This window comes from Doryrhamphus excisus, linkage group LG18 (genome assembly GCF_037039965.1).
Source record: "Doryrhamphus excisus strain RoL-2023G ecotype Guam linkage group LG18, RoL_Dexc_Guam_v1.1, whole genome shotgun sequence".
Classification (NCBI taxonomy): Eukaryota; Metazoa; Chordata; class Actinopteri; order Syngnathiformes; family Syngnathidae; genus Doryrhamphus; species Doryrhamphus excisus.
In genome coordinates this window covers 9,253,546-9,397,724 of record NC_136374.1, presented here as the reverse complement: position 1 = coordinate 9,397,724, position 144,179 = coordinate 9,253,546, and the positions used below count along the sequence as shown (strand labels likewise).

The 144,179-nt window shown below is 39.2% G+C and overlaps 2 protein-coding genes across 8 annotated transcripts; both read right to left on the bottom strand.

The window, feature by feature from the left end:
- Positions 1-19,127: 19,127 nt before the first annotated feature.
- slc6a11b (solute carrier family 6 member 11b) lies at positions 19,128-41,809 on the bottom strand. Its single transcript, XM_058054407.2, has 15 exons — positions 41,586-41,809; positions 41,092-41,390; positions 39,594-39,728; positions 39,390-39,530; positions 39,239-39,320; positions 37,455-37,587; positions 34,009-34,143; positions 28,315-28,418; positions 28,055-28,179; positions 27,334-27,446; positions 26,369-26,506; positions 23,531-23,633; positions 23,224-23,324; positions 22,981-23,151; positions 19,128-21,478 (listed from the first exon to the last, which is right to left on the bottom strand). Exons 2-15 carry the CDS (start codon positions 41,300-41,302, stop codon positions 21,335-21,337), a joined length of 1,836 nt encoding a protein of 611 aa, XP_057910390.1. The 5' UTR covers positions 41,303-41,390; positions 41,586-41,809; the 3' UTR covers positions 19,128-21,334.
- Positions 41,810-52,199: 10,390 nt separating this feature from the next.
- atp2b2 (ATPase plasma membrane Ca2+ transporting 2) lies at positions 52,200-127,253 on the bottom strand. 7 transcript variants are annotated; one of them, XM_058054537.2, is made up of 24 exons: positions 118,456-119,285; positions 96,869-97,069; positions 92,999-93,256; positions 92,717-92,842; positions 90,501-90,626; positions 90,252-90,284; positions 88,142-88,234; positions 85,000-85,041; positions 82,792-82,953; positions 79,450-79,664; positions 79,137-79,379; positions 70,717-70,958; positions 68,969-69,203; positions 63,537-63,716; positions 63,357-63,444; positions 62,028-62,134; positions 61,451-61,642; positions 61,160-61,373; positions 60,877-61,088; positions 60,179-60,286; positions 59,919-60,101; positions 57,451-57,643; positions 57,147-57,196; positions 53,210-53,355 (listed from the first exon to the last, which is right to left on the bottom strand). In XM_058054537.2, exons 1-23 carry the CDS (start codon positions 118,652-118,654, stop codon positions 57,189-57,191), a joined length of 3,660 nt encoding a protein of 1,219 aa, XP_057910520.2. In that variant the 5' UTR covers positions 118,655-119,285; the 3' UTR covers positions 53,210-53,355; positions 57,147-57,188. The 7 variants fall into 7 exon arrangements, with proteins under 7 accessions (XP_057910516.2, XP_057910518.2, XP_057910519.2 ...); XM_058054533.2 differs by lacking the exons at positions 57,147-57,196; positions 57,451-57,643 and adding an exon at positions 127,118-127,253 and having other exon boundaries at positions 52,200-53,355; positions 118,456-119,010; XM_058054535.2 differs by lacking the exons at positions 57,147-57,196; positions 57,451-57,643 and adding an exon at positions 127,118-127,235 and having other exon boundaries at positions 52,200-53,355; positions 118,456-119,007.
- Positions 127,254-144,179: the final 16,926 nt, after the last annotated feature.

Below are 144,179 nucleotides of genomic sequence, written 5' to 3'. Positions count from 1 at the left end.
TCGAAACAAGTACAACAATTACAATGTCTGTTCTCATTGGTATGGCTGTGTCTTCCAGCACAAGACTCAGGTAATAAATGTTGACAGCAAATGAGCATCTTGTTGAGTCTTTGTAGCGAAATTGACAGCTTGACACCAGCTAGTTATTTGTCTGTTCTGTCGGTGAGGCGAGCGTGTGGTTTGCTGGAGTCCCAAAAGGCTTTATAACCTTTTCAGAATGATAGATCTCAATTAATCTCAGTTACGTTGTGTTTTAACTTAACTGAGAGACAATCACTTTTTTGTGTTCAGTTGTGTTGTCATTGACTAATATTTACGTTTGTTTGATGATCTGAAACATTTATGTGTCACAAATATGTAAATAAATTCGAAATCAGTTTTAAAAAACACTGTAAATAATTAATTATATATTATACTATACATAACTAATTACAATAAAAGTAATTATAATAATAAAAATAATTATTATTATAATTAATAATTATTATTATGTTATTAATAATAATTAGTTACATTAAATAATATAAATAATTCTAAAAATAAAAATGGGTCAGGGGGTTTTCGCTTCCTGTGGTGGTTGCGAGACGGGGCTTTCATGTCTCACGTAGCGAAGCGTGCAAGTTAATGTTTGCAAGAAAAATAAAGTTTTCTCCCAAATTCGACACTCCGCCTCAGACTCCACAACTTCACAACTCAATTTTTACAGTTGATATTTCTGGCATTTTGTATATTTTTTCAAGCAATACTTACAACTAACTACAAATACAATATTAATGCAATTGTACAATATCATAAAGAATGCTAAAATAAAATAATAATAGTACAAAATACAAATGCATTATGATGATGATGATTATTATCATTATCATTAAACATATGTGGAGCTAATGAAGAGTCGATAAGTGCTTGACACGATGTACCGACATGACATGACCTTCTAATAGATATTACAAACTAATGAGCCTTTTGAGTCAGACGCAGAAAGAACATATTTATCTTTCATAGAGCATGGCTTTTCTTAACGTGACAGCCTCATAGGCGCATGTAACAATTAAAGTGACAATAACAATGACAATAATAAAGACACGTGTATTGTAAGTACACCTACTACCATCCATCAAGACGCATTCTGTACCACTTCAAGAAGAAATAATCACTAAAAGACACAAGTGTTACTGTATGAGAGCCTTATACTGTATGGATTTACATTTACCAGAGCACTGAGTGGACATGGCATCTGTAAAGCTGGCAAGTTGCATTTTGGAGCAAAATAATGAATAATAATAAATTAAGTTCTATGCTCTAAATTCTATGTGAAGTATTTCCATAATGCCTCATATTAACTCTCCAACAAGATCTCAGTGTATAGACTGGTCATATATCTCATCTCGTTTCATATTATCTACATACTGTATTGTATATAACTCTGGGAAAAACTGTTGATTTTGTTAATACTTGGGTTGTTTATATTGTTTATTTTTTATATATTGTGTATTTTGTACTGCTTAACTGATTCTGTACTCTTGCTGCTGTGCAATGCAAATTTCCCCACTGAGGGACGAATAAAGGCATTTCTTATCTTATCTTATCTTATCTTAAATGATGTTCACTCTGAGGCCATAAAACTGTATGCTGTACGGTATGCTGGAGCCTATCCCAGCTGTCTCTGGACATCCTGGACTGGTTGCCAGCCAATCACAGGGCACATATAGACAAACAACTCACATTCATACCTATGGACAATTTGGAGTCATCAATTAACCTAGCATGTTTTTGGAATGTGGGAGGAAACCGAAGTACCCGGAAAAAAACCCACGCATGCACGGGGAGAACATGCAAACTCGGGTGGAATTGAACTCGGGTCTCCTAGCTGTGAGGCCTGTGCGTTAACCACTTATTCGCCATGCAGCCCTCACCCTTATTTTATATTATATTAAATGCCATAATTAAGCATAATTATTTATGTGCACAAAAAAAAAAATCCATCCATCTTCTGTACCGCTTATCCTCACGAGGGTCACGGTCATTTGTGAGAATCAGTAAAGAGACGACATCGGAAGTGCACTAACTCCATTTAAAAAAAGCTTATTGGAAAGTATATTTGTCACAAGCGCTGATATGGCTGAGTAGCCTTATGGAGGGAGTCAGGGTCAAAGACAGATAGAGAAGGGATAGAGAGGACGGGTGAAAGGGCTAGAGGCGTAAGAGAGCCCGTTGAGGATTAAAGACAGCCAGGCTAGGCCAGGCGCCGCCGCTGGCTCAACTATTGCATGTCTACATCAGTGAAAGGTTAGCATAAACAGTAGTGACAGCTCTGCCACTGGCCTGCCAGCGCCGTGGCTTTACTCATAACATAGGGGGAGATGATGGAGGAGAAGGAGGAGGACAACATGAAGGGAATGATGGAGACAGACAGAGGACAAAGTCAGGAAGAGGTGGAGAAGAGAAAGAAGCGAGGAATGAGAAGGAAAAGAAAGTGTCACGTGACTGACTGGCTTTGGACATGGAGCTTTTTCAATGCTGACGTGATGCTGAATCATTATCCTGCAGACATGGCGCTTGTCACACAGCCTGGTTGAAAAGGTTGACAAGAGGACACTTGTGTAGGACCACTACAACACGTAATTTACTACACAAGACGCTGGTAGAACCATCTAATACGTGCAGAGATTCTACATTAACAAAGATACTGTACTGCATATTTTTTGATAAGGTAATCATTAAAACACATGCTTATTATGGTGGCTGCAGTTTGCAGTAATGTTAAACCTCCTAAAACTGCCAACTGCCGTTTGACGTCCCTGCACAACCTGGAGCGCCATTGTTCCATTGAAGGAAAGAGCACCCCAGATCATGATGTTCTCCTCGTGCATGCGTGGGTTTTCTCCGGGTACTCCGGTTTCCTCCCACATTCCAAAAACATGCTAGGTTAATTGGCGACTCCAAATTGTCCATAGGTATGAATGTGAGTGTGAATGGTTGTTTGTCTATATGTGCCCTGTGATTGGCTGGCGAGCAGTCCAGGGTGTACCCCACCTCTCCTCTGAAGACAGCTGGCATAGGCTCCAGCATACCCGTGACTATAGTGAGGATAAGCGGCATAGATGATGGATGCATGCTGACTAATTTTTTTTTGTCATAATCAACCTGTTGGAAAATGAAGCGTGACTATGTATTAACCTTTAGCCTTTGGGATTATCAATGACTCCATGAAAGGTCAAAATCAATAGTGTACATGTGTGTTATTTAACAGGCGATCAATATCTTTCTGTCAATTGTTGCCAAATGATTGACAGTGACTTGCGGCTATAGGGAAACTTCAATCGTTTGTTCTCTTCCGCACTGCAAATATAACTTCATGGCATAAAGACAACAATCAGAAATCCATTTTTTCCTCAATGTGACATGTCAAGGTTATCATGATCGTAAATATGGAGGCTAAAGAGAGAGTATCTTCCCCAAAAAATACAATCATTTCCTGGTTCAAAGTCCACTATGGAAGATGACCGGACTAAACTTTTTTTTTTTTTATTTTACACATCAAAAGTGTAATTTAATTTGTTTATCTCTCTGTATGTTAGCAGGTTACTTCCTGGTTTCTACTTCCTGGATAACGACATAACAGGACTGTACCATTTTGGATTCTGGGGAGTGGGGACATTTCCATTAAGACTTAAATGTCTAACACATGTTTCAAACATTTTTTTTTGTTTTTTTGTTGATCATTATCTTCTTTTGCCCGTTTGTATGTTAGCTTGCAGGCTATCTCCTGGTTGATTAGCCATAATGGACATAATGGACTTTTACATATTAACATTTAGCCATTTAAAAAATAAATACCTTGGAGCAACATGAAACACAGTATTTTAAACGGCTACATTTCGTTGTGACCACTAGATGGCAGTGTTTTGCATATGATATTATCCTTTTTAGAATAAAACACATGTTGTAATGCAGTTGATTGAATCCTCAGTGTTCATTCCAGCAAATACTGTAACATAGGAAGACTAACATGCTGAGTACTCATGCAAGGAGTCCTGTGACATTTACATCTGCTAACATTAATTACTCATTTTGCATTTTGCACATACAGCTATTACATAAGTCGGCATACCAATGAGAGATGTATGTGTGTGTTCCACCATAAATTGATCTGCATAGCACACCGTAACATTATTTTCTGCCCAGGGGAAGGAGGCGTCTTACCTTGTTGATGGAAGTAGCGTTAGTGACGATGAATGGGTGTCTGAAATCAACGTAATGTAATGTTTTACATCATAAAGTACGTCAAGATATTGTAAGTATCACAAATTTACATGTTCATGCATGATCACAATGTGTATATAAAGCAATAAAATGTTGTTAGAAGTTTTTTTAGAGGACTTTATAGTCTAAATAGGTGGCCCCCGGATAATGTACATTGTTAGCTAGCTCATATTAACTCGATTTCTGGGGTTATAATGCACAGAAAAGGAAAGGAATATGTGGATTGTAAATGATGGGCAAAAAAATGTGCTAAAATGCAAAAAAAGAAAATGAATGAATGAATGAAATGCTAAAAAGTTATCCCTTAGCGTTAGCCACTAAACTAGCAAAGCCCTTGATTCCCCAATACGTTTGTGCGCAGTGATATGAAAACGCATATAGGAAAACTGGGATGAAATTATAGAAAAACAAATCTTCTCTTCATGCATTTTCCTTCAGATTTGGATCACAATTTCTCGGTTTCTTCATCTGCATCTGAGCCACAAATATTTATTGTCAACAACGTACCGACCTAACAAACCAACCAACACATGGCTACACAATACAACCTCTTGCCCACGGGTAGCGGAGGTAAAAATTGAAACATTGCTGTTTTTTTAGACACATTTCCACCTAAACTGTACCATCAAGACCAAGCAAGTCGCTATCTTTCTATCTGCTGGTTTAGATGCTCACACTGCATCCAGAGGCTCGAAAATAGACTTGAAGCAGATTGCACTTACAGGAGTGGAGAGCCACTTGATTCGTACAAGAACAAAACAGATAAGAAGGCCTCGGGCATTGAATTAGGACCGAATTAGCTTCCTCTCTCCTCCGTGTTATTTCCGTGCAGCCGCTCGTGGCATTGTAAGCCAAGTAATCCACTCGTTATCGCGAAGCACATCATTTTATGTTAATAGACTCGCCGTGTTCACACACCATTAGGCATCGGGAATCTGGATAATGCGCTACACCGCTGCTTTGCCTTCCGTGGTCTCCATCTCCAGCGAGGACGTGAATGCTACATAAAAATGTCTTGACATTGAGGCACTGTTTAAATGACTAATAACCTTCATTAGGCTGATTTTATTATGATAGGTGAGCCGAGATAGGACAGGCCAGACTAATGGAGTAATCATGTGACTGGGATTAGGGGAGAGCAGACGGGAGATTGGAAAAAGAGGAAATGGACACAAAGGGAGACAGAGGAGGCGGAATTGGATTGGGGGGGAGTTGAAGGGAGGTGCAAGAAAAAGAAATAGAAATGGAGCAAATGAAAGCCTGATTCTCCTTTTGAAACTAAATAACTTGTCTACTTTTTGATGAAAATATTTCTTGGCTCTATGACCTCTATTTCACACAAGCAGACATGCATCCACCGTTAATTACAGGCAGTCCTTGTGTTATGACATTTGCTGTTACAATTTGTTTTAAAACCAATTCAATTCATATCATGACTCATGGTTGCCAACACGATTTATAGGCAACATTGGTTCATTTGGAACAATACAATCCGAAATGATTCAATAGCTTTAAATCGATTTAGTAACTTTTTAGTCAAAAATTCAACCATTGTGAGTGTGAAATAAATACCTGGAAACTGGACAGTGCAGGTGAATTTTCCTTGATTCCCATTGTTTTTTAAGGCAATTAAGTATAACTTAATTATGGATACAGACAAGTAAACAATATTCATTCACGAGGGTCGCCCAGCTGTCTTCAGGCGAGAGGCGGGGTACACCCTGGACTGGTCGCCAGCCAATCACAGGGAACATATAGACAAACAACCATTCACACTCACATTCATACCTATGGACAATTTGGAGTCGCCAATTAACCTAGCATGTTTTTGGAATGCGGGACGAAACCGGAATACCTGGAGTAAAACCCACGCATGCACGGGGAGAACATGCAAACTCCACACAGAGATGGCCAAGCAGAGAATCGAACCCTGGTCTCCTTCCTGTGTGGCCTGTGCCATTGAAAAACATATTTGCCAAAATAAAGACCACACCCCTTATAAACCCCATTTAGGTCTTCTGCAAATAGTGATGTCTATCAAGGGGAGGCCATGAATTGTAGAAAAAAATGTAAGAAATTATATCAAACAATATTGCTGGTTACAATAAATGTCAAGTGAAATTCGAAAATAAATAAAATTCATTCATTCATTCATTAATTTTCTACCGCTTTTTCCTCACAAGGGTCGCGGGGGGGGGGTGCTGGAGCCTATCCCAGCAGTCTTCGGGCGAGAGGCGGGGTCCACCCTGGACTGGTCGCCAGCCAATCACAGGGCACATATAGACAAACAACCATTCACACTCACATTCATACCTATGGACAATTTGGAGTGGCCAATTAACCTAGCATATATAAAATACGTGGCACAGTGGACGAGTGGTTAGCGCACAGACCTCACAGCTAGGAGACCACGGTTCAATTCCACATTCTGCCATTTCTGTGTGGAGTTTGCATGTTCTCCCTGTGCATGTGTGGGTTTTCTCCGGGTATTCCGGTTTCCTCCCACATTCCAAAAACATGTTAGGTTAATTGGCGACTCCAAATTGTCCATAGGTATGAATGTGAGTGTGAATGGTTGTTTGTCTATATGTGCCCTGGGATTGGATGGCGACCGATCCAGGGTGTGCCCCGCCTCTTGCCCAAAGATATAGCTGGGATAGGCTCCAGCACCCCCCTTGTGAGGATATGCGGTTGAAAATGAATGAATGAATATATAAAATGATTTATTATAGAGAACTAAGCTACCTGAAACACAACATTGCAGAGTGACCTCATGTGGGTCAACTGCCGGGTACTAAATGTTACAAATGTAGCATAAGAACAGCCTTAATACTAACAGAGACTGAGTTGGACTCAATAATAAACTGAGGTCATTGCAGTGCATAATTCTGCTAACAATCAAAACAATACCTCTCACCCTTGCTTGACAGATGTAATAAGCGATGTAGTGTATGTATATAAGTATACTCTCTTCAGTATAAATACAACAATGTGACTTTTCCCCCTGTAGTTGCTATGCATGCATAATGATTTAATGGCTTGTGGGTGGCTCTCCACTGTCAGGATATCTATTCTTTCTCCCTCTCATGGAGACACTGTGGGTGGACAGAAAGCTTCTATCTCGCATGCGTTTTAATGTAACATCAGCCCTAAAGGAAGAATAAATAGGAGTGGTGAATTCAGTTTTCTTATCAGACGTCCACACGCGTGACAGGCGATAGCATTAGAGGCTAATTACAACTGCTTTGCGTCTTTTTAACCACGCATTGTGGATTATTTCACTCATGTCAATCCACTTTTATTAACTATTCCAGAATTGGGTGTGTTTGTAATCGGATTTTTGGGTACAGTAAGGAGGCGTAGCGGGTACCCACATAGTATGAATTAAGTGCGGGACAGGAAGTGTAACAGCCTGTAATCTACAGTGGATCGCCACACGTTGCCATTTAGCATTCACACAGAATGAGATGGATCTGGGGCTCTAATAATTACAACAGTCACTTTTATTGTAAATGTTGATTCAAAGTCTAGAGGAGAACATCACAGGTTTCACAGGTGGTGAAAGTTGATGTCCTGAATGAATTGTAATAAGTTTGCAATTTATATTATTTTTGGTGTTTTTCTATAAAAAATAGTACAATGTTCATCTGTTTTACTTCCTCTTCCTGGTGGGCATTTTTTTTTTGGGGGGGGGGGATTCTGAAACCGAGAATTCTGCCTAGCAGTGGCATGTTGCTGTTTCATATTCAGGCATGGTTGGTAATGATGAATAAAGATTTGAAAACTGTGATTAATCTGATCAAAATTAAACAGCCCTAGTTTAAATGCATACAATACAACAGCATTAAAACAAGTTCTGTTTACTTATTATTCAGTTTTCTCCTCTTGTTCTCCACCAGAATAATAAATGAACCACCATTAAACTGATAAGATCCCACAGTTAAACCATTCATTTCACTGGTGACAAACGTCTAAAGAACGAAATAAATAAATAAATAAATAAATGCTCTCTCCTCTGCTGACGTTAACCGCCTGTGCTCGGGATGAAGCGCACAGCGCTCCCGTTTACAATCCTTCTGCAGCGGCAGATAAGAATATTCAAAAGATGGCTGTCTCATCTATTTCCACACTTAAGCGGGAAGCGTTCCAACAGAAGGCACACACACACACACACACACATGTGCGTTCTGAGGTCAAATTATACAGTTAACCTCAATTACCCTTGTGGTTTACAACAGGGTGAGAGGTCACGGTCGTGATGAGGAGGTTCATATTAGAATAGCTAGAGGTGTTTTGGACTCTCACTCCTGTCACTCCGCGTTCTAATTGTGCCTCGTCTATGTTCCGACACTCGTCATCGCCTCCTGATCCAATGAGGCCGACAGGCCCACCAACAATAGAATCAATCCTGCAGTTGATTGTGTCTGCAGAAAAGGAGGACAGCTTTGCAATGCCTCTCATGGCCAATCAAACGCTTGCTTGCTGTCATCTGACTTTGAGAGGACTTCAATAAAAGGCTAAAATGAGCTTCTTTAGTTAGCAGGCGGAAGAACGGAAAGTGGTGCTCCCCAAGTGACAGTCCTTGGACCCTTAGTGTTTTTTATTTACACATAATCCCATTACTATAGGGTCTTTTCTCATTACTTTTCATATCACTCATATGCCAAGTGCGTCTGACCCACGTAAAACAATCGATACACATATATTATTGTCATATTCCATATTTCTATTATAATAACTATCCTTATACTTGTATTATATTTACATCAAGCATAGAAAACATGTTTACCACAGGTCTAACATTATTAGAGCCCTGTAGACATGAAATAACACCCCTATAGTCACCTGTACACTCATATTACGCAATAGAGTAGCCATAATAACATAAAATAAGCAATTTAACACATAAGTAAAACTTGTGCTCGTGTGTTACTGTGTTCCAGTGCTAAGGGAGCTGAATGGGGTCTGGTGCTTGTGTGTCTCACTGAACATTACAGTAACATTACTGACACACCAGTGAACCGGTAAACTTGTGCTCGTGTGTTACTGTGTTCCAGTGCTAAGGGAGCCGAGTGGGGTCTGGTGCTTGTGTGTCTCACTGAACATTACAGTAACATTACTGACACACCAGTGAACCGGTAAACTTGTGCTTGTGTGTTACTGTGTTCCAGTGCTAAGAGAGCCGAGTGGGGTCTGGTGCTTGTGTGTCTCACTGAACATTACAGTAACATTACTGACACACCAGTGAACCGGTAAACTTGTGCTTGTGTGTTACTGTGTTCCAGTGCTAAGGGAGCTGAATGGGGTCTGGTGCTTGTGTGTCTCACTGAACATTACAGTAACATTACTGACACACCAGTGAACCGGTAAACTTGTGCTCGTGTGTTACTGTGTTCCAGTGCTAAGAGAGCCGAGTGGGGTCTGGTGCTTGTGTGTCTCACTGAACATCCACTTGAAATAAAGCGCGGCTACCTTGTTGTGTTGCTATTGATCAGCTCTTAAACACAAACACTGCAGACCCCATGCAAGTAATGGAGGTGGGATAATGATGGTACTGAGAGTTAAAAGAAAAGACATTGACTTTTATTGTGGTGATTGCGGCGATCAATGACACAAAAGTGTGATGAGAGGAGACGGCGATGAAGGCAATGTGGGAAAAAAATAATCTATGGGTAGCAGTACCATGCAGGAGGTAGTATCACAGGTATGAACAATGGGGACAGAATAGGACTTTGCTTTGTCTACATTATTCGCAATTATTAACTTTTATTGCGAGGTCATCTGTCCTCATTAGTCCCCTTATCTACAGTTTAAAGCACAATAATTAACAGTTTTTTGTACAATGGTCTACCTCACTGGTGACCCATTCAGCTACCCAACAGCACTTGACAGGGAAATTAGCAACATCGTCCTTGGCTGGTCCCTCCATGCATACTTGACCCACTAACACTAAGTGTGTGTGTGTCTGGAGGCTGATTGGGGGCTTATATACGAGATTGACCCCTCCCCCACTTACATTATATGAAAATGAAACCGTGCCATCAATAAACTGTGTGGATTTTGTGCAGGAATAACTATATTAATGCATTAATGTCTCGCTCGACGAAGCGGACCCACATCCCTTGTAATGGTTCTCCAAACAGAACTGGACTCACAGATCCAATTAGAGGGGTAAGTCACTGTTACTGTAGTACACTGCTGATGGGGACGTCATGCAACTTCATGTCGAAAAATCTGAACTATCCCTTTAAGATTAACATATTTATTTAGTCCCACAACTATGTAATTTTTTTATACATTTTGTTAGTGTATGTGTTTGCTGCAAATGACACCTACACGCTAGAATTATTTTTTTTCCAAGGTCAGGATAAATCAACAGAAATTACACAGCTGCCAAAACCCATTACTGCACAATCATGCAAAACAGGGCCCACCCCACAAGGCAAAGCAAACACACACACACACACACACACGCTGCGAAGCAAACAAAGTCAGTGTCACAGTAGCTCATCGTCCCACACGGTTTTATTCATATTGTTATCATTTCACCTTGACTCGGTCCTCCATTCCAAGTATTAAACAAAAAGTTATATCTTATAAAGATTCCTCAATTAACTCGATTTACTTGAGGCTATTTCATGCTTTTTCACACATGCAGGTTAAAAAAAAACAAGTAATACTAATCCACAGTATGAAATTGGCTAGTGTCATTGTTAGAAAGCCCTCATTTTTTACATGTTTTTGTCTTGATGCTTGACTGATGTTTTTTTTTCATCAAGCTCTGACATTTGCCACTTTCTTCGGCTGCCCTTCAACCAGAAGTGTGGACTGGAATTGTGTTACAATTTTGATGACCTTGGATCGTCTTGACATTATCGACAAATACTTGAGACAATGACTCAGGACTCAGAATTTTAGTCTGATGACTTGAAAGTACATTAGATTTTCAATTAATACTTTTTCAGTGAAAGTATTCGAAAAATGTGATCGTATATAAGCCACAAAATGGCATAATGTGGTCACTCACGACAAGCACGCGATATCATCTTACAAAGAATGCTGAAGTACGCTGAATTCATCATACAGCAACTTAATGCTCAAAAGTTAGCTAGGAAATATACCATAGAAGAATCAATACAAGTTTAAAATATATATATTTTTAAACATTTTCTTATAAAGCATTATGTCTGAACAAAGCATTTCAGTGTGAATGGTTGTTTGTCTATATGTGCCCTGTGATTGGCTGGCGCCCGAAGACAGCTGGGATAGACTCCAGCACCCCCCGCAACCCTCGTGAGGATAAGCAGTAGAAAATTGCATGAAAAATGAAATGAACAAGCGGTATAGAAAATTGATGGATGGATAGAGCCCAGGGGGAAGCTGATATCATCGCAGCACCCTCACAGTTACCAATGAAATGCTTTGATTGGACAAAATGCATTATGGTAAAATGTTAAAAGACATATAAAAAAATAGATTGTTACTTTAAACTTGTATTTTCACTTTCATTTCCAAGCTACATTTTGAATGTTAAGTTGCTGTGTGAGTTTACTGTTCTTTGTAAGATGAGTCCAATGGGTTAACAAGCTAGTTATGAATTTATTATTATCTTGGAATTGGTAGCTGACAAAGAAAGAACTACTGTTTCCTCACTGACTCGTGAGCGACGCAATATTTCAACGATTAGTAGTAGTTCTGAAGTAAAGCAGTTGTCAAGAGATTAGAACTTAGCCATTAATTAGCCACGTCACTGTATGAGCCAAAGATTTCAAAGAAAAAAGTAGCAGCTTATACACCGCAAATTATGGTAAGTCTTGTCACACCAGTCTTACTTATTTAATAAAATGAAAAGATAAAAATTTGATTGATTGCATGTGTCAAATTTGGATTGTTACATTATTTAAATGACACTTGATTTGGGAGACACTAAACAGCTCTTATATAACTTGGAAGAACTCGGAAATTTCAAGCTTTAGACGTGTCTTATAGTATATATAGAAATGTAAACATACAAACCAAAGAGGTTGACGCCCAACATCTTCCAGAGCAAGTCAAAGCTTTTCCTCCTGTCACTCACACATGCATACCAGTGACCTGGTGACACAGAGACCTGCTGCAAGTCAGAGGAAACAGAGGAAAGGTTATGATGCTGATTATAAGGTGTTCTGTAATATTATCTTTTTGTTATTGAATTGTTTTTGTCTTTAATTTTGTCACACATAATATATTTTTACAACAGCATGTCTTGAAACAGAGGGATCATCTTATATTGAGGTCAATGGAGACCGGACAGTCTGTTACAATTCTCACATGATACAGCCTGTTTGTGTCATCCTTACATGACACACTATACCCCCCACGGTCTCCCCTTCCCACATCACTGTTTCCAATTCACACCTTTGTTTCACCCAGTCACCACCTGCTGTTATTTATCAATACAACACTTGGGAGGGCAGGATAAACGTGCAACAACAGTCAGCTCTCATCGACAAGTTATATATCATACACATAATGTGTATAATGTAATGTATTGTTTGATCAAAACAATATGTGATTTTTTATTTGTGTATTTGCATATGTTGACACAAATACTTAACATATGGATGTAAAAAAACAACAAAAGTAGTGTGTGCAAGAGTGTGCCTTTGTGTTCTGACTCTGGCTGTCACGGTTAGCTGGCAATTTGCTGCCCCCTGCTGAGACAAAACAGGAAAAAAAAAACATTGGCCTTGGTGTTATACTCGCAGGGAATCATAATATATGTCCTGTAGTGGATTAAATATTAATAAATCACATATTTTATTTTGTAGCATAGAAAAGCTGTTTATGACTTTCTAAATGTGTCTCTTTTTTTACCATTATTAGAGCACTGCTGCCCTGAAATAACACCCCTATAGTCACCTTTAAACTCCTATTATTCTTTATTTATTGTTTACACCACATTGCAAATGTCAGATATGCCACAGCTTGTTTATGCAGCTCAACAACCTGACCACGTTCAAAGAGGACCTGTTATGGTTTTTCCACTTTTCTGACCTATAAATGTAGTTAGAATGTTGTATTCTCGTGTTAAACCATGCCAAAGTTTCAGATCATAAGGTTTGCGCATCTGGAAGTGAGCCATGAAAGAAGTTTGGGATGGCTCAAAACGCTCGGTTTCAAAAGGCGTGGTAAAACTGCCCCTTTGTGATGTCATAGAGGAGTAGATGTCCTTATATGGGCATGGCTTTAAGCCAGATAACCTCTCTGCCCTCCCCCAAGCCCTCTCTTATATTTAAAAAAAATATATATTTTTTTTTAAATAAAAAAAATATATATATATTTATATATATATATTTTATATAAAAGCAAGTATATTTTACAAAAATATATATTATATATATATATATATACATATATATATATATTTGATATATATATATTTGTAAAATATACTTGCTTTTATATAAAAAATATATAAAAAATATAAAAATTATATATAACATATATATATATATTTATTTTTGTAAAATATACATGCTTTTATATACTATGAAAGCTAACTTTTCAAAAACCTTTTCCCAGCAATTTGTCCTCTATAATAACCATTGCAATTGTTGTGTAAAGCGTGGAATTATTGAAATTATATTTGGCATGTTGTCTTTTTATTCCGCTCCATTTTTGGTGGTCCACAAAATGTAGGTTGCAGTGATCTCTAAGCGAGGTTGACTTTTTCCTCCCCAATGCTGCATTTGTTGGGTTTCTATCTTGGCTCTGTCCCCAAGCGCTGCTCCACAACTCAGAGCGTGAGTCAACTAATCTGCTGTGCTGCTTCTTCTTCCTCCTCATCCTCCTCTCTCTGTCACTGCAAGCTTTGCTCGCTCATGTCTTTCCTCATCTGTCTGCCTGCCTGCACCTGCCGCCACTGCTTGCAAATCTGGGCCTCTCATGAAGCTGCCGGTAATAGAAATGTACGGGGCGTACAAAACCATCATGTATATCCCACCAACCATCTTACAATTTTTACTGGTACTGTAGTACACAGCACTCTACATGAAGCAATGAAGTCTGTAAAATTAAATAATTAAAAAAAAATCAAAAACATTTTTACAACTATAATGATGAAAAGGGTAATATTAATGATGATTATAATAATGGTAATAATGATAAAGATTATAACAATAATGATAATAACAATAATAATATTACAATGATAATAATAACAGTGGCAAAAAGGGGTAGGCATTTATAAGCTTTTGCTTCAACCTACTCCTTTTGGGCTTGTGATCAGATTGAAGTTGAAGTTGAATACAAATGTAAATAATGGAAAGTTATATTTTGATTGATGTAAGAAATGCACTGTAATGTTTCATATATTTGAAAAGATATATTTTTAAAAAAAGGAAATTAATACAAAAGCATATCTACACCCAACCCCTGGTATCTGATCCCTGCTTTTAATATCCTAATATTTTGGCTACAATTCACTTTTGTCCTGTTATTTCCAAACACATCAAATATGAAATAAAGGCACACCAGCCTTTTGTCATGTTCCTTCATAAATTTTATTCTTAAAAATGGGTAAGCAGACAGTCCATGTGTCCTGTGAACACCAAGTGTGTGTAGAAGTGTACAGAACAGTAGAACACCTTTCATTATATTTCTATAACAAGAAATACGCTGCATATCAAAAGAAGTCCAAACAATCCTATGAACTGCAGCCGTTAAAACATCTCCATGGCGATACAGAGCACACGTTTGCAAAGAAAAGGTGAAGAAATATACACGAACGTGATGGGTGTTAAGCAACAAGACTAATAGGACTATGATGAGAAGGTCACAGCTTGGACAGGAGAAGGCTTCTAAACACTTGCATCCATTCCCCTCATCACTTACACTTCCTCAACCCTCCCTCCCCAAACTCCTCACGTATCCCTTGGCTTTCTTTGCCTCCTTGTGAAAAACCTAAAGAGAGAGTTGCCTCCCCTCAGATGCTCTCCTCTTGATTGCATTTTCATCAGGAAACAAGGACAGAGGAAAGAAAGAGAAGGAAATGAGTGGTGGAAGGATGAATGGAAGTATGGTGTGAAATGAGCACTGATTCTGATTGGATGATGTGCTTAATGATGCTGATTGATCTCAACAATGAGGCCAGCTCATCTGGACTTGTGTCTGAACTGAATGGAGGACTCTGACAGACGGTGATTTCACCTCTGCCAAAAGTGAAAGGACCCCTCGTCCTGAGAAAAGATGATGTAAGAACGTACACTACTCACAAAATGTTAGGGATGTTTGGTTTTTGGGTGAAATTTAAGTTTCTACTTTAACAATCTCAGGGTACCTCATGATACAATATGCAATACATAGCACAGGATTACACGGACATCTCGACATGGCGATGCTGGAATTGTCAATAAATGGATATTAACATCTGTGTGTTTATAGTTCAAATGTACACAAACGTGGCAGGTGTATTTGTTGTTACGCTAGGTCGACTATGGCCATTGGCTATGCCGACAAGCGAGCAGGCACACCCTGTGTATTGTATTTTCATGATACATACAGTGAAGAAAATAAGTATTTGAACACCCTGCTATTTTGCTATTTCTCCCACTTAGAAATCATGGAGGGGTCTGAAATTTTCATCGTAGGTGCATGTCCACTGTGAGAGAGATAAACTAAAAAGAAAAATCCAGAAATCACAATGCATGATTTTTTAACAATTTATTTGTGTGATACAGCTGCAAATAAGTATTTGAACACCTGTGTATCATCTAGAATTCTGACCCTGAAAGACCTGTTAGTCTGCCCATTAGAAGTCCACCTGCACTCCATGTATCATCCTGAATCAGATGCACCTGTTTGAGGTCGTTAGCTGCATAAAGACACCTGTCCACCCCATACAATCAGTAAGACTTTAACTTGTAACATGGCGAAGACCAAAGAGCTGTCCAAAGACACCAGAGACAAAATTGTACACCTCCACAAGGCTGGAAAGGGCTACGGAGCAATTACCAAGCAGCTTGGTGAAAAAAGGTCCACTGTTGGAGCTATCATTAGAAAATGGAAGAAGCTAAACATGACGGTCAATCTCAATCGGAGTGGAGCCCCATGCAAGATATCACCTCGTGGGGTCTCAATGATTCTAAGAAAGGTGAGGAATCAGCCCAGAACTACACGACAGGACTTGGTCAATGACCTGAAAAGAGCTGGGACCACCGTTTCCAAGGTTACTGTAGGTAATACACTAAGACGTCATGATGTGAAATCATGCATGGCACGAAAGGTTCCCCTGCTTAAACCAGCACATGTCAAGGCCCGTCTTAAGTTTGCATATGACCATTTGGATGATACAGAGGAGTCATGGGAGAAAGTTTTATGGTCAGATGAGACCAAAATAGAACTTTTTGGTCATAATTCCAATAAGCGTGTTTGGAGGAAGAAGAATGAAGAGTACAATCCGAAGAACACCATCCCTACTGTGAAGCATGGGGGTGGTAGCATCATGCTTTGGGGGTGTTTTTCTGCACATGGGACAGGACGAGTGCACTGCATTAAAGAGAGGATGACTGGGGCCGTGTATTGTGAGATTTTGGGGAACAACCTCCTTCCCTCTGTCAGAGCATTGAAGATGGGTCGTGGCTGGGTCTTCCAACACGACAACGACCCGAAGCACACAGCCAGGAAAACCAAGGAGTGGCTCCGTAAGAAGCATATCAAGGTTCTAGCATGGCCCAGCCAGTCTCCAGACCTGAACCCAATCGAAAATCTTTGGAGGGAGCTCAGACTCCGTGTTTCTCAGCGACAGCCCAGAAACCTGACTGATCTAGAGAAGATCTGTGTGGAGGAGTGGGCCAAGATCCCTCCTGCAGTGTGTGCAAACCTGGTGAAAAACTACAGGAAACGTTTGACCTCTGTAATAGCAAACAAAGGCTACTGTACCAAATATTAACATTCATTTTCTCAGGTGTTCAAATACTTATTAGCAGCTGTATCACACAAATAAATTGTTAAAAAATCATGCATTGTGATTTCTGGATTTTTCTTTTTAGTTTATCTCTCTCACAGTGGACATGCACCTACGATGAAAATTTCAGACCCCTCCATGATTTCTAAGTGGGAGAAATAGCAAAATAGCAGGGTGTTCAAATACTTATTTTCTTCACTGTATCTGGCTTTGTACTATGCAAGTAATCGTGCAGTTGTTTGTTTTTTTTAGCCCAACTTTTAGACTGTCAGCCATCTGCACAAGGAACTCCTTGCAGGACATGTAAAACAGAACGTCACCGCACTGACTGTGGTTGTGCTCGATAAAATGTGTACTTAGTAGCTGTGTTACAGTATTCTCAAAAAAATATCTAAACATTTAAAGACTTTAAACGTAAGTAATAACACATTTTTTGCGACATTTCAAGGGAATTTAGCCTATAAATAGCCTATAAATAAATTTAAATTTATGCTAGTAGTCCACTGGGCTGCCGCCAGTTGGTGCCAGTTCGCGCCAATGCAATTTGCTGTGGCATGCAGTGGCTCAAACTGCCTCCCAACTGGCTCGTGGTGGCCTGTAACGGGGGCAAAAATTTTGTCGCGCTACTTGCATCAAGCAATCAGCACAAATTGAGCACCAAGTGGAACCCAATATCGCAAACAATTTGCCTATTGGAATCCACTGGAATGTAATGCCTCAAGCCAAGTTGCACCAATGATGCTAGGAGTCTACTGGGCCGGTGCCAGTTGGTGCCAAAGATTATGTGATTGGCACATAGCGGCTCGCTGTGGCACCGAATTAACAGCAACATGGCAACATGCAGAGTGAACATTAATTCGGCCCAGTGGACTCCTAGCATTAGATTTAAAGATTCTGCAGATAACTCTGTAATAATTTCTAAAACAACAAAAAAAAAACACAAGGTTGAATATCGAGATAGTGTGCCATATTAATCACGTCCAACTGTTGAATGTTTCAGTACTTTTTGCACAACTTGCTGTTCTCTAACAAAGTACATAGGTAAGGTACTGTTGATTCATTTAGCTTAGGTGTCATTTTCCATTTTAATGGTGCGTTCATGGATCACAACACTTTGAGAATTTAGCGGTTAAGTTCCTTGTTGGAGAACACCAAGTTGTGCAAAAAGTACTCATTCAACAATGAAGTTCACCCAAAAATGTTTACAAATGTGAGCAGTGTAGGTAAGTACTATAGATAAGATTCAGGATGGGCACAAAAATCAATAGTTGTGGATCTTGTGTTTTGAAGAATTTGTTGAGTCGTTTTCAAGTGGGGTGCGCTAGACATCAAGCTAAAAGCACGGCCTGTCAACTCAATGTCCAGGAGTTAGGTTTACCGACGTTCATACGTATGTGCTGCTACGCTGACGCGCATGAGTGCTGTTGACTAAAGAAGGGAGATTGTAAGTAAATATAAAAAGTTAGCCGTCATAGCGTTAATGGAGCCATTAATGTGACATGTGAGTGTAGGCGAGACATGATTGCTCATACATGGCACACGCCCAAAAAACAATGTGTTGAATTAACATTATACATTAATGGCTGTACTGTATGTTGACTTATTTTGATAGGACAGTACATTTTACTTTATATGGTATCAAAATGTAATTTCTTCAGACATGATTGTACTATGAAAAGTGAAAAAAATATTTGCAGGAATGTGAGGGGTGTACTCACTAAGGGGGTCATGTGACACCCAGTTCAGGAGATCAAACAATACACGAGATTGGGTCTATGGGAACGATATAGGATTTAAACTAAGCAATGTACAATGAAATCATGTATGACAAAACTGCAACCTATTAATATCATTTCGACTAGGTTACTCTCTGCTGCACTCTGTGTGTATGCTAGCAGCCCCGCCTCCACCCATTGACTGACAAAACTCCATTCATGCAGTTCTATGAAACCAATGCACAAAGTGAACCCTCCTCCTGGCCTTTTAGAGAAGAGAGGTGAGGATTGTGATGAATTTGATGATATTTTATTATCCCAAGCCTACATATTTGTTCACGATTTAATTTTGCAAGATCTTGTAACACCTCTACTATCTTATTTACTCCAATACCCATCCCAGGTTTGCAGCATCCATGCAATAATGATGAGAAATGAAAACAAGAAAGGGACAAGATGGAGGATACAAAGAGAAATGTGGCTCCTGTCATGTGTATCCGTCTCCTCCTCGTAAGGTGGAGCAGGAAATAAGAGTGCAGGGGTTGAAGGCTGTCTGTTTGTGTCTGTGTGAAAGGCTCAGCACTGGGAAATGTCACGCATGCAGACATAGGAGAGCAATGAGAGAACAGAGAGAGGCGTTTTGTTCTGTCTTTTTTAATATATGCTGTAAAACTCGGAGTGCCGGTTGCTCATAACAGTTTTTTTTTTAACCTTTAAACCTATTTTTATGTACCAATCATATGTGACTGTGTGAACCTCCCAAGCAGAAAGAGAGGGAGGGGGATCACATCAGCACATGAGGAGCCAATATAGTCTAACGCCACGATCGATAGCCTCATAACTTCATTCTGTTAAATCCAATATGATTTTTTTTGCTCACGTTGCTAAGCAACGGCAAAAAAAAATAGTGCACGACACCAATCACAAAAAAGTAACATAGCTGTAAATCCAATATCTAGTCAAAATATGATCACATGACCCAACATTCTGAATTCCGTGCATGATCGTATTTAAAACTTTAACGTTAAGATTAAATTGATGAGGTCTCATGAATCAAATTTGACATAAACGCCATCTGTGGCTCCATCCCTTCAATCTAAATTAGCATCTCAGCGGGATATTACGTGCATTTTGATTAAATCCAAGACCATTTTATTTATGAAATCATCTAATTACATCAAAAATACATTTGTCCATTTTGGTTACTGGGCCTTATTTCAAATGTTTTGACTAGAAATTAGACAACATTAACAACAAACAGTATTTCTGTGCCTTAAATCGTCAAAGATTTAAATGCTAGAATGTACATCCCTGTTTCGTTCCAACACCACCGGCGAATGGCAATAAAACGCCAATAATACATGCACCTTTAAAAACATCAGTTTTTGACACTGCTCCTCCCCCTCTCCAAACCCTTTTGCTAGCTTGACGTTGACGTTCTCCCCCAATTTTGGATCAACATTTGCAATAAAAGTGTGATTCAGTTTGACACTCTTCCTCTTCTCTCTTCAACTGCCATTGTCCACTCGTGACAAAATCCAGGTTAAGCCCTAAATATGCCTCACTCACTTATTAAACAAAATTCTATTATAGTGCAGGTACTCACTGTTAATGAATGATAATGGAAGATGATCCATGAACAGATAGAATTGGAGTCACGGTGTACGACAAAAAAACTGGTACGTTCAAGGACCGATGAACAAAGTGCGAAATCTCATTATGAGTGAAATATACAGACATGTAAAATTGGTGGTCTTTTTTTAACAGTGGTACATGTAAACTGTACATTTTACTGGTATTAACACGTATATTTATAAATTATTACTGGGGCTGTGAATGCTGAACGGCGAGTATGCAAAGATCCACTCTACTGTACAGTACTTTACTGCTGGAAAATACTCAGTGCCCTCCGATAGTCTTGGCACAGACACAAATGGTCGTACGCTCTGTCACACCATGCCGAGCTGCTACAGTTTAGACATGAGGGTACCTCGTACCTAACAGAGGGGTGTTCCACTTTACACAGACGTGTACACCATTAGCCTTTTGCAACACAACACAATGGTATTGTTGTGAAAGGCACACACACTAACGTAGCCCGTACCAACAAGGAACGGGTACTATTGGCGATATAATCATACATCATCAAATAGGCTTAACTATTAAATGGTTAGCAAAGACATAGTCTGCTTTAGTGACAAAGTTAAAAAGAACCCAACAAACGTGTTATTAAAAAGTTTGTGCAAAAACAAAAGCAGACTAAATATATCTGGTGATCACTTGTACATTTTTTTTTTTTTTACAAAATCAAAATAACCCTTTCAATTTCTTATTTCTTATTTCAGTAATTTTTTTAAGGGTTGAAAATAGAATTGAGGCAGACGTCACGACCAGTCAGACAAGTCAATTAGAAATGCGTTTCCTTCTCTGAGACGGTGGAAATTTTCCCGTCAACCTTAAGTTTAGCGTCATTGACGGCATACGGACTGAGAGCGGCGAGCTTCCCTCGCATTTTCAGATCCGGGCTGGGCGTCGTCAACTTCTTCATTCTCTGCAAGAATGGGGAGACATTAGGAAGGGAGGGGTTCTGGTTGGTAAAACCTGGACATGGTGGGACTGTAATGACCAACACAACCCTTCTATTGAGAAGATCCAGGATATTTAACTTATGCTGGAGCATATCCTAGTTGTCTTCGGGCGAGAGGCGGGGTACACCCTGGACTGGTTGCCAGCCAATCACAGGGCACATACGTATAGACAAACAACCATTCACACTCGCATTCATACAGATGGACAATTTGCAGTCAATTCACTTCCTTTGCTTAAAGTATTATTTCATGATGAAATGGAAAATGTGCTCATTGCTGAAACCTTTTGAATATGTTGAATATATTGACTTTTGCATCATCATTTTGATTTCTTGTACATCAAAATATTAGGACAAAAAAGTTGTTATCAAAGTAACAATTTTATGAGGTTAAAATTTCTAACTTATATATTTTTAAGTTGTAATATTATAAGAAACACATTAAATCTTGGGGAAAAGTTGGAATATTTGGGGAATAAAGTTAAAAAAAAGGTTAAAATAGCAACAACAGCAGGAATGGGAAAAGAACAGCTATGATTTTCTAAGAATAAAGTCAAGATATTAAGAAAAAAAAGTGGTATTTTACAAGAATAAACTTGGAAAGAAGGAAAAAAATCATTTTAGTAGCATAGAGCTGAAATATTCCAGAAAAAAATGTTATTTTTCTGAAGTAGTAAATGAAAAACATACAAACAAAAATTTGTATGGGGGAAAAATGTAATATTACAGGAATAAAGTCAAAATATTAAGTGGAATAAAGTGATAATATTAAAACAACATTTATTTAATCCACCCATCCATTTATTTTCTATGCTACTTGTCTTCAAGGTTGCAGAGGTATGCTGGAGCCTGATTATTTCATTAAAAAAAATAATATTTAGAAAGTAAAAAAAAACAGCAAACATTAGAAAAAAAGAGTGATGTTGATATTAATAATAGGCTTTCACCTATATCACAGATATAACTTCTTAGCATATTTACATGTCAAAGTGGTCCTCGCTATAGAAAAAGTTTGGACACCCATGTCTCACTAATTTCTTCCAGTTGTTGCTGGTCTCTTTTTAAGCCTCTCAGCCTGTGCATGTTAAATGTAAATAGGTATGCGTCATCAAACTCTATTATCCCATAAACACAGACCTTTATATTAATGGATATTATCACTCTAATGAAGTGAAATGTATGAAATAATAATGAACAAGTTGAACAGAGCAGAGCAGTATTACAAAGAACCACCAGCATCATGACGGCTATGAGGTTATGAGAGCTAATTTGTTCCTGAATGATGTGGTCCTTCATCGATGCAGATTAAATCTGTGGCCAGTAAAATGAATGGCATGACTTTTTTTTTTTGTGGCTCTGACTTGATACAACTGAGAAGTAATTAAAAGTTTGAGCTTTTAAAAGCATTTCTTCAAAAGCTCCACAGTTTTAAAGTACCGTGGAGATGACAGTGTGTGTGTTTTTACCTCAGAGAAGGTGCCGGGAGTCTTCCAGATCATCCAGATTATCCCCAGAGGGATGCACACCATAGAGGACATGGCCATGAACCAGCCAATACCATAGCCCCACTCAGGGTAGGTGTACACGTTATTGTACTTCAGTGGCTTGTATTTGATTAGGAAGAACAGGAAAATACCCTAAAGGACACACAAATACATTCTTTATAGTTCTTATTGTCAAAAAGGGAATTGAATTGGTGGTGGACTCACAGCACAGATGCCCGGGGTCAAGATCATCCAGCACCATTTGATGAAGAAGACAGGCTTGTAGCCAATCATGTCTTCAATATTTAAGTAGAATCTGTCGCTGCCTGAAAACAAACATCGGTCACTCCGCTTCTCGCATCAAAAATAATGGCAAGACTGATCTCTAGCGGCACACTGCAAGGCCAACTAGTCACAATTGTAATACTTGTGTGTTATCATCATATCCAGCAGAGGGCGTAGTTGCCACTGGCCTGTTTTTTCCTTTGCTCCAATGTGAATAAACCACACACACATACTGTTATACTCTTACCATACACCCATCCGATACATATGGACTCAAAGATGGCCACAAACAGCAAGCACATGCCGCTGGCAGCGTACGAGTCAAACAGCTGAAAGACGTACATCCCTCCCTGTTGGGAGACAACACAGGAGTCAAAATGATACGAGTCAAACTAACTTGTTAGTGAACTGAAACACCTTATAACCAAAAAACTGCATTGCTTATAAATGATGAGGGATGCTGTGACCGAACCCAATCAGAGGACTGTAGAGTACTACAGTAGATCCCCACTTTTCAACACCTACCAATAAGTGGAGATTCGCAACTATAACAATAACTACATCACATTTTATGTAAAGAGATGTCAATATGTTATATTAAAAATCTAAAAATAATATACAATTAGTAATCCCAGTCCCACTTTACTTGACTGTACTTGAACACACCTTTTGACTTTGCTCCATGTTGACACTACTACTACTATGCTGTATTTTTCACCTCACATTTGGTTCCAAATGCATCTATGCTATGTTTCACTTTTGCATCTCACAGCAACTATGGTGCATGGAGCAGGAACCATAAAACCAAGTGTGGAATCTCAATGCATGACCAAAAAAAACCACCATCAGAGATGCATGAAGACATAAAAGTATTTTTTTTAAAGACAGAATTGTGGACTTTTTTTAATGATGGTGCATGTATGCTGTACATTTTACCTACATTTGTATGTATGTATAATTTAGGGCGAATGAGATGTGATTTCTGTGTAAAAAAATGTCGCACAACGAAAATAAGGTTCTTTTTGTAATAAAAGATTTGAAAAATTTCTGCAGAAATATTTTGGGATAAATTAAACATATAATAAGACTACAATTTGTAATCGTTTGACAATCAAATTTATCATTTTCTAATTAATTAATCATGATTAATCATCATTTGCCACTGTGTGAAATATGCCAATTTTTTATGTATTTTATAAACCGAAAGATAAATTACAGGACACAATGATATATATTTGTATGTATTAACAGCTCCAAGTGAACTGAATATTTATTCATTCATTCATTTTCCACCGCGTATCTTCACGAAGGCCGCGGGGGTGCTGGAGCCTATACCAGCTGTCCTTGGGCGAGAGGCGGGGCACATCCCCGGACTGGTCAACTGAACATTCAAGACCACACATCACATGGAGTCACGGTGTAGCCAGTCACAATAAAAAAATGGTATGTTCAAGGACCAATGAACGAAAGTGCGAAATCTCAGAACTGGAACATTATCAGTGAAGCATACAGACATGTAAAAACGGTGGTGTTTTTTTAACAGTGGTACATGTAAACTGTACATTTTACTGGTAATAATACGTACATATATTTATAAATTATTACTGGGGCTGTGAATGCTGAATGGCGAGTATGAATCTCTTTTAATAGTAGCTAAACATTTGAATCACACTTTAACCATGTTATTATGACCGATGAAGAGTTGCGTTCAAAGACACCACATAACTTGAGTTGAATTCAGGTTTTGAGTGTAGCTGTATCTTATGGGATTTAAAAGCATACTTAAAAGCAGCAAATTGTACTTCTGCGGGAAGAGATACAGTATGATATAAGTGAGATAAGAATATCCACTTACTGTATTTCTTTGTCTTTCTGCTTATTTAGACCACACATACATGCAAAATAAAGATATGACTTTTGGAGTGTCAGTAAATGCACCTCACTGTCAATGAGGAAGTGTCATTCTAGGGATGAGCTGACTAGAGACATGTTTACAAGTTGGAGATATATGTATATATGGCAATGTTTAGGCAGTCCACAGTACCAGTAAAGATAACACATCCTGCATTCACTCAGGACAGCTCCTCTGTTCCACTAAAAGCACCTTCATGAATAAAATCTCCCATGAATCCATGAGCAGGTATTACATCAGAGCTGTGGTGTGCTTGTAAACAGAAAATGGCAAATATTTCAGCCTGGTATTGAATATTAAACTTCCCAAGGGAGCTTTTCTAAACGCACTCATGTGGTATGCTTCTTGTGTGGTATTTCTTTTGACGGCAGTATACAATCAAAGTATCTGGAGAGCAGTTAAAAGTGGCAGATGAATCGTGAACATTTTAATGTACTACTCACTGGGAATGAGTAAGATTTAAAATTGTAAAGAGTTATGTCTAATGGCACTTATGGACCCTGCACAGTAGATAATGGTTGGAGTGCAGGGACGTATATAATCCAGAAGGTTTCAGTTAGTTTAGACGGATCCTTGGTTCCAAGTTGTATGATATTCTCACCCATGTTAGTGCATGTAACATCACATAATGTAGCATATGTGGAAATGTTTTTCAAGAGTAAACATTTTTTATGTAAGTGTACTCTTGTGAAAACAAATCTTTGATACATTCATAGTAACGATGATTGAAATTTCATATTAAAATAAAGTAATGTGGGAAGTTGGTTACAAATCTTTATGACCCTGCCTCTTAAAAGCATCAGAATTGTTATAACATTATAATTACATTATAATTATCAGGAAGCAGAATTCGAAACGAGGAATCAGAATCCAAACTGGAATTGTTCAAATTGAAATGATACCTTAACTTATATTTACAGATCTACTACATACTAAATGAAATGTTTTTTTGTACCTGCAAGCCTTCACCTGATGGGGTGATGATGATGATGATGATGATGTCTGATGATGAAATGTCTTCATGGAATGAATGGACAACAAATTGAATATGGGTAAATTGCATCCAAACATATATATGTGTATATATATATATATATATATATATATATATATATATATATATATATATATATATATATATATATATATAAAACAACCATATCCACCGCTCACCTCTGTACACATGATGAGTCCTATGAGGAAAGAGGCGATAGACATGCCGAGAATCAGCAGTTCTCTGCGGTAGCCTCTCCTGAAGGTTTCTGGGTACATGTCCACCACGGCTGTCACTAAGCTTTCCACACACACAAACTGGGAAATACATCAATAATCATCAATTTGTGGGTCACAAATTGAAAATGCTGTAAAAGCACTAATTGTAAAACTTTTATTTAAATAAAGCACTATTACATGGCGTGATAATTGGAGAGTAACTGTTATTTCTGAACTTTCATTATTTGATTTGGAGTGCATGAGAAAGTGGACAAGAACAGTTTTCTTTGATAAGGTCATTCATGAATGAGTATATTGCACCATTCTGCAGCAACAGAACCAATGTAATAGTAGTAAGAAGCAAACTGCTCAGCATTAATACCGCTGATGCGTTTGTTGTAAACGTCAGTAGGGAAAGTAACACGTATAAGCTTCAGACCAACGACTGAGGTCAATAAAGTTGACTTAAAATTCAAGTATAGGAGGCTCTGCATTTGATTGAACAGAGACATTAATTGGAGCATTTATAGTAAATTACAGGGTTCATTCATTCATTCATTTTCTACCGCTTATCCTCACAAGGGTCGCGGGGGTGCTGGAGCCTATCCCAGCTGTCTTCGAGAGGCGGTGTACACCCTGGACTGGTCGCCAGCCAATCACAGGGCCCATATAGACAAACAACCATTCACACTCACATTCATACCTATGGACAATTTGGAGTCGCCAATTAACCTAGCATGTTTTTGGAATGTGGCAGGAAATCGGAGTACCCGGAGAAAACCCACACATGCACGGGGAGAACATGCAAACTCCACACAGAGATGACCAAGGGTAGAATTGAACCCTTGTCTCCTCCTTTGGGAATTACATTTAAGTTAAATATAATATCATGTTTACCAAGCAATTAAAAGAAAGTCTGATCTTACCTGGCTGTCCAGTCCGAGAAAGATGAGCATCATGAAGAAGAGACAGGCCCAAAGTGGAGAAAGAGGCATCATAGTGACAGCTTTTGGGTATGCGATGAATGCAAGACCAGGACCTTGAAGTAAACATTTCCATAAGGAATCGGTTTATCTGCACCACGTCAGTCATTTTTGTTTTCTTTACCTGAAGTATATAGAGTACAATTGTACATAGCCTACAGATGCTTTCATTTTTTGTATCAGTTTTCACTTTGGATCAGAATGCTTCTTCCAACACATTCATCAACTCAGGTGGAGAAAACTGTGATGCATCACGCTGGTGTGTTGCACCATGGGACAGATAAATGGTCCAAAACATGAATGCAAGGTGACTGATGCTACACTTTGAAAAAAATACTAACTGGTTCAAAATAAGATGTGTTGGGCAGTCCCATTATCATGGAGTGCCCTACTCTCAGAAATGCATTAAGTTTCTTCCTGGCTGTGCTCGGGGACAAGCATTTTAAATCTCTCACGCTGTCATTCCCACTAAATCATTCATAGCAACTTGAATAAATCATAAAGTGGTGGTCCGAGAGGCTGCGTGAGTGTGAAGTTACATAATGTGTATTCACATGATGATGGATGAGGCGAACAAAGATTCATCGACTTTCTCTGCTCTATAATGTGAGACGCCCACATGCTAATGAGGCGCAGGTTGCGGCGACTTCTGTTCCTCACTCACCAGATTCTGCCACGGCCTCGATGGGAACATTCTGTTCGTAGGCCATGAATCCCAGCACTGAGAAAATAGCGAAACCTGCCACAAAGCTGGTGCCACTGTTCAAACAGCACAGCATGATGCAGTCCCTGAGGAAGAAGCCATCAAGATATCATCATCTTAAGAGTCGTAAGTTAAAGTGCAATCAGCACAGACTGTACAGCCTCTACTTTATGCTCATAATGAAGTTCATGGAAATGTACAAATGGCAAGGTGAGTTTTACCTATAGCAGTTGTTGTTGTAGGCGTTATAACTACCAAGGGCAGTGAGACAGCCCAAGCAGATGGCATAGGAGAAGAAGATCTGGGTTCCTGCATCCACCCATACCTGAAGTAATGCAGACATCATCACTTACAAACACATGACTGCTTGATAGAGAAAGTAGAAGATTCATTCATTCATGCATTTTGTCCAATCAAAGCATTTCATTGGTAACTGTGAGGGCGCTGCGATGATGTCAGCTTCCCCCTGGGCTCCTCTGGCATTGCAGCCCCGTCTATCCAATCATTAATTTTCTAAACCGCTTGTTTATTTCATTTTTCATTTCATTTTCTATCGCTTTTCCTCACGAGGGTCGCGGGGGTGCTGGAGCCTATCCCAGCTGTCTTTGGGCGAGAGGCGAAGTACACCCTGGACTGGTCGCCAGCCAATCACAAGGCACATATAAACAAACAACCATTCACACTCACATTCATACCTATGGACAATTTGGAGTCAAGAAAGTAGAGTAGAAGTAGAAGCTCAAATTGCTCGACTGTTTCTTTGTACTGTTTTTCATTGATATCAGTGATGTAGCCATATATGTTCTTTGAAATTCTCTGAATTATATCTCTGAATTTTCTTTAAATTTAATTTGGAGACAATGCACTTCTACCCTTGAGCAGATAATCATGGCAAGCAACGTTCCCTCTAAGCTCCGATCTTGTGTTCTCAGCACACAGCACTCAGCAAATACAGCTCAACAACAACAAAATCCAAACTGAACTGTAAATAAAATCAACACATAATTTATTCTGTACCATTTTGCAATGCAACTCCATGAGTGACAAGTGACAACAAGCAGTAATAACATAATGATGAACACTGTCAAGCCAGTGTTGAGATCCTGTTGGTATCTGTTTACTTACGCAGTCAATTAATTCATTACCAGTGCATAACAGAATACATGTCGTTGTTTTGCAGGTTAGCGTACTGCTAAGGAGTTAAGGGAGTTAAATGTCGCTTGCTGTATTTTGGCGGTGCCACATCCACTCACCAAGCTCAATTAATGGGCCATGTTTCTATTTTGATGACCGGACAGAGAAAAGTAAACATATACAGCAAATGTGGCGTCACTTTTAAACAGATTGCTGCAAAACAAAAAGCCAATCAGGAAATCAAAGCATACAAGATTCAGATCATGTAGGAGATAAATCCATGGCTTGCTTTGTCTGAGGTGGACAAAAGCCAAAGCTACATTATGAAACAGTGCTTACTGACCATTTGAACCCACTCATATACAAAATACCACAGAATGAAAGCTGGACTACTTCAGGTTCTCAGGTTTTGGACAGGTGCGATACGACAAATGTTCATGTTTGAGCTCCAAGGTCATTTGTGTATGCTCAGACTCTTGAAATATTTGCAAGTACAGTGTGACAATGTGTCAGAGATACAGAAATACATATGCATGTTACGGCATCATAATACATAAAATTCCATCCATCCATTTTCTGTACAGCTTATCCTCACAAGGGTCGCGGGCATGCTGGAGCCTAGCTTGGAAATGAAAGTGAAAATATAACGTTAAAGTAACAATCTATTTTTTTATATGTATTTTAACATTTTCCCATAATGCATTTTGTCCAATCAAAGCATTTCATTGGTAACTGTGAGGGCGCTGCGATGATGTCAGCTTCCCCCTGGGCTCCTCTGGCATTGCAGCCCCATCTATCCATTCATTAATTTTCTATATCGCTTGTTTATTTCATTTTTCATTTCATTTTCTACCGCTTATCCTCACGAGGGTCGCGGGGGGTGCTGGAACCTATCCCAGCTGTCTTCGGGCGAGAGGCGGGGTACACCCTGGACTGGTCGCCAGCCAATCACAGGCCACTATAGACAAACAAGCATTCACTCTCACATTCATACCTATGGACAATTCGGAGAATATGCATACAGAGGTGCCCGTACAGGGAATCAAACCGGGGTATACATAAAATTAATACATTAAAATTGAAAAATGGACACTTGTGAGTCTAGTTACATATTTACCTGCCATGTTCAATGAACAACATTGTCAACAACGTCAAGAAAGGCGACAGCAAAGCAGTTTGTACTTGCAGCACAGGACCTCTGCACCCACAGGGTAGCACGGGGTGCTAGCGGATTCAAACCGCATGCAGCATAGCTCTTTGAAAACTCTCTCACATCACCATTCAGCCACTAATCTCATTTCACCGTCACAAAACAATTAACAAACGCACAATCTTCACTCCCTCCTGGGAGTAACCACGGTAACTTCCGTGACCCCACAAACACAGGCCTGTTCCTGTGGAAGAACAGCCCTTTCTTTCCTAATGTTCATTAATGTTCCCTTTTAGTGCACCGTGGGCTGATGGCCGCATAGAGTAGGGAAACCTTTAACGCGTTGTGTTGAGTATGTGAAAACAACGTTCATGACGTGAAAACCGAAGGTTGTAAAGCGTTTTCATACAATATTCTTTGTTGTTTTGTTAGTTAGCAGAATAAGACAAAAACTACTACACAGATTTCCACAACAGCGTGTGGCGGGTTGGGGCATGGTTCAATGCTCATAGATCCAGATGATTTTTTTTGTTCTGAACTTTTGCAAGGTAGGGCTGCAACGATTAATCGACGTTGATTATATGAATTTGTGGAGATTTATTTTTGCTGCTTAATATCATTTTAATTGATAGACCTTTGATAAGAAGACAGGTGGATTTCCGCAAAGTAGGATAAAATATTAATTGAATATTTTCATATTTAGAGCATAAACAACCTGATGATGGCCTTCTAAAAAAAACATTATCAGACCACTGTAGACATTCAATAACATCCCTATAATAACCTTTATACCCTTACTACTTATTATAGTAGGCATGAACTCAAACTGAAAGTTAAGGTAATGTAATGTAAGACAATGTATCATCAATTACTGACACCTACTAACCAGCGTACTACAAATGGTTTGTCTTTTAATATGTTTTGACTAATAAATGGCCAAAGGAACCACAAAAGAGTGTTTATTAATTATTTTTTTAAAAACGAGATAAATTAAAGGCACAATATTCAAATCATTGAATGTCATGTTTACAGGAGATTTTCCATTTTAAGTGTCTATTTACTTTTTACTGTGGTTATACTCTTTGTGCTGTATATAACTGCATACAGTACTTCTCCCCACTTCATTTTGAGCCTTAAATATGTATATTGTGTATTTCGCAAGTCTACTGTGGACTTGGTTGTGCTATTTCTGTATATATTATGTTGCTGCAACCTTGCTCAAAATAAATACTAAAATGAAATGAAAAATGAGTATTACAAAATCATAATCACACCTAGTTTTTATCAATATTTAAATCATGATTACAAATATTCAAAAATAATATAATAAAATTTATTAAGTTAAATAAAATACATTTTCATTGTACTTGAATGAATGAATGAAATGGAATGGAAAAAAAGAAAGCCTATGCAAAAAAAAAAAAAGCCATACTACAAGGAACAGGAACAGAAAACGGGCCTACAACGTGAGATTTCTGCTGAGAAATGCCAGCCTGTCAACATTTCTGGCTTCATAGACACTGTGTTTCCCACAGTGCTAAAGACTCTCTCAGAGGGAACACTTGCTGCCGGTATGCTTAAATATTTTTGGGCGAGCTTTGACAGTTGTGGGGAGACCCTGAATCCTGAGTCACCTGCTATGGCCGCCATGGTGCACTAGTAATCGAACATCTGCTCCAAGCAGACCCGGTGGTGCGATTATTAATGTTGATGGTGATTAATGGTAACGGTGATTAATCATACAGTCCAATCTGATCCGATAAATATTAAGTACCTTTGATCAACAGTAGAATTACTACAGCTTCTGCTTGAATATAAACAAGCGGCAAAGCCGTTTCATTCAGATTAAAAAAAAACATCCACACATGACTCGCTGGCGTTGGGAACACCAAGGAATGTTGGATTACAGAATTCAATGTGTATGTAAAGCACTTAATAATTCCTTCTTTACTACCACTTCCACATTACATTTCTTATCATTCCTAGTCGGAATACCATAGTTCACAATCTGCACAGTATCAAACAACTGCATGTATTATCTGAGTTTTTCGCCCTGATATTCGATATCAATATAGGATCGAGACACCCCTGGTAGAAGTTATATATAAGTATAATAAATAACACTTTGCGTCTCACAGCAACTATGGCGCATTGAAAAGGTGCCAAACAAAGTACGAAATCTCAACACTTGACGGAAAAACACTTAAATTTTTGGCCTTCATTTAACAGTGGTACATGTTTATGTGATTCCCCCTTTTGCATGTTTCCGGGGTTCTCCGGGTACTCCGGTTTCCTCCCACATTCCAAAAACATGCTAGGTTAATTGGCGACTCCAAATTGTCCATAGGTATGAATGTGAGTGTGAATGGTTGTTTGTCTATATGTGCCCTGTGATTGGCTGGTGACCAGTTCAGGGTGTACCCCAGCTGGGATAGGCTCCAGCACCCCCGCGACCCTTGTGAGGATAAGCAGTAGAAAATGAATGAATGAATGAATGTACATGTTTATACAACATTTTACCTGTATGATCACATATTATTAAATTATTACTGACTTATGGTGAGTAAGATGTATTTTCTGCTCATTTTCAGAGAAAAAAAATATAACTTCAAAAAATGATGTGCAAGGATTGAGCATAGGAGAGTGAAGAGACATGGAGTTGAGCTGACACACACACAAACATACAACTTCACACAGCCTGGAAGTGAACAGAGCCTTGATTGTCCCAGAGGAAGCCAATTTAACATCAGTGTCACAAGTAATGCCTTCCTCTGCCAAAGAGCAACACTTCTATATCACTCGCCTTCACTTCTCCTTTGACCCCCGCCCCCCCACCACACACTTTTTTCCTCCATTCTTCTTATATGTTACAACACAACCAGATAATGGTGCGGCTGTAGTGAAATCTAAAACTGAGGTTTACTTAAGAGATTAAAATGACCCAGCAAGCAAATATGTATATCTACTAATGTCATCAATATGTTCTTTTGGGGTATAATGGGCTGTGAATGGGGTGCTATTGCCCCATTCATGGTATCCAAGGTACAGTATCTACCGTATCTATCACAGTATGATGTTTTCCTCTTAAACCAAAATCATCTGTCTCCTTTCACGTTGTCATGACAGCAATATTCTTGTGACATTTACTGGTCTGCAGTTGCCTAGCGACTCAAGCTGTCTGCCTAGACAAGGTCTAGTGGGTGTAATGTTCATTCATTCATTTTTCATTCATTTTCTATCACTTATCCTCACAAGGGTCATGGGGCCTATCCCAGCTGTCTTCGGGCGAGAGGACTGGTCGCCAGCCAATCACAGGGCACATATAGACAAACAACCATTCACACTCACATTCATACCTATGGACAATTTGGAGTCGCCAATTAACCTAGCATGTTTTTGGAATGTGGGAGGAAATCGGAGTACCCGGAAAAAAGCCACGCATGCACAGGGAGAACATGCAAACTCCACACAGAGATACTCGTGTCTCCTAGCTGTGTGGCCTGTGCCCTAACCACTCGTCCACCGTGCAGCCTGGGTGTAATGTATGAAATGTAAATCTTGATCTTTGGGATTCATCACCACCATTGCCCTGCTGAAGGTCATCCAATCAGATGATGATTTCTGTGCCTACCTGAGGGTCGGAGAGACGGGAGATGTCTGGGTAGAGGTAAAACTTGATGCCATCGTAAGCTCCCGGCAGTGTTACTCCTCTGATCAGCAGAATCAGCAACATGAAGTATGGGAATGTGGCCGTCACGTACACAACCTGCAGATACAAAACAGATTTGGAATATCTACTTTTTGACAATTTTAACAACAAAGCATCTGATGCTCACCTTGACCAACTTACTCGTCTTGCTGAGTGTTTACATATCATTACATTACATACTACAGAGTGTATAGTGAGGTGTAAATATTTATAATCAATTTTACAGTATGGAATCTTTGATCCGGTACAATGGTGTACCAATTTCCAAATTGGCACACATTACAAGTGAGGGACAGTCAGTGTAACTGCCTCACGCCAAGTGGCTGCAGAATAAACAAATACAGTGCAACCTGTCATCATTGTACTTCCCAATCAAGAGACGCGATAAACCAGAAGTGTCCTAAGTGCAGCAGGCTGCAAAATAAAATTGATTATTAATGACATGTGTTATTAGGCATTGCATTTGTTTGCTTTATCGCAATGACACGAAGCTAAGACATTGACGTATTTGTTTTAGCTAGGGCTGTCAAAGTTACATAATTAAGTGTTAAAGGACGTTTCCTCTATAGGGGACCTACTATGTTAAATTTTTGACCCTTTGTATTGAGTTGTGGTCTCCTATAGAGCAGCTACACACAATAACCCCCGCAGAAAACCTTTTAGATTTTCCAGAATCTGCACCTATTCCAGCTGCATTTCCTTTGATTTTGGTCTTCCTGCCAAAACGGTCTGTTTTAATTTATTCCACCCACGGCCTGCCTCCTGGCATGTCCACTCCACTGTGATTTGGTCACACGTCCTTAGTGCTTCCTAACTATGAACCATATGAGGAAGTCCACCTCTCTGTGACATCACAAAGGGGCAGTTTTGTCACACCTTTTGAAACAGCGTGTTTTCAGCCATCCCAAACTTCTTTCAGGGCTCACATTCAAATGCGCAAACCTCATTATTTGAAACTTTGGCATCGTTTAACCCGAGAATACAACATTCTAACTACATTTATAAGGTAAATTTAATTAATGTGCACGCCTCCTGTTTGACCCACAGCCCGCACCGTAGTTTGATTTCAGCACGGTAACTCAAACTGGAATAAATATTGAGCAGAAATGGAGAAAGAACAGAGTATTTTTATTGGTAATGTGACCTTCAAAGCCCAAGCAATGGCTCTTGCAACAATACCAAAATTATTTGTATCTGCTGTCGCTGTGTTTGACTTATCACAGATTATGTCGCCTGGCAGAGACTGGAGCAGTGCAGGTATTGCTTTTATTGTCATATTCAGTGGTACCTTGGCATAAGAGTGGCACAACCAACTATGCAGTGTTTTTTTTTTTACATGCGAGCTGTCCCTGCGCTGATTTTTGCATTGAACTGCATGCTAAAATTTGAGTTAGAGCTGCTATTTACGGGCTGTCGATGTGACGACCATGGCTGAAGTCGAGCAACAAACTATCTAGGGCAGTGCTTTTCATAAATGTTGGACACACTATGCCACTGTTAGTCCTACGGAGGGGGTTGAACCACAGCTTTGGCCAGGAGAAGCTGCCCGCTTTTCCCAGGAAAGGTGCATTAGTGTCGAACACACTGTGCCTGCACTCCGTAAACGCGGACCTACGTTTACCACTCTTTGAGTTCATACATGGTAAGTCAGGGGCCAGCGAGTCAATCATGAGCTACCAGTAGCTCCTAACTATTTTTCAATTATCTCCCGAGAGGCTTTATTCATTTATTATAAACTCCAATACCCACAAAATTAGAAAGTGGGGTTCGGCACGGTACTTAGGAGCGCTTGGGAGTGTGAGCAACAGCGGAGTGGGTATGCCCGGAGGCCGGCCGTGGGTGGAATTATTGAAAACAGACCATTTTGGCGGGAAGCAGCAAATGCGAGGAAATGCAGCTGGAATAGGTACAGATTCTGGAAGATCTAGAAAGTTTTCTGTGCCGGTTACTGTGTGTAGCTGCTCTACAGGAGTCCACAACTCAACACAAAGGGTGATAGGCATGATAGGTCCCCTTTAAACTCTATTCTAAATTTGACATGGCGCCACTGTAATGAGGCTCATATGGGTGAGATATGATTTCTTCTCTACACCGCTACTATATAGTGTGTATGGTGTTCATAGTCGTCACAGCAGTCAACAGTAACAGAAAGCCTTGTCTGTGTGTTTTTTCTTCTTTTTTTTTTTGCAGGATTGTGCTCCACGTCTGGAGAAAACACTTAAGAAAAAGACCCTGGCGGTGGTGGACAACATATATCGCCCGGCTTGCTGGAATCCAGTCAACGGTCACCAATTGAGGGCAGAACGGAACAGAACAGAGCCAGGCCAGGAGGCTGAAAAGAAAAGAGGGCTCCTCTGGCTCAAGCTCTTAAACAGGAGGAGCCCAGAGGAGTGATGCTGGCAGTGTGGGAAAATGTGCTTCAAAGAGACACACAACAAGCAGGCAAATACACAACTTCACTCGCAACAAAGCTGTGGTACACACATGCAGTCCAGTCCTTAAAGACCTTGCTGATCCTTAGGATGCACAGGCTCTAAATATAGCTCAACACTTTATTTGTAAAAAGAAAAGTATGATGCTAAAGATGTAATCGCTACTAATCCCAGTATTTCTAATAGTAAAAGTGTGGGAAAACCTGCCACACAACACGCTTCCTTCAAATTGACAAATAAAACAATTACACATCCGAAATGTTTCTCTTTCTGTGCATTTGCATTAGCAACAAAGAGGGCAATATTCACCCACAGCGTGCACTTTTGATGCACCACAATGCTGCCTCTACGTCACCACGGGCAAACATTTAAGCCATCGCAAATTTACTGGTCAATCTTGCCCCTGCCTTGCCAGTAAATCTAGCAGGAGAGCTTAAATGTGAGAATGGCTTGCAAACACAGCCACAAAACAAACAGCTTAGCAGTGTCGGAGCTGAATGGACCCGTTGGAAAGCGAGGGAGAGAAAGAGACAGAGGGAGAGGATATACTCTGCATGCTACTCATGAACACTTCCCTTGCCTCTAGTGAATGCAGAAATCAATCTTGGACCGGCTGCTAAAGCCCGGCCATGAAGGAGCATTCTCCCCTCTTTACTTCACAGACAGACAAAAGACACTTCAGGGGGAAAATCAGCATTGCCGCCATGTTTTGGTTCCCCTCCCCTAGCCATTCATTTTTTTTTCCCTTACACACACCTCTTTCTTGCCACTCCTGCATCTCTTTTCCCCGTACTACCACCATCTCCCAACTTATTCTGCAACTTTGAGTCATAGATATGTTTGCTAATTGCTGCTGGTGAAATTTAAATAATGATGATTCAGCGTTGTGTGAAGACTTTACATTATGTTTTTTTAATAATAAGATGCTGTTCTCACCTTGCCGGTCGACTTGGGTCCCTTCCAGATGCAGAAGTAGCAGATAAACCAGGCCAGGGCCAAACACATGGCCAGCTCCCAGCGCATCCCCCCCATGTGTTCGATACCATCTGATATCTTCAGTACTCGCCGTCTGCATGGGCGAAGGAAAGAGAGATGACATGTTCAATGACATGATGATGTTCAATCAATGCTGAGACTTTAGAAGAAACCAAAGCTTAGCGCTGACACAATCTAGTATGTTACTGCTAAGGCTGCACCATTATGCAAAATATGTGAATCGGGATTTTCTGATTGAAATTGCAATCAGAATTCTACGGGTATTTTCTACGCACACACAAACACTATTTATGATCGTTATTATTACACTCTTCTATCTCATACGAACAATAACAAGTCTGTTGGTGAAAATATAACTGTCCACTTATGGTGAACATATAATGTTTGCTTTGTACAAACATATATATGACTTCCGTACTGTACCAGAAGAGGGCCAACGGGTGGCTTTCATTGGTTCTTTTGCAAGCCCAGCGTTTCCCATACATTCATGGCAGTCACAATTTGGACCGCCACAAATAAATTGGGCACTACCTGCTCGCCTTCACTCATAAACTTATTATTCTGGGACTGTCTGTGAATGTACAGGTAGTTTGTGGTTCTTACTCTGTACAGTAGATGGCATGGTAACTCCTGGGTTTCCTTAGAATAAAAAGATGTAGCAAGAGGAACCAATGTTACTAACTATATTTAGTGAGTACTAGATTTGACATGTCTATTGACTTTTTCTGGTTGTATTGGACACTTTGGGGGAATCGACCAAGAAATAAATGCAATGAAGTCCTGTGGGAAACACTAAAGCCTACAATAGTTGCTACAATACAAAGCTTAGTTTCATCTTGATGGGCCACCAGGTGTCACAGTCAAGGTGACCCACGTCTGTAACACTGTGCTTCCTGTTTGTCAAAGCGTCCCCGGGCAGCGGTATTGACAGAGGATGTGAGGCAGTGACAAAGTTAAATGGCACTGGCAAATATCTCTGCCACTGAGTTCACCCCCACAGATCCTGAACCAGCCATTGATCATGGTGACATGTTCTTGGTTTCAGGCCACAGGCTAAGTCCAACACAGCCACCCTCTGGCCCTCCTGGTCAGCCACACAGAATCGGGACTGCACCAGTAGTAGTTTTAGACACACTGATAACTGCTTCTATATGTGTCATGTCAGCAATAAGTGAACTTTTGAAGGATTCAGAAATGTTTTTACAAGTAAATGTACCTATTCTATTTTGCATAGTGGAAAACATTTTTACCCCTTGGTGAGTCCTTCTCCTACCTGACATTGGTACAAAACTAATCTCCATTCATTCAGATTTAAAATCATCCAACATATACATTGATTAGCTGGTGTAAAATCTGCTCTCATGGTGTAAAAACAGCGACTGGCAGCCAGAGTGGAAGTGTGGTCAGCACTGCCCGCTGGCAAAGGCTGATCTGCTGCCATACTCATGGCTCCAGCTGGGAGACAGCCGGCCTAGCGGACCCTGCTGACAAAAATGAAAAGAGCTGACTAATTATTATTAGTTGGGAGGTTGAATGGGTCAGTAAGACTGACTGAGAATGAAATGTCTCAGATTTTTATGCATATTAAACATGACTTGGGCTCGGGATAGTAAAGCAGAGCTGACAAAAAGTGGCCGTGATAGGATGGAAAGATGACAGAATCGTTTCTGAATAAAGAATATTAAGTGGCAGAGAGGATAGGGTAACAAAAAAAATGTACTCACTCCCAAAATTCAATAACAGGAGACGTTGCGTTGGGGTTTGTAATGTTGGTGGCGTTCTCTCCATAGTAGTCCACACAGTTCTCTGTGGAGACACATATTCATTGCTTTGTTGTTACGTCTAAATGTGAAGAAAGAACCTCCTTTATTGCACCTGTATTCCAATAATGACCACAGCCAGCCCACGGCAGCTCTGTGGTGAAGCAGTTAAAGAGGTAGAAGATGGCCCAGGCGAGGATGACTACATAGTAGACGTTTAGATGAGCTTCGATCACCTGAGTCGCATAGCCGATGCCTGAAATGTGCAAACAAGTGACAAAATTAACACAAGAATGATATTGTCTGACAATGTTCTTACCTTCAAACAAGGGGCAGACTTTCCTCCAGCAGGTAATGCCTCCCTCGCTGGTAAATTGGCCCAGGGCAGTCTCCAGGAAAAAGACAGGGATACCACAGCACACGAAGAAGATGACATACGGAACGAAGAAAGCACCTTGACGAGAAAAGACGTCATTAGTTGGTTCTGAGCAAGTTTGGTCAAGAAATAACATAATAATGTGTTGCCCAATGTTGCCACTTGGGAATCTTGGACCAAAATGCAAGTACAGTAGTCCTACTAATGCAGCCATTACAATGCACATAAGTATTGGGACTCCTGGTACCAAAAAGATATTGAACCTTTGAAAATTCAAGTTTCAAAGGTTCCAAAGCCATAGCACTGACTACTTTTATGGTCCTGCAAAAGGTAGAAAAAAGTAACTTTTGAGTTACAATGTTGTATAGACTGACACTATTAGAGAGGGATCATCTATAAGCAACCATCATTCATTCATTCATTTTCTACCACTTTTTCCTCACGATGGTGGCAGGGGGTGCTGGAGCCTATCCCAGCTGTCTTCCGGCAAGAGCCAGCCAATCACAGGGCACATAGTATAAACAAACAACCATTCACACTCACATTCATACCTATGGACAATTTGGAGTCGGTAATTAACCTAGCATGTTTTTGGAATGTGGGAGGAAACCGGAGTACCCGGAGAAAACCCACGCATGCACGGGGAGAACATGCAAACTCCACACAGAGATGGTAGAGAGTGGAATTGAACTCGGGTCTCCTAGTTGTGAGGTCTGCGTGCTAACCACTCGACCGCCAAGCAGCCCTCATCTAAGCAACCTGCAAAACGCAAACAGGTAATGCTGCTGCATTCAGGCCCTACTGTAAAGAACATTAATTTGCTTCTAGAAATATACCATATAAAGCACCCGGAGTTCATTAAATCACACGGATACTTCACTCACGGTGCAACCAAAAATAACACAGGTACTAACTATAAATAACACAATATACTAATTGCACCACACAAACTAATCTACATACATTAATTTACAAGAATTCTATTTCAAACAAATGTATAATGCATGCAATGCATGCTGGGTAACCGCTGGGGAAGTGTGCACCTAGGCCTCCCAGCATCCCGTGCGGGTTGTAAATTAATACAAAATAGTATTATTGTACCTGTATATTAGTCAGTAAGCTTTTAATTTCAATTCGCATTTTGCATTTTTTGCACTGTTGCTCCATTAGTATGGTAGGCGTTTGGTTTGATGAACTCTTGGTTTGTAGTGTGTGAGTAATGGTGTAAATGTACAAATAACACATAATGTAGTTCTTGAATGTTGCTATACATGATTTTTTATAAAAAATGATCGTTAAATATTATGTGGAATTGATTGTTGATGAATTGTTGGAGTGCACTTCTGTATTGCAACCAGCAGAGGTGCTTCTTTGTGTGTTCTGTCTCAACTAGTTTGCTGTCTAAAGAAGTGTATGAGGATGCAGTAGGAAGCATCCTTACCTCCTCCATTCTTGTAGCAGAGGTAGGGAAACCTCCAGACGTTGCCAAGCCCAATGATCTCTCCAGCCACCGACAGCACAAACTCTATCTTGTTGTTCCACTGGCCTCTCTCGTAGTACTCCCTGTTGTCCAGGCTGGAGCTGGACCCCTCCGTGTCTCTACTGTCCTCCGGTTTACCATTTATCACCGGCCCGCTCTTCTCAGCTGTCATGTCGCTGCTGATTTACGCAGTATCTCAAGCAGCCAAAATGAACTTTAAGTACAAAAAAAAATGGAATACAGTCGTGCAGCCCTCCTCCCTGAATAAAACAGGAAGATGGGGAAGTCAAGCGTGACTCCTCATTAACTATGCATCTTGTTTTTTTCTTGTGGAAACACAAAAACAGAATAAAGAGGACAGAGGTTTACAGGTACGGAAAAAAACATCTCACAGGTGCATGGAAGTAACAAAATGAGAAGTTAAGTCAAAGAAGAAACATTAAACTAAGTCTTACCAAGCAGTGTCCAAGGTGCAACAGCAGTTCTTCTCAATACCTTCACAAAATACAGGTGAAAGGAGGAGCGAGGTAGATGAGATGAGAGGAATGATCAACACAAAGTGGAATCTCTTATCTACAAAAGATTCCCAAACGTGACCGGGATGTGTTGCGCACCAGGCGGTGGACCATGTGCGACTGTGCTCCTGCTCTCCGAGCGCGCCTCTCTCAAAGCGCCTTCACTTGAACAAAAGCCATGTGGTGAGAGGAGGAGGAGGACGGGGTGGATGGCACAGGAAACATGGCGGAAGGTTGGGTTAATGCAGGTGAAAGTAGCCTGTTTGTTTGAATAAAGCATTAATAAGTGTAGTAATAATAGCTACATATGCACAATATTCCTGTCATCTTTTATTAGCAAGACGCAAAATAAAATAAAAAAACATTTCATTGGGGCTGCACGGCGGGCTAGTGGTTAGCAGGCAGACCTCACAGCTAGGAGACCAGGGTTCAATTCCACCCTCGGCCATCTCTGTGTGGAGTTTGCATGTTCTCCCCGTGCATGCGTGGGTTTTCTCCGGGTACTCCGGTTTCCTCCCACATTCCAAAAACATGCTAGGTTAATTGGCGACTCCAAATTGTCCATAGGTATGAATGTGAGTGTGAATGGTTGTTTGTCTATATGTGCCCTGTGATTGGCTGGCCACCAGTCCAGGGTGTACCCCGCCTCTCGCTCAAAGACAGCTGGGATAGGCTCCAGCACCCCCGCGACCCTTGTTGTCTGAATACTTCTATAAATATAGTGACAGAGGCGCTAGGTTGGCAACAGTGATCCCTCCTGCTACATTTTCTTATTCTCTGGCATATGAGGTGTGTTACCATGCTATCTACTGCACAGATATGGTACTACATTCACAGACTGTCCCACTATAGTGTGTTTATGAGAGAAAGTATAGACCTACTACTAATGTATTTGTGGCGGTCTCTATTTATTTCTGGCGGGCCACCACGAATGAATGAATGTATGGTTAATACCAGACATATCTGTCTAGTACACTGGGCTAAAGTGAGAATAATTAAAAAAGTACTACATGAATATACACCTTGAAGTTATGTTTTTTCCTGCTAATGTGAAGTGACTCTAAAGTACACACATTACTTATTTTAATACTACACCTTTGTGCAGGTAAGAATGCTAGAAATAACTGCTATAAATAAATGCTAATAACCTGTGACTGTAACCTGTGGATGCTTTGTGGTGCTTACAGTTGGATTTCATATCTTTTGTATGGGGAAAAATTGTTTCAAAATATGAACAAATCGGTCACATAACAATGCAAACTAACACTGAATGTCAAACAAATATTGACTTCAAGTAGAATTTGATTTTCAAACATTGATGTTAAATCCGCATTAGTCCCCGAATGTGACATGAGTTTAGCATTAAGCTGCATTCATGTTCACACAAAACAAGTTAAGACTTCTCGCTTTGTACCTGGCCTAGTTGGAGACAGTGACCCCGTTTGATTTTGTGAATCGATGTCAACAGTCTTGTTCCCTTGGTCTTTTTGGGCTTTGCTCGCGGCATACCAAGTCACAGGTCTTTGTTCTCCTGTAGGAGTCACAGTGAGCCCCAGCATACCAAGCAGACTCCTTTGTGGAACCTAAGAAAACAAAAAGACAAAATGAAACATGGGATTGTCTTTTTTTTTTTGTTTATCAGCGTCTCATGATGAATGGTCAGCCTGTCATAATGTACTACCACACATGCTGTTTGAGAAACAAAAGAGATTCAAAACTAAAGGGGGAAAAAAAAGTTTCCAGGCGCTTGTTCATGCACAAGTCCATCGCCGGGTATCCAGGCGTGATATGCTCGTTGCACAAGGAACTCCCCTAACTCTAAAAAAGCCTGACCTAGTCTCTAAGAATCCCTTCACGGCAGGGTCACTCGTCATTAGAAGCGTAGAGGAAGTGGCTTGCATAAAAAGTACGGCCACCCAAAGCGGCTGGCAAACGCCGTGTGTGCCTTTCAGCCAGTCAAGTCCTTTATTTATGTTGTGAACTGCTGCAACATTATCCAATGGAAATACATGTGGACTTTCTGCACAGTTTGCTCTCACACCTGGGAGGAATATTAGATCCGGAAGGTTCTTCTTGTGATACACTCTGTAATAAGCACAGGATAGTAAACCCCAATTATAAAACAATAACAGTAATATTTAGGGGGGTATTCTCCAATGATAAGCACTCAGGACCTTACAATTAATAAATTGTCAAAATTATAAATTCTACTGCAATAGTATATAGTGAAATAAAACAATACTAAGGGATATACATTTTATGAAGCTCCATCCATTTAGTGTCATTCAAATTAAAACTTTATTAGTAAGATTCCATATGTAATTTAAAGGGGACCTATTATGCTTTTTCCACTTTTCTGACCGATAAATGTAGTTAGAATGTTGTATTCTTGTGTTAAACCATGCCAAATAATGAGGTTTGCACATTTGGAAGTTAGCCCTGAAAGAAGTTTAGGATGGCTCAAAATGCTTGGTTTCAAAAGGCGTGGTCAAACTGCCCCTTTGTGACATCACAGAAGGACGGAATTCCTTATATATTGTATATATATTGTATGGCTCATTAGCTTTATACCGTTGTAGTTGCTTCAGTTCTGCACATCACCCTTGTTGATCACCCTCATGATGAATTGTTTTTATTGTATAAATTGTATTTTTTATATGTATTTATTTATTTTATCATGCAATAATATCATTCAATTAGATCACTGTGCTTCATAAAACAATATTTCACAGTTCATTTTGCTGTTGTCTTTTATATAGTTTGTCATTTGTGTTTTCAATATTATGTCACAGATGACCCCTGGAGGTGAGGGTATGCCACTGCACCCACTCATTCTCCTTACATGACCCTGAACAAATCATAAACAGTATCAGTATTTGTTGCATATAGAGTTATTTTATGGTTTTATTTCACTAGCATCTATAATTATTTACCTTTTATTTACACTACAGAAGATGGACAGGATTTGTGACAATAGCAAGTCATTACAGTTGGTGTCCTTCAACCCATTGTCTGAACCCGGTATCATTTTCCCACAGTCCTGCTATCCTCCATAACTAGTTCATATGCACACAATAAAAATAAATATACAGAAACACATTATAGAAAGATGCTTGCTGTGAAAAAGAGGTACCCAAATGAAGTAGAGCCCCCCCACCCAGCCACCCCAATGTTGGCCAATGTTGTAAAGGACTGTCAGTTACGGCCGCCTCCTTTTGGGCCAGCGGGATTCAACTCGGAGGGCCCAGTGAAGGGCTATTCTTCCTGGAAAGCAGCCCCGGCTGCTCATGGACTTGAATGCACCCGGCCGCCATAATCTTCCGAGCTGTGGGAGCCCACTCAATATTCACGGGCTGTGCCTCCTTTGCCTTAAGCAGGCGTAGGCTCGCATGCTGATGCTATGACGCACGCTAATGCTAAAGGATAACACGTGCTTAATGGCAGCGTGGCGTGGAGTGGTGGTGATGGGAGTGGTGGTGGGGGGGGGGGGGGGGTGCTGTGGATTTAGGGGATTTTAGTCACGCAGAGTAGAGTATGACGCTGTGATACTATGCTCTGACACATTTACTGTCATAATTCATTAGCAGGTTGCTGCAGTGCCCCCAAGTGGCCAACAGTAACAACACCTTCATCATCGCTTCGGGAAAATTGGTGAGTAATTATGATTTGAACCAAGGAGAAAAAACATGTCTGTGCATGTCAATGCGCCAAATGCCAAGTTGTCCAAAACACATAATATTAATATCGACCTCGATGCTGGTAACCCTGGTTTGAAAAAAATTACATTTTTAATTCCGACCAATAATAATAATAATAATAATAATAATAATAATAATAATAATAATAATAATAATTCCAGGGTGTACCCCGCCTGTGACCTGAGTGAGTACAAGTGGCACAGAAAATGGAAATATTAATAATATTAATAATATTAATAATATTAATAATATTAATAATATTAATAATATTAATAATATTAATAATATTAATAATATTAATAATATTAATAATATTAATAATAAATCATACAAATGATAATAATAATAACAATCGGAAAACATATTTACATAGCACTTTTACAAGTAATTATTAATTGTACTATTTATTTACCATGAACAATAAAACGTTTTCTGCCTGTAATTAATAAGTCGATATGTGGACACGGGTTAGCTATATGTTATGTAGAAATATACATGTACATAAATACTATCTATTTAATATAAGGATTGAAAAAATGATTGACAAATCAAATTTCAATAAAGGTGAATGATAATAAATTAAAATGACAACCTGCTGTATGGCATCTAAATGTAATATCATATTGATGGGAAGAATTTCATACATTTTCAGAATTTAATCAACTAAAGCCAAAATCAAAATCATTTGTCATTTGACACTATGACATAAGAACAGAACTCTTCCTCACATGTACTATACTGTAAATGTGTCTCTCTTAGTGCAATACCGCCCTCTCGTGGATACATCATGCACTGTATATTGTCAGTCACACCAAGCATGCTCTCTGTAAGGGACTAATAGGGTGAAAGGAGCTATCTTAGCATTTTTCAACCGTGTACACCAGGTAAAATGGACATGCCCAGAGGTTGTGTGTACTGCAAACTGTCATAAAGGGGAACTTAACGGTCAAAATAGGTATTTCCGATGTCCGTTAGCTAGCTCATACTAACTCATTTTCTTGCGTTACAATGCACATAAAAGGCAAAGAAATATGTGTTCATGTTTCACATCAGGATTGTGAATGATGGGCAAAATTCCCCCCAAAAAGTGCAGTTCCCCTTTAAGATGCACAGTGATTTTTTTTTGATTAAACATTCCAATGAAAAACTCACTGCTAGGGTTTCTAATGACCACCAGGTTGAAAAGGTTGGCATGAACTACTGTGGCTGTAGGCAACCTCCCGTTGATTTTTTTTATTTTTTTCTGCAGCTGACTCCATAAGAAGTGTATACGCTTGCATACGCTTTAGAATGCTGATTGCGCTACACAGTTAAATGCTATATCGCCCCCTGTTGCCCTGGCTTGCACTTCACAAGCTGGGAATGTATTTTTAGGAGTTTTATTTTGACCTTTGAATGACAATAAATAAATAATGAAATCATTAATAATAATAAGCAAAGTTGTCTCATTTAGGTTTGTTTTAATCTCTCTTCAAAAGAAAACCAGCCTGTCAATCTGCAAGGGGACGCAAACACACCCCCAAATTATTAAAAATAAAATAACGTATCTGGAGTGGGGTCAAAAGCTGATTGGAGCAAATTAACTATCATTTGACATATATGTTTGTAAGTATCTGTAGTCTGCTTTATAGTTAGCATTCTTCACATGAATAATCTGCCTATGGAGTCCTAAATGTCATTTTGAGGGTCATATCTAAAAAGAGCAACACGGTAGACGTAGACAGAACGAGACGGGGACATGTGACACGGGGCCAGGACACACCATGCTGGGTCATGCTGCTCTGGGAGATTTTATTGGAAAGATTTTTCATATATTTTTTTTTTTATTGTGTTTTTCTCTTTTTTTTCTACTTGCACTTGCGCCCTTTGTCAGGAATGTGTTGAGCGGGACAATCAAGCAGCAAGAGTCACAGGTGATTATCATCATCATCATCATCATGAGCATCCTCCCTCTTGTATCAGAATTATTTCCTCAAGCTAGAAAAGTCGTTTACATCACATCATGTAAGTGATTTGGATTTTTTTTTTTTTTTTTTTGAGAGCACAAACATTCCAGCAACACACTCTATATAGGGCTTCATAAGGAGGGGTGACAATCAGAAAATAAAAAGCATGACTTTTTGCATAGTATTAAATGAACAAAGACATTGAGTTCTTTATTTACAATTATTATTATTATTATTTTAGAGATTTAAAAAAAAAATCATTAAAAACAAGATAAATAAATCACTTACCCAATAAACGGCTAAGTGTGCCAAAAGGTTGTTAGCTTGTAGGCATGTCTCTTTTTCTTGCTTCCACAAACGGCATGCTGCTAAGTACAGTACATCCAGGCAGGTGAGAAAATATACAACAATTCATGTCATCATCATCATCATCATCATCAGTGGCGTGGGGGCTTACCATTAAAATATGCTGGGGATGCAATCACATGATTGTGTCACCAGGTCAGGAGACTCTTTGCTTGTATTTACATAATGTGACAGTGGAACCTTAAAAAGTGGTACAATTTCGAGAGAAAAAAAAAAAAAGTTGTGGTGGTCAAACTCCGGCGCACGGGCCATTTTTGGAATTTTTTTTTGTGGTCGGCCACAAATCGGATTCTACAATCGGATTGTAGAAATATAAAAATATTGTTGGACACTGAGTGGCAGTACTGCACTCATTTTTGAACTGTTTAATATTAATGCATGGCACGTTCTAAAAAGTAAAAATATTAAGAGAAAAAGTAATAATTTTAGGAGAAAAACATCATTTTGTAGTATAAAGTTGAAATATTTAAGGAAAGAAAATTTATTTTTAAAATGTTATAATATTCTGAGAAAGAGACGAAAAATAAAGTTGTAATGTTTGGAAATTAGGTTGTGGAAAAAGTATTATTTATTTAATTATTAATTATTATTATTTATGGGAATAAATAATATGTTATTATTTTATATTATCACATAATATTATGTGAAGAAAATTTACAAGAAGAAAGTTGAAATAATTGGGGGAAATCAGCACAAATGAAAAAAAAAACATCTGTAATTTCACAAGAATAAAGTCAAAATATTAAAAAACAAGTTGTATTCCAATGAGGAAAAAAATGTCACAATTTTACAAGAATGAAGAAAAATAATTTAGTAGCATAATATTAAGTAATAATATTAAAACAAACACAAAAAATGCAAATAACGTTGTCATTTTTGGAAAATTGGGATGGGGAAAAAGTTCATATTATGGGAATAAAATCCTAATATTATGACAAGAGTCCATGCATCCTTTCATGTATCAATATTTGGCCCTCATTGGAAAAACATTACAGTCGTCCCTGGCCACTTTTATGGCTTCTTGTTTTTCCAAAAATAGATTCATAAATCCTTGCAGTTGCATGGTTGAATACGGCCAATTAGTTTAAAAAAGTATGCATATTTAATCAGACTTTTTTTGCCTAAATGAATCATTTTCAACCATAAAAAATGACTAAATGAACTACAATACAAATATAAGGGCATTCTGAAGATGCATTCAAAGACGTAGTGATGGTCACCATGTGACAGTAATGTTACATTGATGAGACAATCATCATCACAGGAAGTAGTGTACCGAACAAGCATTAAATAAGAAAAAAGCTGACTACATTTGAGTCTATATTGTGAGACACACAAGCACCAGTCCTGATTGCCGGAACAACAGGCTTTTACTGCAGATTTGAAAAATCTCACAATAGACACAATAATCCATTACAAAGGCTACTGTTGCAGCCGACGCCAGGATACAACTCAACTCAGATCCCCCATTTCCTGTCCGCTTGCTACTCATCTTCCTTAGCACCAGAACCCATTTACAGCAACACACACAAGCACATGTCTTATTTATGTCTTTCTATGTATTCTATTCTTATGTCTACTATATTGGGTTATAAGTGCGTCAAGGTGGCTATAGGGGTGTTATTACATGTCTAGAGGGCTCTAATAAAATTCAAAAGCATATTTAGAAAATGGCAAACAGGTTTTCTGTACTCTAACTACAAAAATATTCCCTATATAAATACAGATTCCGACGAAAATTAAAAGTTGAATCATATCAAAGTATCCAATGACGTTTGGAAACCTACCCGACAACATGGGGACCTATTATGCTCATTTTCCGTCCCTTTGTATTGAGTTGTGGACTCCTGTAGAGCAGCTACACACAATAACCAGCACAGAAAGCATTCTAGATCTTCCAGAAACTGCACCTATATTTTTGGTGACCATGACGACGGGAGAAGAGACTGACTTCTCCATATGTAGTTTTTACCAACTCCACAAGTATTATGGTGAGCATCTAGCAGCTTAGCTTCCTCTGCATGCGCTTTAATGTATCTGTCACACTACTCAGCTGTCATGTGTGTTACACTTGCCATACTAGTATTACAACATTGGTTCTTGTTTTCCTTTGCACTTTTTCATACACTCCATATCATTATTAAAGTTTAAAAATATATATATTGTTATACATACAGTAATTACGACTTTATCATGGTTAATTGGTTCCAGATCTGACCATAATGAGTGAATTTCCAAATGGAATATTTTCATATTTAGTGCATAGAAAACCTGTTTATGACCTTTGCAATACAGGTTTGAATATTATTAGTGCCCTCTAGACATGACAAAATGTCACACCCATAAAGTCACTTTTACACTCATACGTAATCCCCAATATATTAGATATAAAAACAGAAAATAGCTGGAGCCTGTGTTAGGGATTTTTGTGATAATTCAAACCTGCAATAAAAGCCTGTTGTTCTGGCAATCAAATCGAGTTTGTGCCATATTTATGCTTGAAGATGTTCCATTTTAGGTTGCAGAGATGATTTATTATTTAATATACCATAAGCCTGGGGCGTGATAAGAGTGAAAAAAACAGTAATAAAAATACAGGCCAGGTTTAGATAAATAACTCCCTTGGTTATAATTACAGCATTTACAGTAGTTTTGCTTTTTTTTTTACTTTTATTGAACTTCTTAAGAATGTGACTTAGAACAATACAGCTATCGCTGACAATGTGGAAGTCAACCAGCATCCACTTTTAGGTTCCACTGCACTAAATGTGGAGAATGTTGGATGCTGACGATGAATCAATGAGCTTTACACACAAATAATTGAATAAATGAACAGAATATTAAAAGCATCAACTCAAATATGAACTATTAACTGAATTTTGCTAATAGTACTCCTTCTGCAGGCCTGAGGAGACCGGGAACGATTGTGCACCCTCGCCAAACTGGACCATACAAAACGAGCATATCCAAGTGAAAGAGATGCTGTAGATGATTAAAATAATAGTGTTGTGTGTTTATTTAGTAAAAAAAAAGGGGGGGGGGTCAATTGTCCAGATTGCATAATGAGCCAAGGAGACGCCAGTGAGTTCGTGGTCCAAACAACAAGGCTAGTTCAAGTGACTTTTTCCATCTGAGTGCCACGCTTTCCTGCTTGCTGAATGCAGCACAATAAATATGACAACTAGCAAGTACAGCCCAGATGTTAGAGTACTGGATTTATGTCGGTGTGACGGCAGGAAGACAACCTCGGTTAAAACACACAAAAGCACATCGAGATTTTACACCACGTAAATTGGCATTCATAACCAAATAGTGCAGAAAAGAGTCTTTTTTTAGAGCTATATTTATAGAATTATATGTATATATACTGTATATATAGAAAAAGAGCCAAAGCAACATTCCATTTATGTGTGGGGCTTGTTTTCCTTTTTTTATGTTTCAAATGGCCTCAAACATTGTGTGTGTGTGTATCCCTCTCTTTCAATTTTATTTTATGTGAGGTGAATATATAATTTATAATTATATATAAATATATTTGCTAATTTGACCCCAGGAAGTTCATTTGAAACAAGACATTTATATTAAATAAAATGATAGAAAATAAATATATTTAATAAAAGATGTGGAAAAAAAGAGAGAAAAATAAATATTACAAAATAACCAAATTATGTGTGTGTGCTCTCTCTTCCAGAGGAAATGGATTGCGATTAATGTAGATTAAAATAAAATAAAATATTATATTAATATTATATTGATTATATAAAATAATATAAATAATAGATTTTTTTAAAATCTAAAAATCTGTTGTGTAAGGTGAATATATGTATTGATTTACGAGTATGTCCCAAGGAGTGAAAGAAATTTGACAAAATAGCAAAAAACCCTAGAGAGAGGTGTGAAAATAGGGAAGGATACTTTTTTTTTTTTTTTTAGAAAAACACACGTCTTATGTGTGTGTGTGTGTTTTTTTTTTCTTTGTCGGAGGAAAAAAAATCTGACTTTTTTTTTTAAATTCTGCATGATGACGATATGACATCAATTTATTCATATCAATTCTAGACGTTCATTTTAAACATGTCAAAGGAAAGAAAGACTAAATATTACAGAATGCCACAATTCCTATTTTTTAGACCAAAAAAAACCAAACTGTGTGCGTGACCATAATTAGTGCACTGAATTAATCGAGAATAAATCCCAGATTTTAAAAAGATAGTAAATATTTGTATCAGATGAAAATATGTAATATATTTTTCCAGCGGGAGTATAGAAGACATAAAAGATTTATGCGAAAACTAAAATAAATGAAAGAATTAGTCCCCATCTGCCCCATATTTTAAATAAAAAAACCCCAAAACAAAGGCGAGCCCCCTCAACTCCATCCTAACAATCATCATAAACAATAATACTAAGATTCCACATTGACTAGTTTGGTTTCTTTTTGTTTGTTAATCCTCAAAAAAATATCTACAATATGTCACAAGATAGCAGGCAAATTCCAGCACTTTTTTTTTTGTTGTTAAATCTATTTTCTGTTTTTTTGTGTGTGTGTGTGTGTTGTTGTTATTGTGTATCCTCCTCAGTAACAAGATGTCACATGAGCGTCGTCTTCCCTTCTTCTCTGAACCAGGAAGTATATTTCTAAGTTTGCTGTAAACAAATTACATTCTCTTGAAGACATAAATAAGTCCAAAAAGTTATTTTCCGAGCCATTCGAAGCAGGAACAAGGCAACATGCCGACAAACAAAGATAAACTCTCTCTAAATATATTTATAGAATATCCATATTTATAGAATACTAGTATATCCTCTAAATGCTGCTGTGTCGCCGCCGTTGTTTTATTGTTTTTGCGTTCCTCTTTTTTGTGTGTTTTGGAATGAGGGGGATGGAGGGGGGTGCAAAGCTGCTGTGCAAGTTGAGCCCTGGCACCTCATCACATGACTCAAATGTTTTTGGATCATGCCACACAGAAGAAGAAGAAGAAGAAGAAGAAGAAGAAGAGCTTTAAGTCTTGAGTCCGCTGCTCGCCACAAGAAAATAATCCAAATGGAAAAAACCCTTTTTAAATAAAATGTGGGTAAATGTACATTCATGCAGGAGGGACAATAATAATATAACAATAATAATCTGAATATAATAACAAGGTTTCTTTTACTTCTATCAGTGTGGATGAGGAGAGAGGAGAACGTGTCCTTCCTCTTCCTCCTTGCCGTCATCAGTTTGTGCGGTGCATGCTAGCACGCACACGCCGCCGCTTCCTCCTCCTCCTCCTCCAAAGCAACCACAAGTCGGCTGTGGCTTTTTCTCTATTCTTGATTGTATGTCACTTCCAAATGGAGGAGCGACGGGTAGGAGCGTTGAGGTTCCAGTTCAAAGGTCAAATGAGGAGGTTAGAGGCTGGTCTCCAAGCTGTGCAAAGGGCTGGCGGGGCTGGAGGACGCCGCCGATTTACTGGTGTCGATGGTCAGGTTGATGCCACTGTCGATGGCGTTGTTGTTCTTGTTGGGCGACGACGGCTGGCTGGAGTATTTCCTCCTCCGGCGAGCCGAGTCGTCGTCCGTGTCGTCGATGAGCGGGATGCTGGGCGTGGAGTCCTCTATCCTAAACTCGGGCTGGGTCATGAAGTTGTGGATGGATGTTCTGGAGTCGGGCTTCTCCAGGCCTTCGTAGAGGGAGCTGCGGAATGCGTTCACGACGCGGATCTGCCGCACAGGAAAGAGGAGACAGAAGAAGAGGACACATAGTGAGAACGGCGGCGACACCATCCAGGAGGGACGTGGAAGGAGGGAGACTCTAGACCCTTTTACACTGTCTAGAACAGCCGACATTTTTCCACATTTTTCTGTGTTGCTGTCTCATATAAACGCCGCCGACACAGAATGAAGGGAATGAAGTCAACCCAGGTTGTATCAGGAAAATAATTCCGCAATCATTATCTGGTTGACAGATGCCGGGTATCTTTGTGAGTAGCTGTCCAAAAAGTTTATTCATTTATTATCAACTTCTATACTGACAAAATTACAAATGGGGTTCGGCAGCTGTCTAGAAGTCCTCGGGAATGTTTAGGAGTGTGACCAATCACAGCAGAGTGGCCGTGCCTATTAGTGGGCCGCGGGTGGAATTAATTGAAACAGACCATTTTGGCAAGAAGAAGCAAATCCAAGGAAACACAACTGGAATAGGTACAGAATCTGGAAGATCTCCAAAGCTTTCTGTGCGGGTTATTATGTGTAGCTGCTCTATAGGAGTCCACGACTCAATGCAATTATTATCTGAGCTGGGTATTTTTGTGAAAGTGCATGAAGTGGATGAAGTCGACCTGGCAATTTTCTGTTTTCTCAGGTAATATCAGACCAGACGCAGGACGCAATGACGGGACTCAAGATGCGACTCTGTTGTGTTGTAAGCAACTGCTGCTGTATAAAAGCCTTGCATGTAAATATACTGTATGCAAATACACCATGTGAAAGTGCACTCAGTTGAAGCAACATCTCGTTTCGCTGGATTCTATGCACAAAACAGCAACAAATATATGCTGGCTCTATCGCACTGTTCTGTATGAAAGGCATCGGCATCGCATGGAATGGGCAAAGTCAACCCGGCAGAGGCAGGATGAGTCTGTGTAAGAGAATTCCGCAATTATCTGATTTAGGGATACTATGTCACTGTGTGAAAGTGCACAACTTCGTATTTTGCCGCCTTTTTTCTGTGTCGCTGTTCTGTAAACAACACCAATGTGGAATGAGGGGACCCTGCCAACCAGGCAATTGCCCACTTTTGCGAGTACTATCAGAGCAGTATAATAGATTTATTTGATTAAATGGTTAATTAAATGATTGTGAGATGCTGTATTTCTGTGTGAAAGCGCACAGTTCTAGCAATAACTGTACAGTATGAACTTTTCCCCATTTCTTTTGTGGGTGTTTCTAAGTTCTGTGTAAAAGGCACAGGCTTTTTGGCTTTAATTCACAAATTTCGGTGAACCGCTCTATGAATCCATGCAAAAGCTGGAATTTGTGTGTTATTCTGTATAAACAACACAGCAGTTTTCCAACTTTTGAGGTAGTAAATCCTGTCAAATCTTGCTTATATGGCCATGTAGCAAGATCTTTTGCAGCCCATTTTTACACATCCTATGTATTAATGATCCGGGTGGATGTTCTGTATGAACAAGCATGTGTAAAAAAGGCTTGTATTGGGGATCAGCATTAGAGGAGACCACAGCAAGTGTTCTTTGACAACGTGACTACAGCTGAGTCAAGTTGGGAGCGTGCAAGGAAAACTGTGAGGAACACAATCATGAAACGTAAAAAAGAAAAGCAACACAAATGCTCGTTGTAAGTATACGCTTTAGTCCAATGTGCCGTATACCTAGAAACAAGCCACGTTAATAACGCTCACAGCAAAACAAAAGAATAATAATAAGGAGAATATCACATGCAAGTTGGAGGAAATCTGGTGGACAAGGTCAGTAAGAAGGAAGGAGGTTAGATCTGAGCCATCCAATCAGGCGCTCTAAAAACACTTGAAAAAGGTACCAGAGCAGACTCTGGGTCAGTATCCACACAGACTCTGGATGGGACGCACACACAGAGCACAGGGTGGTCCCAAACAGGGCGATGGGAAGAGTGGGAGGGGGGCAAAGCAGGCAGTGGAGAGTAGAACTCACAACAGAACAAAAAACAACATTGTGAGACAATGAGCAAACACGGGATTGTCTATTACTGGATGACGACAACACAACCTACATGCAACAAGGCGACAAGAACATTGACACAAAACACATGAAGGTGAATAATGACTGGAGTGTTACAGTTTTGTCTCGTCTGACGGCCTTAACTCCATGCATGGGCAAGTAAACACTCAAGTACAAGCACAAAACGAGTACTCGGCTTTCAGTTTGTTAAATCTATTTAGAATCATTACAGCAATTTATAATATATGGCAATTATACGTTTCTACTTTTGAAAAATTCTAACAGTTACATATACTTAATGTATTACAGTACAGTTGTCCCTATTGTAGTTTTTCAAAAATAAATGATTGCTGTTTCACAGTTGACTATGGTCTATTATTGGTCAAAAAATATGGAAAAAATGAAAATAAATCTCTGCTCCCACTCTGTGTGGAAGTGGTACATTTTTCGCTTCTTGCTTTGTCATTCTTCCCCACTCAGTTTCAAACCTATTCTTACATTTAGAATAAATAAATTACTATTGTTAAAGTCTTGTGTCATTTCAGAGATCTTGTAACCTGCGCACGCAATGTGGTGTCAATAAAGCTAGCGGTATTGTCGGAGTGTCTATGTCTTTGTATGGCAGATTAATGTTAGACTGCGGCTGTCCTGTACATCAATGAAGTGACAAACGTCATAGTGAGGATGAATGACAGACAGATGTCGACCTTTTTTGCATTACTGTATGTTCAACAGTACAAAACTTTTGTGTTATTATTTGTGTTATTATTAGTCTGATTGTTTATCATATACGTATATATATATATACGTATATATATATATTTTTTTTTATGTGACTATAGGGGTGTTACTTCAAGTTACAGGGCTCTAAAAATAAAAACAGCATATAAATAAACAGCATTTCTATGTTACAACTATGAAACAACTCCATTCATTAATATTGAATCCGAGTCGAGGCTGGAACCAATGAAATGAGTGATAAACGAGGGACAACTGTACAGATTTTACAGTTTACAAATGCATTATATTGACAAAAAATAGACACTCTTTAATCTTTCTATATGTTTTATTATGTGTATTTATACATGTTTAAAGCAATAAAATGTAATATATTATATTTATCATATTTTGAAATAAAAAATACATTTTATTATGAGAGTAATAAATGCATTTATTTTTTTAAAAACATTTTTGGTAGGGAAATACCAGTGTCTTAATTTATTTTTATTTTTAGTATGTTTCATTTAACAAATTTTATATTTTGGGGTCATTTAAAAATTACACTGATAATATAATACTAATAAATAGTATCTAAAAATTGATTAAAACTATTTTAAAAATATTTCTTTAGTTGTAAAAGTCAGATTTTACATTGTACTAATACATTTTATGTACATACACTACATTGTACTAATAAAAGGAGTATATTTGTGTATTATAGTATATTATGTGTAATATAGTATAATATAGTGTATTGTAGTATAATAAAACCCTTTACAAATGTATTATTTACATTGTAAAAGTCAACATGTTCATCTTGATTTAAAACAAGATAATGTAACGCCATTGTGCAGCAATACAAGCTAAGCACACTGCAACTTATACTTGAATGTTTACCCTCTGTGAGTCGACTGCAGTGAGTTTGAGTTATCGTCCGTAGAGACACAAACACGGAGGGATGGGATGCTGGTGTCAGGGTTGAGTGTTGGGACTCAAGAGAGGGGGCATGAGTGGGCTTTGTGGGCGGGTTTCTTAAGAGGGGGGGGGGGGGTGAGCAGAGGGAGACAAACTCACAACCTGAAATGTCACGCCGTGGGTATCACCCTTAGTCCCGCTGTCCTAGCACTCTGAGGAAACAAACAACACATGGACCAATGAGAGGACAGTACACCCGAATATGGGAGGAGATTTGAAAAGAAAACATAGAAAACATAAAAACAAAAAGCAGGAAATTAAAATAGATAACAGATTCAGGGACGCCAACTCCCCAAAGTGATGTTTTAAAATGTAAATACAGTATGTGATTTTTTGGATGGGGGGGGCTAGCATCCCTGAGTGACAGCAGCAGAGAAGCAGACAGACAGACAGAGTTCTGACTCACGGCCAGTAGAGGGAGCAGCAGCAGCAGCAGCAGCAGCGCTTGTAGGAGAGGAAAGGGCATTGGACAAGGACACGTGACTAGGACTAGAAACATTGGTTACATCCTGGTTCTGGCTGGTGGTGGACGACTGGCGTCTCAGAGCTCCCGCCCCCTGAAATGAGGTGCCACTCTTGAAGGTGTTCACTACTTCGATCTGCGGGAAAGGAGGGACAGCGAGACAGGAGAGAGGACAAATGGCGGCTCAGAGTGACACACTGCAATGATGGCAGCAATCCGGGGGGGAGCAACAATGTTCCCATGGTGTCATGGCTGAAGGTCAGGGTGTTGCATCGCCTCATCAAGATGGTTTTTATAATTACTGTCATTGAATATAATCTGAATAAGACCCTCTATGACTCTCATTTAATACAAATACTGAGTCAAATTTTCCATTATTGGTCCAGTGACAACTAATAGCATATTTGACATTTACAGGAAGGTTAAAATCAAAAGAATCCATGTCAGACATGAAATAGATCCAAATAAATCCCACTTACATTTTTTTTCTGTTTTGTAATGCAGCAATAGAGCGTCACTAATACAATAAAAGTCAAGTGTCTTAAAATGTCCTTTTAGCAAGATTCCATCCACTTTACTGTTTTTATTTTTTAAAAATCATCTGTCGTCAAGTATGCTTCCGCTTTGTTGTGGCTTTTATTTCCGTTTAGGTCCCGCCTTCTATCATATCTGCAACAGGAACCATCACAATAGTCAAGTTATGATTCCATAACTGTAAAAATGTGTTAAAAATGTGGTATGGTTGACTGGAGCCAACACGTTCTCAACGTTTGTGAGTTTTTGTCCTGTAAAGACTGATTCTAGACGCTTTGGATGCTGTACTGGATTCAGTCTGCCTATGATGTCATCACCACCTTTTATACTGGATTTATCCTTCCATAGGTTATATAGTGTTAGATCTCATCAAGTCACATTGATGGTTGAGTTCAACTTCAAGTCCTTCAAACTCTTGGATGGGAGCTTGAGGACAAGATAAAAGCTATGTATGTAGGATATGAATTCACTTTAATATTAGTAAAATGTGATGGTTTGAAATGTGTTAACTTTGCCCCGGATCTACAATTTGCAGTGTGCCGTGTGTAGTGAGGCCTACATGAAATGACACTTGACTTTTTGATCATCAAGAAAAATGTAAATTGCTATTCGATTATCTTTTCAAACAAATGTCACAGCCTAAGTTATTGTATGGTTTGCAGTACGGTTGTCCTTGCCAAGGTCCGTGGGTCAATCACAGCTTCTGGCTTCACTCAATGTTAAAGCAATGGGAAGCAAAGGCACAAAAATATTCCCCAGTATGGAATTTGCTTTAACTTATTTAATACTTGGGGTAGAGAAGTGGGTCGGGTATCAAATTAAAGTAGAGTCAAGTACATCCGGTTTCCTCCCACATTCCAAAAACATGCTAGGTTAATTGGTGACTCCAAATTGTCCATAGGTATGAATGTGAGTGTGAATGGTTGTTTGTCTATTTGTGCCCTGTGATTGGCTGGCGACCAGTCCAGGGTGTACCCCGCCTCTTGGTCAAGACAGCTGGGATAGGCTCCAGCAAGGGGCATGGAAAATAGATGGATGGATGGCATTATTATACTGTATATTTCCGATGTAAGAAACAACTAAATTCATTCATTCATTCATTTTCTACCGCTTATCTTCACAAGGGTCACAGGGGTGCTGGAGCCTATCCCAGCTGTCTTTGGGCGAGAGGCTGGGTGCACCCTGGACTGGTGGCCAGCCAATCACAGGGCACATATAGACAAACAACCATTCACACTCACATTCATACCTATGGACAATTTGGAGTCGCCAATTAATTATTAGCATGTTTTTGGAATGTGGGAGGAAAACTGGAGTAACCGGAGAAAACCCACGCATGCACGGGGAGAACATGCAAACTTCACATAGAGATGGTCGAGTGTGGAATTGAACTCGGGTGTCCTAGCTGTGAGCCCTGCACGCTAACCACTTGACCGCCATGCAGCCTCAACAACTAAATTCCATACAAATTATACTTAGATGTGTTTCTACACTCAAAAAACTTTGCAAAAAAACTAATTAATGTATTTTATTTCATAGATGTATTTATATAGTAATTTTACATGTGGGACATTACCATCGTGATGTGACGCCTCGCCCTGAACCGTCAGCGACACACATGGTGAGATGAAAGCATAGAATACACGTCAACAGTCAAATTGTCTCGAGTATATCACAGTGATAACGGTCTGCAGAGCTCAGAGTCCAAAGATGATCTTCCCAGACTTCACCCGGCTGATCGTATCAGTCCTCAGAGCCAGCGAGCGCCTGTCTGTGGACTTAATTCATCTTGATTCATCAAATCAGGATCCAGCATCATTTCACTTCTTAGGTGAATCCTACTTTTGCTGCATGCAAATAAAAACATAGAGTCCCACCTGAGTCTGAATGCGATTGAGTCCTCGGAACCAGAGAATCTGCCCTCTCCTCAGCTCCCTTTCAGCGTGATCGATCTCCTCGTTTTCTTCATTGAGGTCCTCCTCAGGTAACTCATCTTTTTGGCTGAGCTGGCCCGCCCTCCGCAGGAAGCGCAGCTTGCTGTTGGGTATTGTCGCCATCACCTAACGGGAGAAGGTGTTATGTCCAGTCCATGCAAATTGAATATGCAAAGCGAGTGTTCGTGTTTTTAATGTGTTACCTGCCCCCAGAGGAGCTCCCCCATGCCAAGAAAAACACACCACATCCACTTCTCTATATCCAGAGGTTGGCAACTGAATGGTTTCCCTCCAAACTGAACAATGATTATCTAAACAACAAGAAAAGGACAAGTGGTAATTTGTGGCTGACCTTGTGGCTTATTTGGAGTCATTCTGTTAATTTTTATTGTACAACTCTATAGATTAAGGGTGGCACGGCGGTCTAGTGGTTAGAACGCAGACCTCACAGTTCGGAGACCAGGGTTCAATTCCACCCTCGGCCATCTCTGCGTGGAGTTTGCATGTTCTCCCCATGCATGCGTCGGTTTCCTCCCAAAACATGCTAGGTTAATTGGTTACTCCAAATTGTCCATAGGTATGAATGTGAGTGTGAATGGTTGTTTGTCTATATGTGCACTGTGATTGGCTGGCGACCAGTCCAGGGTGTACCCCGCCTGGGATAGGCACCAGCACCCCCTGGCGACCCTCGTGAGGAAAAAGCGGTAGAAAATGAATGAATGAACTCTATGGATTACTTACTTATTTGTATTACTTATTTGTATTATACAAGGTATACATTTAAGTAGTCATTAGAGCAATGGAATCAATTCTATGACATGTATGTAGCGTTCATGCATGGGGGTCCTGTGAGTCTACACAATTACATCTACTGCCCAAAAAATAGTTGTTAGCAGCGTACCTGTACGCCGAAAGTTCCCAAAACAATGGTGCAGAAGATGGGGTTCCTAAAGATGCCCTCAAAGACGTTTCGCTCTCCGTGTATCTTCCGGGCATTGATCTCATTAAAGAGCTGCATCATGACAAAGGCGTTGAAGATGACGGTGTAGTGCTCCGATGGAGGTGCGTGGAGTGGCGCATTGCGGCCACTATCAATATCAAAGATCTTCTCACCTGTTTAGGAGAACATTGAAAAAGTTCAAAGCCTGAAGTGATATGAAAATATATAAAAGTGGAGTATGTACCGATGAAGAGAAGAATGAAGATGATGATGAGCTGATAGACTGCATGACCCAGGATGTTCTTGGTCATGGTGCTGGAGATGAGAGGCTTGTTGCGTCCGTAGGGCCTCCTCTTGAGCAGAGCCTCTGTCGGAGGCTCAGTGGCCAGAGCCAGGGAGGCGAACGTGTCCATGATCAGGTTGACCCATAACATCTGCACCGCCTTCAGCGGGGAGTCCTGAAAGCAAACATATTCCATATTGCAAATGTAATAACTATTATGGCTCCAGCGAGCTCACAGGTGCTCTCACTAACCTGTGTGACACACGCGCCAGTGAACGCCACAATGACGGCAACAACGTTGACGGTGAGCTGGAACTGAAGGAACTTGGATATGCTGTCGTAGACGTTGCGGCCCCACATCACCGCTTTGACGATGCTGCTGAAGTTGTCATCAGTCAGGATGATGTCCGAAGCCTCCTTGGCCACATCAGTACCTGCGATACCCTGGAGAGAAACAACCAATTCAGTCACCAGAAAACTAGGTCATCTTTCCTGATACTGCTTGGTTTGTCATCGGACAACTGTTGTTGGCTTTATCGTCCATAATGCTGTGGATGAGCTCATTTCAGGACAATGGCTACTCATCAGCATATTGTCAATATAACATGATGGATTACAGAGACAATCATTGTTTGTAGTATGAGTAATCCACTGCAGTGATGGCATGTGTCCTATCTTCCACTAGGAGGAGCTCCTCATCTACACTGATTCCACCCCGTATACTGCAAAGGTGAAGTATATACGTATACTGTATCTGCAGATGTGGAGTGACATCCATCTCCTATGAAGGAGAAAGGAATACTTTGTAAGAAAAAAAACTGTTGGTTACCATGGCAAAGCCCACATCAGCTTTCTTCAGGGCCGGCCCGTCATTGGTGCCATCGCCTGTCACAGCAACCACTTGTCTCTGCTCTACCATCGTGCTGTCAATAATGCCTGTACCACACATATAAATATATAACATCAAAATGTATATAATACATATAAAATACAAATACATAACATGTAATACATATGTGAATATGCAGACATATTTGGATATTATGCAGTACATAATTAATACAGAGTGCTGTTTTTTCAAGTGCATTACATTTTCTTATTGGGCTTTCTGATTGGGATTGTGTCCAACGAGTTCTACCTAGTAACAAGTCATTTAGATGCCACCATTTCTATTGATCTTTGGTTTGCGGTGTAATAAGAGTAGAAATGTAATAATCAATTACAAAATGCAAGTTTCCAACGTTCTGTGTTACGAACCCCCTCCCATAAATTAATGAAAAATGCAATTATGGTCCATAAACATTAGACTCAAGAGCTCGTCACAGCATGGGATGTATTATTCTCCTGTGCATGGCAAGAATGTCTCTGTAGCAACACTGGGAAAAGCTAACATTGCTTATAAGTTCACTTTTTGCACTTGATTATGTATCCCAAGAGGCAGTGCACCAAAGAAAAGGAAAGCCACCACCATGGAAGTGAAAATGAACATCATAAAAAGCTATGAGAGAGGAGACAAACCTACTCTTGCGACCATTTAAGGATAAAGATTGAATGCTAATGAATAGAGGGGTCATGGATTTAGTGAGATTTGGAAAGGTTTGAGCACCTGTATTTTATATATGTCAGATTTACCATGTTCACCTGAATATATGACTATTTTTCCTGATGGGCCATCTTATATTTGGGGTCTAGAGATGTATACATGTAAAGCAACATGTGGTGACAAACAACGTTTTTTCTTTTGTCTGAAAAATATTATCTCTGGGCTGCATGGTGAGCTAGTGGTTAGCGTGCAGACCTCACAGCTAGGAGACCAGGGTTCAATTCCACCTTCGGCCGTCTCTGTGTGGAGTTTGCATGTTCTCCCTGTGCATGAGTGGGTTTTCTCCAGGTTTCCTCCCACATTCCAAAAACATGCTAGGTTAATTGGCGACTCCAAATTGTCCATAGGTATGAATGTGAGTGTGAATGGTTGTTTGTCTATATGTGCCCTGTGATTGGCTGGCGACCAGTCCAGGGTGTACCCTCGTAAGGAAAAGCAGTAGAAAATGAATGAATGAAATATTATCTCTAAAAACAGGGCTTAAAAAAGCATTACATTTGAGTCAATACTATGCAGTACAGTAAAATTGGTTTGTATTTTTGTTAGTAAACGCACCTTTGACCAGTGTATGTTTGTCTGTTGGGGACGATCTGGCTAGGACGCGAAGTTTTGGCCAAACTTTATCAATACGTTCCTGTTCCACCTGGAAACAAAGGAAAAGATGAACACAAGAAGTGGTTATAATCTACAAACAATATCTTGTCTCCTATTCCTATGTGGCCGCGTCTACAGCACCTCTCCCTTCTCATTGCGGATCCTCCTGTTGAATTCTTTCCCGTCGATGCACAGGAAGTCCTCCCCGGGATGGATGATGCCACATTTGATGGCAATGGCCCTCGCCGTGTTTATGTTGTCCCCGGTCACCATTCGCACGGTGATGCCCGCACGCTGGCACTTCATAATGGCGTCTGGCACCTGCACAAGGACACAACAGATACTTTTGTCTACAGCAACACCATATGTATTTAAAATATTACTTCAAATTGAGTCATAAGCCAAATAAACTAAACCTCTTCCTCATTAGCATACATTAGAGATACTATGTCATAATCTGGAATAGGAAATGTGACAAAGATGTAAACAAAGATGCAAGGTAATAGGTTTTGGAGGGGACTGATTAAAGATGCGTCATTTTGTTAGCAACCCTATGTGACAAAGCAGACATGTAGGATTTGCGTCCACATGGTGATCAGTTTTGAAAGTCATTTATCGGCAAATCCCAATTATGTATTTTTAGCAGAAATCGGCCAATATCGACCAGAGGTCGAACAATCGGCAGCCGGAGCATCCCTACACTCCTGTCAACACACGTTTCAGTCTCCATGTGATATCAAATTAGAGTTTTACTGCAATGATACAGCACAATAACAACAAGACAAGCATTGTGCAGTAACTCCCATGATGCACCATAGCTGCCTTGCGATATTACTTGGGAAACTACAGAGAAGACTACTGTGAATTATGCTGTCGTCATTATCAAGTCCTGTTACACAGATTTAATTTCACATTTCTTATTTGTCCTTCTAGACCAGGGGTCTCAAACATGCGGCCCGCGGGCCAAATGTGGCCCGCAGGACACTAGTTTGAGGCCCCCGCTTTGATATGAAAGTTTAATGTTAGTGCTGCCCGCGCAAGTTTGATATGGATGCTGTATGGTATCATGTACCCAGAAAAAATTATTACGTTTGATTAATGTTCATGTTAAAGGTTAAATAACTGTTAATAGTTATCCTCCCTATCCGTGTGGAAGTGGTAAGTTTTTGGCTAAACTTACCATTCTGGTAAACATTCTGTCATGGACGCACCTAAAACTGGTTGAGCTGTTAGCCTTTTTTCAGGAAGGCATTAAGCACAGCATTGTATTAGCTAAGCTAGTCCGTATAGCACATAATTAAATGTACAACAGCAGCTATCCTGCATTTCATCTTGCTCGGTGGATTTTTGACACATTTTGTCACAGACTTGAAGGTCCCACAGAACACAGCATCCAGCATGCAGTGTACACAAAGCTCTCTGCTGTGTGATAACGAGATGTAGAACAGCAACGGAGTGATATTAGGTATGGAGATGGATGTACGTATGCTAGAAGCCAGCATGTCCTCTTCTTTGGCAAAGGTCAATGTGGGCGAGCAAGCGCTTTCCAAACCCACACATAAACAAACATTTGTGCATTTATTCTCCACAGAGGCAGTGTAGAATATGCATATACAGTACGTTTGACTCCAGAGTCACTTGGGCATGTTCCACATACACTGTTTGCTTTCATCAGAGGAGTCCACCAGCGCAATATGCCAAATGAAATATCGCCAACATGTAAACATGAAGGGTTGGAGTCGATAAAAGGGATGACATTTAGGGTACGTTCACACTCGTATGTATGGAAGAAGAATTCTGGTGTGTTTGTTTTGCTAGTACGGTTCATTTGGTCAAATGTGAAGGGCATCATTCCGACAAACGGACCGAGAAAGCTTTAGAGATGGGTTTCAGTCTGCTTGAAGTGTAGTCATGTTGAATTGAGCTGAAACGTTATGGGTGTCCAAACTGCGGCCAGGACTACCGCTGTCTTTTTTTGGCCCGTGCCACATTCTAAAAATACCATTTAACAAAAAAACAACAGTCATTTAAGAATAAGATAAAAACTATTAAGAGAAAAAAGTGGTAATCCAGCCTATAGTCCAGGGTGTACCTTGCCTCTCGCCCGAACACATCTGGGATAGGCTCCAGCATGCCCGCGACCCTCGTGAGGATAAGCGGTATAGAAAATAAATGAATGTTGTACTCTCATGAGAACAAGTTGCAATGACAAGAATTACAAGATATTTACATTTTTAAAAAAGGATGTTTTTTTTAAAAAAGTTGGAATATTATGATAAACCAAAAAAAACTAGATACAGTTGTAATTTTGAAAGGAATTAGGTTGGTTATAAATTATAATGTTGCAAGAATAACGTCACAATTTTATGCAACTAAAGTCATAATATAATCAAAAGAACATTTACAGAAGAAAAGTGCAATAGTTGTATTGTATCAAGAAAAAAAAATCTGAGATTGAACTTGGAATATTATAAAAATTATTTCATTTTAGTAGAATTTTTCAATATTTGAAAAGAAAGCCCGGCAAAAATGGGGAAAAAACAGCGAAGACTCACGTTCATTCACCTTGCTTTTTCAAGTATATCACAAAGCTGAGACACAATTATTTCTTGAAAAATGTATATGCATATCTACATGTGTTATTTACAAAATATAACAGTGGCCCTTGCTTCCTTTCATTGTCCTTCTGTGGAAAAAGTTTGGACACCCCTGCACTGCACTGTCCAAAGACACAGAGCAGTGTTAAAATGACAGCAAACAGCAATCAGAAATGAAATCTGAAAGAGAAAATGGGTTGGAGCCAAAGGCACACCTGTGCAATAATCATGCTGTCTAATCATCCATCCATCAATTTTCTATACAGCTTATCGCTGGCATTCTGGAGCCTCTCCCAGCTCTCTTCCAGGGAGAGGCGGGGTACACCCTGGACTAGCCGCCAGCCAATCACAGGGCACATATAGACAAACAACCATTCACACTCACATTCATACCTATGGACAATTTGGAGTCACCAATTAACCTAGCATGTTTTTGGAATGTGGGAGGAAACCGGAGTACCCGGACACGCACACACGAGGGGAACAGGGAGAACATGCAAACTCCACACAGAGATACCCGAGGGGGGAATCAAACCTGGGCGCTAACCACTTGTTCACCGTGCAGCCGCTGTCTAATCAGTATACCGATATCCCCAAACATATGAAGTGGAGGGATTATCTCCACAACAGAACGCTCACTCCAGATTTAGACGGCTCTGTGTACAATATTTGAGAGAAGTAGGCATTTTGTGTACCTCAATAAAGTTTTTAGAAAATGGGCAACACAAATGTGTTATTTTGTTTAGTGCATGCTACAAAAGATGGCTAATCAATCTTTATGTATATGTATTTTATTTTATGTATGTTCTTAAATGGGGCGGCACGGCGGTCTAGTGGTTAGCGCGCAGACCTCACAGCTAGGAGACCAGGGTTCAATTCCACCCTTGGGCATCTCTGTGTGGAGTTTGCATTTTCTCCCCATGCATGCGTGGGTTTTCTCCTGGTACTCCGGTTTCCTCCCACATTCCAAAAACATGCTAGGTTAATTGGTGACTCCAAATTGTCCATAGGTATGAATGTGAGTGTGAATGGTTGTTTGTCTATATGTGCCCTGTGATTGGCTGGCGACCAGTCCAGGGTGTACCCCGCCTCTCGCCCGAAGACAGCTGGGAGAGGAAAAGCGGTAGAAAATGAATGAATGAATGAATGTTCTTAAATGTGCAGCCTACGGTTCTATAACAAAAATACACTAAGTGTACACCAAGTATCTTTTCTAAACTTTAACCCTAACCCCAAACCACAAGTGTGAACCACCAGTGAAGGAATTCAAATCATTTGCTGAACAAAGCAAAATTTCATCCTGTTACCAAGATATCAGGCTCCCAATTCCTACTTGACTTCTTTCTAGTCCCCCACCTCGAAAAAGTAACCAAGACGTTTATTAAAAGCACAACACGCTCTGCCAGAGGACACGAAAGAAGGTACGGCGGCACATAACAAACCTCTCCTGTCTAAGCTACTCTTCTTTCTTCTTCTTATTATTTCCTTCCTTTTTTTAAATTTATTGTGTTCTTATAGGGCAGCCCTACAGGGCAGCAAAAAGTTGTGCATCCTTTAAAAAAAAAAAAACTCCCAAAACAAATTTACTGAAAAGAACCAAAAGCTAGAGGTGATAGTCAACCTACATTACAGAGAAAAGCTGAGGTAGAGAAAAGGAGTGTAAATAAAACACTGGACTCTTCGACAGTTTGTCAACAGCCCAACAGCTGTTCATAGCACGACTAGAGATGCTCATAGGAGAGATTGGATGATTCGATTTATAAAAGTGGATTTGGAAAACAGCTTAAAATGGCTAAAATGGGTAAAATGGCTTTTTCCTAGAAAAGATTGCCGACCCCCCACTTTGGGAACCTAAGGCGTAGACCATTAAATATGTTCTAAATATAGTACTTCACAGACGCATACATTCAATAATATCATTAAAATAGTATCAGATGCTAGTAATGGTAGTGAACCTTTCTGATAATTGTAATACACATGCAATATGATTAAAACACAACCATTCTTTAGGAGTTTTTCTGTAAGTAGAACTGACCCTGGATAGGATTTGTGACCGCTTCTTTAAGACCACTGACTGAAATTTCCCCAAAGGACGCTTTGGAAGGGTGACTTTCGGCGACAAGTAGAAAAAACATCATACCGTTTTCGGGAAAATGTTTTTTTTAACGATTTGTTCAAGAATATATGCTTCTTTGAAAAAAAACAACACAAAGCAGCTTCCTGTTTAAAGGCAGAATTACATTTAAAATGAAAATTGTCCCTTATTATCCTGAAAATTGTCCCTTATAACCGCGTTTTAGGGTACATCTTATGTTTTGTTGTCCAATTTCAAGACACAAACCAACATGCTGTCAAAAGAAGATGAAGGGTAACCATGGTAACCGTGCTAGCATTGTGTGCAGTTACTATGAGCATGAAAGGAGAAGATACCTGAAAGGTTTTATGCAATGTTTTCTACAACAAGGGAAGTCGTCTTGGTACAGGGTAAAAAAATGCTTGTATCAGTCACATAAAGAAACTACAACAATGGAGGAGATTGGCCTGTGTGGGCAAAAAATGGAGCGTTGCAGTAAAGTAGAGACCGTGGCGTATAATAAAGGAGTGTGTAAGATAAGCTAACTTTAGCATGTTTGTTTGTCATTTGTAGAAATGTACTGTATACTGAAATGCTACAGTGTTACGGAACCCCGTTGGACCATGTACTAGAAATAGTACCTAATCAATCAATAATGCTAATCAATGCTAATGCTAATCAATAGAGTCATGTGCTAACTAAGTACTTTAAAGTGGGGGGGATACAACTGAAGTCATCAAATGTGGTTCCTGGTCTAATTAAAGTACAAGGCACAGCCATTTTCTGTCTGTTCAAGTTTACTTCAGTTTTTTTTGTATCTAAAAAGTAAGTATCTAAGTATCTAAAGTGTGAAACCACACACAACTTTTTGAACCCCAAAACAAGGCACATTACTGTCCTACCTCGGGCCGGACAGGGTCTTCAATCCCGACGATGGAAATGGCAGTGAGGTCGCTGAGGATGTTGTTTTCGTCGTCCCAGATGGGCTCCGGGTCGCTGGGGAAGTCGCGGTATGCCACACAGATGGTCCTCAAACCATCGCAGGCCATGGGTTCGATCACCTTCTTCACCATCTCATCCTTGTCCCGGGGACGGAAAAGCCTGGGCTCACCCACCTCGTTCAGGATGTGGTTGCATCTGTCAGAGGTGGATGAACATACCGTCAATGCTCTCATTATGATGATTATGGTGATTTCTAAAATCACAAATACTTCAACTTGCTGATATAGTTCATTTTCAAACAGCTAAAATAATGCATAAGGCTAAAAATAACCAATTACCTAAAAATGTTCTCTACAAAAGAGGAGAAATATGATCTCAGGAAAGAACTACATTTGAAACACTTATATGCTAGGACTACGTTAAAAAGCCATAGCATTTCAGTATGTGGAATCAAACTATGGAATGGATTGAGTAAGGACCTCAAACAATGCACAACGATGAGCCAATTCAAGAAACAATACAAGCAGTTGATGTTTGCTAAATACAAGGATGAAGAGTCTTGAACCAGTCATGATGTGCTATACATATCACTATATTGACACTTACTATGGTACCCATTATGTCATTGGATGGTCATATCACCTCGTACTTCGGTACATTATTTAAAAAACAAACAAACAAAAAAAACCCCTTAAACTGTATGTATTATGGAAAGCAGGAAGTGAACAAATGTAACAGTTACTGATTGTAAAAGTACCACATGGAGGGGTAGGATTTAATAAGCTTTGCTTCTTCCTACTCCTTTTGGACATGTGGAACTGTGAACTGATTATGTGATGCATTCAATTGTAATCTGATGTATGTTCAAATGAAATAAAACCATTACCATTACCATTTTATCTGGCTGTATTCATCTAAAGCACAAAGACAGTGTTATCTGGAGTGTTTCCAAAATGTGAAAACTTTTTTTTACTTTAACAATCATCTGGAGGGGAAAAATGTAAAGGAAAATGTAACCCTTGTTTTATTAACTTACAACACAGCAGCAATAGAACCAATGTTGTAAAGAAGCACACTGCTGAGTCAGCTTTAACTCCACTCATGAGCAACAGTACAACAAGTGTCATTAACAAGGTTCACACAAACAGCTGAATAACAACATTTTACAACTATTACTGTTTTTTTTACAGTATCAGGACTGCAGGCATTCGTCTCTGTTCATGTACTCACCGCAGCTTCGACAACCTAATTTAAAAAAGTAACCTGGCAACGTGAAGTGTATTTGTATAAATGTATTAACCCAATGAAAAAAGCAAGGGTGCAACATCACAGACTCAATAAAACTGCTCCCGCCATCTTGTGGAGTTAATAAAAATAATATTTTCAAAGTTAAAACCCTGCCAGTTATTTGCTTAGGTCCATACATTCTGCACCTATCATGTGACTTGGTGGTTAATTGAACCGAGGTGTTAAATGGTGCATTTACAGTACGTTAGAAGAAATGTGTTTGTTTGGTAGAATATTTATCTGTTGTAACAATGCTTCTTCAAATAAATATTATACTATTGGAAATCCTAGATGGTGTCCAGTTGGTAAGAAAGACATTTTTTCGACTATTATTTTGAGCTTTGAACTAAGCATCATGCCACAGCAGTGTGTGACCAACGTGGTTCTTCCACTGTAAAAGAACTTATACTATTTCACGTACTTTTTGAGAACAATCTCTGACGCTCCCTTGCTGTACATGCGGAAGCTCCCGTCGGGTAGTTTGACGACGGTGCTCATGGACTTCCTGACGGAGTTGAAGGTATACACTTTGTACAGCTTCTCCTCCGGGATCTGGTTCCTTATTGGCTGGTAATCTCGCTTCAGGTCCAACACCAATCCCAGCAGGCCGCACTCCGTCTTGTTGCCGACCTGTTTTGGCAGGCCGCATTCTTTATCTGGCGGCTGGGGAGACACAGAAGAGAGTGATTTAATGGAGTATTTTTAGCCAGAATACAGCAACTATGCAATAACCAAAATACTCGTTAAGATGAATAGTTCATTATTTCTCAGCGCATGATGACCAAATTAAAGATTTGTCATATCACACTAGTGTCACGTTGGTCCAACATTTAACACAAAAGAAGGAACAAAGACTGTCTTATAAAATATATATGTTCCATTTCAGCTGGTGCCCACATACAAGTCTCATTAACATCAACATCACACACAAGCAAGCAAGCTTTTCCCACACATCTGCTCGTCTCATGCAGACAGCAGCTTAAATAGCAAAGGCTACAGGCAGTAATAAAGACATATCAATAGCTTACTGCTAACTACTAACACAGTAATGTGAATTTTTTTTGCCCCCTTCCTGGTTTCTTATTTTTGTGCAATATTTGTCAATTTAAAATGAAACCACTGTGCCCCCCTAAACCTAATACTGTAGGGGCCTTGGGCCCACCTCAGTAGCAACAACTGCAATCAAGCATTGGCGATAACTTGCAATTAGTTTCTTTCAGCGCTGTGGAAAAATTTTGACCCAGTCATCTTTGCAGAATTGTTGTAATTCCGCCACATTGGAGAGTTTTTGAGCATGAAGCGTCCTTTTTAAGGTCATGCTACAGCATCTCAGTAAGATTCAGGTCAGGACTTTGACTAGGACACTACAAAGTCTTTTTTTTTTTTTAGTCATTCAGAGGTGGACTTGATGGTGTGTTTTGGATCATTGTCCTGCTGCAGAACTCTCCTTAAAAAAATATTAATTTAAAAACTGCATTGTGTTTAGATGTGTCGTCATTGACTAATATTTAAATTAGTTTTATGATCTGAAACACTTTGCCACACGACTGTAAATGTGATGTGTAAAATAATCATATATGTTTAAAGCTGAATCGTGATTGCAGCAAAAACGTCGGCACTGGTAAAAAAGCACAGTACTAGTACATAAAAGCTAACCATTCCCGGTAGCACATTCATGTCTAAAACCTTGTGACTGGCTTCCAATTGAAATAAGTGGATGACTCTCATCATTTGAATTTTGGAACAGAAGTGAGCAATCCGCCTCCACAAAGAGCAACTCAATATTTGGACTTTGGGGAGGAATAGAGATGAATGTTGATTCATTTTTGGTGCAGGGATTTATTTACATGGCCCGCTGCCGCCGCCGCGAGATGAGTTCCAGCTGCTGGGAGAGGAAAATGGGGAATAAAATGTCATCAATTATTAAAACCCAATCAGCGCTGGCCTATGTTCACCTAGTAGTAATTGGACTGCTTCATGTTTAGCTGTGTGTCGGCAGTGTAAAGTTAAAGAAAAACGAGACAACAAGAAAACAAATGAAGGCTCTCTGCTAATGACCTATAATTACATCAGTGAGACGCTGTCTGTCTTTGGCTAATGAACGGATGGAGCAAATGTCCTCATCCGTGCTGTCTGCTTTAAATCAGTTAGCTGGGGACTACTTGGGTCTTTCTAAACGCTACATTAGAAATGCATGGTTGTAGATGGCCACCTTGTACTTTCATTATGATACTGTGTTACCGATCAAGTTACAACAGGGTCACTATGATTGTTTTAGAATGTTATGAGTTCATCAAAATTGAGGATATAGCCACCATTTCTGGGCCTACACACAAAATATTAATGTGATCCACACCTGTTATTCACTGGTTTTCCATAATATATACATGTGAAGATGATAGTCATCCAATGATAATGGTAATGGTTTAATTTATTTGACAATGCATTCAAGTTACATTGGAATACATCACCAAATACAAATTGCAGTTCCACATGTCCAAAAGGACCAGGAAGAAGCAAAGCTTATTTAATCCTACCCCCCCCCCCTTCATTTGACATCAATTGTGAACAAGCTTCTTCTTTCTCTTTGGGCTTCCTGATCCTATCCATCCTGGTCACTCCCAATGAGAACCTCAGCATCCTCATTTCTGCTACCTCCAGTTCTGCTTCTGTACTTTTCCTTAGTGGCACTGTCTCCTAGACCAAACAACATGGCTGGTCTCTTTCCTTTCATTTTAGCTGAAACTCTTCTATCACACATCACGCCCGACACTTTTCTCCACCCGTTCCATCCTGCCTGCACACACTTCTTCACCTCCTTTTCACAATCTGTTGACCCCAAGTACTTAAAATTCTCCACCTTCTGTATCTCTTCTCCCTGTAACCTCACTCTTCCACTTGGGTCCCTTTCATTCACACACATATACTCTGTTTTACTGCGGCGAATCGTGTAGAAAATGGATTGGATGTAAATATGAAGATGTTTGTATATTTTTTAAATTATATAAAGAAATACACAAAAACGCAATAATTTGTGAAAAAGTGGAGATTCCATTAAATATTTGTTCCAGTCAAGGATTATTTAAAACGTTTTCTTTTTAATCCCTAAGCGGAAATCCCACAAAATTGCTGCAAAAACCCACCTTTGAATTCCACATTCTATAGAAACCAGTCAAGGAACCGGTGCGCTTTCATGCAGCAACAAGGAATCCCAAAGTCAAGACAACTTTGTTCTGTGACGTCTTGCAACAACAATTGCTTTCAACACAACAGGCAGGAAATGGCTTTTCCGGTGTGAAACAGGCTGAGGTTTACTTCCTTCGTCGGGGCACAGAGATTCCTACAATGGCATGGCTTAGCTAAGCGTTGGCTTGTTTTTGAGCTCAGTCGGGCCAAGGACCAGCTGCCCTCTCCCTGGTCTTTGGGTGCCCCCGCGGGCAAGGACATATGCCAGAGGGAGAGCTGGCATCCTTGCTTCCTATTCTACCTGGGGCTCTCCTTAATCCACTCCTCCTGTTCCTTCTATTTTTTCTTCCCTGTCCTCTGTGTCCCTCCCCACCCTTCTGTATTTATCTTTCCGTATTCCCAATCCTCTTCAATGACCTTCTTCTCCACCATGCTATCAGTTTCTCCTCAATAAGTGCTCCGCCCCCTTTTTTTCTCCAGCGTCCCCTCTTATGGATGAGACGCTAGCACTCCACATGAGCTGTAGCAGCCAACTGGGCTGGAGCCTGGAGGTGTGCTGGAGGGCATGAAGGCGCTCAGTCCACGATGAGGACACTTGTCACACAAGCACGGTCTAACCTCCTCTCCGCCTATATCCCCTCGATCGTATATTCGTACTGTATAATTCCTCCATTTTGCTCTACTTCCCACATGTCCTGCCCCCACTTTATACTTGTCCCAACTCTTTGTCAGTAACCATAAATGGTAACCTACATAAAATGGCGATAATAAATAGACGCTCTATGAGGTAATAGAAACGTATCATTTAGAAAAACAAAAGAATAATAATGAAAAAATGATAAATGATAATTATTAAAATTAGTTGTGTAACTGCACGTTTTGTTGGATACATATGTCTGTAGTGGTTTATTAATGTGTAAAAATGTAATTTAAATGTATTGAGTAACTGTGGAAAAGCATATTAATGAGTGTAGAACAAGGGTGCCCATTATGGAGATTGTGAGCTACCGGTCAATCATGAAAGCAGTTTGGGTCGACTGCATAAATGTCACTTTGTAGATATCATATGACACCAGTCAGCTGACATTAAGCTCCCCGTCTGATTCGCTGTTGCTCCCCCGTGGCTAAGATGAAGCGGTGAACAGAGCTACACATGGATAATCTTAATTACTCAGATTACGGTTAAACTAACTCAAAAATTACTTGTTCACTTTTAGGGAATAGTTATGTATTTTTAATCACGTTTATCATCAAGTAGTGTAAAATCTTGTCTGGTCTCGTTCTTGTTGACCCAATCCCGTGTATCGTATCATCTCATTTTATTTATCTCATCTTATTTAAGTGTCAACTACTGTATTGTCACAAACAATATTGGTATTTCACTTAATAAGGAGCATCATTGTAGTCTTTCTGTGCTGTGTAAAGGGTTAAACCTCAAGATCCAAACATTTGACCAAAAATAACCTCCCTCCTGATGCATCTGAGAGATAAGTGGAATCACAAAAATGCTTTAAATATCACTGAGTATAAAAAGGCAGTACAATCCCTGCGGGCCAATCAGAGTATGCCTATTTTCCCCCCCTTCTATGGTGGAATATCTGGACTGGCCCAATTTGATGAAGATGTCTGCTTATTTTCCTTCAGGCCTAACTGATTATGGTGAAACAAACCATGGATAACTCATAATAATGGCTTCCGTATCATCATTGTGCAGATTAGGAATTCTATTAAGCACGGAGAGCCTCACATTTGGCCCACGACTACAATGAGTGGCAACGGTTTATTGCAGCAACACGCTCGACAATAGCGTGAAATTTACGGTGGCGTGTGCGAGGGAAGCTTTGGAAGTGTCACTGGAATGTAACCATGAAGGTTGTCTTCATTCCCACCTTGGTTTACCACTATGATGGCGTAGCTTTCATGAACTAGCATTTTTTGTTTACTTTGTATTCTGTTATTTGTTGTGTTTTATATTACTTACTACTATTACTACTTTGTATTTTTGGAAATAGTTATTTTACAGTAGTGCAGCTACGGCAGTATCGGAGATTTTTTTTTTTAATGAAATTAATTTTCATCCGTTAAAAACACACATTTGTATTTGTATTGTATGAAACGCGTGCACACACACAGTTCAGTTCCAAATGTTCATTCATTCATTCATTTTCTACCGCTTATCCTCATGGGGGTTGTGGGGGTTGCTGGAGCCTATCTCAGCTGTCTTTGGTCGAGAGGCGGGGTACACCCTGGACTGGTCGCCAGCCAATCACAGCAGTTCCAAATGTGATAATTGTAAATATAAATGTACAACAACCATTGTTTGTGTTGTTGTTGAGATATTTTGGCTAAATATTCATTCATTTTCTATACCGCGGCCATGCTGGAGCCTATCCCAGCTGTCTCCAGGCAAGAGGCGGGGTACACCCTGGACTGGTGGCCAGCCAATCACAGGGCACATATAGACAAACAACCATTCACACTCACATTCATACCTATGGACAATTTGGAGTGGCCAATTAACCTAGCATGTTTTTGGAATGTGGGAGGAAACCGGAGTACCCGGAAAAAATCCACGCATGCACAGGTAGAACATGCAAACTGCCTAAGCGCTAACCACTCGTCCACCGTGCTAAATATATATGGCTAAATTTGTGTCAGCTTTTCACACAGAGCTGTTTTTCCCTTATTTCTGTTGTGAACTGATAAAGTATTTTCTGGAACTTATGAATGATCTACTGCTGATTACTGAAGAATGAAAAAAAAAGGTGGAAAGAAAGTTGAATTTGACTATAAGTTTCCAAGCATGTGTTAAGTACACTCAACTCACTTGAAGTCTACCACTGAATCACATGAGGTTCAAATCCACGTAGAACAAGAGTAAGGTATATTTCTATTCGAGACTATAGCCTTTACATTTGACACACACTTCCTGGCTGTGGGCTTTTGTGACTGTGTACTGTACACAAAGTGAATTCCTCCCTGTGGATGATACGTCTGCACCGGAGAGTAAGTCTATGTTGCCGTAGGAAAAAGGCGGCGTGCTAGTGGCTGGATTATGAAGACTAGGAGCTCAAAGAAGGGATAGGAGTATCAAAGCTTGCCTCCTTGCTGCCTTTGCGCTGCTCAATGATGGCCTTCAAAGACTTTCACAGCCATCTTGGCAATCCCACAGGATTGGTCTCTTATATAAGAACACAGGGATTGGAGGGGGGGGGGGATTGAGCAAAATATTCCTCTCAAATGTCCCCTACTTTTTTCCCCGTATACATCTCTCTATAGACAAACTTGCCTCCTTAATTGCATCCTTCGCTGTTCGCCTCTTCGGCCTCATTCAAGAGCTCCTAAAGAATAAATGCATTCTTATTTATGCATGTATGTGTGTTTATGCATTCATGAGCTAAAATCCATGTAGGGCAATTTTCTCCCCTGCATCTCATTCATACATGCATCTCAGTGATGGTGCATCCGAGCCAATCAGAATACCTTAAAATGGGAGCTCATATCTTTTCATCAACCAAAGCAGATTTGGTCATTTATTGAAGAGGAAACGCTGCATTGATCCTTAGCAGACATTGACGTACTAGAGTGTTCTGTAATGCTGCCGAGTGTGCCTCCACAGCTTGTATTTTATGAGGCTACAAAATCTTCGGCATATATCAATATATTTTACTCTATTCAGTATTTTACTCAGCCTTGGGAAGAAATGAGCATGACATACATAATTAAAAAAAATGATGAAAGAGCAAAATCTACGGTATGCATGGCTGTCAAGTGAGATTCAATACGGGATCGTAAAAATAATTTATAGATGTAGTTGGGTTCTTTCTTTATTGGGGGAGGAGCATAAAGTGTTAGAGCTGCTCTATATGGAAAGTTACCTGAAATATTAGATGTTATTCAGTTTTTTTTCTGTTGTGTTTATTGCGATCATAATTATTTTATCATAAAAACTGTTGCACGTTATGTAAATACAATCAATATCAAAATTCAAAGTTCGCTAGACATTTGAGTTGGCCAACATATTCATAATATAAAGTTGATTTTTTTTTTTACTGCTTGACATTATTTCTTGTTTTACTCACTTTGCACTTTGTGCCGAACGTACATTTTTTTTGCAGAATTTCAGTCAAAAGTTAGGCCTTTTCTTTATTTTTCTAATGCTGCTGCACCTTTCTTTGCATGGGTTGAATAACATAAAGGAGTGTCTACAAAGTACTCAGTCTGTACATGGCTTTGATCCGTGCTCATTTTAAAGGGATAACATCATCATCCTATCCATCTCCGCGTCCACATGTTCTAGTTCTCAAACACACAGGTTGTGTATTCCACAGACAACATCCGAATGCAGCATCTCCTGCACTTAGACAGATTGCAGTCTGCTACACTCCTGAATATCAGATTAGAGCAAATTACACATGCGCTCTCAGGGTGACAAATTAAGTGAATGCCTCCTGAATTGAAAGCGGCAAGCCAAGGACACTGGCTGCTGGCCTGCGTCTCAGCGTGAGAGTCTTCCTATTCCATCAGATGATTTCATTTCACATGCAAGGAGGAGGGAGGGGAAAAAAAAAAGAATCAGTGCAGTTCACTCCCGATATTCGTTTAATCAAGTCTTAACTAAAGAGGCTTTGGTAAAAGACTTCTTAAATGCTACTAACAGGGGTCACGTCCCAACTGGAGTAATAAAAGGCAAGATTATGTTATGAAAATGACCTCATATAGTACTGTAGTACTACTTGCTGTATATTCCAGTCTAGTATTGAATCTCCACTAATGTCTTCCGAGTGGATTTCCACATAAAAATACTACAATTCATAGACAACACGGTTGCTACAACACATCCCATTTGTTACCAAACAGGGAATGCTCTGCACTTATGACATCATAATGTATATGTAGTCTTATTTGGATCCTGGATCATGGTTCATCGCACCAGCAATAATGTCTGGCCCGTGCTCACCTCCAAAACAGTGTTGGTAAACCGTGCCGAATCAAAGTGCAAAGCAAATCAAAGCAAATTCAGCATTTGGATAACATGAAGATGATATGATGTAAAATTAGTAATAAATCGAATAGAATGGAGCACAGATTTGCACCAAATTTAAGCATTTTTAAATCATCATTTTCTTCAAACTTCAAACTCCACGCAGAGATGCGAGAGAATGAAACCTGATCTCGTGACTTTGTGGCCTACATGCTAACCACTCGTCCACCGTGCTATGTCACTAGTAAATACATTCATTCATTCATTCATTCATTTTCTACCACTTATCCTCATGAGGGGCACAGAGGTGCTGGAGCCTATCCCAGCTGTCTTAGGGTGAGAGGTAGGTGGTGTACACCCTGGACTGGTCGCCAGCCAATCACAGGGCACATATAGACAAACAACCATTCACACTCACATTCATACATATGGACAATTTGGAGTCGCCAATTAACCTAGCATGTTTTTGGAATGTGGGAGGAAACCGGAGTACCCAGAGAAAACCCACGCATGCACGGGGAGAACATGCAAACTCCACACAGAGATGTCCGAGGGTGGAATCTAACTCCGGTCTCCCCGGTCACCATGCAATAAATACAGTATATACATAATAGCACCAAATCTCATGGTGGAATATAGAAATACTGCATTCAAGGAAAACATGTACTAACCAGTATCTTAGAGGTGTAGGCGCTGTTGATGGAGATGGAGTTGACGAGCAGGTCCAGTGATTTAGGCGGTAGGACCCCCGGCTCGGGGATCTCCTTGTAGTGCACGTCTGCAACATAACACTGCACGGCTGTCATGCGGTTGGTGGTGAGCGTGCCCGTCTTGTCTGAGCAGATGGCGGTGGCATTGCCCATCGTTTCGCATGCGTCCAGGTGGCGAACCAAGTTGTTGTCTTTCATCATTTTCTGTTTAAAGAAGAAGTAAGTAGGAGTCATCTCGACAAATACTAATGGTGTAATATTGCAGTATCATCACCTTGACGGAGTAAGCCAGGGAGATGGTGACAGCCAGTGGTAAACCCTCAGGCACGGCCACTACCAGCACGGTGACACCAATGATGAAGAACTTGACAAAGTACTGGATGTAGATGGGAGTGCACTCGGGTAGCCAAGGACGCTTCTGGACGATGAAGGCATCAATGACGAAGTACAGGACCAGGATGATGACCGTGATGGCCGACATGAGCAACCCTGGAAGAATAACATGGTGTTAGTCTTACAAAGAGACTCAATCAACTTCATGTCAGCTATACGGACTAAAGTAGTCATTCTCAACTTGCGGGTCGCAACCCAAAAGTGGATCGCAGGCAAGTTTTCTGTGAGGTACTTTTTTTTTTTTACTTTAACGATAATTTGGAGGGCATGAAAAAGTGTAAAAAGTAAAACTCTTTGCCCAGATGGTAATTTAGAGCAGTGTTTTTCAACCTTTTTTGTGCCCCGCCCCGCTTTTACTCATGTTTTAACTGTGTATTAATCAATGAATGTTGTATTTTGGTGTGTCTTCTATTCTGTTTACTTGCTTTATTCAACTCCATTCTTCTGTAAAGTGTCTTTGAGTATTTTGAAAAGCGCTATACAAATAAAATGTATTATTATTATTTTTGAGCAACGGCACGTTTTTTACGTTGGAAAAATATTGCGGAACACCAATAACCAACATTATTTGCTTCTTTCAGCTTTTTCCTGATTACGGACTCGTCACAGCAGATCCTTTTGATCCGCATACTAATTAAACCAACAATGTTCCAAAATGTCACCACTACCTCTCACGTGCATCACTAAGTCTATTCGAGGAACGAGGCAATCAGCTACGTGTTGCCACACGGACCAATATTACATTGCTCTGCCAGTCTTTACACCAATGACACGCGACAATGACATAATATTTGCAGAAAATTATTACTACATGTTAATTAAAAAAAGTGATATTGAATAATTCCTCACGGCACACCTGACGATTTCTCGGCACACTTGTTGAAAATCACTTAGAGTATATAACAAGTATTTTGCTGCAACACAACAGCAACAAAACCAAAGTTGTAATGCCTTTAAGGAACATTAATACCACCCATGAGTTCATAGAAAACAACAGTACAGGAGTATAACTGACATTTAGCGCACTGAGCGGTACAAGGTGAGGATTTACTTTGTACTTCCAACGGCTACTGCCACCTTCTGGAGTTCATAAAAAAATACATTAAGAGGTTGTGTAGAGCCACACACAAGTTAATGCCAATGTTTTTAAATAATTACAGAACCCGGCGGTTATTTGCTGTATTGACCACACGCCCGGCAAATATTGCCAACTCAATTAAAGTGGAAATCCACTGCATCTTGTCACCATTGTTGGGGTAACAGTGTCAAAAATAAAAGCTTTTAATATAATCAATGACTATTTCAAATGTTTTTGAGGGAAAGAAGTACTAAGTATAGATAGTAACTTGCCCAACATTGCTGGTGACTAAGAGCAAGTACACTTAAGAGTAAATATAGAGTACAATCATTCAAACATGGCTTAGGAGCCAGTGCATCAGGTCAGCAAGTTCTTTAATCAGTCTTTGTGTTTGGCTTAAATAGAGATGGCAAATGTGAGCAATTCCCTCAGCTGGAAATATTGATATTTTTTTCATAAAGCAGTTCGTTTGGGGGGGGGGGGGGTGGAGGGTTTTTGTGTGGGGAAACTGAGAGGGAAGCTGTTTTGCAGTGCTTGGAAATGATCCCCTTTCACCCTTAGGTGCATTTGTGGTTGTATTGTGGCGGCCCCTATGGGTTGTGGCCAAAATGCTTTGGAAGACATGCTAGAATACATGTAATACAGATATCCTCAAAGTTTTATAATGATAATGCAAATGTTCAATGACTTACATTGACAGTTAGTTGCTAAGTATCATGCATGTCCCTGAAAAGACAATTTTCTCGATAGCGGCCATTTGTTCATTCATTTATTTTGCATGCCCTTATCCTCACTAGGTTTGCGACAGCCAATACAGTAAACAATAGCCAACCATGCAACTATGAACACTCCGACTGTCAAAACCTGCAATGCAGACGAAACGTTCTGCACCCAAATGGTATAAGAAGTCAGCCGGACCCCTGGACCGAAGCTACACCGAAGCAATGGAAACAACATAGCTGGAACAAACAAATACTTGGCTCCCAGAGTACGACTTAAAGGGATGATTACACAACAGCAGATGCAACATGCGTCAACAAGGACACAAAAACACCACAGTCGAATAGCGAAAAGCCACGGTCAGTGAGTCAGTAATTTCTTCAATCTAACCAAGTAGGTTATTCATTAAAATTCTAAGGAAATGTAAACTTTGAAAGTGTCTAAAGAGAGAAATGGGAGGACATGTTAATATCTGTTCATGCTAGAAAAGTGTAACGTGTATGGTGAGGGATTTTACAGCGTTAAAACATATATAAAGATGATAAACAAATACGAAGAATTTTTTTTTTTGTGCTAATTTTATGTTACTTTCAATCCTGTTTACCAACTTTACTCAAATGAGTAAAGTTGGTAGAGATGGGCTAGTTTTATCAGATTTACAGCTGCAGGCGCTGAATAGACGACATAGGTGTACCTAATGAAGTGTCTGGTGAGTACATTTCAGTCTTGTCAGAGAAGCTTAGGATATCTGCATGAGTCACCACATGTCCCGATTTTTTCTGCACTTCGCTGAACCTCAAGTCACCTCGCACAACTTCAAAGCATGCTCTGTAGCAGCACCATCAGAGAAATGATAGTACGCCACACAAAAAAAAAACACACACCGGGGAATAACACAAATTCCCGCCATGAACAAAGTCCAAAAGAATCTGTGCGCCAAGAGCACCTTAGGATCCAAGCGTGCCGGATCTATGCTAATCCATCCAACAGCATCACATTGTTCCGACACCACGTCCTCATTCCGTCACTCACGCCATCACGGGCTGATGTAAGGGCTATGTCACTATGACAACAAGAGCTTCTTGAAGGAATTCTCAGAAAAGGAAAAAATAAGGCTTGCACTAAAATAGCGCCTCAATGAAGGCCTTTGCTATGATGAGACCTTTACATGTATGTTCCATGTCACGGCTGCACCAATGTGGACATGTGCTTCTAGAAATGATGCACATGTGACTTCTCCACATCATCAACTGTATTGGAAAGAGGTAGGTCCTCACACACAAAGTATCATCAGATATTTGGATGTATGTGTTTAGTGTTACCAGTACTGATTTTTCTACCTAAAATGAAGTTTCCACACAAAAAAAAAACAAACATTTGACATTGAAGGTTCCTGGGTGTCTGCATGGTTTCCCTTTGCTCTACCTGCTTTGCCGATCTGGACAGCCAGCTTGGTGAGCTTCCCCTGCAGCACAGACTTCTCCTTCTTGGGGATGGACACCTTCTTTCTCTCTTTCTCCTCCTCTCCTCCCTCGGCGCTCTTCAGAGGCTGCATCTCCATGGCGGCGGCGCCGTCCTGCTTCTTCACTGCATAGAGCACAGAGAGCCACAGCACGCGGCGCTGTTAGGAAAAGGTGACTTTCCGAAAGGCGGAACATCAAGAAGGGGAAAAACAGGGAGTTAGGTGCTCACTTGAAAGAAAAGATGGAAAGAAATTACGTAAATATGGCGTTTTGTCATAATTGGGAACAACATCAAATACAAATATTAATTAGTACAACAATGTCACAAGGAACAAGGATATATTCAGAAATATTATCAATAAACACAAATGAGAAGAAAGGATTACCAGATGTACAGACAACTACTTTTTGTACATATGAATTATATTTGTTTTCTATTAAAAAGTTATTTTACATGATTTAATGTATATTTCAAAATGATGCAATAATACAGTATGTAATAATGTCTTTAGTCTAACTAAGTAAAGGCAAGATTTTAAAAATAGAAAAATATGATTTAATACAGTTAATTACAGACTTAACTACTGAATAGAAAATACAAAATAGAATGATAAGAATAAGTATTATTATTACAAAAACAATAATTAAAGTAGTACAGAGTCTCATTTATTAACTATTATTTTCTAGTATCATATCATATATAATATTATCACATAGAATTATTAACCATTGAATACTATAGAATAAAATAGTAGGAATAATAACAAAAATAATTTAAAAACAAAAAACTACATTAAAAATGTCATAATTTCCAGTTCAGCTTTCTGTGTTTAACTAACCATCATTGTGTTAATGTTTTAGTTCTAATTTGTTCACATTTATTTTTCACATATTTTATATATTCTTAAACAGTACTAAATAATAATAAATAAATACAATTTTAATTTTAAACAATTTTATTATTGACATATATATATAGTATGGTTATTTTTTATAATTAAAAAATAATAATATTCAACTCACAACCTAATGTCCTGTGTTTAATGCATCACGATTAAAGCTCAAGAACAAAATCCATCTTGATCTGATTGAGTCTATTCCTCCAAATGTAGCTTCTTCTTTCTCTTTGGGCTTTTCCCTTCAGGGGTCACCACAGCAAATCAATCTCCTCCATCCAACCCTGTCTTCTGCATGTGTCTCTCTCACACCAACTACCCTCGTGTCCTCCTTCACTACATCCATAAACCTCCTACCTGGCAGCTCTAAACGCAGCATCCTTCTACCAATATATTCACTATCTCTCCTCTGGACATGTCCCAACCATCTCAGTCTGGCCTCTCTGACTTTATCTCCAAGGCCTCTAAAATGTAATATCCCTCTCATGTACTCATTCCTGATCCTATCCATCCTGGTCACTCCCGATGAGAACCTCGGCATCCTCATCTCTGCTACCTACAGTTCTGCTTCCTGGCTTTTTCTGTTTTTTTAGCTGAAACTCTTCAATCACACATTATGTCTGACACTTTTCTCTACCTGTTCCATCCTGCCTGCACACGCTTCTTCACCTCCTTTTCACAATCTCCATTGTTCTGAACTGTTGACCCCAGGTAGTTAAAATTCTACACCTTCTGTATCTCTTCTCACTCTTCCACTTGGGTCCCTCTCTCCTCCAAATGTAGCATGTCATGAAAAAAAATGCCAAAACTGTGTATTCTGTTTCCTTTTACCATGTAGGCCACATTTACATAGAAGTACGTAATTCATGTTGACCCAAGGTTCTGTGTCAAAAGGGTTGTAGTTTGCAGTGATGACACTGGGTCGATTGGTGAATTTTGGGATGGTTTCGGACATGAACATGTCACAGAGGCTGCTGCTTGCACGACAACACAACAAGAACAACGAGAAGAGGAGGACGACACAGCAGTGGCAGCATGAGCAGTAGGGGAGAAGAGGATGTGGTAGAAGCTAATAAGACAAGAAGGGTCAAGTAAGGGGGGGACAACAACAAGGAACTATTTAATTGTCTGGGAAAACTTCAAGACGTGCACAATCCTCCTGGAGAATTTAATGTCGGCTTTCAACCTGCATTTGACCCACAGCGTACACTGCACACCATAAGAGGAAGAAGAGGAAGGGGAGAAGGAGGAAATGAGAGATATGGTGCGATTACCTTTAATCTGGTTGCTCTCCATATTGCCATCTTGCATTTTACCTATGATGGAGACATACAAGACAGTAACAACAACAATAACCAAGGCAGACAAGTCAACAAAGAAGGACGAAAACAGTGAGGTACCACTCCCATGGAAAAAAGCACATAAAAAACAGGGAGACAGGAAAATGACTTTTAATACATTTTTGCAACATAGAAAGTGATAGGTGAGTGTTTTGTGATTGCATTAATTAAAAAAAAACTAGCATCTCCTCATGAGACAATACAATAAGAATTAACAATAACAATTGTGTTTACTCACTGCTAACAAATGAACAATTTGCCATACGGCATTTGGGTTGCCATATTTAGACAATTTGACTTAAACGTGTTGACTCATTTCAGCAGATAGTAAATGGATAAGATGTACACTGACTACTCTAAAGAATATCCATCTCTATACTACTGTCCCTTGAGAAGATACACTAAAGTGGTTGTGATGGCTGTGTACTGTAGTATGTGCATTTTTATCGTATACAGTGGAACCTCGGTTAGCGTCCACTCTGGTTAGCTAGTTGTTTTTTTTTTGCTTAATTTTGAAAATGTATACCATAATTTTGTGTCTGTATGTATGTATGCATTCTCAGGTTAGTGTACTATCTTGTGTTGTTGTTAATACACTACATGAGTCCAATTGTGTTCTTAATGTATTTTTTTAATCAAAAATGTACTTCCTGGTTAGCATCCTATTAGCTAGCTAAACAAAATGGCAACTGAAACTGGCAGTGACAACATCACATCGCCCATTTATGATGTCTTTAACAGTTGATTCAACACAAAACATATTTTTTGTCGTTTCACAATTATTGTTTTACATGTATAAAACTATTTAACTGCATATAAATTACAAATGAAAGGGATAAAGCAACATTTAAGGTACTTTAGGTTACCTTCAATTCAAAGTGACTTTTACCTTTATATGCATTTTGAATTGTTTTCTGCATGTAAAACTATAATAATGTATTTCAAGTTAACATGTTTGGCTTTTTGAAATGGAGCAATTGGACTCACATCATTTCGTATGAGAAAAATGTATTTGGTTAACATGATGCTAATGACGCTAACCAAGGTTCCGCTGTATTTTGCACATCATTACAACATTTAGCGCTAAACATTGACACTACACACAGGAGACAGTGCGCATAAAGTGTGTGTGTGCATGCAAGATCATGAACAGACACATATGCATACAAAGTGTGTGTGTGTGTGTGTGAGAGAGAGAGAGAGAGAGAGAGAGAGAGAGAGAGAGAGAGAGCATAAGCTTGAAAGTCAGAAAAAAACAAAAAAGCCTCCCACACGATGAAGTTATATAAGGAGGAAAAAAAATCTAAACTTAAGTTTTGGGACAGAGAATTTAATTTAGAGTCTTGTTCAAAGGAAAGACGAGCTAAACATTACATTTGCCAGGCAATAAATCTTCCATCACACACCGCAATGTTCTCCATGACCGATAATGTCAAAGATAAGCATACATCGTGGAAGAAATAAGACATGATGGAGACACAATAGCAGTGCCGCAATCGCCGTCATGGGTTTGGAATAAAGAGTGGACCTGACCATGACAAATGACAACCGTTCCATCCCGGGATGCGGCAAGGTCGCCATTACACAAATAACCGGCCTGCCACGACTCCGGTCTCCAAGGAGACGCCCCGGTGCGACGGTGAAAGGAGTTCATCTTTTATTATTTGAAAAGGCAGAGAGAAGGAGGATTTGTTCTGTAAGTGATCCCTGAGGAAATGAAAATGACGGCTCTTTTGGATGATTTTGCTATTCAGATGAATAAATGTGACCGATGTCGACATTAGTCATCAGTCATCATGCTGTTTCATTGTTCATTTCTACTATCAAGGAAGCTAAATAGCTAGTCAATGAAAGTTGCGGCTGCTCATTCGCAGGAAAGCATCAGATAATGAGGTTTTGCGCATTGGGAAGTGAGCCATGAAAAAAGTTTTGCATGGCTCTGATCATAGGCTGCAGATTTCTGTGCAGGTTATTGTGTGTAGCTGCTCTATCAGAGTCCACAACTCAATACAAAGCGTTGAAAATTAGGTAAATTCCAACTAATACAAAGAAATACATGGAGTCGAATATCCTAGCATTGGAATCGTGCCTCGTCTAAATGTGTATAATCTATAGAATGGGATATCTTTTGTCTGGAATATATTCTGTCAACATAGTATAGTATATAATGAATTAAAAAACACACCCATGGGAAATTACTACTACTACTACTAGTGCTACTGCAAAACATCTAATCTATTCTGCAACATAGTCTGAATTTACAGCACAGGGGTTAATTGTTAATTAAGTTGTGTTATACTTCAACTGTTTATACTGTTTAGCTAAACCACAAAAAAGTTGAAATTTGAAAGGTAATGATTTTGGCTTTATTAATCTTTTTGAGTGCATAAGAAGTTAAAAAATAAAATAAAAACATTTGATTCTATTTTAAATATTTATTTGATTTTTTTTCCAAAAATTCAAATGCTCAAATTTTTTTAACTTTATTATTTCAAATAAAATGTTAACCTTTTTTGTAAATAATAAAAGTAGGAAAATGTAGCTCTATTTGGTCACATGGTCAAATCACATGGCCGACAGAACCAATGTTGTAACAGCAGTAAAGAGCAAACTGCTCTGTCATCATACATAAATATTGATGATGACTTCTTTGTAAACAACAGTACACACAACAGCTGAGTAGCGCAGAAGATATTTGAACGCGCATGCAGAGGTAGATTTTCACCTGGCGCCAATTACAGAATCTGGCAATTATTAGTTTTTCTTTTTTTTTGAGTCGTGTAAATCCAGTTTAGCGAGGGCCAGAAGAATCTAGAAATCCAGAAGAATTATAGCTTTATGTTGTAGGTGACAATTAATATTTAATGGATTTATTTTTACCACACTTTGGACACCCCTGTATTATAGCTTCTGACCAGTTGAGATACTGGACCATCAATAACACAGTATGGGGGGGGGGGGGGGGTCAAACACACAAACAAACAAGTCCAGACAGTAGGAAAGTGTATGGAAACCCAAAGTAGGGGAGTAAGAGATGCATGGCCAAAGATGATCAGACAGAAAGAGATCAACCTACCATTAATGAGGTTGGCACCGCCAGGGGCGTTAAAGCCTGCTGCCCCATCCGTGGCTATAGTGGCGATGGGGTGGATGGGGGGGTGCGAGCAGTCTAGCCAGTAACAATGGCAGCCCCACATACATGAACAGAAACACACACACACATCAACACACACAAACAACAGAACAGAAATAACATAGTTATAGGACATTTAAGATTGTCAGCATATTACATGAAACACACAGTACCAGTCATAAGTTTAGATGCACCTGAAAAAGCATCTGTAAACTTCTGCCTGACATTAATGTGAGGTATTTGTCAATATATTTAATAGAAGTGAACACAGCAAACAACATCGGACAGACATGGAACACATATTGGTGAGATTAGATTTTGAATGGAAATGAACCAATACGTTCATGCTGTGCAAACATAAGCAGCGCTGACTCCGAAAAGTTACTCCCCTGCAGGGATTTGAATTTTTTTTTTTAGTTGGGCAGCTGCCACTTCAACTTTGCAAAGCGAAAGTTGAATTCATTTTAATGGAGTAAAAAAATCAGATAGATGCCTCCTGGCCGTTTTTCCGGCCCAATGATTTAAGTGTTTAGCTTTATGGAGTCATTAGATGTGGTCACTTTGGCTTTTCTTCTTTCGAAAAAAACTGATTGCAGTGTAGTTCTGGCATATTTTGGAGAATATACAAAGTGTGTTCATGTCAAAACGCTCGGTGAACTTAGAAGACAGGAGGCGAACTGAAGGCGTTACGTTCCAAAACCACCCACGGATGGCAAAAATAAATAATAGGACTTTTGACCGTTCCCAACTCCTGCTAGCTGGTCGTTGACATTCTTCTCCTATTTCAGACCAACATTTGCAGTAAAAGTGTATTGCTCAGTTACTGCTGAATCATAATTCCCTGTAGATATTGTTTAAAAATATATTTGTTCAAAGAACTATTTGGATTTGGTTTTATTCTTGTTGCAATTCATTCATTCATTCATTTTCTACCGCTTTTTCCTCATGAGGGAACCTATCCCAGCTGTCTTCGGGCTGGAGGCGGGGTATACCCTGGACTGGTCGCCAGCCAATCACAGGGCACATATAGACAAACAACCATTCACACTCACATTCATACCTATGGACAATTTGGAGTCACCAATTAACCTAGCATGTTTTTGGAATGTGGGAGGAAACCGGAGTACCCGGAGAAAACCCACGCATGCACGGGGAGAACATGCAAACTCCACACAGAGATGGCCGAGAGTGGGATTGAACCCTGGTCTCCTAGCTGTGAGGTCTGTGCGTTAACCACTCGACCACCGTGCCGCCTTCTGGTTGCAATAATTATCTAAAAATGAAAAAAATGTATTGTATCGGCAATACTGGCCCTGTATTCATTCATTCGTTCATTTTGTACCACTTCTCCTCACGAGGGTTGCGGGGGTGCTGAAGCCTATCCCAGCTGTCTTTGGGCAAGAGGCGGGGTACACCCTGGACTGGTAGAGAGCCAATCACAGGGCACATATAGACAAACAACCATTCACACTCACATTCATACCTATGGACAATTTGTAGTGGCCAATTAACCTAGCATGTTTTTGGAAGGTGGGAGAAAACCTACGCATGCACGGGGAGATCATGCAAACTCCACACAGAGATGGCCGAGGGTGGAATTGAACCCGGGTCGCCCTGTATTCATGTGACACCAAAATCTGTAACATCATCCACGTCTAGCTAAAACATATTTGAGAGTTGCTACCTGTAGAACTGGAATGGATTAAACACAAGATCATTTTTGGAGCAGTCTACATTTTACCATTTGGCCTGAAATGGCATTTTTGATTACTTCCAGAATGGGAAATGCTGGCAATTTTCGTTTGCCCTCCTCAGTCGTGCATGGCAATGTTTACTTCTTATAATTTTTTAACATTTCTGCAAACTACTGAGGCTCATTGGGACAGCAAGGATATATACAAAAAAAACACAAATAGACATCTGTAATTATGTTCTCACACTTAAAAAGATGCACAACCTGAGAAGAAGGTGATTTATGGGGTGGGGGGGATTCTATCATTAATAGGGAAGAGAGTGCCACCACCCGTAGGGTCAGACAAAGAGAATACTATACCTGTGTTCTGGTGTCCGTCTTCCAGTGCGCCTCCTTCAAGGCAAATGTGGAACAATGAGAGAGTAAAGGACAAGAAGTCTCCTGCAGCTCAACTGCAGCTCACAAGCCAACCATCACTGAGTATGCACTTTAGTTTCATAGTCCATTTGTAAATAGTTTACATACAATTATGTTCTTTTATGCCAGGAAACATTTACTGTATGGCTCATGTTGTTTTTTTTTTTCTAAAAATAACCTAAAAGGTCTTGCCTTTCTTTTCTTTCTTCTCCTCCTCCTCGACGCCGGCCCCCAACAACGTGAAGATGATTCCAGTCTGAGAGTTGACGCCCACTGCGGTCACCACCATGCGCCCCGACCCCTCCATCACATGGGTGCCTAGGGGTATATATTTATATACATTTAAGGGTATTTCATGACTTACTGTACTACTTTCAGTAGTTTTAAAGAAATATTTGGCCTTAGCTCAAATGAATGGTTCTCACTATTAGGCAGGATAACCATCTGACATCTCACAGCCAACCAGAGGATAATAATACAATCCAAAATATGCAAATTATTTTTTAAATTTTTATTTTATTTTATTTTATTTTATTTTATTTTATTTTATTTTATTTTATTTTATTTTATTTTATTTTATTTTATTTTATTTTATTTTATTTTTGTGGTTGGAGTCTTACTGAGAGGTGTTTCTCACATTTAGATTATTGAGTTATTTAGCTTTTAGTTATTAAGAAACAACACAACCATAATTATAATGACATTGCTAAATTAAAACCACATAATATCGTAATGCTTATCTGTACATAATAAACTGTCCAGTTAATATATTGTGGTACGTTCCACTATGTGCCAAAATAGTAATATTGTTTCAAGTCACTAATAATAAGCTCTTTTCCAGGTCCAAAAAATTAAATTTAATCCTTCCTCTAAAATGAACAGCTTGCTTACATTCACTAAAGAGGATTACTGATTTCTTTGTCCTAAAATATTTATCTAATGAGCTATAGTTGTGACATATTTCATGATAATAGTGTGAAACCCCTCAAACAATGTCAGGACTGAAGCTTTGCACACACACACACACACACACACACACACACACATAGCATGATTAACCTTTGGGAGAATGTGGGTGAATTTGAGGCTAATTAATGAAGGCGGCAAAACGCCACACTGCTAATTATCCAAAATGCTAACGAGAGATTAATCCACATTTTGCTTATCAGAGATATTGTGCCACTCCTCCAGCTAGAAAGAATGTGGGCTATCTTATCTGATGCTGCAAATGCTTCAAATTTGCCATAAAGATAGCGGACGCCAAGCCTGGAGATGAGAATTAACGATGCTGTTGGTTTCTATGACTTCATGGCAAGGTAATGAATTGCACACATTTGTAAAGGGAAAAAGACTGGATGATGTTTTATTGTATTGCATCATTTTTTAAGGTCCCATATTAGATCATTTTTCAACAATTACCCAAAATAGACTTAGAGGTGCCATACTTCGAAATTCTTCTAGCTGGTATTTGGGCAATTATTATTTTTTTTTGTATGCCATTTAGTGTGTCTGGAGCATATATGCTAATGAGCTGTTTGTCCACTTTACGTAGTCTGTATGTCTACACTTAAGTAATCGATGCCCTATATCACATACAACACTGTAGCATCAAGGACCTACAGCTCCCATGTCTGATGCTGGTCTGAGCTGGTATCATGTTCAAGAGGAAGGAGGGTCACTTGAGGGTCATTTCTCTTAAAAGTGATCACGTTTGGTGGTCACAAAAAGGGTGGTGCAAACTTAAAAATAACAAATTTTCATGACATTATTTCTTCTCATAATATTATTAGTTTATTCTAGTACAATTGTGACTTTTTTTCCTCATTAGAATAGGATTTTTTTTTCTCTTAATATTTTGACTTTATTCTTGTAAAATAATTTTTTTTTTGTAATTTTCCGACTATTTCAACTGTCTTTATGGAAATTTTATTCTTCCAATGTTATGACTTTATTCCCATAAAATTATAACTTTATTTTTGTTTCATTTGTTTCTCATTATACTATGACTTTTCTTGAATATTTCAACCTTAAAATGACTTATTTTTTTCCCCATAATACCTATGGCATTATTCTCGTGAAATTAAAACTTTTTATATTAATATTTTGACTTTATTCTTTATTATACAGCTGATTTGCCTTGTTAAATTATATTCTTAGAATGTTCCGCACGTCAAATAAAAATAAAAAACAGCCACTTTGGACACCCTTACTCTAGAGACACATATTACTGTTATATTACATTATCAAGTCATTAAAAAGCGACTTTGGCATAATAGGGGACCTTTAACATCCACCCCTCAACTAATTTCATAATCATATTGGTTTCTTTTTCAATGTAATTGTGTATTTATTTCAACATGTTCGTGTTGACTTCATAGGTGACAGACACTGTTGAAGGTTCATCATACCAGACAGCAACATGGGGTCCTTGTCCGCAGACTTCTTCACGTGATCAGACTCTCCAGTCAGCGACGACTCGTCAATCTTAAGGTCATTGCCCTGAATCAGGACTCCGTCAGCAGGAAGCAGATCACCTGTCAAGCACACCAAAGTTCATCATTTCATATGTCCTTACAGAAGAGTACTGTGTGATGATAACCGTAGAACAGGAAGTGGAACACTTTGTTGTTTCAAAGCAGCAAAATATCTGCCATTATTTAGGTGAACAACCACATGAGGTGAACACCCACCATATTTGATTTGTGCGATGTCCCCCACCAGTATATCCGCCACGGGCAACTGGATGACTTGGCTGCCACGCACCACCTGGAACTTTTGCTCCTGTTCGATGCGGCTCTGCAGCCCACGGAACTGCTTCTCTTTGGACCAGTCGTTGAAGGCGGTCACCAGCACTACGCACACCACAGAGAGGAGGATGGCGGCACCTTCGATCCAGCCCGCCTCCGCCTCGCCCTCGCCTTCCACGGCACCTTTCGCCGAGCCGCAAGCTGCATTGAAAGAAAAAAGGGGTTGAGATGTGGGATTAAATTGCGTTTACCACCACTCTCAATTAATTGTCACTTGAAAATAAACACCACACCTCAAATAGATGGCACCTTTATACATTATTTATACATTTGAGTGGGTGTGACTCCCTTTACTCAGACTGACACCACCATATGCTGCAGTGGAGGGCTTGACCCAACACACTTAGCACACAGGATCTGTAAAAATACTACGGTATTGAAGCAAAAACGACTTCAAATATAAAGTATTAATTGGCGACTCCAAATTGTCCATAGGTATGAATGTGAGTGTGAATGGTTGTTTGTCTATATGTGCCCTGTGATTGGCTGGCCACCAGTCCAGGGTGTACCCCGCCTCTCGCTCAAAGACAGCTGGGATAGGCTCCAGCACCCCCGTGAGACATCCGAGACATACGTAGATTACATACACTCATCCATGGCGTAGTAGCGTAAAAAAAAAAGTTCTCCATCTGCATCTTGTGTGTCTGCCAGCAAAAAAAAAAAAAAAAAGACAACTTCTGAAATGAAATGGACTCTGGCTGAAATGACCTTGGGAGATTTCTTTTCTGCTCATTTGTTTGCTTCACTTCAGACGGCTGCCCTGCAGTGTGGAAGAAGCGCGCTGACGGAGCGTGGCATATTTGGGAAGGAAACAAGGCCTATTCCCACTCGTCTTCATGTAATACTCTGGGAGCCATCACTGTGCAACACACTCCTGGCTAGTTGAGTTAAAAAAAAAAAAAAAAAAAGACTCATTTGATTTGGGCTAGAAAACACTGGCGGCTCATGCAATAGACTTCCTGCTGTGAACATTTTATTTGCTATTTATTTACCGTTTGAAATTTGACTTCCATCAACCTATCAGTGGATCAATAAAAGCAGCGTGTGTTGCTTTGCAATTGAATAATAGCCGTTGTTGCTGTCAGTGGTGCTGAAATCCAACCCAAGACGTCTGATAATCCACTTTGACTCATTTACATTACATTTCTTAGAGCTAGAAAAATACTGCTAACACATTGATTTCATTCCCTAGTGATGTATGTTTTTTCCCCTCCATTATTCTACTCTTGCAGTCTTCCAGCCAATCACAGGGTACATATAGACAAACAACCATTCACACTCACATTCATACCTATGGACAATTTGGAGTCGCCAATTAACCTAGCATGTTTTTGGAATGTGGGAGGAAACCGGAGTACCACACACGGGGAGAACATGCAAACTCCATACAGATATGCCAAGAGGTGATTTGAACCCAGATCTTCCCGATATCCTGATTGTGTGGCCAACATGCTAACCACTCATCCACTGTGCAGATATCTAATATTAAAAAACCAAAAAATACTGCTGACTGATTCATTGATTAAACTAAAATTATATTAGTAGTACTAAAATTATATTAATTAGTTAGTTAAGTTACTTTTCAGTTAAGTAAGTTACATTCTTCCACACTTAAGTTGAGTTGAGTTTATAATAAACACAGTGGAGGCTAACTAGTTAGCTCTGTAGCATGCTATGTTTAACGTGATGTCTGTCTCTTGTGCCCCTGCAGTGATCCCGCAGCCCGTCCATTGCAGTTGAGCCATGTGTTGTAAACCAAAAAATAATAATACTGGTGATTTCTGGTTTTGGTATGTCCAAAAAGTCATTTATAAAACAACACAGTAAAGACAATGCAGTCAATTTGGTCACCTTTTCGAAAGTTTTTTGAAATTGATGACTGCTCCCTTCTGGCACTTCCATTAGTCTCATAATCCCGCATTCGGCAGGAGAACTTGACTTATGTTGCTGACTCAGCGCCTCCTTATGCTCTTCATTTCCTGTTTCACGCCTCGTGAGGTTGTATGGACAGTAAGCGCTCAAGGTTATTTGTCCTACTCAACACTTCATTAACCTGCCTTTTGGCATCTCAACGGGTACGGGTACAGACATAGGAGTGTTCTGGGTGAGTCACGTGACTCAAGATACCTCTTCATCTCCAATGCAATTAGGATGTGATGTCAAAAAGGTAAAGATAAAAGATAAATTGATAAATGAATAAACCACCTGTAAGATGGGTATTTTGACAAATAGTTACGTACTACATACAGGGCTACACGGCGGACGAGTGGTTAGCGCACAGGCCTCACAGCTAGGAGACCAGGGTTCAATTCCACCCTCGGCCATCTCTGTGTGGAGTTTGCATGTTCTCCCCGTGCATGCGTGGGTTTTCTCCGGGTACTCCGGTTTCCTCCCACATTCCAAAAACATGCTAGGTTAATTGGCGACTCCAAATTGTCCATAGGTATGAATGTGAGTGTGAATGGTTGTTTGTCTATATGTGCCCTGTGATTGGCTGGCGACCAGTCCAGGGTGTACCCCGCCTCTCACTTGAAGACAGCTTGGATAGGCTCCAACACCCCCCGCAACCCTTGTGAGGAAAAGCGGTAGAAAATGAAAGAATGAGTTACATACGTACAGTATACATAATACAAGGTATGATTCATTGTCAAAGATGAAGATCAACTAATCTTCATGCAAACATAGAGTGAATTTATGCTAATTCCTGATTTAAAAAAATACGTTTTTGGGATATTATATCAGCATATGGGGTACATGTTGAGAAAAAGATTACAGATCTGGAAAGCCATCATCTGGACTCTTAATTTGAGGTGTGACTTGATGTGCTTTGTTGTAATTCCATGTTTGCTTTGGTTGCTAGTGAACAGATCTCCTTAAAGTGGTCATGATAATAGAACACGTGACATCTCAGTTTTGTCCGGACGTTCTCCTTCACTACAATGCATTCCCAATTATTATGCTCCAGTTATGCTGCTTATATTGGTTACCTGTTACTTACAGGATGTGGTTGGATGTTGGATGCTGTCCTTCATATTTATGTGACTTATTGTATGTTTACGTTCCCGCTAGAACAAAGAGGTCCAGCTGAAAGTTGCTTTTAAACACATTTTAAATTTCAGGGCGATATGTCGCAGGTCTATTCAAGTATTGAAATCTTTATGAAAATGTTACTTTTTCATGAAGATTGTTAGAAATAAAAAAAATATATTAAAAATTAATTTAAATTAATTTAAAAATTATAAATAAATCTGGCTTTTAACACGCATTAACCTGGCATTGTTTTGATTTTTTTTTTACCATTTTATTAGTGTCATTGCTTTTGTACTCGTATTGTACTAGTTATTATTGGATATGTTTTGTGTAGTTTGAGTTTTATTGGCTGCTGTACAGCACTTTGGCTGTTTACTATTGGAAATGTGCTCATTCATACATTCATTCCCTACCACTAATCCTCACGAGGGTCACAAGCGTGCTGGAGCCTATCCCAGCTGTCTTTGGGCGAGAGGCGGGGTACACCCTGGACTGGTCGCCAGCCAATCACAGGGCACATATAGACAAACAACCATTCACACTCACATTCATACCTATGGACAATTTGGAGTCACCAATTAACCTAGCATGTTTTTGGAATGGGGGAGGAAACCAGAGTACCCAGAGAAAACCCACGCATGCACGGGGAGAACAAATTGTGCTATATAAACAACAACAATACAACCGGACAAGACAACACATTAAACATGATGGCGTACTCACACTCTCCGCTGCTCTCTCCAGGCGGGTGGTAGAAGGAAAGACCCAGGGAAACGAGGGCAGCGACCTCCAGGATGATGAGGGTGACGTCCTGCAGGGCCTCCCATACCAGCTGCAGGAAGGTTTTTGGCTTCTTTGGAGGTATCAGGTTTTTCCCAAATATTTCTTTCCTCTTGTCCAGGTCACCTTGGACACCTGCCAGGCCTGAAAGACGCAAGGACACAGGCACGGTCAAAAAGAGGATAGTGAGGATAGTGTAGAACAATTTTCAATACAAATATATAATAATATATATGCATTATCAGGGAAATTTTCTTTAAGTTTTTAACATTTTAGGTATATTATCATATGCCATTAGAATATTATGAACATAATATTTATTTCTATAAACGCCCAAGGCCTGATTTAATAATTATTTAAATTTATTATTTTATTTTACATCTCATTTATTTATTGTTTATTTATTATCTTATTAAATTATTTTTTATGGTATAGATTTTTTTTACTTTATGATAAATTAATACAATAAAAGTAATCAAATATTTATATTCAATATGTTTCATAGATAGAGCAACATAATTATATTGGTATTATTATATTTTTGTGCCTTTGTAGACACATATGTACAATGAAATAATAATAATTCATTTTGATGGTATTGTTAAATGAATACACTGCAGTTATATACGTAAAAACTAAGCATTATTATGATTAATTTACAATTGTACTGTATTTTTTTTCAAAAAAATCCCAACAGATGATGCTAGTTTGGATAGGGATAAACATAATAATTAATAATAATTAATTAATAAGTAGTCGATATGTAAGAGTGCAGTATTTAGCTGCAGACAGCTAAGGCGCTGTTGATTCAGTCTCAACTAGTTTGCTGTCTAAAGAAGCTTTTATAACTCTTCAATCCCTCGGGGCATCATTATTCTGCTCAATTGGATATGGAAACAGGAGTCCAGAACAGTAATCAAACTACTTTATGACTATTATGACTGTTACACTTGGATCTTGACTTCGCTCAGCTATGTCATCGATCGTTTTTCTTCTTCTCCACCATTCCTGCTCTAATTACCACTTTGAGTCACGGAGCATTCCTTACTTATATAACACTGCTTAAAAAGAAGCGCTCTGACCTCCAACACCTCCTCAGCAACTTTACATAAATATTCTGCAATCCTTTGTTATGTTTTTTGTTTTTTTTTTTTTACCTCAGAGGCAGTGTACTTCAATGCTAGATCGCTGCAAACCATAATAATAAACACATTCACACAGATAATCTTTTCATGATTTGGTTGCACACAACATACACTAGCATTCCCCCCCGCTGTGTTTCTCTCTCAGACAACGTTATGTCATGCTGCTGTGCGTCACCGGTTCTCCCAGGAGGGTCCCTGGATTGCACCTGATAACGTCGCCGCAGCATGACATGCACTTTCCCTTAGCATCTGTGCAAAATGCACCAAAAAAAAGAAGGCAAATATTGCTAGAATGTAGCACCGCAACGTGACATGCATGAAAAAAAAAAAAATGCTGATAGAATGCGAGACATGCTGTTGCACCCCATGTCGGAGAATGCCCTGCTTCTAAATAGACATGTCTATAAATAGCCTCATTATCCAGTCTCTTTTAATTGTCTCTGTGAGAGGGAGTAGCATGCTCACTCATTGATCTCCACAACAGCCCGCCTCACATCACACATGTGCGTGCCTGTGCATCTCAGGCAGTCGTGGCCGCCAGCACATGCTCAGCGTTTGTGTGTGTGTGTGCGTTGTCAGCGTGCTGTTGCCGGGTAAACTTTCATTGAACTGGAGTCACTTTCAGCACAATGAGTGACCTTTCCTGCCCTTTATCAATAAAAAATAGTTCCTCATTTGCAGCACAAAGGTTTATTCTTCTTCTGTGGAGGAAATTAAAAAAAAATTATCATTTCTATGCCATAAATTCACAGTTAAAAGTAACATACCGATCATTAGCAGACTTAGCACCAACATGGAATGTGCTAATGTTTATATTTATTAAATATTATATATATTAACATAATAATAATAATTATTATTATTATTCTATTATTGTTATTATTACTGCAAGACTAGCAAAACAATGTAGAAGTCATCTGTATTATATGTTAATCATTATTAACAATAATGAGGATTCATTAAAGGAGCTATATGAAGGTTGGAATAAAGATTTACTGTAAAAGATGTCCATACCATGCAAATTTTCGGATTTGGAAAAATGGATTATCATTATTTTTTGAGTATTGAAAAATGTATCACAGCAGCGATTGACAAAAAAAGTGGTTTAATACTGTATAGTGAAAAATACTTAATACCTTACATCCTATTCAACAAACTAAATTGGTGCCTGCTGGGATGCTGCAATGACGTCAGCCTCCCTGTGGGCTCCTCTGGCTCCCTCTAGTGGACAGAGACAGCCATCTATCCATGTACTGTATTTTCTATGCACTTGTTCTCCAAGGAATATTTTGCTTGGATGGAATGTATTATGGGAAAACATTAACCGGAAAATAACCCCGCACACACGGGGAGAACATACAAACTGTCTGACAACATGCTAACCACTCAAACACCGTGCAGCCAAAATATTATTACCAAAATACTCATATACTCTTGTGTTACAATAGCAAAGCATTACTGCAGTCTTAGTTAGGGTATTAATAAACTCCTGTGGGATGGATGCTCAATCCTAATGGCTCAGGATGTGGACTTAGAAATGGTGAGCTGATGCACAGATGACTCACAACAACCCTACACATGATTAAGTGTAAGATGTTGTTAAGCCTGCCAATAACACGCAAACACACACACAGGGTATATATCATAGATAAGAAAGGGAAGGTTTGGTGTGAATTCATGTGAATAATTGTCCAAGGATTACAAAATGGAGTGAAGAGAATAAAGCATGATTGATGATGATGATGATGATGAAATAAAAATAAAAATAAAAATAAAAATAAAAATAAAAATAAAAATAAAAATAAAAATAAAAATAAAAATAAAAATAAAAATAAAAATAAAAATAAAAATAAAAATAAAAATAAAAATAAAAATAAAAATAAAAATAAAAATAAAAATAAAAATAAAAATAAAAATGCCCACAGCATGCTGCGGTATTGATGGTTGCAAGCCATCAAATCACTTTTCCATATTTGCAACCATATACTTTCATAACTACACAAGCATTCTTAGCTAAAAAGCACATTCTTAGCATGAAACAAAGTTTAAACATTGACTAAAAACGTCATAATCATCATAGCCAAGCAAAAATGTCCAAGATGGTGTATTTTTTCAACCCTGCTACTACAAAAATGTAGTTGGATTTTGAACAAATTTTCCTTAAAAATTTCAGAGCACTCCTGTAATATAGAGGATCGTTGACTACTGTTTTTCCAGTGTGTCCTAAAAAAACAGCGGAGTACTCCGATCAAATAGACCAGTGGTTCTGGTTTTGGCTGCAGGACCCACCATCACCACTCAATGACCAGCAACGACCCAAATTGTGAAACATGTGAGTATGTGAGGTGCGTTTTGTGACCAGCAACCCACCAAAAACTTTTTTTTGAGAATTTTGAGCTTTCAGTTTATTTGTTGTGTCAAAAACTCCATATGACAGGAGTGAATGGCTGTTTTTAAAAGTCTTTGTGCAACAATTCTAATTAAGGATCCACTGTAGGGAGAATGTTTTTAAGAACCGACTGCAAAAATGGCAGTCACAGATCCTCTATATAACAGGAGCTGATACTGCAAACATATATTTGTGATTAATTGCAAATGTGCTGGGTCATCATGTCACGTTTTATGATCTAAATCTGAAGAAAGTATATCTATATATTTGTTTTTTAAAGCCAGCTGCGTGTTATGAATATATGTTTTTAAATGCATGTTAAGCAGTTTTTTCTTTATTGGTGTACTGCGGCTGTCGGTGGCGCTCTCACATCTCTATAATTCATGGCTGCTAATTCGCTGATGTGTCAAATGTTGCAGGCTGTGATTCAAACGTGTTTTGACAAATGGCATCGACCTAACATCCTCTTTCCAAATGTACCAGACAGGGACATGAAACACAAGACCAAAAAAAACTTTATACTGCTCTACCTTTTTTTTCCCCAGTCAGTCGCAACATGATGGCATATTTTAACAGGAGGCCTTTTTTTTCAGTGGCTAAAAATAGATCTCCATGGAAACACTATGCATCCCACTCGTGTGGAAATACCCGCCACTATGAACCTTGGAGAATGTGTGAATTCAGTGTGTGTGTGTGTGTGTAATCAGTGAATCCAAATGTGCAATGACCTTCAAATGTCCTTGTAAAAATGACACAGCAGCCGCGACATGAATATTGGATCATTCTCCCATATGTTAATTTCTCATTTTTGCAACTTTTCATCATACGCGATACTCGTGTCGCCATGGCAACAGGCTTATGTAATGATAATCAACACCGTATTGACGCAACAAAAAGTGCAGCCCCCCCCCCAACAGTAGCAAATCAATACCTTTGTGGCGTACTCCCAGCTTTCACTATTTGAAAAGCGAGCGGGGAATAAAGAGTGACAGCAGAGACGCTCTAAGTGTGACTCAGGGAGCACACCAGAGACACGGCCACCGAAAAAAATGGCAAAAGAGAAAGCGAGAGTAGGCTGGAATGCTATGAATGCTATGAATAATAACCCATCAGCGAGCGGCTAAAAGGTGGCTAATTATCCTGCTCTTATTAGACCGTCGTGTGATGGAGAAATGTGTCACAGTGTCCTTGGCAATGACCTCCATAATGGCGGCAATAGTTACTGCATGTACCGGGAAGAAAATAAGACACTTTTTTTTTTACCAGGATACCTGCCATGGTGTGATTACTGCCAAATACGTTTTTGATCAGGCTTGATTTGTATTTTTATTTATTGATATTCTCTTTCCTTAAATAGTTATTTTTGTTTTTATTGTATTTCTTTATCTCATTTGTTAAATATGCATAATTAAGAAGTGTATTGATAAATGAGTACTCGTGTATTTGATAAAGACAAAGTAGGTAGTTAGTTTTTAGTGAACTCCAACTTAGACGATGGGTGGTAACAATAATCCCAGCATGGAATATGAATAAATGAAAGAGGTAGCATGTGGGAGGAAGGCCACCACACCCAGCAGCATAGCCGGTCCACCTGCTGTTCCATTAATATTCTCAAAGGAAAGTCAGAATCATATACTCACACATGATGTTTGAATCCAACATTTAAAAAAAAACACAAGGCATGCACAACTTGACTATCAATGTCATGGATCAATGAATGGATGAATTCAGGCATGGACAGATAACGGGTTGGAGAGATGGATGGATACTGGCATATAGGAATGGATGGCTACTGGGATGGAGGGATGAAAGGATACTGAGACAGAGTGATGGATGGATATGTTGAAGTAGGGATGGATAGATACTGGGATGGAGGGGTGGAAAGATAATGAATGGACATTTGAATGAATGGACACTGTGATGGCAGGATCGAAGGATTATGGGATGGATGGATAGATACTGGGATGGGTATGAAAGGTTAACAGGCTGGATGGATGAAATATACTGAGGTAGATGGGTGGGAAGACACTGGATTGCAGGGATTTAAGGATACTGTGAAAGTAGTGATGGAAGTATGGGGATGGAGGGATTGAAGGTTAATAGAATGGTTGGAAGATACTGGGATGGAGAGATAATGAGAGGCAGGGATGGACAGATATTGGGATGGAAATATGTAAGGGTAATGGAATGGATGGATGTAGCTATAGATGGATGATACATAAAAGGATGGATGAGTAATAGAGGGATGATGTATGGATGGAAGGATAGAGGGAGTGAAGGAGAAAAGCTTGGACGTGAAGGAGACTGTGAGAAGGTCCGGTGTGAGTTCTTGTCTTCCAGTGAGGACCAGTTGATGCCTGATGACTTCAGTAGCATCACCATACATGAAACTTCCATTTTGGGTAGACCCACTGTAGCATTTCTCCGGGTACTCCGGTTTCCTCCCACATTCCAAAAACATGCTAGGTTAATTGGTGACTCCAAATTGTCCATAGGTATGAATGTGAGTGTGAATGGTTGTTTGTCTATATGTGCCCTGTGATTGGCTGGCGACCAGTCCAGGGTGTACCCCGCCTCTTGCCCAAAGACAGCTAGGATAGGCTCCAGCAGCCCCGCGACCCTCGTGAGGAAAAAACGGTAAAAAATGAATGAATGAAGTATTCAAAACAGAAGTGCGCTTGTGTCATTGAAAATCTTTGACTAAAATTGCTGTAAATCCTTAAAAACAGCAAAGTATCTCTGCCATATAGATGATCTTTGAAAACAGCAACTAACCTTTTACCTGCAGATTCCTACAACTCCTGTTATATAAAGCTTAAGTTTTCAAAGTGGAGTACGTCAATAGTAATAGGGGGTACGTGAATATTATAAACAAAAGTTTGGGACATGAATTCCGATGCTAATATTCTAATAGAACAATAACATCGTGCAAAATTTAACAAAACAAGTCAGTCATTCTGGCTGCTCCAGCTTTTTGACAAGCATCCAAATTTTGAAGTTGCTGTATTAAGGTGAAATACTTTAATACTGGAACCTTAATATCCTTTAATACCTTGGTAGCACAACAGCCGTTTACAATGAGGGAAATGTGTGTGTGTGTGTGTGAGTGTGTGTGGGGGCAGCTGTACAAGTGGGTGAGTTTAGCTGTCAGGCACTGTGCTCTACGACTCTGACTCATGCGAGAGCTCACCGAGTGGAGTGAGAGAACACTGCTCACAGCTCCTTCTTTTCACACAATCCACTCTAATCCCACTCCACAATGTATTTCACCAGCCACATCGGGGCGGGGAAGGGGGGGGGCAATTTGGTGAAGACCAAAAAAACCATGCTTGTGTAAGAAGAAGAAGAAGAAGAAGTCATCCCACGTTAATTGAGTACAACATAAAGTACATAAGTACTGTTGTTTCCATGACAATGTGTCTTGCAGTTTTTTTTTTTTGTCTTCTTGAAAATGTGATTATGTAACATTATGCAAGGAAAACAATTATGAAACAGCAACAATAGAATACATTTTTGGACACAGATGCATGAATACAATAAAAGAACACAAATGAGTTGGATTTTGTTGTGTGTGATTGATAGCACACAGGAGTGTTTCGTGATGACAGCAAATGTTTCAAACATGCACTGACTCACACAGCATTGGCTTGGTCACAAATGTCAATGAAAGTGATCATTTATACTCCATCATGCTGGAGTCTTAAGTCAACAGTTCAGAACAACAGAGATTGTGAAAAGGAGGTGAAGAAGCCTGTGCAGGCAAGATAGAACGGGTGGAGAAAAGTGTGAAAAGTTTCAGCTAGAATGAAAGGAAAGGTATACAAAACTGTGGTGAGACCAGCCATGCTGTTTGGTCTAGAGACAGTGAGGAAAAGACAGGAAGCAGAACTGCAGATAGCAGAGATGAGGATGCTGAAGTTCTCTTTGGGAGTGACCAGGATGGATAGGATCAGAAAGGAGTACATCAAAGAGACATTACATGAGTTGCCAGGTAGGAGGCGTAGAAGAAGACCAAAAGACGATGTTTATGGATGTAGTGAAGGAAGACATGAGGGTAGTTGATGCAGAAGACAGGGTTGGATGGAAACGATTAATTTCCTGTGGCGACCCCTGAATGGAAAAGCCGAAAGAGAAGAAGAATGCTGGAGTTCTAAACAATTTCGTATCACACAACATTTCATCAGAGATGTATCTGTTCCATGACATGATGACTTTCCTTCATCATAGCACCTCATAAAAATGTTTGTTTACCATAAAAAACATTTTGTTTAGCCTGGAATAAGGTCTCTGCAGCAGAGGCACTGCTTTGTAATTCTCTTGTCAGTGAAAGGTTTTTGTTTTGCTCCAATATTCATACAATCCTTAGTAAACGTTGCTGTGCTGTAAATGAATGTGTTACGACTCTCATAGATTTTTCATACTGGGCTCTAAGCGACATCATTATCCCAGCTCTCACATCAAACTTCGGTGGATACTTCCCCCGGTAATGTTGTGTTACGTTTGTATTTTTGCTCAATGCTTTGCCAATGATTCTAGAAGAATGAACATATGTCATATTTTCGAATTTCTCTCTCAACTTTTCTTACTTTTATCTCATTCACCTTTCGGCAAGTAAACAAACTGAGGTATTGCCATGTGGTGATGGTTGCTCTATTCACTATACTCACCTTTACACTCCTATTACCCAATAGGGTAGACCTTATAAGTGCAAATGAGCCATTTAAAACCGGTGCTCATTTGTGTTTCTGTGAGTGAGTGGCAGACAGGAAATGACGTGGGGGGTTCAGAGTTGAGCTCCATTAGTGATGCATCAGGGATTATTGTGCCTGTTGTGAGAGAATTAAAACCTGCAATAAAAGCCTGTTGCTGTGGCGATCAAGTCTGATGATTGTGTGTCTCACCGCAAAATTACAGTAACATTACTGACACCGAATGTAGAATACAAAGTGAAAATCTGATACTTCATATATCCATTTTACTGATTTTTATGCTTGAAAAGACTTTATTTAAGCAAAAAATATATAACATTAGCTTAAATATGCATTTGTTTTTACAACTAAGAAGCCATATTCAACCATAAAACAGCATGATTTATTAATTTATATACTTTTCAAAAACTGTGACGCTGTCAAAGGGACAACTGGACAATGTGCAACATTATATTTAAAATTGTTTTATTTATTACTATATTTATTATTTATATATTTTATATATATATTTGTATATTTTAAATAGCATATCTTTGCTATCTATCCTTCCACGAGAAAATCATGTTTTTTAGAATCAGATATTTTAAAAAGCTTTTTTAAGTACCGGTAAGTTATTGTATTATTTGTTTTGTTTAACTTTTTAATGTTTCATATTTTTATATAATGTAAATAATACATGTGTATAATATAATTCATATTTTTAAAACAATTTCTATTTTCGAGAATTATGTAAATTTCTATACATCATATTTTTAGAGTAGATTTTTATGTTTTTATAAAATATTCAAAAATGTTAAACAACTGTATTATATATCAGTTTATATAATATAAATAATACATAAGTATAACATAATTATTTTAAAATATTATTTTCTAGAATAATGTACATTTCTGTACATCATATTTTAGACTATATTTTTATGTTTTTATAAAATATAAAAAACATTTAAACAACTGTATTATATATAATTTTATATAATATTAATAAAACATATGTATACTTAATATTTTAAAAACAATTTCTATTTTCTAGAATAATGTACATTTCTATGCATCCTCTTTTTAGACAATATTTTTCTGTTTTTATAAAATATTCAAAAATATTAAACAACTGTATTATATATCATTTTATATATATATGGTAAATAACTCATAAATACCTTATCCCAAATAATTCCCTAATGCGTAAATACACAAGCTACTAAAATAATATCATTGTATCAACAGGATAATGATGCGGAAAAAGTGGTTTCAAGAACCATGTTTCTAGTCGGTCATGTTAAAAAAATAGCAGAGTAAAAAGTTAGAGAGCGTAAATGAAAAGTGAGCGTGGCAGAAAGGGAGCGTGACGATGTAGCATCTTGTGTGTCAGTGTCAAGTTTCAGCGAGGATAGGATCACATACACCGTGGACACAATAGGAGACAGCTAATAAAACACAAAGTAGAGCCGACAGAGTCATGAAATAGTCATGAAAGTCAAACACACACACTTTCACCTTTGCTTGCCATTAAAATGATTAGTAAAGCACATATCGTCATGAATTAAAACTTACCATATGTGTTTGGAAATTTGTAAATCAGGCTCACAAACACTTTAGAGCCGTGGGGAAAATGGCAATGAGGACTATTTGACTCCTGCACGTGCTCAGTTTAATTCGATTGTCATGTGACTGAGGCCTGTCCAAAACAACAACAAAGCATCCATCTGCTGCACGGACTCAGCTCCATTAATAGTCCTCAAATAGGCCACCCTGAAAGGGGGCTATGGTAAGTTCTGTCATGGAACGGTCTTGGACAATATCAATGTTACATTTCTGGAGATGATTGACATGATGCGATGGCGGGTGATTACAACAAGATTACATTTTAACACAATCAGAGCAGCTGCGAAGGCACAATGACAATAATTTGCATATGTGCAATGCCAAAAGCACCAAAAAGGTCTGCTTATTGACATCTACCCTCTTCATTCAGTCAGGCATCTCCTGGGACAGCCATGTCCACCGACTTGCAAGACAGATGACTACACAAACCATTGATAATTTATCTTTACCATTGTGTTTTTGAGGGAAAACGTATTTCCATACGCTACCATTTTCACAAGATGTGACCCGGCAATTTTCCAGCTCCCAGGTACTTTTACAGCACCAGTGAGAAAGGCACTACCAGACAGCTGGTGCAGTGGTTTGATGTTTAACACACAGGACTCACTTCCCGGCATTGGTCTGCATTTTTATGGTCAGTAATGTTGGTCTGCATAAAAAAAAAAAAAAAAAAACACCAACTGAGAATAGGGGGACAAAGTCAACTCAGCAATTTTGGAAGCTCCTTACAAAGCTGCATTTTTCCATCTTTTTTCCAGGATAAAAATAGGGAGAGGCAAAGTCAACCAGGCAATTTCCCAGCTTTGGAGTTGGGGCAGCGCCTGGGTGAAATGGAATAGTGGAAAGTAGGGAAAGGGTTGTGAAGTTTAACACCCAGGCCTCACTTCCCCACATTTTTCTGCATTTTTTGACAGTGACGTTCTGTATAAAAGGCACCGACTTAGAATAGGGTGGCAAAGTCAACATGGAAAATTCTTTTACTTCATAGGTAGCATCAAAAGTGACTTTCACACTGCCGGTAAAAGCCTTTTTCATTTTTCCACATAGCTAGCTTTCGCCTGTATTTTTATATTTTTGTGCTTGTATGCAAATGCCACAGACAGGGGCAGGGAAAGTCAACCTGGCAATTTTCCAGTTATGGAGATAGATGTATTAGAGATGGAACAGCGCCTGTGTGAAAGGGAATGCTAAAACATTTGGGCAGGGCTATGAAATTTGAAACCTGAGCCTTACTCCTGGCATTTTTCTGCATTTCTTAGTAGTAACATTCTGTATAAAAGGCACTGACTTGGAATAAGGTGGCAAAGTCAACATGGCAAATTCTTTTACTTCATAGATAGCATCAAAAGTGACTTTCACACTGCCGGTAAAAGCCTTTTTCATTTTCCACATAGCTAGCTCTCACCTGTATTTTCATGTTTTTGTGCTTTTTTGCATTTTTGTGCTTGTATGTAAATGCCACAGAAAGGGGCCGGGAAAGTCGACCTGGCAATTTTCCAGTTATGGAGATAGATGTATTAGAGATGGAACAGCGCCTGTGTGAAAGGAAATGCTAAAACATTTGGGCAGTGGTATGAAATTTGAAACCTGAGCCTCACTCCTGGCATTTTTCTGCATTTCTTGGTAGTAACATTCTGTATAAAAGGCACAGACATGAAATAGAGAGACAACGTCAACCAGACAATTTTCCGACTTGAAGGTAGTATCAAAAGCCCCTTTCACACTGCAATTTTTTTTTACTTGTGTCCCTGTTCTGGATAAACAGCAAATATTCCACCTTCTCATACAGTATCAAAGCCATAACAGAGGTGGGACAGTGTCGTTGTCAATGAAAATAACACAAAAGCCAGGACAGTCAGCTTTTTTCCAGTCAGCTCCTGTACTGTATATAAACGTTGTGAACGGAGGCGGCAGGCAATTTTGCAGCTTCACAGGTATTATCAGAATGACTTGATGTTAAACATTTGCTCTTCTCTGTGAGCAGCGCCAACACAAAATAGGGGAACAAGAAAAAAATGTTTTTCTCCATGTACGTGCTGCCATACACGTACAAACAACACCAACACAAAATGGGGGGAAGGGTTGACCAGGCTGTTTTCTGACTTTTTTTTTTCTACTTCTATATCACGCCTCTAACATGTAATGATGGGACAAAATCAAGCAGACAATTTTTAGGCACTAACAGAGCCGTAAAGAATTCAACCACCAATCACTGCCTATTATTATTCTTCTTCAGGGACCTGCCAACCTTGGTAAAATAAAAAAATTCAGTTAATGCGCTAGCTGACATGCCGCAGTGTAAGAATGGCTCTGTATCATTTATAATCTGTCCTCTGGGATCAATGGCTCTTATTTTAGTCTCTTTCTACCTGCACTAGCATGGATACAACGAGAGTGGGAGGGAGGAGAAAGTGTCCTTGTTATACAAAGCGATCCCTTGTGAGTATGAAGGGAAATAAAATAGACTTCATCAGACAGGAACACATATGTTGGGAGGGGCTTGATGAGTATGATCATTAAGAAGGGAAGGAAGGAGAGGTTGGAAGTTTAGCACCTGCTGTTATGTTGTTTATCTGTGCTGAAATAAAGTCAATCCTTTGATTTAAGGTGATATAAAGTAAGTCTGAAAAATACTTTTTGTTTGGACTTTGTCCAGATTTTCTCACACCGCTCTCCCATGACCCCCATCCCTATCCTTGACATGAAGCCCTCAAGAGAAACTAATGAGTAATCGATAGCTTCAGTGTCGGTGTGTGAGCAGCAAGCATCGTGTTGCAATAAGCTACTGTTTACAAAACAAAAGCCTTCCTCAATATGGATAAAATATGGCGGATGATCTTCTCAGAGCTGCTCCGTCGCCAATTTTACACATGCTGCTTTTATTGTGCTAAAAATCTTGATAAACCTGTGTATTTTTGGAAAACAGTATGAAAAAAATCACATGTCTGAAATTCAATTGTCAAAATATTACTTTTCTGTCATTACGTACAGTTTTTCCAATTATATTATCATATTATTTTGTCTCAAAATAGGTCTAGGTGTGTAAAAATAAAAATATGTTGATATTATAAGGTATTAGTAGTGCATTACACACCTTGGCTGAGATCAAATGAAAAAAAAAAGTTTTCCTCTCATTCCATGTGGAAGTGGTAAGTTTTAGCTTCTTTGTCCATCTTCCCCACGCCGTTTGAAACACTTTCTAAAGTTTCTTATGTCCCTGCAGTGAAACCTGTGCGAACACACAGGGCTCTGATAATGTGAAAACGTGTTTTTAGAAAGTCATAAACATCTTTTCTATGCTGTAACTATGGAAATATTGTGTTTATTAACTCATTCAATAGCAAAGACTTAGTTAGCTGTTTTTATAAACCGGAACATCCGATCCCAAGGTTTAGAGTCAGGATGTCTGATAATTATCGGTGTGATATCAACATAAAAATGCAATATTGGTTTATATCAGTATCAGATTTTTTCCCGCTCATGAAAACCGATGTAAAAAAAAATGCTGTATACATTCCACCATAGGAAATATGTCATGTTATTTATATCGGTATCGGCTGATATCGATATCAGAAATTGAGAGTTGGACAATATCGGTTTTCTGCAAAAAAGCCAATATTGGATATCCATAGTTTATAGTGTTAATTCATAAAGAATTTTCTTTTCTAAAATAAATATGACTTCAAGCTTCCAAGATTACAATGTTTTAAGAGAAAAAATAAAAATATATTCCTGCAAGATTTTGACATTATTCTTGTAATATTGCAACCTTACATCTTATATTAGAAAATACATGAATTAATTCCTGTACAATTGCGACTTATCTTGCAATAGTAAACTTAAAAAAAAGTCAAATTAATATATAAAATATTTCATTTGATACATGCATTCAATGTATTTTCTAACATACCTTTGCACAGTACATAAAGGCCCTAATTAATTGCATTTTCTCTTGTTAAATTGTTCATTTTTCTGATGAGACCAGCCTGTTTCCTCTAAAATCTCTCTGAGAAAAGACTCTGCTGCGCTCCAGAGTGAGTGAAGGAAGCGTAGAGGAGAGATGATGAAGGTTATGGATGTAGAGCAGCTCTATTTAGGCTACGCGGTACAGAGTGGCCCATTGGGAGAGCAGCGACCGACCAGCAAACAGAAATAGAAATGGGAGCAGAGGTGCGAAAAAAAAGAGGAAGTGGAGCTAAAGGGCAGGTGGAAGGTATAATGAGGAGCTATCAACTGATGTTGATTGATAATATCAAACAGAAGACGCCTGGAAGATCAGGCTTAGTTGTGTTATTAATAAATCAGTGACTAAACAAGGCAACTTCTTGTCCTTGAACATCCAACACGCATGTTCATGTCCTCTGTTTTTTTTTTGCAAATGACCCTTTTTTATGTTTACATTCGGAGAGGCATGTGAGAACTGATCATGATTCATTCACTCAGCTGTGAGGAATACATTATGGATTCTTGTCTTAAGGCAGTAGTTCTCAATTATTTTCTGCCATGCCCCCACTGGGGGACACAGATGTTTTTGTGCCCCCAGATTTGAATTACTATTAAGAAACTGACAATATTTATTTGTCTGTACAGACTGAATTTGAAACTGAAACCAGCTAAATGCATCACAATGCAGAACAGTGACACAAGCATCAAACTGCGACCAATTCATATATGTTGGCAGGTCTCTGCTAATAATTAAAGTCTTCCCTATTTATGTCTTATTTTCTCTTATCATGTATCCAACATTGGGTAATATGAGTGTAAATGTGACTATGGGGTGTTGTTTTATGTCAAGAAGGTTATTAATGTTAAAAGAAAATATTTAAAAGGCTGTAAGCAGCTTTTCTAAGCTGTAACTACAAAAATATTACATTTTTAATAGGGTAATCTACTTTGCAGTCGGGTGTGGAATCAATTAACCCTGCTGCCCGAGGGTTATATGTGTGTATTAAAATCCGAGATTCATTCATTCATTTTCTAGCGCTTTTCCTCACGAGGGTCGCGGGGGGTGCTGTAGCCTATCCCAGCTGTCTTCGGGAGAGAACCACTTGGCCAATCACAGGGCACAAATAGACAAACAACCATTCACACTCACATTCATACCTATGGACAATATGGAGTCGCCAATTAATGTGGGAAGAAACCGGAGTACCCGGAGAAAACCCACGCACGCAAGGGAAGAACATGCAAACTCCACACAGAGATGGCCGAGGGTGGAATTGAACCCTGGTCTCCTAGCTGTGAGGTCTGCGCGCTAACCACTTGACCGCCATGCCGCCCAAAATCTGAGATTATTATATATTTATTATTATTTATTATTATTTATTATTATTTATTATTATTTATTATTATTTATTATTATTTATTATTATTTATGGTCATTTATGGTCATTTATGGTCATTTATTGTCATTTATTATTATTTATTATTATTATTTATTATTATTTATTATTATTTATTTTTTAATATTATTAATATATAATATATATTACTATATATTATATTATTTTATTATTATTTATATATATTATCATTTTATTATTATTTTTTATTTTTTTATTTTTTTTGAAGTTCAAGAGAACACGGGGCGACGGGCAGCGATAATTGAAGAGAGACTGTTATTTCCAAAATTTTGAAAACTCACATATAACAACTTCATTTTTTTAACTTAGAAAATAATGTGGGGCGCATGGAAAAATGGAAAGGAAAGCATAGCTTTCTTTGAAAACATGGTCATGTATTAAGGATACTGGTACAACACAGTGGAAACAGAACCAATGTTGTAATAGCAAGGAGCAAACTGCTCACCCAGCATGTTTAAGTGCCAAGTACCTCGACTCCTGCCATCTTGTTGAAATTACTTCAGGAGGTTGCCTACAGCCATGGGTATTAATGCAAATGTTTGTTGACCTGAAGCTAATGGGAGAACTCTGGCAGGTATTTGGTTTTGTAGACCACGCAACCTGGCAACTATACTTAGCGGTTAATTGAAAAGAGGCGTTCATTGGAGCATTTACAGTAGCTGCTAATGTTTCCAGCTCCTTCTGGGCAAGGCCTCAACGTGTTCTCACTACATCAGATACTATCAATGTCCTGTCGCCGGAGGAGCGCCATCCCCGCCAGCCTTCTCACAACTAACTGGAGGTGTCGCAGCCTCCAGAACGGAATTTGTATACTGTCAGCATCCTTCCGAGTCACGGGAGTCAGGTCCATAGCACGGGAAGCTTCCTGCTGGAGCATCTGTGAAAGTGAGCTGTATACGCGCTGACATCCCATCGCCCCGCATGACTTATTCACCTGCTGTCTGCCTGCAGGAAAACACGAGCTTCTTCAACCCGCACTCACCTACACGGCATACTGTCAGCATCCTGCCTACACAAAGACATGTCAATCACTAGTCATATACACCGGAGCACTTTGGCCTCCGAAACAATGCTACACATTTGCCCTTTAGCTGCAAAAACGGTATCGATAATATATTTAATTGGCGCGAATAACAAATTTTGGATCGGTCTAATAACTGGTTGGGCCATGGTTAGCAGCAACAACTGCAATGAAGATGTTTTCCAGGGAAATTTAAATAAGCCTTAAGGTTCTTTTTGTTCAGCAGTGGTTTTGGTCTTGGAACTTTGCCTTGCAGGCCATTTTTGCCCAATGTCTTTCTTATATGGAGTCATGAAAACTGACCTAAAATGAGGCAAGTGACGCCTGCAGTTCTTTGGATGTTGTTGTGGGGTCTTTTGTGACCTGTCGAATGAGTCGTTGCTGCGCTCCTGGGGTAATTTTTGGTTGGCCAGCCACTCCTGGCCATAGATAATTTAATCCTTATTCAGTTTATACATCTGTACAGTCTAAGATTTTATTTTGTATTGCTTAAAAAAACAAAAACAACTGAAGCAATAATTTTTCTGGCCAATGTTCCAAAAAAACTCTGATATCTTATACAGTTTAGAGCAGGGGTCTCAAACACGCGGCCCGCGGGCCAAATGTGGCCCACAGGACACTAGTTTGAGGCCCCCGCCTTGATATGAAAGTTTACGGTTAGTGCGGCGCGCACAAGTTTGATATGGATGCTGTATGGTATCATGTACCCAGAAAAAATTATTACGTTTGATTAATGTTCATGTTAAAGGTTAAATAACTGTTAATAGTTATCCTCCCTATCCGTGTGGAAGTGGTAAGTTTTTGACTATTTAAGGAAATAACTTGAAGGCTACCGTTTAGGTCGCTAGCTCTCTAGTTTGCGAGTTAGCATGTGTCTCAAGACCCTGCAGTTGCGCAATATGTTGTAAATAAAAAGAGTATAAATGTGACTATAGTCGTGTTTTGTCATGTCTACAGGGCTCTAATAATGCTTTGTTCATTTTAATCTGAAAAAAATAATTTGTCTACCCACCAACTATATGTGGTTTCTCAAGTTTTTATTATTTGCCGTTTTATTATTATTATTATATTTATTTATTTATTACTGATTGATTGATTTTCTTTATTCTTGATTTGTTTATTTATTTTTCATCTTATTTTGTGTGGAAAAATAAAAAGTAAAATATTTGAGAACAGTGGAATGTTTTATCAGAGCTTTTCTTGTAGAAAATTTGAAACAAAGTGAAGTTTTTTAATTTTTTTTGTTTTTAATAAATGCGTTTTTTTGGGGGGGGGGGTTTTGGCAAACCTGATGCGGCCCAGTCTCACCCAGACACGAGCTTAGTGGCCCCCAAGTAAATTGAGTTTGAGACCCCTGGTTTAGAGCTATTGTCAATTTTTGGATCATTATCTGATATTTGAGCTCATATTAATTCAGATAAACAATTTGATCTAACACAGAAAGCACTTGGTAAGAAAAAAAAATTTCTTCTTTACTATTGCTGTACCAGCCAGGACACCCCTCATACATTCATTTATTCTATGCTACCTGTTGACCCACACTCAAATTATAATGCACCTGGTTACATGGGGTATCAAGTTAAAGGACTGATACATAGGTCAACCCTGTCAGGGGGCCTCTTCACAAGCGTGGGGCCCACTGGGACACAAACACACACACATTCTACATGCTGCAGCAGTTGAAAGCGAGCAACACAGAATCCCCTCAAAGATAATTAGCATGATCATATTTCTAATGTAACATGTGTTCTGCAAAGCAGCTGCATGGAGGAAAAAAAACAGAGGTGGTAAAAAAGCATCACCTGGGATCACTGATGGAAATTGCAAGACTTGGCATCTGTGTGAGAATAATTCATTCCATCAATGGATGATCTCGCCTAACCAGCAGAAGAGCTTGTTAGCGAGGACGGCATTGCCGTAGAGATGATGCCATTATAGAAATATGCTGTTGCTCCAAATCCAATAAATCTCACACGCCTGCAGTAATAACGTATTGCACGCATCTCATAAGAGACTTTTGAATAATTGAATAGACGTTTACATATTGTTCCTCGTGGCCTGTGATACTAATGTATATTAATGTACTGCGTTTGCTACCGGACAAACACTTAATGAAGGTTGTGACTGATATCAATATGTTTGAATAAATGAAATACTGTGAACTGTGACTCTACTATTAAACAACAAAAGACCCATAAAATCCTATATTTTAACAAACAATGTCCCACAAGAGTGTATTAGAAGTTTGTTGTCCAAAATTGAGCTTTCATATTGGCATATAAACACTTTTAAAGGGATTTTAGTCACAACATCTTATCCATTCATGATTCAGCATTCATTGTTCTGCAAATTCATACCATTTTGGTAATTTTTTTCTCTGAAAATAGGCCGTTTTTCCCCAAAAAAACGTAATATAACAGTAATAATATATAAATACGTGATAATACCAGTCAATTGTAAAGCATACATGTACCATTATGGGAAAAAAACCCACATGTTTATATTTTCATGCTTCACTTCAATTTCATGCTTTGCTTTTTTTTTCCTTAAGTGTTAAGATTTCGCATTTTGTTCAATAGCCCTTAAAGGCAGCATAGTTAGCCTAAACTAAATGACTGTTCCCACATCTGTATTTGAGGGATAGTTGACACAGCTTGATTTTATGACGTGTAGCAAAGCCTGCCTCTTTTTGTATACACTGTATTTATACACGTATATATTACATGTCCATTAGCATGATTTCATGAAAACTTCAATAACTGAGAAAAGTGCTCATAAACAGGCGCCAGCGACACATACGTATGCTTGTTAGAACATCATTAAAAAGTCACTTTTGCATAATAGGGGCCTTTAATAAGCAATGAAATATTGGTACCAATTTAGCCTTGGGGGAGGTCTATTCTCCTTATATATAGTCATGATAGCAGAACAGACTTTTGCACTGTACCGCGTATGCTAATGTTGATACATGACATTGTTGACGGATAACAGACTAGAATAGATAGCAAAAGAGATGAAGCATATTAATAACAATAATTACAACATTCCGCCTTTTGTTTCGAGGGTTTCATTACTTTGCTCTTTGATTTGGTACAAGTCCACAGGCAGTTAATTCCCCACCACCGGTGTTTAGCACACTAATAAAACGGGTGCTGGCGAGGAATTATGTGTCACTTATGCTAATTTTATTGCGCTTTTGCAAATCAGCTTCATTTCAATATCGCCGCGACACTGCGGGCGCGAATCGCTTTGCACGGCGACTCGGGCCTGTCTGAGTCACTCCTCGTCAGCGCTCCTTTTCATCAACGTGATTCACGGGTTACATAACACTGCTGTGTTTCATGTTGTTTGGTGAAAAGGCAGTCCTGCAAGTAAATAAGTGCCTTGGAGGTTGTGTCAGCGTCACACAAGTGACTTTAGAAGAAGGCAGTGTTGATGTTGGTACATGATTGAATTGCCTGGGGAACGCAGTATGATCAAGACCGTCTCAGTGGAAAGGTCGGAGACACTTTGTTATTCAACAGCATGGAAAAGTGTCTCCAAATCTCTAGCAGCATGCATCTGACATTCCGTAAATATAGCCATGTACTACAGACACTACACGGTGGGGGGGCCAAACTTTCTCCACCAACAGCTACATGCTGATATATCATTTTCAAAATGATTCTTTTATTATATTTTTAGATCATGTTGTAATTATACATCCATTTTCTATGCCACTATCCTCACTAGCATTGCGGGAGTAGGCCTGAGCCTATCCCAGATGATTTGGGTACACTGTGGACAGTATTTGAGATGCCTATTTTTTATTTTATTTTGACACACAAACCAGCAGGAGACCACCCTCACTCACAGTGCGACCACATTTAACACAACAAGCAAAGCATGTGGAACACGGAATGTGAATGCACCATATTGGCTATGTGGGTATTGAAATAAATGCATACACACTAATCTACATGCAAGACAATACTATTTTATACTCATTTATAACCCGCAAGGCATGCTGGGTGACTTCCTGTTAGGGAAATGTGTGTGTGTGCGCCATACAAAATGTAGATTTTTGTTATACTTCAGAAGCACTACTTGAAATTTTTAGAGATAACTTATTTAAAGGGCTGCACGGCGGCCGAGTGGTTGGCACGCAGACCTCACAGCTAGGAGACCCGAGTTCAATCCCACCCTCAGCCATCTCTGTGTGGAGTTTGCATGTTCTCCCTGTGCATGCGTGGGTTTTCTCCGGGTACTCCGGTTTCCTCCCACATTCCAAAAACATGCTAGGTTAATTGGCGACTCCAAATTGTCCATAGGTATGAATGTGAGTGTGAATGGTTGTTTGTCTATATGTGCCCTGTGATTGGCTGGCCACCAGTCCAGGGTGTACCGCGCCTCTTGCCAGCTGGGATAGGCTCCAGCATCCTCCACGACCCTCATGAGGATAAGTGGTAGAAAATGAATGAATGGATGAACTTGTTTAAAGTAATTTCGTTATTAAAAATTCAGTATTTTTGTGCAGAATCCTTTTTTTTAACTGTTATTCTTAATTACCTACTATGGTCGCAGGGACCAGCAACATAGTGGAGATCATCAACATGGATCATTAATCGATTATCCAGCTAGTCAACAGCCATTTTGATATTTCAAAAATAAATTAAATTAAAAATCTAAATATCCATTGATATGCAAAATTTGATTTTTCATCCAGGAAAACAGACCTTTTTAGGGCCTAAGTGAAAATAACTTACTTGCCATGTTAGCCACTTGTGCTAACCTGCATCTATTAGTTGTTATCAAAAGTGTTTTGTTGTCATTTTATACACTTGATGCTAAAAAATATCAGCTGTTTAATAAGTGTTGTATTGTTTTAGCGTAACTTCTTTTTACACTTGGAATGGATTATTTATTATTTTCTGATAAAAATTCATGTCTATCTTTCGTTCATGAATAATGATTATTGAATTTGCAGTCTAATGGAGGCCAAACATGAAGAGGACTGCACATCTCGCATGCACTAAACCTTCAAACCAGTTGGTATGCTCCTCAGCAAAGGGAGCGTGTGATTGGCTGACAGCAGAATGACACACATCGGGGGTCTCTAAACTGTCCAGAGAGATTCCTCTCTGCATACTAAGCAGGTAAACGGTACATTTCAAAAGGGACTCCCTCTGCCGTGAGCATCCTACATACGCCACCACCTCCTACCAGGTCTTCAACCATGCAGGAAGTGAGTCATCGGTTCAAACAACAAGACATCCATGTACAGAAACACACGTAATGGGAGCGTCGGTGGGGGCTTACCTTCCGTGGGTGAGGTTTTCAGTCGTGTGCACAGTCCCTCGACACCCCCGTAGTCCTCCTGGAGCTTGACCACCGCCTCGGTGCCGCGCATCTCCATGAGAGAGCGCAGCTCCATGAGCGAGCAGCCGAAGCCCGCCGCGTGGTTGCCCTCATTTCTTTGGTTCTTGGCGTAGAACTCACTATTGGACATGTCCCCCATGATGCTCGCCGCTCAGTCCGTTCACAGTTGTTATTGCTATGAGGACAGACTCTGTCTCCAAAGTTGGCACCCAAAAAATAATAAAGAAAAATGCCGCTTAAATATAGATATTAAAAAAAGGGGGCAAAATCCAACACTGAGGAGAGGAGGACAGAAGGGGAGGGGGGCGACGATGAGACTGCAGGGAGCATCCAGGTGAGCGTCGGACGGCCCCAGTGGTCAGGTCCTGAGAAGGTCACACCGGTCCTTTTTGAAGAGGATGAGGGGCTCAGGCTCACCACGGCTGCAGTCCAGACCTGCTCCATGCGTGGCTTCCCATTGCTGCCTCCTCTACATGGTGGTCCTCCCCATCACTGCTGCACAAGGAGACAGAGCGGGGGAGAAAGAGGAGAGGGAGGGGGGTTAGTCCAGAGAGGACAGAAGGTGAAGGACGGAGCGTTCGTGGCAAGGACGGTATAACCACAGCCTGCTGCGGTAACTCTGCTCTGCTAGCGCTGCTGCTAACCTCATTCTGAGGACAACCAGAGAGAGAGGGGGAGCGAAAGAGAGAGAGGATGGAGGAGGCGGAGGAGGACAGGGATGGAAAGAGAGAGAGAGAGAGAGGAGGATGCTCCTCTCAGATGCGGAGAAAAAGAAGAGGAGGTGTGCGCAGGCGAGGGAGGGAGTGAGGGAGGATTGCTCTGATGACAAAATGGAGAGGCGGCATGTCGCGTCGCACTGTTGGAGGGGCAGGATGGTGAGCAAGGGGGGTTTGGGGGGTGGGGGGGGTTGATGCTATGGCGTCACACGTCTTATCTACGTCCACTCTTGTCTTCACCTCACATAAAAGGCACTTGCAGGTGACATGTTTATCATAAACCCAACCACATACCTTGAACGCCCCAATTATAGTTTCATTACATTTATCTTAAATGGTAGAAGGCCGCCATTGGGGAGAGACTCTAATTCCCCAAATTTTAAAATGTCACATTCCCTTTTCAAACTTTAATAATGATTTAGCAAAGGAAAAAGTGTTTCTCTGTGATCGTTTATGAACAAATACAACACAACATACCAGCAACAGAACCAATAAACTTAAGCTTTGAAATTTTGGCAGTCCTTGAACGCACCAAAACTTGTACTGTACATGAAACTCGATCTTAACTGGACAGCGTTTAATATGTCATATGATCTGTAGACTATGGGACAGTGGGGTCAGTGTCCGAGCACCTTTAATAGGTGTCATAATAATATGACAATACAAAGAGAGACATTTTCCTTTGCTGAAGCATTATTAATGTTAATAAATGCAATTTGACATTTTCAAATTTGGGAAATGAGAGACTTTCTCCAATGATGGCGTTCTTCTATTTCAGCTCATTTAGCCATTTGTAAATGCTTAATTTAGGCAACAAGTATGTAACATTTTTTAAGTCACAATATAACATATTCAACCACAAAATTTAATATATTTTTGAAAAAAAAACGTGATAGCTGTGAAATTCAAAGCGATTCAGTATAACTATATGTATTGATGAACATGTCCTATAATATTACCATTTTTGTGCTGTAATGCAACTAAGACGTCAACGCTGACTTACACTTCCTAAATTCTCCAAAGTTTTCCTACTGTGCTCACCCGTTAGGCTCCATCAATGCGTACCATCTGTGCCGGCTAGATCCCTTAAATGAAAGCAAACAAATGATCTCCTGGGAAATAGTGTATGTGTTTATTTATCTGTGTGTCTGTGCCTGGATAGCCAATGAAGCGTTGAGCTGAGGAGTGAATCTACATGACATGACTACAAAGAAATGACATCATCAACGGTACCAGATGGCACTACCCGATGCATCCCAGGATGGTTTGATGCTACCTGGGCATCAAACACATGGCTAGTTTCGCCTGCGAGGTGCTCGTCTCTGTAGAGCTAGACCATGTAAATCTTCAGTGAGGTTGACAGAGATTAAAGAGATTATGAAAGACGGTAAACAAGGCAAGAATTCTATACTCGTTTGACCTGAGATGTAATTAAGAACCTGACTTATTTTGACAACTAGGCATGCTGGGTAACATCCATCCATTTATTTTCTATGCCGCTTATCCTCACTAGGGTCACGGGTATGCTGGAGCCTATCCCAGCTGTCTTTGGGCAAGAAGTGGGGTACACCCTGGACTGGTGGCCAGCCAATCACAGGGCACATATAGACAAACAACCATTCACACTCACATTCATACCTATGGACAATTTGGAGTCGCCAATTAACCTAGCATGTTTTGGAATGTGGGAGGAAACCGGAGTACCTGGAGAAAACCCACGCATGCACAGGGAGAACATGCAAACTCCACATAGAGATGCCTAAGCTGAGATTCGAACCCAGATCTTCTCGAACTTGGCCTACACGCTAAGCTGGGTAACCTGGCAGGAGAACATTTGATTTTGACGGACATTTCACCCAAAATGGCCGACTTATTCATTCATTTTCTACCGTTTATCCTCACGAGGGACACGGGTATGCTGGAGCCTATCCCAGCTGTCTTTGAGCGAGAGGCGGGGTACACCCTGGACTGGTCGCCAGCCAATCACAGGGCACATAGAGACAAACAACCATTCACACTCACATTCATACCTATGGACAATTTGGAGTCGCCAATTAACCTAGCATGTTTTTGGAATGTGGGAGGAAACCGGAGTACCCGAGAAAAACCCACGCATGCACGGGGAGAACATGCAAACTCCACACAGAGATGCCCAAGCCAAGATTCGAACCCAGGTCTTCCCAATTTTGGCCTACATGCTAAGGTGAGTAACCTGGCAGGAGAACACTTGATTTTGACGGACATTTCACCCAAGATGGCCGACTTAGCTAAGGTGAAAAATCAGAATCTTACTGATTTTGAATGCCTACTATAAACCCAACTCATTCTCATTCCAGGACCCTGCCACTGAGGCATTCTTCTCATATGTCAAACCAAGAAACCAACTGATTTTGACTACAATCTGAGCCAAGATGGCTGACCTAGCTAAGGTCAAAAGTCATTCAGTACACTATGTACTGTTTCCTTAGCCAATCTGCCGACCCACTCGAGTCGTCCTTTGCTATGTGCAGTTTTTGGCTTCTTATTTCTTCTTTCCCACTCTGTTTGAACCCCTTTCTTAATTTTAGATGAAATGAATTCGAGGCTAACTATTTAGGATGGTAGAATGCTAAGTTCAAAGCGTCAGGTATCTCTTGGGTCCTTGCAGTCATTCTCTAGCCTCCGCATTACAGTTAAGCAATGTGTTGTAAACAAAGAATACCAGGAGTGTAAAGTTAGGGTGTTATTTCAAGTCCGCAGGGTATTGCATAGGGAAAAATGGTAAAATTCATATTTACAACCACTTCACCGGGATAAACGAGAGACGACTGTAAACCTAAATATATTAGCTAAATACGTGTGCTAAATGTCCCCTTGGGATCACTTCCTACTCTTATGTCTCCTTTGGACGTGTTCCTGTCCTCGTGGCTTGACAGTGACGAATGATGATCCAACGCTGCTACAGAGAATGCAGACTGTGCAATAATTAAAAGCTTTTTTTCCAGTGAAAGTGCATCTAATTGGACTTCATGAACTTGAACACCATATGGCAGACGTGAGTTCCAACATGAGCAGATGCTAACACCATATGATCATCACACTGCTGCACAAAATATAGATATTATTGACGTGTTATTAGAAGGAAACTGCATTGTCATAGTCATTTAGGAGTGCAACAAGTCTTTTGTCTACCTCGGCTGTCATGCCGCTCAAAATGTACAATAAATGTGCAAACATGTAAGAAAGTGTGCATATAAAACAAGCTTTTTGCTACGTTCCTGCTGTGTCTAACAATGTCCTTGAGCTATGTGCTGAGACATGAGCTGTGCCCACTGCAGCAGTCATCGCAGCAGGCGTACCGGCATAACGCGCCCCCTGCCTGTGAGAAAAAATGTTGCAAGAGCATCCACCTGGGCACCAGAACATGCACCTTCACCTGCATGGCAAATAAAAGCTGCAATCACATAAATGCTCCAGGATCTCGAACAAATGCAAAACAAAAACACTACCCATGTCCAAAACACATGCAAACACTCAAAGCAACTGCAATTGGGAGAGCACAATAACTTTTAAGTAAATTGAATGTAACAAACAAACCCATCCATCCATCTTCTATGCCGCTTATACTCACTTGGGTCGTGGGGGTGCTGGAGCCTATCACTTGTGTTTGCATGCATTGAAAGCCCACTGTTAAGACAGAAAAGACGGGTTGACACCCCCAATTTATTGATTATCCATCCTTTCTATTGGGAAGCATGAACGGCTGCGTGACCTTAAGCATACAAAAGTCCACTGTCTGTTTTTCTGTCCTGTAGTGATTTTAAGGAAATGATAGTTATAGACCAAGAAAGAAATATGATTGATTGTTACCTTTGTCGTCATTTTATACATTTGAATGTTTTTCCTATCGTTTCATTGGACAACGGTGGGAGCATGCAACGATCCATCCATTTTCATCTTTTAAACATTTCATCTTTGCACTGTCAAATAAGCTGAGCAAGAAGTACTCAATTAAAAAGTTATTGATAAATCAATCAGACCTCTAAGTGTCCCTCATTTTGTACAATTCTGTATCCCCTTTCTGTCCCTATTGTAAATCTGTAGGTGGTACCCCATCATAATAATCCCAAAAAAAGCATCAACTAGTTTGGTGGCACCTGCGGTGGCACAAATGCAAAACAAAAACATGTACCTGTATGAGTGATGGAAACTTAAATTAATTTTCTAATAAGTCACTTACTGAAATTAATCAGGGACAGTAAACCCTTGTTAATTGCGATTAATTGGTTCCAGACATGACCATCATAAGGGAAATTCCTCAAAGTAGTATTCCGTATTCATAAATGTAATATTTTTTTACATTACTAGAGCCTTCTGAACATGAAATAACACCCCTATAGTCACATTTACGCTCTTATTATGTAATTTACATATAGAAAATAAGCCATTTAACCCTTTAGGCACTAGAGTTTTTTCAGTTTTGATAAAGGCATACAGTAAATTAGAAAAATCACCAGTATGACCCAAAGTTTGTGACTAGCATAAATTCCATCCATCCATCTGCCATGCTGCTTATCTTCACTCGGGTAATCCTCACTATTCCAGCTGTCTTTGGGCAAGAGGTGGGGTACACCCTGGACTGGTGGCCAGCTAATCACAGGGCACATATAGACAAACAACCATTCACACTCACATTCATACCTATGGACAATTTGGAGTCGCCAATTAACCTAGCATGTTTTTGGAATGTGGGAGGAAATCGGAGTACCCGGAGAAAACCCACGCATGCCCGGGTAGAACATGCAAACTCCACACAGAGATGCCAGGCGGAGATTCGAACCCAGGTCTTCCCGATCTCTTGACTGTATGGCCTTCCCCACATGTACACAGATATTTGTCCAATTTGAACCTGAGTCACCCTAAAGGAGACATTTAGAAGGCTGTTTCATACACACATGATGATATATTTCTGCACACTTGCATTCAAACACCCATGCCCTTTTTTGTTTGTCAGGAAAAAAAAACAGCATAAAGAAGAAGATTTGAGTGAGAAATAGGACAACGGGCAAGAGGCCTAGAAAGAAAGACTAGAAATAGAATGGGATGTTAGTCTATCTTTGAATTGGGCTGTCTACTGGGAGATAAGGTGCGATTGGAATGGCTGGCTATAGTAGAGCAGCTCAATCAAGCTGTTAATAGAACAAAAGGAAAGGATTAGAAAAGATTTACCGGTAGCCATTTTAGCCTTCCCTCCGCTGAAACACATTATTCTCACATATACTGAATGTCGGCAAAAAAAATGTTGCTTTAATGCCTCAATAGTTAATACAATAATTCCTCAATTCAGGACTTTGTATATAATACACAAATAGGACATTTTTCCCAAGGAAACTCAAGATTAATGATATATACAATTGTAGCAACAAAACTACTTTTTTATCGCTCCCTTCATCACCTTGCCATCACATTAAGCCGGTGTTGTTTTTCCATACTTTTCCAATCAGCCTCAAAGTGAACTGCCTCTGATGTGCTCCAATCAATAGCCTGACATTTCAAGTCGAAACATGAGGCTGTGGACTGTTAAATGTGCATAAAATCAAAGGAACCGCTAGGAATGATGCACAAGTACTACTAAGCAGGCAGATATACCGTACATGCACAAATGTGTCACTGCATCAGGCCATTACACCATCTAAGCAACATATTTACCAGAATAATTTTGTTGGGTAGAGTACCTAAAACAGGGATTCTCAATTTTTTTCTGTCATGCCAGGGAGAAAAGCCAAGATTCCACAATGCAGGTTTTTGTTTTTTTTTTTTAAATAAGGAATAATTTTCAAAATGGTTGACCCCCCTCCCCCATCATATCTTGGTATGACCCCCTGACATCACTTCCTGTCTACCCTCCCACTCAGCTTCCCTAGCACCAGAACACAATTACAGCAACATAGTATGCAACAAGTATGAGAATTATTTCTGTCTTAAAACCCCAAATTGCAACAAGCAGCATTGCTGAATTTAACAAGCCATTTGTGCAACTGCCTTATGCAGCTAATACTGATGGCGGACATCTGTAACTTTAAGCTGAGAAATATTTTGTGGGCGTGGCTTTATGCAAAGTGCAGGTATTGATAGACTTTCAGCCGGTTCGCTCTTCATGGTCCACAAGCAACATATACTTTTGCTGATGCTTTACTTAACCATGGTCATGTTTGGGGTGCAGGAGGGTTGTGGTGAGTTGCCTTATCTCATCTATTGATGCAATAATAGCGGTCCACAATAACGGTTGCGGCTGTAGTGTTCAATATCTCACTATGATGATGATGGCTGGGTTTGCTTGATGAGGAAGAGTATCAAAAGATCAGACATTTTGATGAGCTGGTGGAGATGGGGATCTGACATATACTGAGCCTAATGGTGTCATAAAATGCAAATTAGATGAGGTGAAGTTAGCATGTTGACCACACAGTCAGGAGATCGGGAAGACCTGGGTTTGAATCTCCGCTTGCGCATCTCTGTGTGGAGTTTGCATGTTGTCCCTATGTGTGCAAGGGTTTTTTTTCCCCCGGGTACTCCGGTTTCCTCCCACATTCCGAAAACATGCTAGGTTAATTGGCAACTCCAAATTGGTATGAATGTGAGTGTGAATGGTTGTTTGTCTATATGTGCCCTGTGATTGGCTGCCGACCAGTCCAGGGTGTACCCCGCCTCTCGCCCAAAATCAGCTGGGATAGTGGGGATTACCCTAGTGAGGATAAGCAGCATGGCAGATGGATGGATGGAATTTATGCTAGTCACAAACTTTGGGTCATACTGGTAATTTTTCTTTAATTACTGTATGCCTTTATCAAAACTGAAAAAACTCTAGTGCCTAAAGGATTAACTGGCTTATTTCATATATGTAAATTACATAATAAGAGTGGAAACATGACTATAGGGGTGTTATTTCATGTGCAGAAGGCTCTAATAATGTTAAAAAACATTAAATTTATGAATATGGGATACTCCTTTGAGGAATTTCCCTTATGATGGTCATGTCTGGAACCAATTAATCGCAATTAACAAGGGTTTACTGTCCCTGATTAATTTCAGTGAGTGACTTACTCGAAAATGAATTGAGTTTCCATCACTCATACAGGTACATGTTTTTGTTTTGCATTTGTGCCACCGCAGGTGCCACCAAACTAGTTGATGCCTTTTTTGGGATTGTTATGATGGGGTACCACCTACAGATTTACAATAGAGACAGAAAAGGGATACAGAATTGTCCAAAATTGTACAAAATGAGGGACACTTAGAGGTCTGATTGATTTATCAATAACTTTTTTAATTGAGTACTTCTTGCTCAGCTTATTTGACAGTGCAAAGATGAAATGTTCAAAAGATGAAAATGGATGGATCGTTGCAAGCGCCTGTCGTTGTCCAATGAAACGATAGGAAAATCACATTCAAATGTATAAAATGACGACAAAGGCAGCAATCAATCATATTTCTTTCTTAGTGTATGGCTATCATTTCCTTAAAATCACTACAGGACAAAAAAAACCAGACAGTGGACCTTTATATGCTTAAGGTCACGCAGCCGTTCAGGCTTCCCAATAGAAAGGATGGATAATCAATCAATTGGGGGTGTCAGCCCGTTTTTTCTGTCTTAACAGTGGGCTTTCAATGCATGCAAACTCTAGTGAAGCAAGCCAATCAAACACGCAATGCAAACAGTCACTCGCTGGTAGCATCCAACACAGAAAAAGATAAGCATGCTTATTAATGCAACCTCCAATTTCTGACTTCCACACACACACACACACTTACACAGCCAGAAGAGACTGGACACAAGAAAGGATGCGCAGTCATGTAACATACATACATGACCTCACAGCCATGCCACACTACCACAGCCTACTTACATGACATCAAGGTTACAATCGCCCGCAGTGTTACAATCCACCTGTGAGCACACCGACACATGCAGCAGCGATGGTGATGGCACCGGCGGACAAACCACCGTGACAGTGTGTGTATGTGTACTATGTGTGTGTGTGTATATGAATGAGTGTGTGGAGGTGTGTGTGTGTGTGTGTGTGTGGAGACGGGCTCTGAGCAGCTCTCTCTCCCTGTGCTGCTGCCGCCTCAGCTGGGGCCGTCTCAGCGCACAGCCTGTACCATGTCGGCAGGCAGCGGGGGGTGCTGGGTACTTTGTGTGTGTGTGTGAGGCTTTTTTCAGTTATTTGTGGGTGAAATGGGTAAATAGACAGAACAATTCAACAAAAAGGATGAGTATTTCTTTGAAGGGATGTACTCATTTTTAGAGCTTTACATTGAATTCTGGGCTCATATAGAGCAGGTATACACAATAACCCACACAGAAAGCTTTCTAGATCTTCCACACTCTGCACCTCTTCCAGTAGTGTTTCCTTGGATTTCCTGCCTCCCGCCCAAACGATCTGTGTAATTCACTCCAGGCCCTCCTTCCGCCGAGCCTACTAAGTCAGTCAAATTGTAGCCCATATAAGGAAGTCTAGGTTGCATTGGCATTAGTAGAAAAAACTCTGTAAAATACAGCATGAGTCATTAAAACTGCTTTCAGGGCTCAGTTCATATGTCTTGATTTTACCGTATGTAGTCAGAGCTGGGAAAGGTTTGGACACCCCTGTTTTAGTACATACAGTTATTTGACCAAAAGTTAATAATAGTGCAAAATAATAAAACAAAAGCAAAACTACTACTGGCTCTTATTCAGGTACTTTGTTTATCTTTGCCATACTGTGTCCAATATAACCTACATGAACGATAAAGAAACTCAAATATTTGTGAAAATACACATAGATGAGACAAAAAAATATCCATGTGGTATTGATCAGGTATACTGATATTACCCTTGGCATCATTCCTATTATCATTTCAATTGATTGTCACTAGGCATGCATATATTTCAATAAGCTGCAGCTGCGTTATTTAGTTTTATGTGGCATCTATCAGAAGTCATTGCTTCCTGCTTTCATCACCTATAGCTATGTCTGCGTCATTAAAGGATGCCGATGGTGTTCAAGAAGTGAGGCAAGAGGCAGCTTTCTGGGCGTTGCAACATGGAGAAGTATCATGGAGGGAGGGTGTCATTTAGTTGGAGAGCGATCCGAGGGGGGGGAGCGGTGTCAAGTGTTACTTTGACACAACAGCTGTTAAGAGTCTTTAACATGTACACGCAAGAGAAAGGAGGAGAAAGCGCAGTGATGGAGATCAGACACAAGCTTTGAATATCAATGCAGTACGTCTAAAAGATCCTGCAGCTGCAGTGCACCAAAAAAAAAAAAAAAAATGTGGAGGACGTGAAGGAGATGACAGGTACAGTGCAGGTACCGCCACAACCAGGTGGTCCAGGCATCGCTTCTCTTTCCTGTTCTCAGTCAGGGAGGCATATAGGATGTCTGTCATGTGTCGATGTCTAGTTATTTCATTTCACCTTAATGCTGACATACACCCACTTTATACATCGACACTATGCAAAAGACCTGCATGGAAAAAATGACTTCTACTCCAGTGTGCACTTTCTGCACGACCACATATTTTCAACTTTTACTATGAATTACTTGTATAACTCCTTTTTGCGCATACATAACAGTTCAGTTCCGTTCATAACAGAGGGTCTAAATCAGGGGTCTCAAACACGCGGCCCGCGGGCCAAATGTGGCCCACAGGACACTAGTTTGAGGCCCCCGCCTTGATATGAAAGTTTAATGTTAGTGCGGCCCGCGCAAGTTTGATATGGATGCTGTATGGTATCATGTACCCAGAAAAAATTATTACGTTTGATTAATGTTCATGTTAAAGGTTAAATAACTGTTAATAGCTATCCTCCCTATCCGTGTGGAAGTGGTAAGTTTTTGGTTATTTAAATTTAAAGGAGGCGGCACGGCGGTCTAGTGGTTAGCGCGCAGACCTCACAGCTAGGAGACCAGGGTTCAATTCCCACCCTCGGCCATCTCTGTGTGGAGTTTGCATGTTCTCCCCGTGCACGCGTGGGTTTTCTCCGGGTACTCCGGTTTCCTCCCACATTGAAAAAAACATGCTAGGTTAATTGGCGACTCCAAATTGTCCATAGTTATGAATGTGAGTGTGAATGGTTGTTTGTCTATATGTGCCCTGTGATTGGCTGGCGACCAGTCCAGGGTGTACTCCGCCTCTCGCCCAAAGACAGCTGGGATAGGCTCCAGCACCCCCCGCGACCCTCGTGAGGAAAAAATCGTTAGAAAATGAATGAATGAATGAAAGTTTAAAGGAAATAACTTGAAGGCTACCGTTTAGGTCGCTAGCTCTCTAGTTTGCGAGTTAGCATGTGTCTCAAGACCCTGCAGTTGTTATATATGTTGTATATGTTGTAAATAAAAAGAGTATAAATGTGACTATAGTCGTGTTTTGTCATGTCTACAGGGCTCTAATAATGCTTTGTTCATTTTAATCTGAAAAAAATAATTTGTCTACCCACCAACTAAATGTGGTTTTTTAAGTTTTTATTATTTGCTGTTTTATTATTATTATATTTATTTATTATTATTATTATGTTATTTATTTATTTATTACTGATTGATTGATTTTCTTTATTCTTGATTTGTTTATTTGTTTTTCATCTTATTTTGTGTAGAAAAATAAAAAGTAAGATATTTGAGAACAGTGGAATGTTTTATCAGAGCTTTTCTTGTAGAAAATTGGAACCAAAGCAAAGTTTATTAATTTTTCTGTTTTCAATAAATGCGTTTTTGTTTTTTGGAAAACCTGATGCAGCCCAACCTCGCCCAGACCAGGTCTAAATGATTTACAAATTATTATTATTATGAAGACGTATTGAACCTCAATAGAAATGTACAAACGTTCATCGTCTATGTCGGTTTCTAGAAGGAGCATCCCTCCCCATTCTCTCTCATAAAAGCCCCATTTACCTCTGGGGGGGGGGTGGAGATATCTTTAACCCTTTAAGTGCTGTGTTTACTGTAGGTCAATCAGTCATCTCCTATCCTGCTCACTAGCCAATAACCATTAGTTTTATTAATTGCAGGGGCCTCAGACCATCTCCTAAGTGCGCCAGTAAAATACAAGTGTGTGTGTGACGTTAATGAGATGACTCCCAAAGGTCTAACCTTTCTCTCTGAGAGGTCACGCTCATAATATCCTTTACTTAGATTGTACATTATTCTTTCTGGTGAACATATGAAGATTAAACTTAAGGAGGGATGTAAAACACCTAAAGACAGCTTAAGAAGACATACATGGAAAAACACACACACACACACTATGGAGTACTTATTACAAGCAAACATTGTGAAACAGTACACACTGACACAGTCAGGAGATCGGAAGACATAGTGTGTGACTTGGGACAAATTTGGTGTACACTACAGCTAAGCATACTATACAGTGGAACAGGCGGAGCTACACAACCAGGAAGTAGGTTGCAGAAGAACTGCAGGTCTCACTTGCTTCAGTTAAGGTCCTTGACTCCGCCATAAGAATGGCCTACATACATTCATACAATGCTTCTCTCAGTTTTGCTAGAAAATATCTTGATGAACCCCAAGACCTTTGGGAAAATACTCTGTGGTCTGATGAGACAAAAGTTGAACTTATTGGAAGGTGTGTGTCCCATTACATCTGGAGTAAAATCAAATCTGTGGCATGACCTTAAAAAGACGGTTCATGCTCAAAAGCGTGTGTCTGAATTACAACAATTCTCCAAAGATGAGTAAGCAATAATTCCTCCACAATGACTGGCCCAACCAGTTATTAGGTTTAGGTGCCAATCACTTTTTCACAGAAACAGTTTCATTTAAGAACTGCATTTTGTGTTCAGTTATGTTGTTATTGACTCATATTTAAGTTTGTTTGATGATTTGAAATAGGGGAAATGTGGTTGGAGTTTCAAAAATATGGGACTGTATTGTGAGCATGGGCAAAGCTGACTAACTTTTGCTGAAGTCCGATGCCTTTCCAACATTACTTGGTCATGTTGTCGTGGGTCAGAAGCACAGGCCCTAAGTAACAATTAATCTGTTTGTGCAAGTTGTCTATGTAGCACTATAGAGTGTGTATACAGCGAGCATCTTACCTGCATGCATGTAAATTATAAGCTCATCAGGAGTTGCAATTAGCGTTTTTCCATCACAAATCGGTGCATCTACCCAAGCTTCTTTAAACAGGGGTTTGATTATAGTCAAATTTCGACTACTGGTGTTGTGCTAAGATGTCTGCATGCAGTAAACACAGATTTATGTTACCATTCTTTGAGTTTACACACGGTAAGTCAGGGGTCGCTAACCAGTAGCTCCTAACCACTTCCACTTCAAGTAGCTCCCCAAAGGGTTTATTCATATATCCTCAATTCCTATACTGACAAAATTAGAAAGTGGGGTTCGGTAGTAGTCTGAGGGTCCTCGGGAGCATTTGGGAGAGTGACCAATCGCAGCGGAGTGAGTGTTCCCGGAGGTGGACCATGGGTGGAAGGAATTAAAACAGACTGTTTTGTACATCCAAAGAAATACAGGTGGAATAGGTGCAGATTCTGGAAGATCTAGAAAGCTTAATGTGGGGGTTATCGTGTCTAGCTGCTCTAGGATTCCACAACTCAATAGAAAAGGACAAAAATGAGCACAATAAGGTCCCCTTTAAGTGTGACAAATATGAAAAAACATATATATTTCTATATTTCTATCATATTGTCCCTTGAGAAGAATAAACAAAATGTCTGCTAAAATGCTAGGTGTGTCTTTACCATTGAAAGATACTGTATACTGAGTGTGACATGTGAGCAGTGAGGTAAACATTGCCCTCCCCCACGGGCCAATCAGTGTAAATGACTTAAATGTCATGAATGAATAACAGCATACATTAATCCCCGGAGGTATCTTACAATTTGATTACCGCCACGTCAGCTCCTGCGTGACATATAGAAGACGAGGTCCTCTGCTTATGGCTTTTAATAACAGCGCCACCATGTGGTATATTCATCAGAAAAGTAACGGCACATGCGACACAGTAAGTGTGCATATTTTGACACATTTTTGAAATGCAGCAGTTCAGGACTACAAGCGTGATATTATACAAGTATATCAGTGATACAGTGCTAAGTAGATGTTTGTAGTCATTTCACGTCAGCATTGGGGGAAAGTTTGGCTTTTACATCCCTGTTATATTTTTTCCCTACTGTTCTTGGACTTAACACATTCCAATGGTGAAAGATTTCCTGCCCTGAAAAAAGTTGCTGTTGCTATGCAACTGATCTGCCTGGCACTGAGACTCATGTTAGCTCGCATGGGCTACATGGATTACGACACACGCTCCCACTAAGCGCTACAAGAAAGTGGGCTAATTCTGGACTTGTTCAAAGAGATTGGACTATTAAAACTTCAGTAACTAAATAAGTATAATAATCTGACTTGTTTTGGATTCCTTACAGGTCTTTTCGCACTCTTGTGCATGTTGGAAATAGACAGCCATCCAATTGCAGTGAGCCATTTATGTGCTTACTGAAACAGATGCATTTTGAAAACAAAATAATGACACTTTTACCAACAAACCAATCAGTAACGCACATGTCTAAAAAGGACCTATGATGTTTTTTCCACTTTCCTGACCTATAAATGTTGTTAAAATATTGTATTCTTGTGTTAAATGATACCAAAGTTTCAGAAAATGAGATTTATGCATTTATTTATGCAAGTGACGGATGGCTCTGAATACTCTGTTTCAGAGAGTTTTTTTTTAACACTCTTTGTGACTTCACAGTGTGCCGACATTGAGCACAAGCTGAAGGCACCGCCCCTCACAGAAACACCCACCACCCCTACCCCGCACCCCACTATACAGCTTTGTTTCAAATAACCTTACTGCCTTCCTTGTTTATGCAACTCAAAGAGAGAAAGCTTTTCTGCCTTTGCCATGAAGAGGTCTTGACAGTGTGATAATCTTTTTTTTTTTTTTTTTATTTCATTTTAACGCTTGATGGCTTACTCAATTTTTTTTTTCTGCCGCCTCCCTATTTCTTCTTTTTGCATGTTGAAGCCGTACGTAGAGCCTCCTTAAGATCAAACAATGCAAAATGCAAATTATTGCTATTTTGATGGGATGGAAATTAAAAATTTTAATTAATTGTCCATAGGTATGAATGTGAGTGTGAATGGTTGTTTGTCTATATGTGCCCTGTGATTGGCTGGCGACCAGTCCAGGGTGTACCCTGCCTCTCGCCCGAAGGCAGCTGGGATAGGCTCAAGCACTCCCCGCGACCGTCGTGAGGAAAAAGCGGTAGAAAATGAATGAATGAATGAATTAAATCAAAATACAAAAAAATAAAATAAAACAACCCAAAATGAAATAAAATAGATCATATGAAATGTAATAAAACAGCAAAAAAAAGAAATAAAATAACAACATTCAATAAAATAAAGTAAAATGAAATGCAATCAAATAAAACCAAAATAAATCAAACAAAAATCCATTTCAAGTCTGCAAATGAATGATGCTATGATGCTTCCATATTCACATAACAGCGCAGGTGCTCGCTTACTAGCTTGTTACTGCAGAGCTTTAGCCAACCTCTCTCTCTCTTTCTCATTCACGGTCACACCAAGGGCATCTGCTCCCTTGGAACAGCACAGCTCATCATGGGAGGAGAGGAGGAGGATGAAATAGCGATTTTTAATGGCGATGATCACACATGAAATGGCGACAGGAGGCTAGTGTCATTAAAAAAAAAAAAGACCAGCACACAAAGAAAGTAGGACAGGAGAATAGAAATGTGGTCAAATAGAAGGCAGAGGAGAGACGGTAATGGAGATGTTAATGTGCCTGCTGGTGATGATGCACTGCAGCAAACTGAGGCAAATGACAAGGTGGGGGGGTGGGGGGGGGTATATGTGAGCTTGGAGAGATGTGGGACAAGACAGGAGGCGATGAGCAATCTCGCATCACAGTCCAACATCCATCACGCTTCTTGATTTGTGTGAGCAAACAAACAATTCCACAACTTTATGTACAAGGACAAGCTCATCTTGACCTCCGAGCGGCAATCGTTCGTGGACTTGGCGTGACTCCAACACCTCATTAGCATAGCCACGAGCGCTAACGAGCCAACAAGCCCAAAGAGGATAACACCACTGTAACACAGGAAAGTCTACACTCACCAGTTTAGCTGAAGTTCAGCAATCATGTGATCATAAAGATGAACCGTAGAACCACAGTACTTCCATAACGCAGTACAAATGACAAGAAACTACGACTAGTGGGAAAAACACTACAAAGTCCTATAAATGCCCTAGAATATACTTCTCCCACTTAATGCATTTTAAATTCTGTATTACACACGTTAAGAAAAAATAACAGGCATAGAGTATTATACAGTTTTGTCAAAGCATCTTCCTCCTGGAAAATGTTAAGTATACTGACTTGTGGTCTGAAATCTGAAAACATGAGTGGTCGTGAATGTTACTGTATATACTCTGACCATCACATGATAAAAATCCGAACTCCACCCACTCAAACATTTGCTGCTTTTTCATTTTCACTTTACACGCCATGGAAAGAATTCTATTCTACAACGAATTTTTCACCAAGTTCATTTTTCTCTCAAGATTTTACCGAAATAGCATATACATAACACCAATGACAATTCTGATTAGTATTTTAAGGATAAAATATATATTAGTATTAGTATATAAGTATTACTTCAATATGTACTATTTTATCGCCCACTCTGTTCAGGAGGACTTCAGGAGAGCTGCCGAAATCAACTTTATTGGAGTTGATGTATCTTTTGAAAATGTTTTTTTAAAATGCTTTTAACTTACAGCCATATGTTTTGGATCCCAAATCCGATCCGGAAGTAAAGACTAATAAATAAGAGTAATAAAGAGAATAAATAAGAGAATAAAGAGAATAAATAAGAGAATAAATAAAGAGTAATAAATTACTATGGTGATTTTTCCATTATTACAATGATCATAAATATAACAATCAAATGGTGTTAAACAATAATAGAGATAAACATAACATGACCCGTTCAAAACATCAGCTGCTTTTTTTGTTTCTTGAATTCGCTCATCCTTCTGCATTGTTTAAGTTACTTACTCAATCCGCTCCATAGTTTGATTCCACATACTGAAATGCTGTGGCTTTTTAATGTTATTCTAACATATAAGTTTAGTTTTTCCCTGAGATCATATTTCTCCTCTCTTATAGAGAAGTACTGGATGACATTTTTTGGTGATAGGTTATTGTCAGGCCGCACGGGTGGTCGAGTGGCTAGCATGGAGGCCACACAGTCAGCGATCGGGAAGAACTGGGTTCGATTCTCTGTTAATTAAATATCTTAAATATATTTCTGATACTAGCTGGGATAGGCTCCAGGAAGACCCACGACCCTCGTGAGGATAAGCGGTAGAAAATAAATGAATGAATATTTCTGATAGCTAATAAAACAAAATATCACATTGTTGAGAAAAACAAGTAAAAAAAAAAAAAAAAAAAGTAGTAGTAAAAGTGAAGATGCACACTTTTCATTGACTGGTCAGCATTTTTGCGGCTGGTGCTGTCGCTTGCACTAATCCGTCTTAACGAGGACAGCGCCTTGCGTGATGTAAATTATGCACAAGGCACAAGGGTCCAGTTGCGTGATGTTTTTCGCTACTTTCACACCTCGACGAGCAGCTAGCTCCTTTGTAAAACTACTAGCAGTTCGAATGAATGCACACCGACAAACGCTTTATGTATTTTTAACACTTGAGGACGTACAGAAGCTATGGTACATATGGTCCCATATGGCCTGGAGGAAGAGGAGTCCATCTATTGAGGTCTTTATCATATGGACACATGCATCACTGCGAGCATGCCATCCGCAAATAGGACTTGTTCCGTGGTCGGTCCACCAAACGCAGGGTGACATAGGTGACATTCTGACACTATAAGATAACTAAGTGTCATTTTTCAGTCAAGCCAATATGTCGAAATTGTGCATAAGACATAAATAAAAATATAAATCGCCATAAGCCATAAAAAGTCAATGAATTAATTCTTGCAGAAAAGAAAAACTTACCAAAAGGTTCCTCTGGTCAACATTAACAGTTCTGTAACGGCCCTACTCAGGCTGCATGGGACCTCCTCTGTCTTACTGTAGAACTGACAAACTGTGGAGTGCGAACTGAGCGTAGCTAAACGTAAATATGTATGTTTCCTGACATTTGTTCCTTATAGACTAACTCCCTACTACTTGGCTCAAGGACTATTTCCGAAGACTGCTAAATAACTCGCAGCTAGGAGCAGCTCTGAGCAAATATTGATATGCAAAGTACCTTTAAATGAGTCATGACGAACACTAACTTCTTCTGGTGGCGCTGTTATCAAACCCCAAGCTTTGACCCTGTTAAGTCAGGTTGACTTGAAATTTCTCACAAAACTGAGTTTGTAACACATTTGGTTACAGACTCTTATTATCAATGGTTATGCAGCTTGACGATCCGATCACGTTTATCAAGAGAAAGCAATCAAAGCTTTATCATGACCGTGCAAATGCCTGACAAAAGAGAAGATTTTGGCTTTTATAGCCTGTGGTTTTAAAGTTTTGATCTTTTTTTTTTTCTTATTTTTTAATTACAACTTCCAAATGATTTTTTGTCTCATTCCCCCGTTGTGCTTTTGCAAATTGTAGCTCTACTCAAAACCTCTTTGAGGTCCAAATGTGCAAATTTTTTATTCTAGCAATTTTTTTTTTGCATCTTTGGGGGAATTTTGCCCATCATTCAAAATCTTTATGTGAAACATGAACACATATTTATTTCCCTTTTCTTTTTCTTTTTTTTTGTCCCATCCAGCCATTGGGGCAGATAGTATTGTTCTTTCCCTTTTCTGTGCATTATAATACAAGAAAACAAGTTAATTTGAGCTAGCTTACAATGCTGTCATTGAGATACACCTATTTCGACTATGAAACCCTGTAAAACAAAACCTCAAACAACGTTCCATGCTGTGATCATGCATTAACACCTACACTTATGATAATAGTAAAACTTATTTTCTCGGTGCATTGATACGCATACTTATGCTAGTCAACAACAACAGTGGCGACAACACGTAAGATGTCCGCTCTCATTGGGATGGCTGTGTCTTCCAGCACAAGACGTTGTGCTCTGGAAATCAAAAGGTATCCACTCTTTCGTCTTTGAATGACGCTGAGACGAGTGATTAGTGAGGCGTCGTGTTAGTTAGCTAGCATCAATACGCCGATTTTCAGTAGTGTTTTAAATCATCAAAATACAGCAAGATACTGCAACTATTACATCATTATCAGAGTAGTGTTAATGCATGATCACAGCATGGATTTCAAAGCATGCAACATTTTTAGTCAAAATATGTGTATGCCAATGACAGCATTTTAAACTAGCTGAAATTTATTAGTTTTCTCATGTTATCATGCAAAGAAAAGGGAAAGAAATATGTGTTTATGTTTCACATAATGATGGGCAAAAGTGTGGTTCCCCTTTAAGATTATGATCAGGTCTCTGGACCCCTATAGAAAGTCAAATAATAAGGTTATGCGTGCAAGGAAAGGGGAAAGACAAGTTTGTGTCAAAGTCAAGTTGGTATAAGTGAAAACAGTCTCCCAGTCATTTTCCATGAGTCATATCATAAAACATAAGTGTTACACAACTCTGATTGTGCTATGTGAGTGTGTACTGAAGGCCAATTTGAGATGTTTACCTGACAAAGCACGGAGCTATTAGACACCTAGCTGACATATTGTGCACGTGTGTAAAAAACATGGCCACCATCAACCAAAATGCTTTATATCAATTACGTGGCTATAAGTATACCTGTATTGCATGTATGCGAGTAACTTACAACATCCTCCCTGAATATTTACCTGTGTTTAACCTAAAGGCTAGACCTTCCAAGTGATCAGTAAACCAAACAAAAAAATCTGTGATAGTAAGCTTGAGGACAAAGCAAATAAGTTTTTACAACCTGTAATCCCCTCTGCTTTCCCTTTCAAAACATCAAACACTAACAACTGCATCCGGAAAGTTCACAGTGCTTTGCCTCTACCACATTTTTTTAATGTCACAGCTTTATTCCAAAATTGATTAAATACATTATTTTCTCAAAAATTCTACACACAACACCCCGTAACAGCAATGTGAAAACATTTTTTTGGAAATTGTTGCCAATTTATTAAAAATAAAAAACTGAAAAATTAGATGTATTCACAGTCTTTGCTCAATACTTTGTTAATGCAGCCTCAGGTTGTTTTGAATATGATGCCACAAGCTTGGCACACTTACGTATCTTTGGCCAGTTTTGCCCATTCCTCTTTGCCGTACCTCTCAAGCTCCGCCTCTCACCCGAAGACAGGTGGGATAGAATACCCCCGCGACGCTAGTGAGGATAAGCAGATGGATGGATGGATGGAAAATATACAACTTAATCCTCATAATATTGTAGCTTTATTCCTGAAAATATATGACTAAATCCTGGAAAGATTAATTTGATTAATTTGTTTTCTTTAAAATGTACAACTTCAAGATATTTTTTGAAAATATGTGACAATCCCTAAAAGAAAATATATGACTTAATCCTTGAAAATATGCAACTTTGTTTAATATGAATATCATGATTATCATGTAGAGCAGGGGTCTCAAGGGCCCCCGCCTTGATATGAAAGTTTAATGTTAGTGCGGCCCGCGCAAGTTTGATATGGATGCTGTATGGTATCATGTACCCAGAAAAAATTATTACGTTTGATTAATGTTCATGTTAAAGGTTAAATAACTGTTAATAGTTATCCTCCCTATCTGTGTGGAAGTGGTAAGTTTTTGGCTATTTAAGTTTAAAAGGAAATAACTTGAAGGCTACCGTTTAGGTCGCTAGCTCTCTAGTTTGCGAGTTAGCATGTGTCTCAAGATGCTGCAGTTGCGCAATATGTTGTAAATAAAAAAAGTATAAATGTGACTATAGTCGTGTTTTGTCATGTCTACAGGGCTCTAATAATGCTTTGTTCATTTTAATCTGAAAAAAATAATTTGTGTACCCACCAACTATATGTGGTTTCTTAAGTTTTTATTATTTGCTGTTTTATTATTATTATTATTATTATTATTATTATATTTATTTATTACTGATTGACTGATTTTCTTTATACTTGATTTGTTTATTTATTTTTAATCTAATTTTGTGCAGAAAAATAAAAATTAAGATATTTGAGAACAGTGGAATGTTTTATCAGAGCTTTTATTGTAGAAAATTGGAACCAAAGCAAAGTTTTTTAAATTTTTTTGTTTTTAATAAATGCGTTTTTTTTTGGGGGGGGGGGGGGGGGGGGGACCTGATGCGGCCCAGCCTTGCCCAGACCCTAGCTCCAGTGCCCCCCAGGTAAATTGAGTTTGAGACCCCTGATGTAGACTGAATGAAATAAAGAATAAACAAAAAAAAGGATTATTTAGCAGGGTGATGCTAGCATTAAACAGCTCAATGATCACACCTCCATGTATCATCAAAGTGTGAGGACAGAGAAAAAGACACACCTCGCCTTTTTCTTGTGAATGGAAAAATCCTGTCCAGGGAGTGGAAATAGCCCCTGAGAGGAAATAACTTGGCCATGCTAATGCCGGCTCCACACATGGGCACAGCGCAGCCATTAAAGTAGCAGCATAGAGCGAGAGATACAATCAATGACCCCGTGCACTCGATGCACCGTGCAGTATGTCGGGGCCCAAGCATAGCGAGGAACCGTTCCTTCTGCTCTAGTCTAGGTTTTCTATCTCTATGCTGCCTGAACAGTTAAGTGGACCTAAAATAGCCAGCCGCCTCCTTTTTTGTGAGGTGACTGAGTTCACTCGTTGCTCGTTGTTAATTAGCTGCTGCTAATGACTACAGATGGCGGCATCCTGACCAACCTGACCAATGCTTCAAAAAGACTACAGGAGGAGAATAATATAACATATTTTGGGGATGCTCCAATCATTTGGCCACAGGTTAGTATGGGCCGATTTACTTAAAAAACATGTGTCGTTTGACTTCTCTTGCATCTTTGTTTACACGCTTTTCTGAGCTCCAAATAGACTCCAAATGTGACATTTTGTTCTTAAAACAAACAAGTAAAGCCGTTAGTTTGGAGCTTGTTTTTGTCCCACAAGGAAGTCGCTTTGACATTCACATTTTTCCTCCCACATTAAAAAATGAACAAATGGTAAACCAAATAGTATGAATGTGAGTGTGAATGGTTGTTTGTCTATATGTGCCCTGTGATTGGCTGGCGACCAGTCCAGGGTGTACCCGCCTTTCGCCCGAAGACAGCTGGGATAGGCTCCAGCATACACCGACAACCCTCATTATTATAAGCGGCTGGATGGATGGACACTTGCCTTGTCAACCATATACGTACACCATTCCAAGAATGAAACAAAATATTAAATATTCAATTTTTTTTTACATTAAAAAAAATGAAATTCCAAATTGTAATTCTTAATTTGATAATTTTGTTTGACCTTTGAAAAAATATATATTAAAATGATAAATTTGTTTAATTTTTAATAAGCAAGATTTCAATTTGATTAATAATGCTAAATATTATTTTTAGAATTGTGTCATTTTATTTATTTTTTTATATTTATTTTATTTTTGTTTTTTAAAATTGGTCATTTTGTAATGTAGTTTTTTTTAATTAAGTATTTAAAATTTACTTTTAAGAATATATTTTTTAAAATAAATACAAATAAATCAATAAAATAAAAAATAAATTAATTGAAATAAATTAAATATTGAATATTTCATATTTTCTCACCTTTAGTTGGCTTAAAAAACATTAACATTTTAATACTTTTAATCTGTTGGAGTAGTTGTTTTCATGATTGAAAAAATTAAATGCTAAATAAGTTATTGTGTTTTATTTTGTTTTGAAAAAATACAAATGGAGTTTGGAATTGTAATACTTCAATTGCATTGCTTTATTATTGAATAACGTAAATTATTTTAAATAACAGATTGAAAGTTTCATATTGTATCATTTTTCCATATTATTAATTTATTTCTTAGTATGAATATACTTTTTAACTTGTCTTAAAAATAGTCATTTAAAATTCTAAATTTCTAGTTGGATTAATAATAATAAAATAATTTGTGTGTTATTTAAAATAACATTGAAAATGGTAAGTTTGCTATTATGTATTTCATATTTTATTTATTTTTATTCCATTTTATTTTACCTTGCTTAAAAATATTAATGTTAAAAATAATTTATAAAAAAATGTAAATACTCAAATGTTATGATTTTAGAATTATGTGTTTAATGTGTGTATCCAAGGCATGTTGTACAGTGGTATTGCATGTAGTATTTAGCCTGAGGTGTGCAATAAAACAGCACGTCATGTAGCTTCAAGGTCGCTAGCAAGGTAGCTAACAGCCACAGGGCCAAACTGTCACCAAAGTACGACAACGAAATGACAAAGAAAGCAAACATTGACAATGACTACAGAATATATAGGTTTTGTATGTCAAAGTGAGCAGAGTACACTGTATGCAGAAATTTTATTTTTGACGTGAACATGTAAGCCCAAGTGCAAATATTCTTTAATACGGAAACTTGACTTTTATTTGAACATGTAAAAGTTAAGCAATGTACTGCGGAGCGACAAAATGTACTAATTTATTTGTTTAGCTTTTAATTATAATATTATGGACAATTATACAATACGAACAGGGATGTGCGATTAGATTGTGCAGGTGTACATAATGCAAATAAAATAAAATATAAAAATCTATTTTTATAACAAATAAAACCAAATTAAAACAATTAAAATACAGCAAAATAATTATTGAAGATACTGTTATAATATTACTAGGAGGAATTTTTCTATTTTTTATTGCTGTTTGTGACCTGTACTGTATATTCTCCCAGGCAATTTGTACTGTCCATCAAACATATTTTACATATTTATTTTGCAATGAGGCAAGCGACACTGTCTTTGAGCATGCATTATTTTTCGTTTATATTTAATTTGCAGACCAAACTCAGTAAGCATAGTCTCTCCGGACAAAAGCTCTGCTGTAGCATTTGACTTGTGCCTTCATTCATATTAGCATTTATTTTATATATATCATATATATATTTTAGTTGATATATTACTTTATAACAGCGCCTCTGCTGGTTGCAACCACCAACTGAACTCCCTTTCATCTGTTACTTCATGACTTAATGAATCATCAATCAATTCCACACAATCCATATGAGGTCCAATTTAGCCCCAAATTTATGATTTTTTAAATTTTTTGGATCCAGAGAATCCCACTGAGAATATGAAGTACAAAACTATGGAATGCCAGCGATTAGAAAGCCTTTAAAAATAGAACGCGACCACATGGAGTTTCATTGTGAATTGTGCAGGTGTAAGCACTTAGTCCTTAGCCATGTTAGCATTAGCATGCAATTTAGTAGCTAGTCAAATGTGTGCATATCGGACATATTTTGCTCTTTGGCAAACTAAAATAGCCCCAAATGAAAAGACAAGTAAGACTATGAGCTAATGTATTTGCTCTATATGTGTTGAAGTTGGTAGTCAATGTATTAGCTGTTCCCACTCGTACAATTGCAGGTGATTGTCGGCCATGTTTGACATGCTAATTAAATTAGCCAAAAGAGGAATGCAAAGCTAACTCCACCATGTCTTTATATAACAGCTCGTCACATATTAGCCTTGTTCGTATTAGCCAGCAACTGGTTCATGTTTGACACCTATTCAAACACCCTTTTGCTTGCTCAATTAGCAACATCCACCTCCATAAGCTAAGATTCCAACAGTGTGGAATGCATTTGAATGCAACACTTTCAGTCACTTGTCACACGGTCTTGTCTGTCTGTTTTCAACAGGCGCTCTATTTCTCACCACTTCTTCTTTTCTAACTGAGAAGCTGACTTTTCCACCTAATTCCCCTGCGGTGGAGAGAAGCATATGTACCTAAATGTAACATGACTTTGCCTACCCAAACACACCACTGCAGCGGAGAAGGAAGCAAAACAGTGAAACAGTTTCCACACAAAAACTAAACTATAAAACGATGCCACAAATCCAACACATACCAGCAAACAATAAATAAGAATAAGGTGCTAAATAACAAAATGGTACTCACAGTAAGAAAAAAAAGCAGAGCAGTGCAGGTATCCTTCAGCTGTTGCTGTTGTTGCTGATGATGACAGTTCACCTGTCCCACTGTAAAGACAAGCCGGAGAGCTTCTCGGAGCACCAGGAGGCTTTTCCCCTCTCGTATGCAGAGCAGCAGCAGCAGCAGCAAAGTCATTATTGCAAGAGGCAGCACTGCTCCGCTTCTGCAGCCAATGGAGGAAGAGGAGGAGGAGAGAAACAACTGGACTTTTCATATTTGATCATCATCACCCTTTGATATGTTGTCATTATTGGGCAGGTAGAGCAGTTTATCAAATTCGGGCATATGGGGAAAGGGAAGTTTTCAGGAAAAATAAGCTCACACTGATAAAAATGTCTATTTTGACCACCCTGTTATAAAGCCCACTGTAATAAAGGAGCAATGAATGTGTCTGTTAGAATTATTAGCTTAGATTCTTTCATGACACAATCCAGGTTTAAACCTGAAATATACACATGTAAAGTAGAAAATGTATAGTAGGTACTCACCACTAATAAGATGACCCATGAACAGATGGAATCCGAGTCACAGTGGAGTCGGCAGGCTAGCGCTAAAGGCCAGTAGACTAGGGGTGTTTCTCCAAGCCGCGTCTAGATAATGCACACTTTCAATTTAGCATCATATATTACCTTTATTCATTTTCTACTGCTTATCCTCACAAGGGTTGTGGGGGGTGCTGGAGCCTATCCCAGCTGTCTTCAGGCGAGAGGCGGGGTACACCCTGGACTGGTCGCCAGCCAATCACAGGGCACATAAAGACAAACAACCATTCACACTCAC

Excerpts from the sequence above, each read along its gene's own strand:
- slc6a11b (XM_058054407.2), bottom strand. The coding sequence starts at position 41,302 with ATGACAGCTGAGAAGAGCGGGCCGGTGATAAATGGTAAACCGGAGGAC. Across the intron at positions 26,507-27,333 it reads TTCTCGGACTGGACAGCCAG|TTTGTGTGTGTGGAAAGCTT; the intron begins GTAAGATCAGAC and ends TGTATTTCCCAG. Across the intron at positions 23,634-26,368 it reads GACTCATCATGTGTACAGAG|GGAGGGATGTACGTCTTTCA; the intron begins GTGAGCGGTGGA and ends GTCTCCCAACAG.
- atp2b2 (XM_058054533.2), bottom strand. The coding sequence starts at position 118,654 with ATGGGGGACATGTCCAATAGTGAGTTCTACGCCAAGAACCAAAGAAAT. Across the intron at positions 93,257-96,868 it reads TGGAGAGAGCAGCGGAGAGT|CTTGCGGCTCGGCGAAAGGT; the intron begins GTGAGTACGCCA and ends CTTTCAATGCAG. Across the intron at positions 79,665-82,791 it reads TGTCCAGATCGGCAAAGCAG|GGTTGCTCATGTCGGCCATC; the intron begins GTAGAGCAAAGG and ends TTATTCTTCCAG.